General features: G+C 39.0%; 1 protein-coding gene across 2 annotated transcripts; it reads left to right on the forward strand.

Annotated features, from left to right (window-relative positions):
* Positions 1-43168: 43168 nt before the first annotated feature.
* Positions 43169-109259, forward strand: VIPR2 (vasoactive intestinal peptide receptor 2). 2 transcript variants are annotated; one of them, XM_041122605.1, is made up of 13 exons: positions 43169-43234; positions 47068-47170; positions 60581-60688; positions 64390-64487; positions 82211-82308; positions 86736-86877; positions 89814-89964; positions 90894-90954; positions 92299-92368; positions 97663-97754; positions 101006-101135; positions 101222-101263; positions 102954-109259. In XM_041122605.1, the coding sequence occupies exons 1-13, from the start codon at positions 43196-43198 to the stop codon at positions 103125-103127; spliced, it is 1308 nt and encodes a 435-aa protein (XP_040978539.1). In that variant the 5' UTR covers positions 43169-43195; the 3' UTR covers positions 103128-109259. The 2 variants fall into 2 exon arrangements, with proteins under 2 accessions (XP_040978539.1, XP_029864897.1); XM_030009037.2 differs by lacking the exon at positions 43169-43234 and adding an exon at positions 43265-43871.
* Positions 109260-113598: the final 4339 nt, after the last annotated feature.

Raw genomic sequence — 113598 nt, forward strand, 5'->3', positions numbered from 1 at the left:
TTTATCATGCTTCCTTCCTTTTTTTTTCATCAGGAATGGACAGGTCTGAGTCCTGGTTCCACAGTCTTGAAGCAGGAAAATGAAAATGAAACGGTGTCTACACTGCTGAGAGGCCCTAAGCTGGCACTGTGGACTGAAAGTATGTCTGTGCATGGAATGCAGATAAGCCCAGGCCTGGCTCTGGTCAGCAGGGGCCAGCCACGTTAAAGGCCGGCTGGAGTATGCCCTCCTAAAACGATTTCCAGCTTGGAGGAAGCTTAAGTCCAGCCAGGCCGGAGCAGCAATAGAGGAGCTTCAGAAAGTCCCATCCAGCTATACCAGCACGCTGCTGTCTGTACCGCATCTCTGACAGAGCAAAGTAGGTGAGCACAGGCCTGCTTTTAATTACGTTGGATTTAAGTCCAAGGTGGTACCACAGCCTCGTCTGAAGGCACTCAAGCGTTACGGCTGCATAAGCCCTGCGCCTAGAGCTGGGACCGAATCACTTCAGCATGCTGACTAGAAAGCTAGAGATCTTGTTTCCACTTTCTTTGGGGCTTTGTGTCTCTATATGACTGCTGCCAGCCCTAAGTGCATCAGTTCTTGCTTTGCTAATAAAAATAGTTTAGTGTTTCACTTTGTACTGGAAGAGTCTATGGAATATCTATAAATATATATACCCTGCTCCCAGGCTAAGTCCCTTCTGAATGTGATTAACCTTGAAAAATATGGAAATTCCCAGTGCTTTTAGACCATAAATCTGTCAGGATGCATCCTTTTTCTCACTTCGTGCTATATGGCTTGAATATGAAAGGATTATTTTTTCATTCTGCCTTTTTCCAATCTGGAAAGACATGATATTTATTTATTTATTTATTTATTTATTTGAGTGAAAATTCACTTTCCCATTCTTGATATTACTGTTTATTTTATGATTGAGGTTATCATAAAGGGCATCTTTGAAATGTTTTTCTTTCTTTCTGATAGCTTTTTTGATTTTTTTCCCTGTGAAAATATTACTTTTTAGTTGAGTGAATTCTGTTATTTCTATTGTCTTTTCCATTAAGCTTTTTTAAAGTGAAGTGAGGGAGAAGGAATTGGAAGGAAGAAATAGCAGTTCAGCCAGCAAAAAAATTTTCAGAAGCATTGTTGAGCTACCATGACTGTATCTATCATATTTCTATTGTAATCTGTTTATTATTTCCTGGGTCGGGTATGGTCCTTAGAGATAAACAAGTCAATCTTTTTCCATCAGCTGCAACCTGTTCATTATGTTTGTTCATGTATTAATTTAGATATTATCGATTAGAAAAAGGAGAAAAGAGACAGCTCGCTTCAGATAAATTACTTTTAAGGGCAGGTCTAAGTTACAATTCCAGGAAAACACTTTTTTTTAATGTTAGAGTAGGTGTTCTAGATCTGTATCAAGGAATTAAAATAAGAATAAGGCCTTATATTTCTTTTTTTTTTTAAATGAGATTAATCAATAGTAGAGTATCTCATCCAAAACTTTGCTACATGCTCTAAAACTGAAGGTTCACAGATGATCGGAAACAAATTTATGTTTGTGCTGCTTTGCAATATCAAGTCATGTAGCTTTGGGCCATTTCTAATGTACATCATACGGAACTCCCTTTTTTAGCAAAAAATCTGTGAAAGGATTTCGTCATACAAATTAACATCCTAGGCTTTCTGAAAGCAAACACCTTTTTTCTTAAAAAAAATAAAAATAAAAAAACATTTAAATCAAATCCAAACAAAAGAAAGTATGTGTATGTAATAGATTATTTGTACAATATTTTTTTGTATAGACTTCAGTGCATAGGACAAAGGAATCTTGAAGACATTCTGAGCCACTTAGCTCGGGAAATCGGTGAGGTCCCAGTCAACAAAGCAAACCATGCTGGTGGGATCTCATGAGTGGGTATAGGATCTCCTTGTGCAGCTCTCTGAAGGAACTCAACCTTACTAAATATATGATGAAGTTCAGGGTAGTTCTCACATCCAAACAAACAACAAACATTCGGGACAAAAAAAAAGATCAGCGTAACAAGTATCTGCTTCCTAAATTGCTGACTAGATACGCATTAAGCATATTCTCATATCAACCTTATATTTTGGTGGGGAGACCAGCCCATCTCTTGTGTAATATGATTTTGAAAATAATAGATGAGACTAAACAATAACAAAAGAAATGGGGAAGTAAATATTTTCAGATATGCCCACTCTGCAGCCAGCATGGAGCATTTGTCCTAATGAATTTGTTAAATGGACACAAAAAAGCAACTAAACAAGCTAAAGTTAGTAATAGGCAGCTGCAGGCTGAAAGCTTGCCCAGTTTCTGAAGAGTGGAAGGGTGAAAGATAGTAGAAACTTTATTCATGTTCTTTGTGTTTGTGTTTCCCTCAAAGAGGGTTTTGAAGAGTGTTAAGAGGAAGAAATATATTCATACATCCTATATTGTCCACAATTCTGTTGACAGTCTGGCCAGCTGGCAGAAGTCAAGAGCTTTAGGAGTTTTTTCTGTGTGCTGTGTGTCCCAGAACTCTGACTTTCTGCATTTGCATCAATATGGCAAAATCTGTGATCTTCTTATAAGCCTTCTTCAAACAAGATTTTGGTTTTGCATCTCAAAACGTAGAGCCCAAATGATGTTTACCCACTGTAAGTGCAAGAAAACTCTGTACATGTTCTCTTTGGCTTACATCAGGATAATTCAGAGCAAAATTCAGCCAATGTTTTGGGTACTTATTTTACTTATTTTTCCAGCTTTTTGGCAAGGCACATCATAGTCTGTTTAGTTAATGCAGTCTTGGTAACAAGAGATCTTGCTTCATCCATTTGCTGTTGAAGGTTGGTGGTGTTCAGGGATTTGACCATTGCTGGATTTACTACGAAGCATTAATGGATTTGTAAAACAGCAAAATGAGAACTGGCTACCCTGCTTCGCCAGTAATGATTGCCAAGAGTTTTAACAACCTCTTGAAAAGTAATGAAAATCCACTGTAGATGTCTTTCCCTAATAGCAAAGATCCGAGTTATGTCATTGTTTGCCTGGTCAGAGATTTTGTGAGTCCCAGGGCAATACATGGCCCCATATATTGGAAAATACAGCCCAAGGGGAATATAGCAGCACAAGATGTCCACAATCTTCGTGCTTACAAAATAGAGGCAAAAATTTAAATTAAAAAAAAGAAATAAAAAAGAAGTGGTTGAGGTTTTGCTTCAGTGACTGAATTTCCCATGTAATCAGAATGTCCAGAAAAATGCTTCCCAGGAGTATTTGGGCTGCTTCTTCCTTCCTTACACAGGGCATAAGTAGCAGTATAGCTGTGGTTTGGTGCATGGGCAACAGAGTAATTTGTGTTAATGCCATTGTTGTAGATTGTGATTAGAATCCATTTGCTTCTTTGTCTTTTGCAAATAGGAAGTTTGCTCCCCTAAATGCAATAGAATGAGAAAATGAAAACATCCTCTCCTGCAACACAGAGTGATGTCCCAGAATGGCAATGCTGAGGTATGTGTGTAGATAGAGTCCAGTCCTCTTGCCGTTGCAGAACTGCTCAGATTTACATTAGCATTGTCACTGGAGAAGATTTTGGGGTGGTTAGGAAATTTCTTACCTCTTTTTTTAACTAGTTTTGGTCAAATAGAGGGCCAGATATGCTTTACAGAGGATTTTTTTTTTTCATTTTCCATTGTCTGGAATGGAATTCTGCTTCATTTACTTGCATGTCTGCTCCTTGCTGTGTCCCACATTCATGGTAATACTCCTATATAGACAAAAATTCTGTTGTTATCCAAAATACCTTCATTTCTGCATAGGCATTTTCACATTTAAAAATAGAGGAATAGAGCACGCTACTCTGACAGCACTGTGAATGGGAATTGAGTACAAGTAATGCCAGAACCCAAAGCAAGATAACGACTGCATAGACTGTTGGTATTCTTATTATATATTTGTGCAACTAAATTAAAGTCACTGCATGAACCTGTTATGTTCATTAGCTCTGGAAGTGACTGGTTTTTTTTCCTTCTATTAAAATATTTTTGTTACAAAAGTTGAGTTGTCAGATCCAAGATTTTCTGTTAAAAAAAGTAGGTTAAATCTTTGTAATCACAAGATAAATGTGATTATGATATCAGTCAGAATACTACCTAGAATGTTTGAAGTACTTTTGTAAATTAAGTCTAGAATTCATCTCACTTAGTAATCACCACTTAAAAGGTAGGCATGACACCTAAGCACCCTCCACCTCAGCGATGGGACAAAGGCACCTCCGGAAGAGAAACAGACATCCCAGACTGTTGGGATGAATCGCTTCTCCCAAATGCCTGTTTCTATAAATTGCTGGTAGAAGGTGACTGGTAATTTCACTCAAATACTTTCCTCTTAGGTGAAGTGAATCCCATCTAAGATCAATAAATGCAGAGAAATATTGGAGGGGAAAAAAACCCCAAACCAGATGTTCTGCAATGCAGGGCATTTGTGTGCCTTTCTACAAGTAAAATTATGCTTCGGATAATAAATGTGCCTATAAGTATCAGGTAGCTATGGGAATTTTTAAAGATTGTATGTTGCCGGAAGGATAACTAGAGACTGACTGCCAGTGCTAGCAGGATGGTAATCTTTCTCTCAACAAAAAAAAACTTGTAAGTTGCTATTCACAAGTGAAACATTCTATAGGACAACATTTAAGAATCAAATGTAATAAACACTGGATTGAAGTGATATGCTTAACACACTGGGCAGATTTCAGTAGTGGGAAAAAAACTAGAGCCCACAAGACCCTGGGAATTTCTGAATGTTCCGTAATAAAGTTCATTTTCACGACATAGCAAATTATTTTCACCACATAGCAAATTATTAGAACCTTAAAAGGCAATTTAATTTTTACCTCAGTCTCAAATGACCCTTTTCCCCCCAACTAGTTTGTTGGCTAGCCTTATTTTTTCACACCTTTTGGGATAAGTAAATACTCAGAAACTGAAGCTTTAGGGATACATCTAAAGATTTAGGAACTTACTAGTTAGATGCTTTAATGCTAAACCGCTAAAGCCTGGTCCCTGAACAGACACCACCGCACTCATCCTCGTACTGCACCTGTGGATGGATACCCAGCTCTTGTCACACTCACCATACAGACCCCTTGAGCAAACCAGGAGTAAGCTCTGAGGTTACATGTGAAACGTAGCCTGCCTTGCAGTACTTTTTGCAGGACTGTGCAGAGGCACTGCTACGTACTCAAGTTGTACAGTCTGTAACCATTCTTTGAAGAGGTATGTGTAGTTCTCTCTTCCTTTTTTTTTGCCTGAGTAAAACATTTTAACTCTCAAAATATAGGTACATTCCCTACTTATACACCTTTGTACTATAGAGCACACAGTCCTAAGTGAGAGCAGGAAATTCAAGTATGTCTTCAACTTAACAAACAGCCCCGCTCTGCACCAATCTTTTAGGAAAATGCCCTCACCACAAAGCTACGAGCTGCTCAGGAGGAGTGCTGCAAACTGCTCCAGCTGAGTCTGTTCCAATGTGCAGCAAGAGGGCGATTAGGAAATATTATATACTTTTATTTGCTCAAATTATATACCTGGAAAAAAATGAGAAACTCTGGGGCTCAAGATGGTTTCATGAAGGCTACCAAGACAGAAAAAAAAGGGTAATTGTAGTAAGATTAAATTAAGCACACTTATGTTTCACTTGTTTTGATACAGTTTAATCATCTTGGAACATCTTGCCTATTTTGCTCCCCAAACTTGTCTGTTTTCCCACCTATATTAACTTGTCTCATGGAAGACACCTACTTCTGCTTCCAAACCTTGTCTTTGATATCTTCAATACACTCAGGGAAAAAGGAAGGCAAAGTTATTTGAGCTACAAATTGCACAGAAGGAGCTCTGTAACCACAGGCGTGAGGTGTGTGGTCTGGCCCTGCCTGCCAGGAGTGTGTATGTGTTAAAAGATATAGGTTGATAAGTTACAGTTATATAAGATATTTTACATCAAAAGATACAGGTAAAAGATATTTATATCAACACCTAAACTTACATGTTATGTTACTATTCTGGAGGCCTGGTGAACTTTGCATCCCATCAAATCAATCTTTAATCAATACTTTAGTACTAGAAGACTGAGAAAATATCATCAGATGTTAAGGAATTTCCTCAACAATTACTTGTTGATATTGCTATCACTGTCCTAACTTTGTCCAGTGTAACTCAGAAGTCCTCATGCCAAGTGATCTTATCTCTTTCCTTACCAGAAAACATCTATGTTTTTACAGAGGAAAGCAAAGACAAATAGCATTTTCCCTCCCTTTCCTTTGTGAGCATGAAGCTTATTAAGGTATCAGAGGAAATATTAAAAGAAGGCTATTGTCCCACTGTTTGCTGTGTGTTATTGGCAGCTAAATGAGAGGAACAGGAATAACCTATAAACTCAGGAAAACCCCACTGCTTTGACACTCCACTCTCAAGGCATATATTCAAGAGGATTGCTTCTCTCCAAAAAGGATTACAATTTTTCCATTCATATTTCCTGATTCCTAAGAGTTGCTCATGCTAGGGCTATAGTGAGGTATCTTAGCCCCTGAGGGCAAGATCTGTGTTCAGTGAGATGATTTCATTTTCCCTCATGCTGATCTACAACATGAGAGTGCAATACCAAGTATATGGCTCTAAATTTTCAGTTACACAAAATCAATCTGCATACCTGCAGCCAAGAATCATCATATCAACAGCATGAATGCACCAGTGATTTCTGATATCCAATATTTAACAGTTTTGCAGAGTAAGAGTGTAGTCTTCACTGACAGTTTAATAAAAGAAAAAAATATATACCAAATGTAAAACTCAAGTTGTTTTGGACTAAAGTATCATTTTTTTACAGAGTGAACTGCCACATCAGATTCATAAGTAACTTCAAAGTCTACCAAAGGAAATCCTCTTCAGGAATGCTGCTCAGCAGCACCGAAAACTGAAAACCTTCCCCTAAAAAGCCTGGGAAAACAAAAGCCCCTGATGTTACCTTAAATATAATGAATACTATAGGTACCTGCTAAAATAAGCTTCCAATATGATCTTGTCAATCACACCAATGATTTGTGCAAATGGCAAATTGCATTTGATTAATGGACAATTTAAGGTCCATTTTCTTGAGTGAGTCCAGCAGGAGCTGATCCTCAGTTGACATTCAATTGGTTTCTGCCACTCTCTTACTAACACATTATTCCACAGAATCATGAATGTCGGTGTGCTGATGACTATAAAGACTTTAAAGAAGACTAGTAATATTTCTAGATAGTTGCTGTCTACGCTTTGAACAGGTGTTACTAGTGATTTTTTTTTTTAGCTTACAGATTGGGGCTTTGGAGAGGTCTACTTTCAGATGCCTGCACAAATTAATTTGTGTACGAGCATTGGAGTCTGCAACAAACACTGCTAGTTTGTGGATTATGAGATTACGAGATCAGATATATGAATGGAGAAATTTTGTTTCATTCTTGCCCCCTTTAAGTAATTCCTTATCCTAGAAATAAGTCCACTGTTTTCTCCATGGTCTTCTGTGCCAGATTGCTCCTGAGCCTGCCATTCCTGTCTGCAGGAAATCCCCTAACACACAGCTGGGCCCTGTTCATGTAGTGTTGCAAAAAAAGAATATCCATTACATCCAGAAAGGAGTGGGATAAATGCAGCCGAAGATCAAAAGCTAGGGTGTTCTTTTTTTGATCACAAATTATTAAAATGAGCTCTTGTGCACAACAAGTAGGAGGATGTCGGACTTCACCTGTTTTTCAAAATCCTGGAGTTGGTGATGAGTTTCCTTCCCAGCCTTTTGCTAGTTGTACATTCATAGTGACTATAGGTGTGACTACTATCCTGAGCTCTTCAGACTCTGCCTATGTCAGGCTTCCTTGCAGTTTAAGCCAATTTCTAATCAGAGTACAACTGATGTATTTAAATATGAATCACTACATTTGGGCAGAACGAGCATGGAAATCAGTTCATTTACATTTTCCAGGCTACGCAAAAGTCAGTAGACAAGAACACTATTTGTGTAGAGATTCTTGAATTAAATGACTGTGTTAGTCAGCATGTTCCTTAACACGGCATTCAAAAAGTTATTTCTTAGACTGCCTTCCAGCTGTTGTATAATATTCTGATTTCATTTATAATATGTGCAGTCACACAAATTCTGTTGACGTCAGTTGTAGTTCACTCCTTATAATCAGTGCATAATACTCTTCTCGTGTTTAACACAGGGAAGTGGAGGAACTATTAATTTTTCTAAAATAATTAAGTTACCATCAAAATATAATGAAGATAAGAAAATTAAACAAACTCTCTTATGAGTCTGAATGAAATTTAAACTGAAAAAAATACATGACTATTTACATCTGTTTTTTTTCCCCAAAGTAAATAACCTTATTTAAAAAAAAAGAAAGACAGTTCAGCTGGTGCCTTGACAAGTGTGTACATCTGTCACATTAAGAGCAACCCCCAAACACTTAAATAAATGAATAATTAAGGACATCATAAATCTTATGCCACCCACACAATTATGTCTCTTTAGTAATGTATCATTGCATAAAACAATAGACTTGGAACAGATTCCTCTGGTGCAGAAGTAACAGAATGCTGACATCCAGCTTAAAGCTACCTTTGTCCCCCATCAGCCCTTCTCCTGAGCCTAAATCAGTGAAATTCACACTGAAATCAATGGAAATCTCTCACTGATGCTAAAAAGCCTCAAAATAAGCAGATGAATAAATAATAAGCAAAATGAAATAAAATAAGCAAAATGAAGCAGATCTCTTCATAGATGAAAGACAGGATCTAGCCTATTATTCTTATTCATGCCTATCCTAAGCTTTAAGTAGTAATTTTAATGTGTCTATTAAAAACAAAAAAAAATCTAGTGTGATAGATTGCTATTACAGAAAAAAATGAAATTAAGCCTGGAAAAAAGAAGGTATGAAGGTAGTTAATTAATTAACTTTCAAGAAGGGTATCAGAAACAGCACGGTCAATGCAATCCTCATCATGCAAAAGCTTCCATTGGTCATTCATTTAAACCTTTTGCAAAACTGCTTTGATAAGACTGTGCTTTAGGAAGAAATTTCAGTGCTAATGCCAAGATTAAACCACAGACCCTTCTTTTTATTCAAGTTTATTAGAAGATTGAAGAATATCTGTTTTGCAGAAGAGAATCTGAAAAAGTTTTTTTCAAAATATATTTCTTCTTTCTCCAATTTCAAAAAAAGACTACTTTTCATTGTTGGAGAAGACCAAATTTGTATCTTTTGGCATGACCACAGGGATGGTTACATCTTGCAGATAACATCTGTGAGAGCTGCCAAACCTTGTCAGAAGAGAAAATCCAATGACTAGAAGCATTATTTGTTTGACTGACTTTGAAGAACTCAATGATCCATGAGAAGACAGAAACAAAACACTCATTTGCAAGGTACAGCCTTGGGTATGTGGGCTTTTCTGTGCACTTAGTTTCAGGCCCAGTTAGCCCAGCATATACAGCTGAGAAATTGCAGCCTATTTTCCAACTTCTAAATAGGGAAAGACCTGGGACCTGATCCAAATCTCAGTGAAGTCAATGGGCATCTTTCCACAGACTCCAATGGACTTTGAACCAGGCTCTTTGTTCTGAACACTGTTAGTAAGCAAAGCTGTGAGTATGAGTGGTTGCTCTACTAAGCCTCTTTAGGAAATAAACTTGTCTGTGAGATGTGGCTATGCACATGTGAGTGTGTGGGTGTGTATACAAATTACATACAAATTGGAAAAAAACATTTTCATGAGCAAACTGCTTTCCTTACATGACTCCCTCCTGTCCCAGCTATTTTTGACTGAAAGTACTATAAACAGAGCAGGACAGATATTTGTATCATTCAGACAACGATTTCTCCTGGGTCAACATAAGAACAAACAGAATTAAGTCTCCTCTTGAGTGAGGCATGGGATATGACTTGGTCTCCTCATATGCACATGCAACCTAAGCTTTCCTTGACCCCCTTGTTTTTGTTGCCATCTTTTCACAACTAATTGGCATCACCCATACTGGCCTTACATTCTCTCCCCACCTCCAAATGGCCAGTGGCTCCTTGCAATTCCTCTGTTCTCTACAACTGCACCCAAATCCCACCCACCCTTTGGAAACTCCTGCCTGTATCCCTGTGTCCTGAATAAACTGTCTGTTTCTCCAGGGCAATTCTAATGACTCAGAAGGGGGTGGGTAAAGCCAATGGGAATTTGCCATTAATTCTCAATGGATTCCCACTGAATCTGCCCATGTCTCCCTTCCAGGCTCCAACTTACTCTCTTTTAGCTGTATCTGCAATGGAAGATCTTTGCAAATGCAGACTTAACCTTGCCCAGTCTATTTATTCCTTCTTTCACTGCCAGGCTCCCTTGATCATCATAGAGTCTAATTAATTTTTGCTCAACATATTCATACTATGCAAAGGGACAGTTTGAGAACTTTGCATTAACTTAGCTCAGAAAATCATTTTACTATGCCATAAACAAAAAAGAAACATTATCCACACAAGCTGTGTGTGAAGAGAGCAGGTGCCCAAATCTGCTGCTGAAAAAAACAGTGATAACCTCCTGGTGTTTGTCTTGCTGAGCTAGTTGGTAGGTACGGTGTTAGCTGCAAATACGTAAGTTTTGAGTTGTAACCTAAAAGGAGATTTTGTTTCAGCCTGAGTTTTGGCTGTAGGAAATAATGCACTGCACTCCACCAAGTATCTTGTAATTCATCCTGAAATCCCCCAGATTCATCAGTTTTACCGCTGTTTCCCATTCTATCCTTTTGTTATAGAGCTACAGACTGCTCCCATACTGTTAATAGTCCATTCAATTCTTCTTCCTAATCACTTGTAAGAAGCAGGGATCCATCTGGAGACGTGAGCCAAGTAACAACTGGACACCGATACAGTTAAGGTTGTTCTAATCTTTAATTGTACAACACTCAGTTATATATTGTTTCTACTTTTTATCACGCGTAAGCCATTTGTTGATTGGTTAGCATGTGTTGTTCATGCGCCTAAACAATAATCTAATTGGATAAGTTCTTCTGATCACGCGAATGGTCCCACCACTTGCATCTTGGTGCCAGTCAAGTATACTCGACCTTGTTATACTTTTTATGCTTGCTTTGCAGTTTCGTTTCTTCTCCATGTCACATTATCTTGAACAGTTTCGATTCCTCGCCTTGAACAGTTTTGGTGCAGTTTCGTTTCCCCATATTCCTCTCATCACTTAGAGTCTGTTCTCTGTTATCAGCCCTGGATTGTCCAAACCCTGCAGTATTATTCCATGACCGTTTTCTGCAAGAAATTCCTCTACACTTGTAGATATGTGATTGAAGGTGATGGGTATGACTACGATGCAGGCCACTTCTCAATACGATAAATCAGCCTTTGTCAAGGTCTTCCGTAACAGAGTTAATTCAGTCAAAGGTACCACAAGACCATTGAGTAGGCAGCAATGCCCCTGCTCAAAATTTAGGAGAAAAAGCTCATTTTTGTATAGGATTCAGGGATTTGGAGTTGATTGTCTGGTCAGTGGTGGGGTTTGGACTCTCCTTAGAATCATGTTATGCTCCAAATTTCTGTAATATAAGTTTTGTTTGTTCTTTAAAGACACCTCAGGGAAAAAAGTCTTTCTTGACAAAATTATCTGAGAGAAACCTGGATCCAGTTAAAGTCAATGGGAGTTCTGCCACTGAATTTACTGAGACCAATGTTGCACCTCAAGGACTGTAGATATCTTACAACCCTGTTGGATCTGTTCTTGTTACATCTGATCAGAAATTTCTTGTTAGGGAGAGCACAGGAGCTAAAGCACTTATCTGTACTGGATCCTCTCCAGTAGCAATTCCCTTTTAGCTTCCAAGCAAGGCATGAAATATAAAAATGAGCACTCCTCACCTTCTGGACAGCCTCTCAGCCATCTGTCTGAAAAGCCACTATGTAGAGGCTTGAAAACTGCCTTTTTTTTTTTTTTTTTTTCCACAAGTAGCTTTGCTTACGGCCTGAAAAGCAAGTTTCACTTGTTGAGTGGAACCACAAGACAGAGACTTTCCACAGTGACCTCTGTTTTGGGGCAAGACTTTTGTTACATTGAGGCTAAAGGGAATATTCAACACTCTAAACCTTAGGCATGTAGCAGGTGCCTAAATCAGGAGCCCAAGTCCAATGTGTCACCTCTGATGGCTCTAGAAGAGGGTGCAATGTGCATAAGTTAGGCACCTACCTCTCTTCATTGACTGTAAAATTCACTGTATTCAAGAGGAATTCAAGAGGAAGGGTAAAATTTACTTCCATGCAGGCAACCCAACCAAGAAACAAGTCTTGATCTCCTAACAGTGATATTAAATACAGAATGTGGTCAGGAAACCATAAACTGTTGAAAAAGGTCAGGACTGAGAACCACCCAAAAGTCTGAATAGTTCTCAAAACTATTCGAATCCCTTTTATCTGCTAAATTGGGTTGGACAGTCTTGTGAGAACTGTTTTTTTATGAGTTTTTTTAGTTCTTTCTGCTTCTGGATAAGCTGTAAATAGCCTGAGAAAAGGCTGTCTCATAGTATTTCGGCTATTCCCATTCTAGTCCCAAGAGACTTGGGGCAGTGTGAAAACAAACATGGAAAAGAATTTTCGAGATTGCCTAAAAGCTTGAAGTTGAAAGAGAGGTGCATGATAAGAGACTTGAGGAGAGAGGAGTAAGGTAGATGATGAGGCCATTTTTTTTGATCTGAGATGACTCCCCTAATACAAGAAGTTAGGATGACAGTTGATAAGACCATAAAAATGCAAGAACAGCTCTACTCAGACCAAAGATTTGTCTAGCCTGGTATCTGACCAGCAGCAGATGCCAAGTTAAAAGTACAAGAACAGGACAGCACATATTCATACCTCCCTGGGGCTGCTCCCAGTGCCTCGTGTTTGACGCCTTTCTTGAGCCGGTGACAGCATCCCAGTGCCGAGCACTGCTTGTTCAGGAGATGGGCCCCGCAGCCCCTTCCCACGGTGTGCAGGGAGATTGCAGTTCCTGCACATCTTTCTACCGGTGAATTCAATGCCCATCTACCAGCAGCTTTCCTCATAAGCCAGAAACAACCACCGTTGCTCTGAGCTGATCTTTCCCTGTGCAACAGACAGTTCACAGGGTGTGAGCATCTTACCAGCAAAGAATATTGGGAGGAGATTTGTCTTATTTACACCAGCCTAGAAAACAATTCAAAACCACTGTGGGAAATGAGGGAAGGGTAGAAGGAAAGATGGGAGATGCACCTCCCTCCCATTGACTGGTACTGTCAGCAACAGCTAATTTCTCCCTGTACTCAGGTCCTGGCTTGTGCGAACAAAACCGGGAGAGCTCTGTCTCCCAGGAGACAGGCATCAACACAGAGAGAGGAAGCTATGGCAATCAGGAGGCAGAATTACCTGGCAGGAAAGTATGCAGTCAGGCACGTGTGTGCGTGTGTTTCCTGCAAACTTTCCTGACACGCTGGCCCTATAACATCCATCAGCACAGCTCACCCCAGCCCTAGAGCCACCACTCGCTGCTCCCTGGGAGGGGAAGCATAAGCCTGAGGATGGCGGAGCATCCGTGCCTAGGGCTGAGGGCCACATGGAAAGTGGAAAATTGCATGGAGCATTGTGTTAACAGCAAATCCTGATGCCACAATAAGCAATTACAGTCTTTTAAATCAGGATTAAGCTTCATGAGGCAGAGAAGAAGGGAGGAGACTGGCTGATGTTAATCCAAAGTTTTTATTACTCTAACATGTTTATTACTGTATAATATATCTGTGTATTATAACAGATTATATTGCTACTAAAACAGAAATCAAAAAAAGTCCTGTCAGTAAAAAAGGAGGCAATATTTAACTTACTTGTGTTATAAGTGTACTTTCTATCCTGTTATGTCAAGTGGTCCCCTTGTAGAGAATGGGGTGGGAAAGGACTCCCTTAGTTCCTGTAATTGTTAAAGTAGATGAGAGAGCATATGCAGCCATAAGAGGTATGACTTCTATCCTTGCATAGCTGACTCAAGAAGGTAAGGCCAGCAGAATTAAGAAACTGAATAAACCCCATGGCATTTATAAAATCCCACTCAGCAACACAGTGGGGTGCAGGAATATTCTCCTTACAGACAAATTGTCCTTCCTTTAATGGCTACGCAGCTGGCCAGCAGGGATTACTAACCTCATTAATATCTCATGTTTAGTTCTAGCTTATAAATAGAGCCACAATTATGCATGTACATGGTCTATGCAACTAAGTTTTCTTATCACTGTTTCCCTCCTGTCCTCTTCTCCAGTGTCTCCATTTATTTTATTTGTTTATTGTGTCTGAATTTAGACTGTTAGCTTTACAGATCCGAAACATTTGTTTGTACAGTTAGCATGATAAGATGATCTTGTTCTGACGGGAGCTGTTGTAATACCAATATAATACAAATGCTGCTAATTTGTTAATGTTATTAATCTGTTTGACAAAATCCTTTTGGAGTTGTTTTACTAACAAGGGAATAAGCACTACGGTGAGCAGTATCTGGATTAGGGCACTGCAGACTCAGGCCAGAAGCTACAGTATACTCTCACCTTTTCCTCCTACCTTCCTTAGATGATTTATGCTGCAATTTCAGCTGTCCTTGTAACTGTCTCTCAGTTCCTTGTGATCTTGGACTAAAGGCAATTGCTCATTCCTGGAACGACCTCTCTTTATGATCACTTCTCCTGCTCTTGTATGTTGGGGAAGACACCAATGACATAAATGCTTACTGCGAACATAATTCTTTTTTGGTAGATCTGCTAAAATTGAACAATCAGTAGGAAAAAAAGACAAAAAGTGTTGTTTTTTTTTCTTTCTTTAATATGAAAAATTTAAACAAAATGTTTTCATCTGTCCATCAAGAAAGTGTTTCATTTGAAAGTCAGGTATCGCCCTCAACCGTGATGTAATGAAAAGACGAGTGTGACGTTAGCCTCTGTAAAACTGGAGGTAGGTAATCGCACTTGGTTAGACCCCTAAGGTTGACTTCTCTGGGCTTTTTAAAAGGTTCCCATATTCTCCACCATGCTCCTGTCCTGCTCTGTATGAAGTGTAAAATACCAATATTGTCACTGAGACAAAGAGTCACTTTAGAGGATGGCTGTTGCCCCTTCCTGTACGCAACTGTGCTTCAGTGACTTCATTTCTGTGATTAGTATTTTATAGTTAGTGGTAGACTATCAACAGGGGAGTGACATGCTTGGAAAGTAGGAGCAGTAGATGTGGAGCTCTTAAGGAGAAAGGGGAATTTGATGTATGATGTTCTCCATTCCTTGGGTAAAAGCCTAACTGCTGTATCAAAGGGTACAACCTCTTCCAGTACTTTGTGAATCTAACTGATGATTTCTCTATCACTGTTTTGATCAGATTAGCTCTAAAATAAATAGAAAATAAGCCATTAATAACTTTTTGCAGTATGCAATAAGTGTACAATAAGAAATAATTTTCATTAACAACTTTCTCTGAATTCAATCTGCAATTACAAGTGGTTTGGGGTTATTCAAAAGCATAGTTTCTAGTTAATAAATGGCTCACATGGAAAAAATCATCCAATGTTAACATTAGCTACAGATGAACATAATTCTCCCTTAGCTAAGATGTTTTCAGACTGTTGTTGGACTCTTCATGATTTCATGTTACGAATGAAACATGATGATGACTGTGCTGCAGAAAAGTAGTTAAACAAACATCTTGTAGCTGTGAATTTACACAGGACAGTAAAGCTCAGCTGCATCAACTTCTTTTATAGTATCAGAGTGCAACCCTGAGATTTTGCAGAAGTTTCTTGATATATTCCACATTAACATTTATTTCAGAGCATCTGAAAATGTTTTTTACTTTATACAAAATGGTTGTCAAGACATAGTATGCAACTAATGAAACAGCAACAAATAACCTCTAGCAGTCAGCAATCCAGCAAATCAGTTCTTTTTGCTTCTTTTTTTTTTGAGAAAGGATTACTGTAGCCTGAAGTTGTGAAAATGCGTCTTGCAACAAAACCTTCTCATATTACTTCAGGATATCTATTTAATTCCCCCTTTGCCAGCTTGCCTTCTTCCTACACCCCTTCTTTTGATTTCAGACAGGTTGTGTGAGCAAAATTTTAGGACCAGCTAACAGATGTCTTCATATAAACCTTCACTTAGGGAAAAAACCAAAACACGTTGGCTGTGTCTGTACAAATAGCTTGGCCCATTCTGGAACTCCGGAAAGTGCTTTAAAATGATTTGTAGTTTTTCATAATAGTCATCAGTTCACTCAAATCTTGAGTCCACCGCCTGAGCTCTTCTTTTTGGTATTACTGGGCCAATGATGAAGACTGAAGTCTTGGCTTGCCATGTGGACATAAAAAGCAGCCAGGATGCTGGCTTTCATGGGAAGAATCCACTTCTCACTGACACTGTGTACATGTAGTCCTGCTCCTCTGCATCCTCCTCTTCCATCCCTGATTGCACTCTCCTTCCAGGGCTCAGGACTGGGACAGGTAGTGAGAGAAAGTGCTTGATGTCCTGCTGGTTGGCACCTGGAGCTAGAGAAAGTGCTGCTCCATTGTGCTTACAAATACAGCACCATTTCCTATCTATCTGTTGCATCTGCGTTCTGCCACGACACTGCAGACATTTTTTTTTCTTCTCTATATATTTACAAATATTCCATTAGCTTAAAACGAATAATCAAACCCATCCATCAGGCATACATATGTATTCAGGGTTAATGTAGAGGTGGAAAGGGTAAAGGAAATGGATTACTAGAATAACACTGGCCAAACTGACAGTGGTAAGTTAGAAATGTATGACTTCTCCATAAGAATGTGCCTGAAGTCAGCCATTTAAGGTCATGCTTTTGTAGACTTAACTATAGGTTAAAAAACATTTTTACTTCCTCAAAGTAAAATGAACAAGGAATTTTCAGGAATTAGCATACCAACCTTTATGGAAAAGTTCCATGGTATTTAATTACAACTAAAAAAATGGGAGGGGAGATTATGTGAATTAATCAGGTTTATAAAACAAATTTTAAAATATAGAATTTTAAAATAATTAAATAATTATGCATAATTTCAAGCTTTTACAAAATTAATTAGATAATCATATCTCAACAGTACTGTTCTCTGGGAAGTTTCAAATAAATTTAGAAAAGTTATTATTCTCTGTTCATAAAGGATAGAAATATTCAATATGGATTTTTTTACTGACTAAAAATGTGTGCTTGGCAACCTCATTGAGTACACTGGCACTTCACAGATTTGATGACAATGGTTTGAAACCCAGAAATATCAGCTAGAGATCAAACCAGAACAGAGTGAAAACAAAGGAGAGCGGTCTGTGCCATACTCTTGAAACAAGAAGATGCCTGCTTTCTTGAAGGCTTTAGGGATGTTGGTTTTCCAGATTCAATACAAAAAAACTTATTTTGCTCCTATTTAGAGCTGCCATCTAATCTGGGTTCACCACTGCAGTCTTCAAAAGGCACTGAGCATGTTTAATCATTTATAGAATAAATTTATGCATAACTGTAAAGCTCTTAACATCTAGACTGCATTTTTTTTGTTTCATTACATTCTTCCTCTAAAAGGTACTTACTGTTTCCAGTTCTCTGTAACTAACTCACCAATTTCAAATGAAACAAGAGTACATTGAAAGTAGATAAAACTCACTTGATATTGTTTTGTAACACTCTAAGAAACAGTTCCAGCACTTTCTGTGTCATACACGCCCATAATTATTAACTGTTTAATAAAAAGTGCAAATATACTGCAAATGAACTGGTTTGCTTGCTAAAAGCCCATCAATGTCATGATGATAAGACTAAAGCAGCATTACTAAACATTTTTTCTATATAGTTATTCTGGCAGAAATTAATGTAGTTGGAGTTGATTAATGTGGACCAGCATTTCCCATTTAAGACTCTGAGGTTGCCTACAATGTTTAATAGAACAGAACAGAACAGAACAGAACAGAATAGAATAGAATAGAATAGAATAGTTCAGTTGGAAGGGACCTACAATGATGATGTAGTCCAACTGCCTGACCAATTCAGGGCTGACCAAAAGTTAAAGCATGTTATTAAGGGCATTGCCCAAATGCCTCTTAAACACTGACAGGCATGGCGGGATTGGGGGGTGGGAGTGGTGGTGGGGGGTGCATATAAGAATTGCATATTAAAACAATCATTCCACTGAGAAATTAGGGGACCTCTGTGGTTTGGAGGATTGTCCTGGCATCATTCCCAGGTGAATCTTCCAACATCTGGATATGTTGCAAAGTTCTGAAAAATCAGTCAGCAATAGAAACTTGCTAGTATTTCATAGCTAGGTAATTCTCCTGAGATTTTATTTGTACTCAGTATGCTGCAATCCACGCCTGCACAGTTTGAGCTGTTCTTTCCTTGCAATTGCTCTTTTCTCTTGATGGTGCTGAAAACATTAAGAAGATATCACTCTTCTCTCAATATACCTGTTGTATGGAAGGAAAAGTAATGGCATGGGAGAGCAGGGGAGAGAGAGTCTGCATGAAGCACAGAAGACGGAAACAGAAGTAACAGAGAAAAAAATATTCAGGACATAATATAAAAATAATGCATAGTTAGCAAAACCTGGAATCCTGAACACATGCCAGAAGAGCATGCTGAAATTCATGACAAACACTTCAATGATATTAAGAGGATATCTACCTATAGGATATCTACGGATGTTATTTTACCATTTTCACAAATTGAAATGACATCCAGAAATAAGTTATGTAATGGTTGAAAAATTAAGCTTTCAAAAGGTAAGAAATACAACAAGATGTGCATAGGTGTCATGTGCACAGGTGTTATGGTGAGGTCCAGGAGACCTAAATCTCAGTGAAGAGCCTAGTACTGAACTCTGATTATTGCTGGACTAATGAATGGCCCCAACAGAGCTCACGCATCCCACAGAGAATGGCAGCTCATGGCAGGTAAATGTACGCCTGTGCTCCCCCGTGGTTTTCACAAGTCCTTTTTAGCACTAGTGGCAGGGTGCTGAGGCTGGAGCCTCCAAGCAGGTGGAACCCACCCTGTAGTCAAGCACCTCCATGCTCAGGATGCAACTGTGGGATCACCGTGATAGCTATTCCCTCACTGTTTCATTCCTTATACTTAACACATTTCACCCCATTTACTGTTTGCTTGAATTTCCTTCCTCCCTTTCTCCACACCCCCTTCCTCTTCCCTCTCTCCTTTGTCTCCTCCTGTCCTCGCTCCCTGCCTCCCATCTCCTGTTTCCATGAGTGCCTCTACAGGTAACTGTGACATGCTTTACAAGAAAGCAGCAGGAAAAGCTTAATACCAGTGATCTTTGCTTGGATACAAAATACCCACATGCTTCTGTCATTCCTGATCTGTTTTCTTAAGCTCCCATTTTCCAGACTTTACGTTACCAGTATGCAGCAAAGCAGCACAGCAGTGCATGGCCTTCACTGCCCACCCAGAGCCAGCTCCCCCCCATGCTGGTCTGGGAGCACTCGCCCACGTACCAGTGGTGGCTGCAATGCTCTATGGACACAGACAAGAGGGCAAGGATCTCTGCCTTTGCTTTGGGTCCAGTCCCCTACCTTTTTTAACTCTCCACCCATAAACTTGTCTTCCCTTGCTCTTCTTGAGATGGTTATTATCACAGATAGCTCTGTCTTGAGACTTCTCAAGCTTACCGTGCTAGAGAGGGAAAGACCCTCTCTTTATATGAAGTTTATGCTGTTTTCTTCTCCTTTTCACTGCTTACATTCTGCTGAGATGACAAGGTCTACAAATCACTTAGGGACCCTTCGTTATACTGATCACCAGAACATTTTGGCCAAAAGACCTTCCCAGACCTTCCTTATGCCATGTATGAAACCAGAGCCATGCAAGCTGAATGATGAGGACAATCAAGAGTTTGTGTGTTTGCAACCTGGTGGGCAAGAGTGCCAACAGTGAAAAAGCTGCTGCATGCTTGAGGTGTGGGTGTGCTGTAGTTCATTTGGTATTTTCCTATTTGAGAGTGGATTGCCTTGTCTTTTTCTACCCAGTTCAGTTTTATGGGAGGAAACAAGCCATTGTTTTGAGCTGAAGGCTGAACTGCAAGGAAAGGGAGGCTTGAGCTAGGACTTGGTGGTTGTCTGTTTTCTTGCCTTAGGTAACAGAGGAAAGTGGCTTCCTGGTAGCAGGAAAGCAGCTTTCTGGTAGCAGGAAAGCATCAATTAATATTTAAAGATGGTTATGTAGGCTTCTTTTTCTATAGTCACCTGTGACTGAGGAGATCATAGTGTTCAGTCCTGGCTAGTGTAATGCCGGTTTATCTCCCAGATATAGCCCCCCCGTACATAAAAACCCATGGAAGGTTGCCTGACTGCTGTCATCAAGGCACCATGGGAGGTGCTGACGTGTTTTGTTGGCTTTAGCCAGGCATGGAGGCTTCCTGCAGGAGGTGGCATCCAGTCCCTAGAGGATGACGTACATGAGTCATGTTGGTAGGCCTCGCCTGAAAGCCTAGGATGTCAGAGAAGTTCTCCCCATGATATCCTTCAAAAGAGCAGTCTCCCTCATCCTAGTAGTCTGTGGGGACAGAGAGGCCCTTGGCGGTACAGTGGAAATAAATGGCATCACAGATGCTGAAATTCAGTCTGGCTTCCCTCTCTCTCCGCTACAAAAGTCTGGTTGATCATGTCAAAGGCAGGAGGCTGCACCTGCTATGCCAGGCTGCACGGCAGGTCACAGGGTGTGCAACGTGGTCATGAGGGGGTAAGTGCTGGAAAGCCCTCGCAGGATGGTAGAAAGGTAGTGGGATAGATGCCTTTCTGGGAGCATCTGTCTGGCGCTCAATGTTGATTTCATTGAGACTGTCTGAAGCATTCTCACCAAAGTGTCTTAAAATTGCAGTTTATAGGTTGCTAGAAAGTACTGTAGGAAGTCCTAAGCAATTAGGCTCCAGGCGTTTCAGCTTGGAACACAAAATTAGATAGTTAGCTTTTGACCTTCATCTCTAGGTTCCTACAAAGGGCTGATAATAATGTAGCACCTCAGCTGGGTGCTGTGAAAATTAATCCATTACATTTGTGAAGTACCCAAACACTCTGAAACTGAGCACATCAGAACAGGCATTGAGAAAATTGACAAATCTCTGTTCTGAGGACGGTTTGGATAGCATGAATTAAGTAAGATCTCTAAGGTCGCATACTGAATGAAAATAAAAGGAAATATTATATATCCATGCACTGAATGAGGCATAGATACTGGGGGAAAAAATATGATCATGTAATGAAGGTCTGAATTGCAATGCACATGCCAGAAGGCCAACAGAAAGTTACAGACAACCTTAAGTCTTCCATTCTGAAACTTTTGAATGCTTCTCCTCTCCTCTCCTCTCCTCTCCTCTCCTCTCCTCTCATGTCCTTTGTTTCTATTGTGGGTTAATCCTCGCACAGCTCAGCCCCACACAGCCACTCGTTCACTCCCCCACAGTGGGATGGGGGAGAGAATTGGAAGGGTAAAAGTGAGAAAACTCCTGGGTTCAGATACAGACAGTTTACTAGGTAAAGCAAAAGCTGCGCACACAAGCAAAGCAAAACAAGGAATTCATTCACCACTTCCCATGGGCAGGCAGGTGTTCAGCCATCTCCAGGACAGGAGGGCTCCATCACACATTAACAGTTACTTGGGAAGACAAACGCCATCACTCCGAACGTCCCCCCTTCCTTCTTCTTCCCCCAGCTTTATATACTGAGCATGACGCCATATGGTCTGGGGTATCCCTTGGGTCAGTGGGGGTCAGCTGTCCCAGCTGTGTCCCCTCCCAACTCCTTGTGCCCCCCCCCCCAGCCTACTCGCTGGAGAGGCAGCTGTGTAAGCACTGCTCAGCAATAGCTAAAATCTCAATGTGTTATCAACACTGTTTTGGCCAGAAATCGAAAGCACAGCACCATATGAGCTGCTATGAAGAAAATTAACTCTATACCAGCCCAAACAAGTACACTTTCTTTCTTTCTTTCTTTTCCTTTCTTTTTCTTTTTTATTTCCATCCTTCCTTTCTCCCCTCTGTTCTTCCATCTTTCTCTTTCTAGAATAGCATTTTTGAATGTAGTACCTTTTCTGCCACCATGAAAGTGACTTCTACACAGACAACTAAGAACTTTTTAGAACGCAAATACTTCCAAGCATCTCAAATTGACTGGATTTTTCCCAGCTTTTTAGAGCTTGATAAGATAACATCTAGAAAAAATCAGAATACTCAGATGTTTTTGTCTTTACTGTTGTCATGGTTTAACCCCAGCCAGCAACTAGCACCACACAGCCGCTCACTCACTCCTGGTGGGATGGCGAGGAGAATCAAAAACAAGTAAAACTCGTGGGTTGAGAGAAGAACAGTTTAATAATTAAAATATAACAACAACAACAACAACAACAACAACAACAACAACAACAATAATAATAATAATAATGAAGAAAAGGAAGATAACAAAAAGAGAGTGAAATATAACCCAAGACTATATCACACTCCCAAAAACCCAAGACCTTGACAAAGCATACTTTGTGCACAGCCACTTCAGGGACTACTACTTCTTAGCTGCAAAACCACAGCCCCAAGCCCTGTCCAGTATTAACAGATATATGTAGAGAATGTCTACTTGTTGTGTCATCTCGGAGAAGTCACTTCATTTCTTTTTGCCCACAGTTCTTGAAAGTACATGTCTGAACAGTGCCCAACAGCATGGAGCCCCGGGCTAGGGCTATCACGGGAGGTCTCCAGGTGATACTTGCTATTACCTTTAGAGCTCTGCTGAATCTTTCTGCAAATGTTTGGGGCATTTGCAAACCACCAGTAATGCTTCCTAAATATTTAAGGCTTCCATGTCACAGCAAATGAAGCACCTTACACTGAAAGAGCTGGTGAGAGCATGGACTGTTGTTAATATAGATAGTCTGACTTCCTACACAGGTGACTAAAATTGTCTGTGCAATTCCTTCACCAAGTCTCAGTTCACCTAGAGCATGTATTTTTAAAAAAATCTGATCAGATCAACATCTGTTTTTATTTAAAGATATCTATCGCCTTCTTAAATAAATTACTTAGTGGATGGTTACTAGTACTGGTCAGAAAATACTTTTTCCACTGACAAAGCAATTTGAGGGTGGGGGGTAGGACTCCACTTGGAAAAGCCAACACAGAGTTGCTGGGGAAATTGATTTCAAGTACATTTTGCTTTCATTCTTTTCCATAAGCGAGGTTACATGGGTGAATTACAACTTCCAAGATGCACTGTGGTCTTTATTCTTCTCAAAAGAAGCATGGTATATCACTGGAGAAAAAAAAGGAACTACCAGTTGCAGTGGAATTCCAGTTTCTGGGTGGCAATATGATGATTGTACCAAAGCCAAAATATTGTCCATGCAAATATTTATATTCAAAATTATGTGAAAAACAGACATGTGAAAAATATAAAAACTAGAGATAAGAGATTATCTGTTACTAATACTATTTTTCTTAGTTAAAAACCCTAAACATACTCTGTTCAAGGCTACATGTCCTGATTTCAGCTGGGATGGAGTTAATATTCTTTCTAGTAGCTGGTACAGTGTTATGTTTTGGATTTAGTATGAGAAGAACGTTGATAACACACTGATGTTTTCAGTTGTTGCTAAGTAGTGTTTATACTAAGTCAAGGATTTTTCAGCTTCTCATGCCCAGACTGCAAGAAGGCTGGAGGGGCACAAGAATTTGGGAGGAGACACAGCCAGGGCAGCTGACCCAAACTGGCCAACAGGGTATTCTATACCATGTGATGTCATGCCCAGTATATAAACTGGGGGGAGTTGGCCTGGGGGGGGGGAATCGCTGCTCAGGAACTAACTGGGCATCGGTTGGCGAGTGATGAGCAATTGCATTGTGCATCACTTGTTTTGTATATTTCAATTATTTTATTATTATCATTGTCATTTAATTATTGTTATTATTATCCTTGTCATTTTATTATTGTTATTATTACCATTATTTTCTTCCTTTCTGTCCTAATAAACCATCTTTATCTCAACCCACAAGTTCTACTTTTTTTCCCCCGATTTTTCTCCCCCATCCCACTGGGAGGGGCGGGGATTAAGTGAGCAGCTATGTGGTGCTTAGGTGCTGGCTGGGGTTAAACCACGACACCACAGAAGACAGTGCTATGACCAACAGCCAGAAGGTTTCCAGTTCTGCTTGAATATTGGAAAAATGTGTGATGTTCCAGGGAGTTCTGCCTCTGAACAAGATATCAAAAAAAGGAGAAAAGCTTGATGTTGATGCAGAATCTGGGAGACAGATGTTCCATTCCCTCCTTCAGCACAGACTTCCTGCATAACTCTGAACATGTTTGAGTCTCGGTTGCAGGAAAGGCTCTGATAGCCTGATGCAGAGACTTGCAATGCCCAACTCCTAAGTTGCTGGTCTCCAAAGTAGGAGTCAATAACACAAAGATAGGTTCTAGATCTCTCCAATGCACAAAGAAAGCACAAACAGGATCATAACTGGCAAGTTGCATGAAGCAGGGGGCTGCCTGGAATAATCAACAGGCTAGAGTGAGCCTATTTTGAATTCTACCTCATGCTAGGTCCTGGCTCAGGGCTGTAGAGAGGTGCCTCTTAAGACAGAAATAGTCTGGCTAGCTCTGTCACCTGGTGTGCCAAATCTTTTTAAAAATGGTTTGGGCGATACGAATTACTTTTACAGCCATTATCGTGCTCACTGCTTTTGTTACCTCTGAGATCCAGATTTAGTTCCTTCCTCTGCTGTATCTCTCACATCTTTGGAAGTGCCCTAATTAGCAACTATCAGCTATTGTATGACTGGGGAATTCTTTGTCCCCCTAGTGAGGCTCTACTGCTTTGCAGTAGGTTCAGGGGGTAAGAGATAAAGTCCCTAATTTTTGAATCTGGAATGGCATTTGGAACAAACTCTCCACCAAGGTGCTTTACTCTGTTAAGACCTGAGATGCTACGGGACATTTGCAGAAGCAAAACATGGTGCAGCAAGGAAGTTCATAATCAAGAATGCAGAATCTGTGAGGTTTTGACACCTACAACAGGAAGCAATGGCTGAATTGGAGTTTCGGGGATCACAGTTTTGTATTTGCCCTTTATATGCCACGCAATGGCTTTTTTCTTTTATTGTTATTTTAATAGTTTATTCTTTTGTTGTTTAATCTGTTTGAGTCTCAATCTCTCATCTATGAAACCAGGGGGATGGGCCTACCTCAACTATCAGCTGAGCTCTGAAAGAAAAGGCTGTACAGATTTTGAGTCATTCTTGTAATTAGGATCATAAAGCTAAGGTAGATGCTTAAAGTAAAGGTAAAGCTGAAATTGCGCATTCTTAGAGCAGTATAAAACAATTCTCTCACTTAAAAAAGGTGATATCCAGAAAATTTTTTTTTGTTAATTCCATTTTTTCTTTGTTTACAGTGGACTTTTATATGTAGTATAGTATACTGAGGACAGAGGTTTTTTGCATTCAAGTACAAACCCCCAAAGCCATATCAGCTTAGTTACTATGGAAAGATAGATACCAAGTTGCCAGAAAATTTATGAGAATAGCTGAATCAAAAAGGGAAGAATTCTATCAGTCTATCAATCCCCACATAGGAGAAGAATGGAGTAATAGTTCAGGCCTTGCTACAAAGAAAAGAATTCATGGAAGACAGAAATGTTAGAAACATTCTAACCATAGGAAAAATGTTAGTGGGAACTTTACCTTATTAGGCACTGATAAACGCACTCCTCCCTCAAGATTTGTCTTCCGTGCAAGCTCCCTGCACTAATGTTCTCACTTAAAGCTAAACACAAATCCTTAAAAAACCTGTTCTCTTCCACTGGTCCTACAATTACTCTTTTTGTGGTTGATCCTATTTAGATTTTAAAATTCTAGGAGCCTATACTTGTCTGTAGAATAAAAGGTTTATACTTGGGAAAATTTTGTTGTGGGTTTCAGTAGCAAGTTTTTAAGCAATTGATTCAATTACATCAGATGCTTATGGAAAACTCAGCTCTTCTTGTAGGATTTGCTTTGCTAGATAACGCAAGGTAAAACACAATTTCCTCTCTCTATAGTATATGGGGTTTAATGAGGTTGCAACTAAAAAGAAAGCTATACCCCTTTTATTCTAATATGAGCAGACTGTAAAGTTTGTCTAGAAAGAATAGTAGAATAGTGACATATCCTAGATCAGAAGTGACATCTTGAGACCAAAGGCAGTGAAACTAGAGCTATTCAGAATAGAAAGGATTTTCTCTCATGCTAACAAAAATGTTCTGGGTTTTCATGGCTTTTTATCATTCATTACTTAACTTCAGGTACCGAACTAACCCTTTAAAAAAAATATTTGGCTTTCATCACATTTGAAAACAGGTATTAAAATTTTACAACAAACATCTTTATTTTCTCAAAATAATGATTCAACAAAACAAGGTAAGAGTTGATATTTCTGGGTTTTTCTTAAGTTACAGAGAAAAAAAAAAGACAAACAGAACAACCAAAGAATCTTCTACCCAAATCCCCATTTTTTTACAAATGGTATACAGCAGATATTTATCAGCAGTGTGATCACAAAGGGCTCACAGCCTTAAGAAACCCCATATAAACATTTGCAGACTACCTTTAAGACAGGCCTTCAAATTTGCAGCCAAGTATCTCCAATAAACCCCTTCATCTTAAATCTTAGTATGGGAGTCCATGAGAGATGAGACATTTATTTAAAAGGCTGAGATCTCAGTTGACATATGCTTTACAGGCTATAACTGATGTTTCTTTCCATGTTCAGCAAATGAAAAACATTATAAAGAAATGTGTATACAAATATGAGTCTAACATGAAAATTGCAGGGTAGTGCTCTAGAAATTGGAGCTATGAAAACAATTTTTATTACTATTTTGAGGTCAGCTGATGTCAAACAGAAATAACCTTAATCAAAATTATGTTGACACAGTATTTCAACAAGTTTACACCACCTTTTTCATCTAGTTATTTTAATACAGCTTGGTTTCATATCTTTGTGCATTTGGGGGCAGGAAGTGGTGGAAAATACTTCACTAGCTGGGGTGGGAAGTGGAGGGTATCTTACATACCAAGTTCATTCACAGGTGTGCCTATGCATATACAGTGAAGTAAAGAAATAAGAGGCAGTACATGAGAGATATTACAATCTTATTTTAGAAACTGTTAAGAGAAAGTTTATTTTTTGTTTAATTAGCAACTGGCATATACACAAAAGAGAAGAATTGCCTATTTCCTGCCCTACTGGTTTGTTCGAAGATGCAGCAACTGTATTTATTCAGGCTTCCCTCAGTAACTTGAGCAGATGCCACAATGTAATCTCAAGGAAATTTTAAGAAAAGCATCTCTTCATTTTCTGCAGCCTGGGAGACCAAATGCTGCCTTCAGACTCAGGAGAGTGGAATTCAGCCCCTGGCCCACGGGCTGACCTCAGGAAAGCCATGTCATCTCTCCGAGAAACTTCAGCTTTGCTGCTTGTTTGGGCTTGCTGGGGTCTTGCAAATGCCATGCACAGAGGTACAACTTCAACATGAGAAATGACAAGTGCTCCCTCGCAGAACAAAGTTTTTCAGAGAGATGGGCTTAAGCCCCATTAGGTGAAGAAGAACGCTGCTCCCCTGCACAGTGATTGGATACTCTTAATTGCAAGGCTCTGGAGCAAAATGGTAATTTTTCCTCTCAGTGGACTCTACCCAAGGGAGGTCCAAGTGATGAAGTGCCTGCCTGAGACCCTGAGCTCTGGCGCACATGCCGGAGCGACTGAGAAGCTTTAGGTCACCGATCTCTCTTCAGTGTTTTCTAGAGGTTGGTTTCAGCTGTCCCCACTCATACTGTTGGCTGTTGCAGTTCTTCTGGGATGGGACAATTCCCCACATTGACTTCATAGGCACTGGGGAGAGACTGTTATTACTTCATAATACTACCGATTAATGGATAGGGACAGGAAAAAGCGATGCACAAGTGTCTGAGAAACGACCAGAAAGATGTTTGTAACTGCGGACAAAGAGAACTGATGCAGCATGGTTTGACCCAGGATGAGTAGGAACAACTAGAAGGCAGAGCTCTCTAAGTGGTATGAAAGCTTGTATTTAATGTAATAGAAGTTGCATTGGAGGTATTGAGAAATAAGAATGACTTGATCAAAACATTTGGCATGGCAGAAGTCTATGCATAGGTATACAGTCTGGACAGAGGTCAAGAAGAAAACCAAACAGCTAAAGAGGAGGATCAGTGATCAAAATAAAAAATGAATTCTCCCAGGACTGCTATCTTCTACTCTGGCAGGCACTCCCTACAGAGTGCTCAGTGTATTCAGTACCAATTTGGAGGCACTTCTTAAACTTTCTTGTGAGACATACTGCACATAGAAGCACAACGGAGAACGTGAACTCTGTCACTTTATAGTCAGGCTTATTTTTAGACAAACAAAATGTTTTAAAGGGGTGCCTTTTTCAGATGAATTAAATAGTTGAAGCACTATAGAGCAAGTTGCTAAAATAAAAATTGTACAATACTCATTCTGTCATAACTTTGTTTGAAGTAGGTGAGTGCAGATCAGGTAGAAAGGCATGAAAGCCATCCAGTGGCTAATATTTTGTCCCATGATCAAGCACCAGTACCAAAGCCTTCAAACAGAGTATCTGGGCTATTTCACTTCATCTGGAATGAGGAATTGAAAACAAAGACCTGTGCTAGCATTCAGGAATGTATTTAGTTTTCTTTGACCTGATACCCAATTATATGTTTTAAAATCTGAGGGATAAATTCTACATCTTCTGTTTGTGGATGGAACTGGTTTATAGCTGTTTATCTGATTTGTTTATAATTCAGTAGGAAGGATTTGGAAATTAGATTTATCTTTCAGAGAAAGTTATTATAGAGGAATGAAGAAGTTTGGAACAGAAATAATAAACAAGTATATGTATTCATCTTAGCAATACTGACCTTGCAAGAAATTAATTTATATTTCTGTTTCTGGGTAATTCCAGAGAAAACTTTACTAAATAATACACAGCTTGTTACTGAAATACATTTTATAAGTATAAATATTTGGAGTTAACTAAACAGTTTGAGCATTTGTATTGGGACCCAATCCAGCCTTGTGGTGTTAAGGCTGCTTGGTCTTCACCTAGCAGCACGTTTTTAGGATGGGATCCTAAAATCATAGCCAAAGTCTAGAAACACATTGACACATGCTTTTGGAAATCACAGTCTTCCAGGAAAATGAACAGGAGCTGGCAACAATTCTCATCAGGGCAGTCTGCAAGTACCAGGATAGAACCCAGAATTTTCTGAAATACATTTTTCTTTTGTCCGCTAGCAACTGGTGTTGGGGCTTACAGGACTGTTTCCTTTTAAACCTTTCCTTTTAGCCATTCTTTGGCCAATATTTTTTAAACTTAGCCTCTGCCAGATTTTTCTTGATTTAAAAAAAGAAAATTAACTGTGAGAGAGATCCGGATAGTCTTTAGAAATAATACAGTCAAAGCCAGCCATACTGTTGCCATATCCATACATGCCTAATGAGATTCAAGGAAGGAAATAGTCCTTTCTGTATACACAGTTTTTCCCAAGACATCCCGTATCTACTTTGCTGCAGTAGCCATACCAGCTCAAACTTGTGAGCAGTGTTAAAGTCTGTGAAGAAATATCCCATGTTCCCATACTAATATGGAAGCAATTGGTTCTTCCTATCAAGTTACTTACTGATCACTGTAGAAAACTACATGTTCCCAAATAACTAATTGATGTTGCTTAAATTGGTTACTTCCCATTCATTGATAACAGCAACAAGAAGCTTTCCAAAGATGATGTTCACAGCCTATCCCAAATCATTGATGACATTCATATGAGGATGTCCCAACAGTACAGTCCCAACTGTATCTGGAAATATCAGTCCCAACAGTATCTGCAAAAGACATTCCTCCTTTGTGTGCTCTATACTTGACCTGGGAGGAAATCCCTTTCTCCTGAGTGTGTTTTTGCCTGTAGCATTACACCTCAGAGTATCATTCTTTTCTTCCTCATGTCCCTTTGCAAAGCAGTATATTGGTTTTCCTTTAGAGATGTATATTTTCTTTTTTGTTTACATTCTGCCTACTTTTTGTTCAATCACTTTGTAATGTTCAGACTGTTTAAGGGGTTGTGTTAAATGGACATTCCTCGCATTTGTTTGGCTTAGGAGAACATGATACACCACAGGAATATCACATGTATGCTGCCAAGAGCTAATAAAGAGCATCTTGGAAGATCTTTCAGTTCAACCTCTCACACAGGCGAGCCATGCTGCAGACAGTAACTGAGTGCTAATGCAAATTTTGTTTTGGGAGTAGCGAAATACTGTGGGTCATTCCTGATACATTGCAAGTCTTTGGAGCTCCTGTTGTGAATATTATTTTAAACTTCAAGGATGAGGGAACTCCTAGACTGTATGAGTTATGTTGTACCTGATTAATTTATGGAGTAAGTGGTGTAAGAATCAATCTATTTGCCAAATAAAATATCAATCTAAATGGATCTTTCTGTGCTCGCTAGTTTGGGAACACAGTGTACCACTGACTTGGCTAATACATATTGCTAGTTCCTGTTTCTGCCCCTTAATAAAATCTTTTGAGGTTGATATGATTTCAGTTTTCCATTTCCTTACAATTAAGTGGGCACCAAAAAGTGCTTAAGCAAACTTAAAATGGCAAATATATTCTTATAAAAAAATATTAATAATCTTGCCTGTCAACAATAAATGTGCACTTTAAACTAGTAAACAAGGTATTTACTAATGTGTATACATTTACACAAAGTGTATGAAAATCCAAAGAGCAAATTAAAATTTTAATGTGAAAAAAAAAATAACTAAAAGGCAGAGTTTTGATGCTGCTTGCCCTTTTCCTGTTCGTTGTTTCTTTATCTTTCGGTTTCTTCTTGCACATTTTGGGTAGAGCTGCAGAGGAGTAAAATAAACAGGGATTATTTGCCTCATTTGTTCATCTCCCAAGGAATGGCTTCCAATCCCAGATCCTGCACAGCTGCAGGTTACTGAGGATGATTCTAGAGAAGGATTTGCCCTCTTCCTGTTAACTACCTGCAGAAGAACCAGCAGATACATTTGCTTATTGAAACTTCTGGAACATAAAATCTAACACAATCAGGATTCCCATACTAATCCAATACCCCGTCTCTGACAGCAGCAAACAGCAAATATATGGAGAAGAGTGTAAAAACAGGACAGACAGTTGATCTTTAGTAAGTATTCTCCCAGAATCAAGTGATTTGGATTTAAAGTGTTTCCTAAGCCAGCAGTAATATCTTTGTATTTAACCCTCTGTGGGTTTTTCTTCCATTACTTTGTTCAATGTCTAACCTGTATAAACTTTTAGGAACCCCAGCATCCTCTGGAAAGGTCAATGCATTGTCTGTGCATTATGTGAAAAAAGTAGCTTGGTAGTTTAATTTCATGCCCTAACTAGTCTTTGTATTGAGAGAGAGTGCCAGCAACCCTTCATTATTCATCTTCATGACACCCACACATGTCCACTGGAATACCATTTAAAAAATTCTACCATATTAACTCAGTGCCAACCTTCTGCACCAAAGATTTAAGTGAGAAATTGCACACTATTGTTAGCAGCTCAGTTCTTCCACTTGAGAATTCCTTTAGGATCCTTTGGGAATATTGTCAGACCTGGCAGTTACCGTTTTTGTCTTTTTGTTCCATAACTTCTACCAAAATCTTGACTAGAGGTATTTCCCCGAAACATCGCTTATAAGCAAGGCTCTGCCCAGGTGGGCTCTCTCGACTCCTTCACTGGGATCACAGGTGCAAAGAATCCATTTAATTTTCCTTCTATGGCCTACCTTTTTTAAAATGTTGATGTACCTTGATCCTCTATTGGCTGTACTGACACTCCAGCAGACTCACTGCTGCTGATGTGTTTGAGCAAGATTTTACTATTAGTACTGATACCATTTGGAAGCTCATCTCCTGTTCTATTCTGCTTTGTCACGTGTAATATGTGGAGTTTTATGATTTTATGGTTTTCCTCATTTAGGCACATTTTCAGCTTTTGAAAGGTTCTTTCTTTCTTCTGATAACATCCTCTACCCGTCTGTTCAGGCATGCTGGTTTTCCTTTTGTCTTTCTAAAATGGGATGCACCTGCCCTGAATTCCTGTATGGTATCTTCGAATAGTCTCTTTGCTGCTTGCCAGAGCTTTACCCTTTGACTATCCCTTTCACTGAACTTCCTCTGTATGCAATTCTTCTTTCTGAAAATAAGAGGAGTGGCATTCCTGTTTACGTATCTCCTACCACAATTGAAAATGACACCAATATCTAGGCCTTACCCAGAGACATCACTTATCCTTTAACCCAAGAGGCTCAGGGGCATCGTACTCCATAGAAAGTGACAGACTGTTGAGTATCATCCTATAGACATTTCCATACTTTATCATTCCATGAACATTTATGGTATTCCATCATTTCATGAGCAACCACCTATTTCTGCAACTTTGTCCTACCTCCTTGAATTTGGTTCTTCCCTTACGCATCCTTTCTGCAGCATCATGTCTGCATCTTTCTTCCCATCAGCATTAACATAATCAATGCACTCAGCCCTTGGCAGAATGGCAAGCCCTTCATATTTCAGAGTAGCTACAAGAAAATGGAAACACATACCATTCATTTTCAGTAACACATAATTCCTTTCAGAAATAACAGAAAGGCTCTTAGTTTCAAATTCAGTTAGGCAAGTGACCTCTATGAGCAATATATTCAAAATGAAGTAGTAATGAAGTTGCTGTGGCTACTGCAGTCAAAATCATAGCCACTGGGTATTTTGAAATCCAGATATTGACCAAACATTGCACTCCCCAGGTAAGCTTGACAAGTAGAGTTGGTAAATGACCTTAAGAAGCTGTTGAGGAAAAAAAGAGTGAAATTACTACCATATGCTATCTAATGTACAGCCAGTACAAGGTGGATAGACAGCAGCGCAGAAAGGCCAGATGACAAAACAATAAACAGTGAGAACGCGAGTAGATGACACTTCAAATCTGAGCCCTGTAATTCATCACCATACTACAACCAAAACACAAACTAGCAGCATAGGATGATGCCCCATCCCTGGAAGCGTTCAAGACCAGGCTGGATGGGGCTTTGAGCAACCTGGTCTAGTGGAAGGTGTCCCTGCCGATGGCAGGGGGGTTGGAACTAGGTGATCTTTAACGTCCCTTCCTAGCCCAAACCGTTCCATGAGTCTATGATTCCATGACTCACAGTTAAGGTACAGAACTGCAGCAAAGACTTAAGAGGATGTGTGAGTTGGGGGCTGTTTCAGTAATAGAGAAGAAGTAAATGAGTAACATCAACATGTAAGTTTAGTATTGCATGAAAGCTGGTGTTAGCATTTGATCTTACAATCTTTCACGTCTTCCTGTGCCACTATGGACTGAGATACTTCTAGTGAGTAGATGCAGTTAGTTCAAGCATAATGTAATTTGGAGCTCATTTACTTTAGAGCAGTCCATGCAATCAAAGCTCTGTGATGAAAGCTGTTTCTCAAATAAAAACCAGCAACATTAAAGGTTTGTTACCAATTGGCATATGCAAATGCATTAAGAAAAAGGGGGAAAAAGTGGAATGACTAGGAAGGCAAAGCATGCACTGTGTGTGCTATTGCTATGCTCTATTTGGACAGACCATTAGCATTTCAATCCAGCCTAAAAAAAAAAAAAAAAGTAAACCTTAAAATCTCTGCAGACAATTGCTCATAATCATCTTCTAGGACATTCTGAGCTTGTTCATTTGCTTTGGGTTCCTGTCTTGTTTTAACTGCTTTGTGCCCTGTGTCATCACTAACAACTGTGGAAGGAATATGTAAAATACCATCAAATTTGGAAAAATAGGACATTACATCCACTCCAGTCATTTTGCTCCAGTGTAAATCACTACATAAGGTGCAAAGCAATAAAGACTGAAGACCATTTTATTTCCATAGCCTGACCTTAATATAAAATCCTATGACTGGTGAGTCAGTTTCTGTCTGGTATTTTGACATTTGCCTCTCACTAATCATTCTGCACAATTCCATTAAAAACAGTATATATTAAAGCAGGGAAATTACATCTCTTAGGATTAATTTCTAAGTTTCCAACCCAAAATAGCACTGTGACTGGGGAAAAGGTGAACTGGCATTTCAGTTCTGGAGACTTGGTTAGCTAATTGCTGGCATATTTAGTTAGTGCATATCATTCCTCAATATATGGGGTGCCCCACACTATAGCTGCTATAAGATACTTAAAAAAGGAGGAGGTGGTGCCATGATTTCTCTGATGATCATAAGCCAAGCCAGCTATGTGCTCACCTCAAAAAGAGGAGTGTGATTTATAGAAATTTTAGGTTTGAGCAGTATTTACATGGTTTCACAGCCAAGTGCTTGATTGTGTTCCAAGCTGAAGCCAATAGGACTACTGTCATTGATCTCAAGATGAACAGGGTTGGGTGACAAATGCAGGATTAAGGCTGACAAGGCAATACTCAGTTTCTCTTGAGGGTTCAATGATTCCAGTCTGAGCTTCCTCAATATCCACTGCAGCTACACTACACTCAACACCTCTCTAGAATCAGAGCAAGAGATTTCAGAGTTAGATTCTCAGGGCTTAGTTAGCACTCGTTAAAGAATGATTCAGGAAATATGGGGCAAGATCTGGCCCACAGACACACATTTTTCCAGCAAAATGTAAGCATCTAGGGCCTACGAGCACTTTGTTACAACTATTCAAAGCCATAGTTGTTAATATTCATCTTTTGTGTAATACCACAGCAATAAACGCACTTGCCCAGGAAGTGGGAAATGTGGGTTTCCAAGGCCACGTAAGCCTGAAAGAGTTTGAACATACAACTCCTAGCTGTCCAATCCACCAGGCTCTCTGCTCGAAGACATCCTCAGTATGTCCTCTTGAAGCTGGGCCATTATGAAGCCACGAATCTGGCTGTCATTTCCTATCCATCTATTTCTAAAACTTTCAAACCAGGTAGCTCATCTCGACCAAAGAGAAAGTACCAAAGATGTAATCTCTAGAGAAGGACAGAGCATACATCTGCTCCTGATATTTCATTTTGCAGACAGATGCCTGCTCACCTGAATGCCCGTCTTTCTTCACACACTAACACTGGCAGCCTGTGTCACAACTGCCATGCTTTTTCCTGCTTTTCAGATGCCTTCTGTTTAACTTCAGCACCTGAAGTGGGTGGTATTGATTTTGTCTATGGAACATTCCTGTGAATTACAGTGGCTTGTTTCGTCAACATGTATTTCTTTTACCCTCCTGTTATGTGGAAAAATTCTTCATACAAACTTCAGTAATCCATTCCTGATTAGAGTGTCACTCAGATCATGTTACACTGGACAAAGGCTTCATTTACTACCTTATGCTGTTGAATTTTTCTCTTACTGGCAACAACAATTTTAGAGTGTTTAAAAGTTTGATTACACTAAAGACAAAGTTTCTGCTTTCATATCTCCTGGGTAGACTTGGGGTAAGCAATACAAATCAAACCCCATATTAATAAGTACACTGAAATCTCATTTCTCTTCTTTCCAAAATTCTTGCTTTATTTACATCCCATTAGGCTGATGGTTGTTCGAAGTTTTTGACAGAATGATATTCTGAATTTCTAAAGTATGCCAAGCTTCAGCCTTCTTCCTGAAGTGTTGAACCCCTCCCCCCCCGCCATGGTGTAAACAATATTCTATCCTAAAGTTACAAAAACTTAACAATCAAAACAACCTCAGGCTGTAACTTACTCTGACTAAAAATTCACTGTATATTTACTTGGCTCTATTCAAAGATTTAAAATCATGCAAAATTAGCACTCAATCTTTTGACTATATTAATGCAATTTCTCCCCCTCTCCCTTTACTGAGATTAGGGATGGCCTGGATTTTTCATCTCTTTTTTAATCATCCTTTAGTACAAGTCTTAATGTTTCATTTTTCCCTTGTTTCTGGAGAAGAGCCCAGTACAGGGTTCCTGATACAAATACTCCCAGATTACCAAAAAATGAAGATCCAGATCAAGCTTTTGTAAATTGGCCTAGAATCTGCTTTGTACCAAGAAAAGGTTCCACTGAACAAAAAATCTTCAGAAAGTAGAGCCCGGTAGAAACTTTTTTTTCCCCTCTAGCAAAATTTATGGTTGTTTTGGAAAGCCACAAATGGAAAAATCTATCCAAAAGCTAAATATTTGTATTTCTGACAAAAATAGTCATATTTTTGATGGAAAATAAAATTTTCCACAAAGGTGTGCACTTTGTATAGAAAACTATTTTTTTCTGTGTAAAAAGACAAAAAAATCCAGCAACCAATTTTCTGTAGAACAGTGATTCTGATGGAGAAGTTTGGAGAGGGACTATTTACCACAAAGTAGGATAGGGGCTTGGAAAAGACCTCTAGAAAAGCCTGTTCTACTGTGTGTACACAGAGCCACAGTCCAAAATCCTTTTCACTGGCTGATCAAGATCTATCTTGAAAAGCAATTTCCTTCTTTGCCCTCACTGTTAAAATATTTGTCTAGAAGAGCTACCCGGATATCAATCTATGCATTTACCCTCACCTAGGTTAATCGACCTGTTCTTCTGCCAAATTTGCTTTACTCTACATAGTTCCTTTCCTGGTGACATATTTCATCTCAGTTTCTATTTCAGCAGGCTATTGAACCAAGTGTTCTCTAAAATCCTTAGGTCTTCATTTATTTGCTCTGCACCTGCTGAATCCATCTTTCTTGACTGCGGATTGCTAAATTTATATGCAACACTCCAGATAAGATCTGACCAGTCCTTTGCGTGTTAGCTAGCCTCATTACTTTTCTAACTCTACAGCAAGTGTCTCTCCCATATGTCCTAAGATCACATTTATTTTTCACAGCCATGTCACAATTAATACTCATATTTGCCACACACTGACTTGTACACACAGGACTTCCTGTTATTGCCCTTTAGCTGATGGCGGAAACACTTGTTCATTGTTCTTTAGCACATGAACTTCCATTTTGCTTTATTAAATTTCCAACTTTTTTCTAGTACTTCATTTTCAGTTGATCCAGTTTTGTAGGATATCCAGATACTGCTTACTATTAACACTTGAATCATTAGCAAATTTTGTTTTGTCAAAAATGAAAATAATTATTAAAAATAATAAAATAGGACCCCAGCCTGATGTCTGAGGAACTTCACCGCTATTTCCTTTTATCCTCCTATTTACACATCAGCATTACGTGTCAGGTTCATTTAACCCCATTTTGGCCAAACAGAATTTTTATTAAGTTCCATCATTTCAATTTTAACTAGCAATTTCTATGGCACTGTACCAAAGGCTTTACTGACAGCTATCTAGAATAAATCTAATGTCTTCTTTGTGTAGAAATACATTTTCTTACTTTTTCTTAGTAAAGTATTGTATTAAGCGGGTACTGACTCCTCTTGATAAATATTACTTGTATTTTATTCTATTTTTCATTTGTCTTCCCTTCTGCACTTACTCTTCTCTAGTTTTCTAAAGCCTTGCCTGCCACTCTATCAGTTCATTTTTTCTGCAGTTTCTGAGTCCTGCCTCTAGGGTTTTGTGGCAAAGTCTATCCTTTACTTTAAACTGTACAAAAAAAATTATCATCATAATAACTAACCATTACAAAAACCCTAAAACTAATGGGGACAATTTTCCTCTCATTGTATCAGAAAAAAAAATACTGCAAATTTTCAGAACAAAAAGATTCGATTTCTTCATGTCCAGTAAAAGACTCAAAAATCAGTGATCAAACCTGGAGCTTTGTAGCAAATCACAGCTGAAATTACATTAGCCAAGTATTTTCCATTATGCCAGATACCCAAATTATTTAATTTATATTTAATTTATAAATTTAAAAGATCAAGTTCTATTTCACCTATACATATGAATGTAACAGGATACCTATTAATTTAATGTGTTCAATAAGTATTAATGCCTATAACGGAAATAGGAAAAATAGAATACCCTGGCCAAAAAGTTGTAAAGGTTCATTATACTGAAGGGACTTCTCTCACTCTTTTGAAACTGTAAAAGACCTGGGAGTCTTACAAATTTGAGGCATACTTTACACTAAGTATTATAGACTACACTCTGTGTCTTTGCTGAACAATGTCCCTGTGCTATATCCTGACTGAAGACTTCACAGTTACAGACATCTTAAACAAGCCATTTAAAAGTCCTGAGCTTAACATACCAAAAAGAAAAGTCTCTTTGTTTTCATAGAATTTCTTTGTATTTCTAATCTGCAGAAACATATTTTTGAGTAGCCAAGCTACTTGCACACCACTCTGAAGAGTTCTTCATATCACTATGTTGTTGGTTAGGAATATGTGTTGTCTGGATGCATTTGGTATGCTGATGTTGGTAAACTGCCATTTCACAGGCCACTCCAGAAAAGCAGTTTGTGGAGCAGTTTGAGCATCATCACTAGAAGACATCCTCTCAGCTACAGCATGAAGCTACTTGTCATGCCTAGAGACAGCAGGACACTGGTGGGGATGCTGAAATGGAAGAGAATGAAAAAGCTGAGGTGACACTTAAGGACAGCCTTTCCTTAGGAAACCCTCCCTCAGCATAGTATTGCTTCTTTGTCTAAGAAACAAGCATAGGGTTCAAGAGATTATGTAGACATAAGACAATCAGTAATGACAGCAAAAGTTTGAAATAACCAGAAGCACTTTTTGAACAACCTGCTGGCGCTGCAGATAAAATACATTGATTAATTTCTTTTGCTTATTCAGAGAATCTGCATTTCACCTTCTCTTACTGAAGCGACCACAACATTTGGTGCAGGAGGGTCAAGTGTTGGACAGTAGCAACACTGTGCTGCTTCTCAAAGGATGGTATTGTAGCCATATGTCCCCTGGAGCCTGTCCAAGGTCTGAATTCCCATTGGCATGAGCAGGGGACATTCTGTTTGCTTCACTCAGGCACCTTCTTTGTTGTCCTTCCATCTGATCATTGAAAGAGGCTCAGTAAGATCATCTATGTTAATAGTTACCAATGCTAAAATTTTGGGGAACTTTAATCTTCTCCAATATAAAAGGTCCAAACAGCACATACATTAAAGTCACAATTCCTTTTTTTGTGGAAACCCTCTCTAATGTCTATTTCCATGGCTGATGAAATCTCCCCTTAAGTATTTGGACTGCGGAAGAAAGAAAAGCCTAACAAAATGCAGGATGACAGTAGAGAGTGCCTTTGGGAGATTTAGGAATATCTGATGAAGACATAGTGTATTCGCTAAGTGTGAAGACTTAGGAAGAGCATCCCTTTTGCAATGAGACTTAGAACAGCGTTCCACATAAGTGAAAAATCTCTGTGGTCTCAAAAGCAGGACTCAAAACGTGATATAGCTTGAGCAGCTCAAGAGACAGCCACCCTTGAAAGGGGCACGTTGTCCAAGATGGCCTGTACACATGCTTTGAGGGAAATCCTTCTAAGTTTTTCATGCGGTTCAGGTATTTCTGGCAACTGTATGTTATGCATTGTGTAAACAATAATTTTTAGGTGATTGAACAAAATAAAATCTCCTTTTAAACAATAAAAGTAATTTTTTTTTAGTCTTTATACATGACATGAACATTATTTGTGGGTAGAATACTGTATTGGGTTTGTGTGGCAAGGTTTTGGTAGCAGGGGGGTTTATAGGGGTGGCTTCTGTAAGAAGCTGCTGGAAGCTTCCCCTGTGTCTTACAGAGCCAATGCCAGCCGGCTCTAAGATGGACCCGCCGCTGGCCAAGGCCGAGCCCATCAGCGATAGTGGTAGCGCCTCTGTGATAATATATTTAAGAAGTAAAAAAACCTTGCGGGGCACACAGAAGCTGCAGCTGGAAAGAGGAGTGAGAACATGTAAGAGAACCAACGCTGCAGACCCCCAGGTCAGTGCAGAAGGAGGGGGAGGAGGTGCTCCAGGCACCGGAGCAGAGATTCCCCTGCAGCCCGTGGGGAAGACCATGGTGAGGCAGGCTGTCCCCCTGCAGCCCAGGGAGGTCCACAGTGGAGCAGATATCCACCTGCAGCCCATGGAAGACCCGACGCCAGAGCAGGCTGATGCCCGAAGGAGGCTGTGACCCCGTGGGAAGCCCGCGGTGGAGCAGGCTCCTGGCAGGACCTGCGGATCTGTGGAGAGAGGAGCCCATGGAGCAGGTTTTCTGGCAGGACTTGTGAAAGTATGGGGGACCCACGCTGGAGCAGTGTGCTCCTGAAGGACTGCACGCCACGGAAGGGACCCACGTTGGAGCAGTTCATGAAGAACTGCAGCCCGTGGGAAGGACCCATGTTGGAGAAGTTCGTGGAGGACTGTCTCCTGTGGGGGGGACCCCACGCTGGAGCAGGGGAAGAGTGTGATGAGTCCTGCCCCTGAAGAGGATGAAGCAGCAGAGACAAGGTGTGATGAACTGACCATAAACCCCATTCCCTGTCCCCCTGCACCGCTGGGGGGATAGGTAGAGAATCCAGGAGTGAAGTTGTGCCCAGGAAGAAGGGAGGGGTGGAGGGAAGGTGTTCTGAGATTTGGGTTTGTTTCTCATTACCCTACTCTGGTTGATTGGTAATAAATTGAGTTAATTTTCCCCAAGCTGAGTCTGTTTTGCCCATGACGGTAACTGGTGAATGATCTCTCCTGTCCTTATCTCGACCCACGAGCCCTTTGTTATATTTTCTCTCCCCTGTCCAGCTGAGGAGGGGGGAGTGGTGATAGAACAGCTTTGGTGGGCACCTGGCGTCCAGCCAGGGTCAACCCACCACAAATACAAATTGTCAGAACATCTTGAACTCCACAAACAATTTAAACAGGGATTCAGCTCAAAGGGGATTGATGTCATTGCTTCAGTATGGAAAGCTGTTAGCTGCTTCTGCATGGGCCTGACCAAAATCACATTAGCTACTTATTGCTAGTATTTGGACTCCATCCTTTTCCTCCATGTCTGTGCAGTCCTTCTGTGCCTCACGGATACCTCCACAAAATCTTTGTTCTTTCCTTTGAATTTGACAGGCCATTCCTGTAAATGGCATCAAATCTACACTGACTGTCTAAATTTATATGACTCCTTGGTTCCTTCATAACCTTATCTGTTCTTTGCTGCATAAGAGTATCAATCTCATTTGTATATATGTCTATATATCAACAGTTGGTTTAGTTCCTTTCTTGTTCTTTTTCCCCCCTCTACATCTGCTGTAACAGGGCACTGAACTGTGCTATGTTTAAGTGAAAAGAACTTGAACCATGTTTTCTGGGCTTCGTCCATCAATAAATTGTATTCTTTCCAGGCAAAAAAAGCACACTTAGCTGTACCTAAACAAAAATATTAGTACTTGATGCATCTCTTTCATCTGGTATCTTTTTCACGTCAAAGAGTCACTGGGAATAGCAACAGAACAAATCGTTGAGAATTAACTGATGATTTTTCTTTTTGCCTGAAAATGCTGATTCATTGAAATCAAAACATCACAAAAATCTAACTCTGGACAATCTTCTGACAGAACAGATGCAAGTTTCAAAACTTCTTTGCCAGTTCTGGGATATGTGGACTGCCTACTACCCGAGATACATTTCTGCCATTCCACAGAAGGAATAATGATGACAGTTCCCAAGACTGTTTCTACACAGAACATTAACACTAATTTGTTAATTGGTTTCCCAGGCTACTCAGCTTCAACAGCCTAATGAATCATTTGCTTGAAGAATCAAACACTGGGTTTTGATGTCTGGCAGCTCCTGTGCCCTCAGTTGCTGGGGCAGTCCAGCTGGTGGACAGTTTGCCTGACAGCTCCACTACGCAGGGACTGCTGTTGGGTTTACTGCTGAAGTACCTGAAGAGCCTTGACATGTATAAGTTTCACTCATGAGAACGACTGCTTTCTTAGCAGGATGCCAGTCATCACAAAGTGCAAGAAATAACTTCTGAAGAGAGAGAAGACAGAAAGGATTTTCCAAAGCCTTGCAATAATGATAAGACATCAGATTCTTGTGAAAGATAAGATTAGAGAAATGGGTTTGAGATTGTTATTTTGGAAAGACCCGTAGCTGTTAAGAAATTGCAAGGAGCACCCCCAGACTGCATGTGTCAATAACCAGGAGCCCAAAGAGGAAACTTGGACACTGGTTTCAGGAATCAAGGGGGTTGCACTGTGCAGTTCTCCATTTCCAAGAGGTTTGACCTGAGAGTCTGCCCGGGAATCTCAGAGCTAGTGGCATAACCAGGTTCTCCTCCAACCCGGCTGTTTCAGGAGTAGGTGCAATTTGGCATTTCAGTCCACCTGTCGCATACAGATCAAAGTCAGTCTAAAGGGGTACTGTTTTCTGTTACAATGAAGATATTTTCATTACTTGATCATATGCCACCATATGAGAAGTTTTTCTTTCTACATTAATGTTTCCCTCTGCTCTCAGCATGCAGGTTATAACACTGCCCATTATGGTTTGTAGTATTTGTTTTTAATGATATCACATAGGTTATAATCAGGTCTTTCTTCTCAATATATGAAAAAAATTTTTGCAAATGCATTAAAAAATATGCAAGCTTTTTCCTAGAAGTGTCCTTGTTTTGCTTATAGCTGGTTATTTCAGGTGGCATAAGGCTGTAGAGTCTTACGTTGCCCACTCAGTCCCTTTTAATACATAGTACTTACATTACAGCACATATAAGGCAGTGGAAAGACAACTCTAATTTATTCTCATTCTCAGCTATAAAGCAGCATATAAACTATGTCTTTTCTACAAAAAAAAAAAAAAAGCATGGGCTAACATGAATGTCACTTAATTATGCATTTTACATCCTTTTGAGGCAAAACCAAGATCCATGCCTGGTGTAAACTGCCAGGCAATAATACGAAGTTGCCTGAAACTGTTGGTCCTCTATCGAGACCTCGAAAAAAACCAGCCGGGGGGGGGGGGGGGGGGGGGGGGGGGGGAGGACGATTTTGTAATATAGTTGCTGATCTGCCCAGTGATAAGACTAACCCTGCCAGGGATAACTTCACTTACCCCACATCTGTGCGTGTGGGTTTTCGTGTCTGTCTGGCTTAGGGGCACCGCGCTCGATTATCTTAATGGTTTCACGGGCAAAAGGCACCCCAGCGCTGGCTCCGGTACGCTCCCGGGACGGGCACCGAGGCTCTGGATGTGTAATGAAGAGGGGGCTTCCCCGGCACCTCGAGGCACGCAGAGCGGGGCAAATGGCGCCCAGAAGCCGGCAGGGGCCCGGGCTGGCGGGGCAGCACCTGCGGGGCGCCGGGATGGGCGGGGGGGGCGCTGAGGGGAACGACTCGCACCTCTCACGGGGGGAGCAGCCGCGGCGGGGAGAGGGAGGAGGAGAAAAGGAAGCCGAGCAGAGGGGCTGAGGAGAAGCGGGAGGGAAGGGAGCCGGGGTCTAGAGGAGGAGCTGAGCGCAGAGAGGCGGCGGCGGGCAGGGGCTCAGTCGGGCCACGAGCTGACGGCCGCCGGAGCGGCGGGCGGGAGGCGGCGGGGGGCAGGTGCGGGAGCCGCCTACGGCCGCAGGGCGGCGGCCGCCCGCGGGGCGCGGGGGGGGTGTCGGCTCGGCGCCCCGGCAGCGCGGCGGCGGCCCCCGGGCCCTATGGTGCCGAGGCGGGACCCGGCTCCGGCTCGCCGCCTTCGAACGGGGCCCGCGGAGCGGCGCGGGGCGGCGGAGCCCGCCGGCGCCGGCACTTGGCCGGCATGAGGAACCTGCCGATCCTCCTCCTCTCGCTCTGCTGGAGCCTGGGGCCGGTAAGTCACCCCGCGCTCACCCCCGGCCCCGGCCCCGGCCGCGCCGCCGGGAAAAGGGTAAAACTCGCCCGTCCGGACCGCGGAGGGGGCGACCCCTACGGCTCTGCCCGCCGCCCCCGTCCCTGAGGTGCCTGTGCGGACCCCCCCGGGCTGGCGGTTCCCTCACAGCTTTCCCCCGTTCTCGGGAGCGGGGGGCGCCCAGCCGCGGCTGCAGCAGGTACGGAGACTTCGGCGCCGCCGCGCTCACTTCGGGAGACGAGTGACTGCCGCCGCCCGCGCTCACCGCCCGTCCCCGGGCGGGGATCGCGCAGGCGAGAGGGCGCCTCAGCCCCCGCCGGGACCCCCGGCCCAGCTCCCCTCCGCCGCTCCCTGGCCGCACGGGCAGCGGCGGGCCGGGCTGGAGGCGCAGGCGGCGGGGGTCGCCGCCGCCCCGCACCCCCGGGCGCTCCTGAGGGGCCGGGACGGCTCCGCCCCGGCGGGGCAGCGCGGGCCGGGCCCCGGCCCCATCCCCATCCCCGGCGGCGCGGCGCTGCGCTGCGGCGGCCGGCGCCGGGCCGTTCCTCGCCCAGTGCCTTGTTCCCCGCTATTTTCCCCGGCAGCCAGCACTAGTTTGCGAAGAGTTTTCACGGAGCACTGCCCTGGTACGGTCTAGAGGGTCGCTGGCAATCGTAATATGGGGGAAAAAAACCGGGCGGCATTAATTTCTCTTTAATACATGCATCCGGATAACAACGTACAAAGCGTTCAGAATATTAAAGTCATCACATTTGGGGCGTCTGCTTTTAACATCTTTATATTTTCTAAGCGTTTCTTCAGTTGTTTGTAAAAGTCTGTAACGTTCCTGGAAACATGATTTACGAAGAATAAAAAGGTCTGCCCTCTAAATCTTTCTGGGTTTTGTTAGTGTGAATTTAAAATAACGGATGATTTCCACCAAAAGTCGGGAAACCATCCTAAAGGTGAATGTAAGCTGCTTGTCACAAGAAATGTTTTTCCAGTCAAACTGCCTTAAAAATTGTTAAGTCACTAAAATGCAGAGAGACGACTCAGCTGGATTCCAGCTAACTGTGTACCCTGACAATGCACAACACAGTGCACGCGGTTCTGTTTTCAGTGGTTACAAACGATAACCTCCCCTTGGTAAAGCAGAGGGAAAGATGGATGAGCACCAGCCCTGAAAGGTGGTGAGCGCCCTCAAAATCCATTTTGGGGGATCTTGATGTGTTTCTGGATGTGGTCAGACCCACACAGCCTTGAACCCTGAATCTCTTTAGCTTGTTGAAGTACATCTGAATGAAACAGGTGTATGTGTTAGAACAAAGCACATTACACTTTGGCATGCGTCCCAGGTTTGAAAACTAATGTTGTGTCACCTTTGGGTACTAACAAATTTATGTTTTCAAAGTAAGCTTTGCTATTAGATCACTGATACTGGGAAACCTGGAGTTCTTTTGGAAGTATGAGAGAGAGAAGTCACTCATTTGGCAGGTTTCTTAATTGCTGTAGCTTCTTTGATTTATCCCTCATTTAGTTAACATTTCTATTTACTGGAACCTACCTTTCCAAGGCCCGGTAATTATAACACTTTTTGATGAGCAGGAGATCTACTCTCAGGTACTGAATGTTTGCAGTTGGAAAAAAAATAACATTCAAAATCTGTTATGTGAAAGGAAGATGCAATTAAAAACATTATGTATACATGGGACTTTATTTTACATGGGAGCTATCTGGAAAGTAGATAATACATAACAAAAGACAGATATTTTCAGTATAACACTGAACTTTCTGTTATAACTGCTAGAAATCCTAATTTATGTTAAGGATCTGTACAATTCACTTTAAAAACGAAACCTGCCCTGAAACATATAATTTCAATAGTCAGTATAGAGAAAAGATGGGGAAAGGGAAGTAAGGTTCTGATGTTGTAGATGGTGAAATAAGACATTTGGAGAAGAGACAGATTTTCGTGAGTTTTCGTAACAGCTCCTGCTGTTACACTTATGGTTATTACACTGTATTTTTAAAAGCTGCGCAAGTGGCTTGCCCACAAGGAGACTGCACAATAACCAGGTTCTCAGTCCTAACTATGGGTCCTACGTTCTGGGTCCATGATCACAGCTTAATTAAGTAAGTATTGCCATTTAAAAAAAAATATTGTCACATTAATCAGAGATTAGTACCAGATTCTGTTATTAAATGTCTCCTAAAAAAAGTGAGAGAGAGAAAAGAGGGAGAAGCTTTGAGAGACACCACCCTTTTCTTGGTAACTACAAGTGTAAGGATGACTGAAGTAGTGTATATTCACTTTTTACTTCATCATGATGTTATTTCATTTGAGCTAATCTCAGTGTCCCTTCAGCTCCAGTGACGTTTCCTACTTTCCCATTCGTGACCTACTACTGTCATTTCTCCCATGCAGTCTCTTATGGACTCCGCATGTTTCTCTGTTAGCCTCTGTCTGCCTCTCTGAATCCAACTGACTTCAGTACAACTTTGTGGTGTCCTGTTTCTCTCCCCAATACTGCTACATCCGTGTCTCTTCTTGTGGACATAAATAATCCTTTCTGAAAACCAAGGAACTGGGGGCAGTGCTGGAAATGAGTGAAGGCAATAGTGCTTTCATTTTTAAAGGAGTGGGGTTTTCTTCCTGTGTAGCTCTTGCTTGAATCAAATAATCATGCTCTGGGGCCTTCAGGAGATAAAATATACATGGTGGAAAAGGGAAGAAAAGCAAAATTCACCATGTCAAAGAGAATGCAGTTTGATCAGTTTTCATGTTCTGGGATTCGTATTAAACTTTCAGCTTCCTAACTTACTACAAAAGCAAAAAAAGCAAATGTGTTTACTTTCCTGCTTCAGTTTAACTCATAGTTTTTCTGGAGGAAAAAGTCACATGAAACAATATTGGTAAATGCACTAGAAAGTGAAATATTTTCTTGTAAATGACAATTGGCCTTGAAATGCTACAGGAAGGAGCTAGCGAATGCTCTGGTAGATTATTTTAACATTTTGTTTTGAAAAGCCAATGTGTGAGAAGCTAAAATGGGCAGTGACTGTCTCTGTAAAATGCCTAGCACATACTTGGACAAAACCAGTGCCAGTTAAAGTTGTGGCTTTCATTATTGGTAGCTGCATCCTTCATAAAGCATTTTAATTCCTCTTTCAAGACCCAGGCCTGTTTGTTAATTTGACACAGGTGAATGGTGTTCATCCAGAATGCAGATTTCAGCTGGAGATTCACAAGGAGGAAACAAGGTGCATGGAACTTCTAAAGAATGCAAAGCCAGTGGACTACAAAGGTAAGAAAAGATAAGCTGTAAGGTAGAGGCAGCTGGAGTATTCAAGATTTTCTCCCTTTACCTTCTTTGCTGTTGCGGTTGCAGTTGCCCTGTGCTTATAATTTTATGTATTTTAGAATTCGTGCAGATTTTGCATTAAAGGTACAGCTGCAGCAAGCATGTTGTGAGAGGTGTGCCAGATGCTAGGCACACACTGGGTGGGACACTAGATGGGAGCAAATGCATTCTCATGTTTTAAGCTGTTGCTGCTAGTGTTTTCTGACCGGCAGAGAAGCTGCAGGCTGGTGATGGCAGGACCAGCAGAAAGAACAAGTCTGACGAAAAGTCGAAAGCCTTGGATCCAAGCATCTCTCTCTAGCTATGGTTGAAAGTAAAGTACTAGTGGCGGGAATGATCTCTGGGTTTCCCAGGCAGAAGATGTTTCAGATAGAAGATCAGATTCACACCCAGAGTACCACAGAGTCATGCAAAGGAAAAACTGTACAGTGTTACATTCAAAAACCAAATTCTCTCTGTTACTTTATTTTCTTTCTACATAGGAAGAGAAATATATAGATACTGATATGGCCAATTGTAATTTAATAGACGAAAGAAGAAGGAGATGTAGTTTATTATTTTTTTAATTTTAGATTTTACTAGATTTCCTTGCTATATTTTCATGTGAGTAGAACGTAAGATTATAAAAAATTACATTTTCTTGTAAGTTGGAGCTGCTGATAAAGCCATTTGTTCAGCAAGAAAAATACAAAGGCGACAGATAAATCCAGACAGCCAAGTAAAAAGCAAATCTGTAACATTAAAGTAGCTAGGGCAGAACTTGGTTAAAAGTTTTTGGCTTTTTAGGAAAGTTGGAAGTGTGTATTTATTAATTTATATATTTTTTAATGAGAAAGGTATTAATGTTTTATGATTAGTTACCTTTTCTAAACCGTGTGCCAGAACTTGTGAGCAGAAAGCAGTCTCTACACACATGCTGGTGAAAAGGTAAAAGTGCTTCTTGGAGTGCTTCATTTGCATACGTTTCCTGCCCAGCACTCCTCTGGTAACATGTAAAGTACTGAAAGGAAGGACGGGCTTTCAGTGCGACTTAGATAAAGGGGAAATAAATTTTAGATACAAAGGTAACCGGACATTTTTCTGTTCAAAATACAATTTTGATTTTTACAAAGTAATGCTACATCTAAAACTAATCGTTAAATTTCTGTTGTTAAATGATCTTTAAATGGCTGGAAGTATTTAATTTCAAATTAGTTCTACAAAGCCCTAAGCCTCATCGGTGTCCTGCCTTTTGATGTGGTAGTCCAGGTATGTATCATCTCAGAATAACTGGGCTCCTTGCAATGCTACAGCTCTTGCAGTGCAGTTGTTTTCCTTTGGCTGAACTAGGTGATACATAGTGTATTTGGTTTTTCATATTCTGTCTGTTTTGAATGCACTCTGAAGATGATTATGGTACCTCAGGGACCTGCCATCTGCAGTGCCCTTTGAGCATAAACATGAGTCCCAACTCATGACGCTGTCTCCATCTCTCTTCGTGATTTAAATGTGTAACTCCCTCAGTGCATACTCTTAATATCAATTTGTATACAATAATATAATTAAAAGGATCATCAGCAGTTTGTATTTTACTGTAATTTCTCCTTTTCATTATTCCAGATCAGTAATTAGAAAAATTACAATGACAGTGAGTAATTTACATGGATATCTCTCCAAGCAAAATCTTACTGGAATAATTCATCTACATTTAGATTTTTTTATTTATATGAGTGGTGAAGAGAGGTGGCTGTTACATAAATAATACTGGTGTGAAGCCAGATGGAGAAATAATTGCTAGCTCAGCTTAATGAATTAAATCTTGAATTAATAAATTCGCTATTAGCTATTATATGCCTTTGAAAGTCAAGCTTTCTTCAAGATCCACTTCTGTGATCCAGATGCTGGGCTGCTCCAAGGGTATCCTTGTGATGCACACCAGTTTTATTTTGGGTTCCCTAGGGGAAGAACGAAGTTTTCTGTCAATATTTTCTTCACAGCCTCTTTTCACTGGAAGAGGGGTGCCTCCTGAAGGCAAATTGCTGTGCAAGAACTTCATGTCTTCGAAGGAGACAGTATGTCTGATGGTGTTGATTCAGCCCTGCATGTAGTGATAAAACAGCAGTGGAAGGATTTATACATTTAATTGAATGCCTGGCTGAAACTAAGGGAATATCCATTTTGTAGGAGACTGGAATAAAGCCCCTGTGCTAATGAACTCTTACAAACTGTATGCTTAATGTTATAGGAAAATTTATCCTATGCTTAATGTTATAGGTATGTTTACCAAGAACCTGTTCAGAAGAGCCTATGTTAAATACACACATTTGCATTTCCAAAAATACCCATTCTTTATGTGTCCTTATTTTCCTAATAAACTCTCTGTATTCATACAAAGATGGAAGTAGTGTTTTGAGTGGAGACTTGCAGATTGTCACAGTGATACTCTGACTGCTGATAAAGAAGAATTACTAATGAAAATTGGCAAGCTGGAACTAGTCCAAGGCCTAACTCCACACCTAAAATTTGTAGTACATTTGAAACATAATTCATTACAATAAATTCACAAATCCTATTTTACTTTTTCCAGAATGGGAAAGATGGTTATACAGCTCTTGTCGTGCTTTTCTAACTTTAGTATGTGCTACCTGCCTAACAAAAGCTGTAATGAAATCTAGTGAAGGTCCTCTCTCGAATTTGGAAATAAAGTTTCACTGAGATTTTCCACTGGAGGCTTGGGCCTCCATTATCAAAATCAGTGGGAATTTTTTCATTAACTTCTTGGGCACCTGAGAAACCTTCACACCTCTATGTAACATGCTGCAGAATTTGGCTGGCATGCACAGCTACTGAATTTTCAAGGATCCAATTTTTATGGGACAGACAGTTTCTCCTTTGACCTAGATGGCAATTATGTATTGATTACCTTAGCTAATACTTCTCAGCTCCCAGTTAGGGAGACATAAAGGAAAGATTTAAAGATTATTGTGGTATTTATTTTTTTTTTTTACATAATAAAATGATCTTATAGTCATCTTACCTAAGCTGCCTCATAACATGGGCTGAAGAATTTCACCGAGTAGTTTTTGTAGTGCACCTAAAATCACTGACCATGAAGTCTACGAAGGACTTGCTTACTTCATGGCTTAATAAAGCAATGGTGTGTTTTGCAAGGAAGCACTGTATAAATACAGTGTAAATATCCTTTGAACAATGCTAAGGATATATTAAAACCACAGGACCCAGTTTGTCTAAATTCTGCTTATTTGCCAATATCAAACTGTTTGACATCCGGACCTCCTGCTTTGCACCCTTTGGGGATTTTCAGGCATTAGCACATACTCATCCATTAGTGGAGAGCATTATACTCCATTTAGGGAAGAAAGTCACTCTCCAAAGATCTGTGGCAGTGCCTTCCTCACTATAGTGCTCTCTAGCAAATCTAGTTGTTTATTTTATGAAGACTGCATTAGATTCTGTCTGCATTTGTTTTCTTCTTTCTTCCTATAATTTGACACCTGAGGTATGGATGCACCTTAGCTGGAAGCCTAAGAGAGGATTTTTTGGGGGTACTTGTTGTTGGAGGGCAGATAAATTGCACTCTAAATAGCTCATAATAGCTACAGATTTTGAGGTCCATATGGAAAACGACTAATTTATTTTTTATTTACTACCCATGGCTTGTCTTACAAAAAGTAGAAAGCTCCCAATAAAAGTGAAAATACATAAAAATTGGCTCACTGCAAATTTCTGTCTTTGTTCAGTATTTAGAATTTTTCCTTATAAACAAATTGACACATTTCTGTTCACCTTTAAATGAAAAGTGAAATAAAAAATGTTAAAACTCAGTCAGTAGACTTTATAACAGGGTTCTACAACAAAAAGTTCTAAAAAGATTTCATAATGAAAAAGTGAAGTCTAGGGGCTAGTCTTTTTTATTCATTTTGGACTGAGTGGCTGCACAGTTAAATGAGTCTTTTCAGCTCTTGCTTTCCAAAATGTGTTTTTGTGAGACCCATATGCCAGACAACATTTTTAATTTTAGATACAACATCTTAACTTTGAGGAAGGGATGTAGACGGAAAGAGAAATGGCTTTGGAAAGAATTTCATAAACCTCTCAGAGAGGCTTTATAATGCAGCTAGTAATGGGAAATTAAAACAGACAGGACTACCAAAATGATACTCTTACTTATTCATAAATTTAAAGCAAGGTTAAGGTTAAGCTTTTAAGGTTATTTCTCCAGTAAGAAAGGTGCCTATTTTGCATTCCAAACCCACACATAGACAGACACACACATCTCTGTATCGCGCAAAAGGCCTGACTGTGAGTATAACTAAGCCAACCTGACGATCACTCTCTCCTCCCCATCAGTAAACAGGACACTTACACAAAGCCAGATGAGGCCTTTCTTTTGTTATGTGAAAAGGAATCTGCTTAAGGTTCCCCCTTTCTTAATCCTCCCAATCTTACCAAGGTCTTCCATCAGGTTTTTTTTGGGGGGGGGGGGGGGGGGTGCAGCTATTTTGTCTGTAAAATGAGTCAGTAGTTCAGACTGCTGTGTTGCTTAGAGTTATCTGAGGTAGCATTAAAAGTAGAATTAAATGAGATGGTTGGATTATGGAACTTCATTTCATGCAGCACCAGTAGCTCTTGAGAGGACAACTTTAGCTTTCTTGAACCCCTGTGCTGCTGCTTTTCTAGCTGTAGTACAGGCATATTGCTACTTTCTGGTTCACACATTTTCTTATGAGGGGAGCTGAAGGGGCTGCTTTGAATGTTTGTTTTGGCTGCCATTAATTGAAGTGTCATCATTAATGACACCACATAAAACTGATCATCCTTATGGAGTTGACTGTCTGGGCTTTGTGGAAGCTATACTTAATTATTTGAGGCCAGAAGAGAGGCAGAGCTGGCTCATCTTTTGAGGAGGCTGAGCGATAGGTGAGAAAGAACCTTGGATGAAAGGAGTTGCCTACTGAAAAATAACCAACAGGAAATAAATGGTGAAGACCAAGAAAATGTCCTGGTCAGCCTTATTCAAAAATCTCACATAATAAAGGTTGCTAAGAGTGACAATAACGAACTTTTTTGGAAAGAAGAGAGGCAACATGTGGCCACAGATACATTCTACAATTTTGAAGGTCTGAAATTTCCACCCCCCCAAAACATAAATAGAAATTCAGCAGTAGACATTAATAAATGGCATTTGGAGCCCTGAAAAAGGAAAGTGGACAGCCATAAGTGAATTTATTGTGTTTTTCAGAAGATTCTGAAAGAAATACTGCCCTGCATAGTTTTGCACTTGAGTCCTGATAAAGACAGCTGTGGCCATGGCAGTCTGCTCTCCATGACATCCAAAGTTCAAATACCACGAGAAAGCAATCTTGAATACCAAAACACTAAAAAAGCTCCAGCTAATACAACAAATAGCACATGGGTTAGACATAATCCAAACTAACAGAAGTATATGGTCCCAATACTTTACCGAGACTTTTAATATTTTGTGGTGCGGTTTATATGGAGGTGGGGAGATTGGTATTTATTGGTATTTTTTGAAGAATGTACAGCGTGTCTACATTGGGGCAACACAGAGATGAAGGTACCTCTTACAGCTTTGACCATACATCCATGAATATCTTTGCAGTGTAATAGAAAATGGTGTTCTTACGGTAAGATTAGAGTGCTGTCCAGTCATACAAAACCAAATGCTCTTGTGTCCAAAGAACATTTGGAGTAATTGGGAAGCAGGATTTACGTCATGGAAAATTTGGATGGCAATGTATTCACCCTTCTTTTTCAGAGGGCTTTCTTCCAAGGTTTTAGCTGGCAACTTCATATTTCCTTACAGAACCCTAAAAATACGTAAATTACATTAAAATATAAAATTGGCCTATAGATTTTTGATTATCTGATGGGAAACTATTCTTCAGAAGGGAAATAAGGGATTTCTTCTGAAATGTTTCATTTAGTGAAAAGCCAGTAATCCCCTAGAAATCTCAGTATTTTTGCCATTCCTGGTAATAGGACTGGCTTTTGAAAACCTATGAACTGCAAACATTTTAGGTGAATATGAGGTAAACTCTATTGGTTTCGTCATTCTGTTTAGCTAGTTAAATCTGATGTGTACTGTAGATTTCCAAAATTCTACTTGCTGTGTAGTTTTTGTTGTGCGGGTAATTAAAAAAGTTTACATTCGCATTTCCTCAGTATTTCTGAATAATCAGGGCTTGCATACACTGCACGGTTTCACATCAGTGCTTTGGTTCAACATGGGCGTATTGGAGCCGCTTCGTGGCCATTTTGCAGCCGGTGTTTGCATTTTCACATGATGGCAGACTGTCAGCTCCTGGGGGAGAGGGTTTGGGGGCCCCTGGGCAGGCAGGGCCTGGCAGGCAGATCCCGTCCCACCCCCAGCCAAGGCAGCCGGAGGGCAGCCATGGGCAGCATCGGGAACCTCCCTGGGGTAGGGACAGCTGGGGGCATTAGCCTGCAGGTGTGGGGCCAGGATCTGGCCTGGTGCAGGGAACCGGGGTCGGACACAGCCCCGGGATGGCCGGGCAGGGCCATAGTGGTGGGTCGGGGCCCGGGCGGAGGCGGGCACGGGCACTGCTGTGACGAAGCTGAAGTCAGGTGCGCCCACAGCATCGCTAAAGGCCCAGACCTGAGCTTAGATGGGACCCTGGGCAGGGCCGTGAGGCTCGTCAGGGCCGTTGAGGCCTCTTAGTGCACTCAGGGCCCTGACAAACGTAGACGGCAAATAACTTCAGCAAAGTATCTTGAAGTAACAGCATTTTTGCTACTGTCTTACTCCTGTTACCGCTTGAAGCAGTTCTGCTGTGTGTCTGCTTTGCTTCCCATTTGCTAGCTTGCTATTTCCCTAGCCCCTCCTTTTCCTTTCTTTCTTATTACTTGTGTGAAAATACAGAAAGAATTTCAGTCCGTATATGTTCATAAATGCTCCTGCAGCCTAAATTACATGATGTGGCGTTCAGACCTACGGTCTAGAAAACATTGCCCATAAGAGGTGAGATTGCTTCAGCTTTGTCAAGTTAAGTACAAAAATCAAAATGTTTCCCTGTTCGAAATATAAACCCCAGACTAGCTGACAACTTTCTGGCTGATTTTCAAGGCACTCTCTCTTTGTTTCATGTATCATGCACGCCTAGACAGTTTAAAAAATGCTAAACCTCTCTTTGAATTGGGAATTTTTAAAATCCAAATGCAAAGTGCCACCTAGTGGTTAATATGTGGATAAAATGTGTATATAAACAAAACTGCAGTACAAACCCAGCGTGTTACACATTTTTATAGATGAAGAAGCACATGTAGGTAAGCAAACTTGTTGCTCAAAGACTGGATCTCAGCAATGTGATGAATGTGGTGGCAATACTTAGGTAAGCTGAAAAAAATGAGAGACAAAATGTAGTTTATAGTTTGTTATGTTTCCTTTCATTATGAAGTATCTGCAAATGCATCATAAGCATTAAAGACCAAACATTCTCATAAAGTGATCTCATTGAAACTAGCTAAGAATAGCATCTGCAATATCACCTGGAGGAACAGGAGGGAAGAGCAGTAAAGGAGTGACACACTTTTGAGCAAGTCATTGAGCAAAGGTTTTCTGGCAAGATTGATTGTTTCCTTGCATATGCTGCAAATGACACACCAGAGAAATAAGTGATGCAAATTAAGAGGTTGAAAACAGATTGTTATATGTAGGGTGCAGGAGCGTTCTTCTAGACACCATAGAAATAGGGATGAAGAACCTTTTTTTTTTTTTTTCTTTTTTTGCCTTTGCTAGCTTTATTAATAGGTAAAGAAGAATGTAAAGAGTATAGTAGCAGAGATGCACAGAAAAAGTTGAGGCGTTAGACAGATCAAGAGCTGGACTGGTTTTACATGTGTACATATCAGCATGAAAGGACAAAGACATTCCAGGCTTGAGAATTTATTGAAGCAGGATGCAAACATAGAGACTAAATCCATTAATGAACATAAAAGGATAAAAATGTACATTAGAATACTTTTGAGTACTCAGAGTATTTTTTAAAGTATGATAAATAAAGAATATTGCAGACATGAAGTAAACATTGGAGCTATTTAAATTTTATTTGTGAGATATTTTCTATAGAATTATTGGTAAAATTGTTACTAGAACTAAAACTTAAAACCTTATTTAAAGCTAAAAATAAAAATGTTTTTTGTTTTACTTGATTAATATCCTTTGGAGACAGTAGGAAACAGGCTTATATATGTGGGAAATGGGTAAAACCTCCAGAGAATAAGAGCGTACATAATGATGTTATGAAATGCAGCAGTGATGGATGACAGTCCAGAAATCCTGACACTGAATGAATTAATGGCTGGGCAAAGGGTAGTAGGGAGTAGGTGAGTAGAGAGGAGAATATCAAGCTTGATCAAGTTAGATATTCTATGTGCAGAAAGAGACACATTTAACAGCATTTATTGCACCTTCATTTTCCAACAGTGTATTTATAGCACTGTAGGCTTCTCTGTAGTCACTGGGGAGAAATAGGCAATTGTTGGGAGCAATTAATTAGGCCTATTTTCATGTGGTTTAGGATGAAGTGAATCATTCTCTGTCACCCTCTGACAATATTGCGTATGTCGTTGTTGTAAAAGGATACTATGGTGGGTAAAGAGCAATATCTACTTGAAGACCTGTGAGACTCACCAAGGTCTCCAGCTGTGCCACATCTTGAATTTCCAAGATCAGTGGGAAATTAATTGCTAGTTTCAATTGTGCACAATTAAGCTTGTGCTGTACAATAGAGAAAAGTTGTTGGGATGGAAGAGACAAATTGATGTAAGTGTAGGAAGAATGGACTTGTTAATTGTGTCCCACCTCTGCACAAGGGTATGTTTTGCTAAGAGAAGAAGAAGATATATGACTGCAATATTGTCAAAAATCTGTAGTAATAAGTGGAGGAGGAAATGAGGAAGGGTGTGATTTGAAAGCCCGGAAAAGTGTGTATTGTTTAACAGTTGTAGCAGCCTCTAGCAGTGCACTAGTAACACCATCATTTCAGCATTCGGGCCTAGACCAATTTTCAGAAGCACACTGTAGTCATTCAGTGACTATAAAAGCCTCCAGGACATTTCAGCAGTTTTCTCAGATTTCCTGTACCATAATAAATAAGCCTGTAAATAAACATAAATTGAGGTTTAATGTTCTTGGAATTCTGATGACAGCCGCTCAAGTTTCACTTTCATGATTGTTGATGCATTTGAATGCAGTCTAGATGTAGAAAATACATCTTTTGTGTTACTCCATCTATTTGATTTAAGGAGTCTGGAAAAGTATCATTCTTTTTGTGCTGTAGATGCCTGTAAAGTCCTAAAATAGTGAGGAAAAATGGAGGTAAGAAATGCATTCCCCAGCAAACATTAGTGACTTGTAACGTTTCGAATGTCAAAAACTTGTATACTGATTTCCTTCCTGCAAGCTAGCTTCAAGATCTGACACAAATTGTGTTGAATAATTTTAGTGGGAATAGGACTTGGACCTCAGTTCTTCTGTCTAATATTTCACGTAATTGAAGCTCGAATAAGAGTTTTGTGGGTTTTTGTGGAAAACTTACTAATGGAGCTCTGACAGCTGCCTTTTTAGCAAAACCTTAGCCCAGTCCATGTAACAGTGTAGCAATTATAAAGGCCTCTGAACTGTTTGCGGATTACTGTAGCAAATCCACCATCTTACAGAGAGTATATTGAACAAAAGGGAAAATTTGTGAAAGTCATCAGTTTTTATGAGCGTGCATGAACACTTTAATGACTCATCTCAGCTGTCATTTGTTAGTGGAAATGGGGATGAACTAAAAAGGTCTGAAGTCACACAAGATGCTGATTATTCTTGTGTACTCCAGGGCTTGTTTATGCTGGCTCAGGCAGTACATCCATCAAAGCCAAAAGAGTTTCATTTTGTCACTATAGTTCTGAGTGCTGGCAGATGAAGAAAATAGTTTCTTTGTCTTTCTGATTACTTGTATGTCACATTGTTGATGTTTGTTCTGGCTTAAAATCAATTGGGAAGGAAGCATGACCTGAACTGACTGAGGTAAACATTCTTTTACTTTTCATAAGCCCTGGTGTTACATCATAGAGAGTTGGACTTGATTTGGATCCAGTACTGCAACTCAGGAAGCACCTAGGCATGTTTAAGTTCCATTGACTTCAAAGGCTATGAAGATGACTTGCTCAGATGTAGACCTCTTAAATTATATACAGATGACCAAGTCAACATCATCTCAGAGATATCGTTACTAATGCTGAAAGAAAAGCCACAAGTGCTAGAAGGCAGTACAAGGTAGACAGGTAAAATGGAGCATAGAGAAAACTCATTAATTAATTCATAAAGAAATGTATGAACCAGATGTAGGGGCAGATACACTAGAAAGGACAAACTCTGCATGATCATCGGGGAAAACAGGAGTGTTTATGGAGTTCAGAGACTATTACTGACTCTGAGTCAGTTGCTAAAAACACTCATTGAAGAGGTAAGGACCAGAAACCTGAAAAGACTGAATTATCAATGGGAACAATAACTTCTCAGCCAACTGTGGAATACAGCTAAAAAGAATGTCACTCTCACAGTTCCTAGTCCTAAGTACGTCTCCCTTACTCTAAGGTAAAGCTAAAAGAAGGAGTCAGATATATTGGCTAGGAGTCAGAGTTACTAAAGGAACCAGAACAATTAGTCTTCTTCAGGTAACTGGAGAACTTGACAAACTGAGGTTAGTCACATAGTATTAAGCAAATAAGGATGGGATTGATTGCAGTAAATACAGATACCTAGAGTCTAGATTCTGCAACTTGATTAACAGCTTCAGGCTCTCTTGGGAAGAAATAAGCATTTTATAGGATGAAATTCTTCTGACCCATTTTAGGAGTTTGCTTTAGAAAGATATTAATTTAAACATGAGTCAACAGTGCACCCTTACGGAGGTGAGGTTTAACCCTATACTGTGTTACATTAGCAAACTGGTAGATCAAGAGAAGCAATTGTCTGTCTCTATTTGGCACTTGTAAGACTGCATCTCAGCAGAGTACTGTGTCCAGTTTTGGGCTCCTGAGTACAGGAAGGCCATTAATTGGCTCAGCAGAGGGCATGGAGATGGCACTGGAATATGCAGCATATAATGACTAACTGAAAGCTGGGTTTGTTCAGCTTGGAGAAGAGTGATCTGATTGCTGTCTTCATCTACCTAATGGGCTTACAGAGAAGATGAAGCCAGACTTCTCAGATGTGAACAGAAAAAAACCCCCAAGAAACATAACAAGAAGCAATCAAAGCAACCTGCAGCAAGGGAGATCCTAATTAGATGCATAGAAAAATTCTTCATGGAGGAAGTTGTGTGTGTGCAGGTTGCCCAGAGAGATTGTGATATCTCCATCTTCGGAGGTTTTTGATGCTTGACTGGAAAAGGCATTGAACTGTGTATGGGGGCGGGAAGGGTGAGAGGTAATGAACATTTAATACATTTTTTGCATACCTCTTTGGAGATTGATACAACATACAAGGCAGTGGAGGATAAGGCATTACATGTCATGTACCCACACAGATAAACTTTGTGAAGTGTTCCCATTACTAATCCCGTATTTTTGGCATCATCTTTCTGAATATAGAACAGATGCTGCATTTAGAGCTGTATAATCCTAAGAGGAGTGAAGAAAGACCCAGTCCCCATGAACAAGTGACGACTCTGGAGAATAGCATTTCCTTGTGAAACTGTGTAAAGAGGACTCTACGGAATTGGTGACCAAATGCAGAATTTACCCCATAATCCTCCTCTCATCTTTTTTCATCTCCAAACCCTATTCTTAGTACAGCACAGAGGCTCCCTCCCAACTATCACACTTAGATGTCTTCCAAAGGAAAGCAAGACCCATGGGAATGCTATGCCACTGGCTCTGCTTCATGCTGCAGCTAGAACATACCCCCAGGGGCAATCCAACTGCCGGTCCTGTAACACATTCTTGGGTTCCCTAGTTTACATGTACTTTGAAAGAAACTTAAACTTTGAAAGTAGGATGCTAGACACTAAGTTAACCCAAGCTGTCCAAGTTTAATTGCACTAAGATGGTTTAATACAAATATAGAACTTATAAATACTCCTTTTGCAGCTTCCTTTAACTCAGGTGGCTTGATTTTGGGTATGACCTCACTAACATGGAGTAAATGAATAGTGAATTGCTAATACTATAAATATTCTGAAGAATAGTATTATACATGGATGTGAGCAGTTCCTAGTCCAAATTTCATGTTCTCTACTGAAAGGAATAAACTGTCCCTTATACTTTCTAATAATCTTATGGAGATAATACTGGTAGGATAAAAGTTTTGTTTCTCTCTAGCATTAATGACAAATTTAAATTGTCAAGTGTGAATTGCCTTATTTGAAGACATAAATGCCCAGAATTTTGCATGATTTTTTTTTTTAAATAACTTGGACTGAGTAATATGAGTAACATTTCCTTACTTCTTTGTCCTCTTAATTCTTCATAAGGTTTATATTCAGAAACCTTCAGAACTCTTCACTTAGCTTAGAAGGCATGCATCATAAGTAGACACCTTGAAACAAATAGAGCATGGTTGATCCAAGTGGCTGTAGCAGGCTATAGGAAGATATATGCGCATTCACAAGATACTGCTTTTGAGCCACGTTTATATAGACATCAGCATGGGCAAAGCTGTAACAAGTAGTTACTATCTACTAGTAACAAGTTGTTACTAGTACTACCATAAAACATGCCTATAAAATTTTATGACCCCCCCCCCCTTCCTGAAATCAATATACATTGAAGCATTCTTTGTTCAAATCTCTGTTATTTAATTTAGGAGAGATGATTTTGTAAGTCCATGCCCTTTGTTCCAAAAATTCTCCAGTCATTATGTGCTCCCATTGTATTTGTGATGCCAAGTCCAATGAACTAGTTAAATATTTCTTTGTGATGTTTAATCTGCCTATTACTGCAGATAAAAAAGTTCATTTTGACTGTGATTAAGAGATTCTCAAAATTTTGGAATTGTTAATAATCCATATTAATACTCAGAAGTTATTTCTTAGCATTTCTTATTTTTCTTAGCATGATCCCATCAAAATGATATAGTTTTAATGAGACATTTGCAAACAATGTTTTAACTGACCTAAAAATAAGCTGGTTAATCAGCAGACTCTTGTGATTCCCTTAACATTTTCATAGGAAATACCATCTTTGCAACTTTCTTGAAAGAGTCTAGTCTTTCTTGAACTACTTATCCAAAGCTTCCAGGAAGTCTCTATGAGGTAAATACAGTAGGATGATTTGGACCAGACTGAGCTTTCAAGTCTGTTACTGCTGGTTTTGTTTCAGGATGTGTTGGAGTTTGGGATAACATCACCTGTTGGCGTCCTGCAAAGATTGGAGAGACTGTCACTGTCCCTTGTCCAAAAGTATTTAGCCTTTTTTCTGGCAAACCAGGTATTTCATTTTAAGGTGTATTTTTGCTGTCTTCTCTTTGGTATTTTATAACATAACGTGCTAAAAATATTTTATTTGCATTTTAAGGTTTTTATTTTCTTTTTAAAGAGTTAAAATAATAGATTCTTAACAGAGTTGTTCATGGTACCTCATGAAAAGACCAAATAATTGTCTTTGTGATCCATATAGTGTTCTTTGAGTCAGATGCTAAAGATATATTCTGATATAGTGTCACTCGTCAAGGCTGAAGACATTGCTTGCTCTTTTTGACCTATTTGTGTTAATTATTAAGGCAGCTGAGCCTGACTGACATCTTTAACAGTTGTCAGCAGGTCACATGCAGATTGTTCCTTCTGTGCTTAGGAGGGGAGCTCTGCCTTGCCTTCATGAGAATAATGAGCCAACATTAACACTTAATACCTAAAAATTATCACTATTGCAATTTAAGGTAGTTATTATGAAACCTTTTATTCTGCTTTTTAATGGAACTTGAAAAGAGCTCATCAGTGTCTCAGACTGCCTAAACATTTAACTGTTTTAAGTCTACTGTCTTCTGCACCATCTTGTCAATACATCATACTGTGGTTTAATTTTGCACTTTGGGTTCTTACTGAGGGTTTTAAAAATAGATGATGCACACATAGCATTTCACATACGTATCTCAAAATGCAGCAGGAAAAATCTTATCCCCATTGCTCATGTGAGAAATGTTTGTCATGAAGAGCTGGTGGAAGATGCAAAACACAGTAATGTAATTATGCTTTTGAGTTCTCTGTGGAGAGCTTTTTAACAGTATCACTTTTAACATAGAGGCTAACTTGGGGTATCACTAAAATACCTTTATTATCAAAACTGTTGATTCAGTAGTTGTTCCAGTAAAACAATCTACAGATGAGCAAAGGTTTTCATTCCTGGAGCTGGTGAATCTTGATTAGTTTATCATGGATAGTCTAAACAGTTTATAAAGGGGAAGGTATGTGTAATGTTCACTAAATCTTGTGAAATCTATAAAAGTATTCAAATGACTCAAACAAAAATATTAAGGTGTTGTCATGAGACAAGGCAAACTAATAAGTATCAAAAATTCAAAATCTGAATTAAATCACACTGCTTCTATTTACCAAAAGCTAGAGCATGCACGCTCTCTGTGGAGTTTGGGTGCTTGATATTTAACAACTGTCAGTGTCTTATATTACAATAACATTTTAATTTTCCTATAAACCAACTGCAATAAATATATAAGTCTGAAACCTTCATAATGCATTACAAGTCTATCTCACTTGGGCATGGCGTCATCAAGACTGAAAGATCAATTCCTTTTTATAGTTTGCTATATTTTTCACGTATACAGCTTTTTTCATAGCTACCCATTTACCTCTTGCTTGTGGAACTATCAAGGTGGTTGTTTAGAGGTACCTGTTTAATTAAGAGGATTTTTAAAATCTTGTCTTTCTATAATTTGCAGACAACTTGCATGGTTGATTCAATTAAGATCTAACTATCTCAGCACCTTTATAATGTGATTATGCTCAGCAATATATAGTTTATTTAATTCATACACAGCACATTTCAAATTTACTTGATTCTTATGGCAGGAAATTATAAAAATGTCTTTAAACAAGAAATCTAACTCTTTTTATTTAACCAGGTTTGAGAGATGTATGTTTTAGTTTTGTCAGGGTTTAAGATGAATTAAAATTCTACTACAAGATGATCTGGACTACCTTATTTTTCATGGAAGTATTCCAAGTCACAAGTACACTTTTAAATACCATTAATTCTTTAAAGGATTTCTTAATTTAATTTGTGAATTTTAAAAAGTACTCTTCTCATCTTTACAACTTTTGGAGGACTGGCTCCTAATTTCTTCTGTGATGGTCAAGGTTATAGTTTAAGCATACCACATAATTAATTCTCTGTTGAATGTTAGTAACTTTATATTAAGTGACTTTTTACTGTAAAAGCAATCATATTATCCTATAATTTTTTTTCTGTATTGTACATGATGATGTAAGTATATGAGTATCAGAAAGTTACTCTGTTAATTTTTTATTCAAATGTATGTGTCAAGTTACAGGTTTTAAATGAGGTTGCCATCTGAAATATTTAATTGCATGGAACGACAGTGTAGAAATAAAAAATGTCTGCCATAGAAAATTGCCTAACTGTCTTTAAGTTAGAAGGCCTTACAGTATTTATAGTAGAAAATACTTCAGCATCCTGAGTACATGGAGTCTTTTTATTGCAAAATTGGCTTTGACGTAATTTGTGGTTCTGTTAATACATTCCTCTGCTCTGCCTAGTCAGAGAATCTTGATGTACTTTTAAAGTGAAGACTCTTCAGAGTGTATAAATAGGTTACGTTTTCTTTAAAATATGCCATGTCTATGCCAAATGGCAGAAGTGGTCCTGTTGTTTGAGGAGACACTGTGGTTTGAGGTCAAGGCCTTGTTATAAGCTAGAAAGATTTGGTTGTTGGTTGGTCAACCATTTGTAGGATATTTACAACTTTCCTCTGAAGACTTTATACAAAGAAGAAATTCTAGTAACCAATGAGCAAGATAAAAATCACAAAAGCTTTAGTTTGGAGTGTATGTAAACATGTTTGGTTATTCTTGGCCAAAGTTGATCTGTGACACATAAATTTGTTCTTCTGTGGTGAAAAACAGGCATCTTTAAGTCAGTTAAAGAGTACTACAAAGCAAAGCAGTATGCTATTAGAGATTTCAAGTATCGTGGATATAAAAATTGCTGTAAGAAGGGTGAGAGGAAGTTGCTTATGATTTAACATTGTAAGAGTAAGTTATAATAATTTTAATGACTATTCCTTATTCTGACATCAGACTCTTCAGTTTTCTCCTATTGAAGGTGTTCCATACTGTATGAACATTAGTTCATATTAATTAGATTAAGGAGTAGAATCATGAGTTGCCTGCATCTCATCTGCGTGGCTTCATCTGGGAAAAGAGTCAACAACTACTCTCAGTTCCAACGAAAAAATCCTTTCTGAAATTAATAGATGTTCAAAATTCCTTTCCAACCGTACTTGCACATCTCCTGCACATTCCTTGGACTACATTTTTTCAGTGATTGATTCAAAGAGTGAGATTCAGCATGCATATTTATTTCCTTGTTCTTCAAACTATCACATAATTTGGCCTTTCAAGTGCATTACCAACTCTACCAACATTTGCTGTAGCAGTAATTCATCACCATAATATCAAAGAGCTTTTATAACTCTTCAGTAGATCATTTGGTATTGCCTTCTCAGAAAAGCTTAAATAGGAGGTTAGAACAACTCTCACTTAAGTTACTTTTCTACCAAATTACTTTACCTACAAATTATCCCCTTTCTAGAGGGAGCTGAAAGAGTGCCCCCAAACTACTTTGGATAAAAGAGCAAAATATTTCAGGCTTTTGCAGATGTAACAGAAATAGCTGTTATACCAAAGCAGAAGCCTGCCATCACCGCTTGGAATTACTTTTGTTTTTCTCTAGTGCAAAGGCAACTCAGAGCAAGAGTAAAAGCCCAAGTAATATGATTGAAGAGCACATGAAAGAAAATGGCTGGGTTGCTTTAACAAGACTGCTAGGAAATATAGGATATTAACAGAGAATGACGAAGTTAGGTTGTCTAAAGATTCATTGATGAGGAGACTTTTGAATCTTTCTAATTTAAACTCTCAAATTTTGCTTTACAGGAAATATTAGCAAAAATTGTACAAGTAATGGATGGTCAGATATTTTTCCTGACATCTTAAGTACTTGTGGATATAATGACTATGAAGATGATTATAAGGTAGGAAAAATACTTTTTCTGAATAGAAATAATACTGCATAGAAAATACTTTTTCGATGCTGGTGTTCAATACAGTCATCAGACATATTCTGCCTCTAATAGTTCCCATTTTACTCTATCATAATTAATGAAAATCTGTAGTAATTTTTGGTAGCATTGATTGCCATATGCTTGGATTGCAAATGTCATATAAGATAAAATCATAAATGTTTGAAACTCAAGGCTATAAACAGTTGGCAATTGCAGTAATGCATCTGTATTTCTAATATTGCAGCGTTACTTGGCTTGTGCACAGTATGTTTTACACTGTATTATTTCTAGAAGTTTCTGTTATAACAAATCGTAATACTGTAATAATCTGTTAATAATACATGCACCACTTGATTGCTGGTATGTGTTTAAGTAAATTAGAATGAATTTAGGTCATTGGAATTATTGCAGATTTATATTGGACTTTAAATTGCGTTAGCAATTAGAAGTGGTTTGGAAAGCTATCAAGATATCTTAAATACACTATAAATGGAAAAATAAATTTGTTCACTTTGCAGATACTCTTTCTTGTTCTTTTTGTTGAGAGAAGTACTTCTTCTATCACGTTTTACCTATTCTCTGTCTGTTTTCCTGCTGAGGCTAACAGAGCAAGATTTTGTTAACAAGCATGAGCTCATAGTGTCAGTAAAACTCTTGTTATCATGAACAGATGAAGTCCTCTCATGAATAAAGATACTTGGCTGGTTGTTTTTTTCTGGATTTTAGTATGTGTGGAATAGCTCTAGCAGACCTGTTCTGTCTGGTTTGCAGAGATGTGCTGGCATTCTAGCTAAGACATGCAGTTCTTGCTATCTCTTTCTGTATTTAAAAGCCCAGCCATTACTGTAGTTGAAAATAGATAATAAAGAAAATGGATAGAATATGTTGTTTTCCCAACTTTTCTGAAGACACGTTCTAAAACATCGGTATCATCTGACAGCTTGGGAATGCACACACATTACTGCTGCAACAGCCATTTTAAGACACTGTCATTCAACCCAGATATTGTCATGTGGAGTGAAAATGGGTCAAGACTTAAAAATTCAAATTAACAAAAGATAACATTTCAAGTCGTGAGAAATACTTAATTAGCAGATGAACTAATATAATAGAAAAACAGTTCTTATTTGACATACTTATTAGTAATTTGAAGGAGGAGAATGAATTGCAAGTTGATTGTACTTGCAGGAATGAACAAAGAGAAACTGGAAATAGGAAGTAGTAGCAACATTTACGAAAGCCTGGAAAAGAAAAATAATAAACCAGTGAGGATAAAAATCAGAATAGAGCTGTGGAAAGCACATACTGAAAAAAATATTAACAAAAGTACAATAGGTAGAATATCGTAGATATCTAACATAGTATATGGCATAAATGCATAGCATGTTGCAGGGAGGGAAAGAGGAAATTCAAGAATTGATTGCATTTCAAGCAGCATGGCCTGAGGGCCCTGTCCTTTTTTCTTAAGTACCAGTGTCATTGCTCAGAGAATATTCTTTGCCTGAAGATCATAAACTGATTATTTCAATGGGACAAGACAGTAATTCTTTTCTAACCTTAAAGTTGGCAAGTCAAAAAATGGATACAATAGTGTTGGCTTGTCAGAAGATAAGCTGTTCCTATGCAAATATTAAATTTTTTGTAGTTAAAGAAAGGACAAAAATTATCAGAATAAAATCTGAAAAGGGAAACAGGAAAGCATATGTTTAAATCCATCTCTTCATGGGAGACAGTATAAAAAATGTAATTATCATGCAGTTGTGAGATTTCAGGAGGCATTTGAGGTTCTGCATCAGCCAAGTGTTACACAGAAGATGTTTTTTTGAATTTGGATCTTAGTGCTCAATGATAGCACCTCAAAACGAAAAATCTTAACATAAATCAGTATAGTTCATTTTTATTTGACCTAGAATTTCAACAAAAAGAGCTAAAAATGAAATCCTAAGTAATTGGATACAAAATATTTTGAACACAAAAATGTCATGCAACAATATGCTTTGTGGATGATGTATTGCCCTCAAAGTTACAGAAACTAAGGAGATCATACTTTTGGAAAGGTGGCAAAATACTTTTCTTACAGTACGTCTTAAGTTTTCATCTGTATGCTTTCTCTGAAGACAATGTTAAAGGATTAGGTAGAAACTGTCTTTGGTGTCGGTTTGGTGCCTGCATCTTCACTGCTGAATGAGTTTCCATTATAGATCCAGTTAAGTATTTATTCCTGTTTTTTTGCTGTCTTTTAGGATAAGAACTTGTATCTTTACTTTAAAGGGGACTTATTTCTATACACATTTTATATTTATTTAGAGAGATAAATATGCATACACACAGACATACATATCTCTCCAGCTATGCATCTCTTTGGGGCAGTTTTGAACATTCTAGAGAAGGTTTAAATGATAGAGATTGGTGAGCAAATACTGAACAGGCACTTTATTAGTAGGTACGAAATTTTTATGCTAAAAATGCACTGAAATGAGAAAACTTATTTAAAAATACCACAAGCATGTCATCTATTATTTCTCTGCTGAAAGAACTTGTCTGTTTCTACAGTTTTCATTGATTTTACTCAGAGTTAAAATGTTCAATTTTTATTCCATGTCAAATGGTATATTAGCAGGTTCTATAAAAAGAAATTATTTGCTTAACATTTTGAAATTAACTGTAAGTTCCTGATACAGCACCCTCAAATTGAATGTTTTATTTCACTTAGATCTTCTGTTAGTATTCTTTAGTGCTTCTGCCTGTATTTATAGGGGACCAATTTGACAAGTATGACAGTCTCTGAACAGACTTATCTGTATGTTGTTATCACATCAAATTGTAGATCTAAACCTTTATTATATAATTCCAGTCTCTTTCCTATAAGTAAACTAGTTACTGCTAACCTTAAAGATCAAGGTTTAGGTTCATCTCAGTCATTCATGTAAGCGTCTCTTTTTTTTTTTTTCCTTTTATATTTCTGTTGAGCTCATGGCAGCACAATGGCAAAATGAATAGCTTGATTTGACCATGCTAGAAACACACATCAAGGTGTGTTAACCCAAACCAAGCCTCACTGCAACCTTTCCTTGACATATTTTGACATCTTCTATCTAGGCTGAACAAACGAGAGACATGTCCTACCTGTCTTCAGAGGGTATTAAACTCTCTGTCATCATTATTAATATACGGCAAGATGTCTGGTGAATGTAAAGGAATGAAATGTGTCCACTTTATTTAAAATAATAACTGGGTCAGTTAATACAGCTTTGTCTAATCTTAGTGTGAATTGGCCTGAGATTTATTAGATCACACAAAACCCCCAATATATACAAGTTACAGGCTATGTGATTTGAATGCATAGGGTCATACAAAGATGAATTAATTGAGAGGAAGATCCTCAGGGCTATTAAATGTGGTGATACTGTTGCAGCTTGTGCATATGTAGAAGCATCACCTATGGAAGAAGTATTCCCCTATTTGGCCAGTTTCCTGAAGCATTCACGCTTAGGCTGCTGTCAGAGATAACATACTGGGTGTGCTCCTGTCGTGGTTTAACCCCAGCCAGCAACTAAGCACCACGCAGCCGCTCACTCACTCCCCCCCCACCCAGTGGGATGGGGGAGAAAATCGGGAAAAAGAAGCAAAACCGACGGGTTGAGATAAGAACAGTTTAATAGAACAGAAAAGAAGAAATGAATAATGATAATGATAACACTAATAAAATGACAACAGCAATAATGAAAGGATTGGAATGTACAAATGATGCGCAGTGCAATTGCTCACCACCCACCGACAGGCACCCAGCTAGTCCCCGAGTGCCGATTCCCGGCCCCCACTTCCCAGTTCCTATACTAGACGTGACGTCCCATGGTATGGAATACCCCGTTGGCCAGTTTGGGTCAGCTGCCCTGGCTGTGTCCTGTGCCAACTTCTTGTGCCCCTCCAGCTTTCTCGCTGGCTGGGCATGAGAAGCTGAAAAATCCTTGACATTAGTCTAAACACTACTAGCAGCAACTGAAAACATCGGTGTTATCAACATTCTTCTCATACTGAACCCAAAACATAGCACTGTACCAGCTACTAGGAAGACAGTTAACTCTATCCCAGCTGAAACTAGGACAGCTCCCCACTACACAATACAGATACACTACCCAAGACAAGTGACGTCAAGGCAGCGGGGCCAGGACTGACACAAACACTGCCTTGAATGTCTGTAGCTACCTTTAGAAAACAGATGCATTACTGCTGTCTGTGAAGTGGATCATTGCACTGGACTAATGGATTGTTTGTATTGAGTCTAAATTGAATCCTTCCCTCTCAACAAAATGTGATGCAGGGCAGCCATGTACCAATGCTTTTTCTGTGTGCCTGTAAGTCATGCTATATTTATTTACATTACATTCTGCATTTTTCATTACTCTTTTCATGAGATGTGATTAAGAGACCAGTATTCCTTAAAATAAATACAAAATCTTCTTCCATTGACTTCAAGTGAGAAGGACTAGGCCTGAATATAAGCCTATATTGTCTCTCGCAGAGCACAGTGGGAATTTAATTTATTAATTGCAGACTGTCCAAAGGCACTGCAGAACATCAGTACGCAGTGAGAATGTTCACATTCATGGATACACATAGGCTGGTACACGTTTACACAGGAAAATATGGAGGTTTGTGCATTTATAAAGTTGTCATCTCTCCCAGTATGGTTAGGGAACTTTCACTAAGAAGGTACTCTTACTGACAAAATTAATGATGCTACTATTATTAAGGATACTTAAGGCAATGCTGGTCTCATCTTTTTTGGGTGATGTTTAGATTTATGGTGAATTGAAGGAGAAACATGTCAGAAAAGGGATACCATTAATTACTTGTATAAAGATTATTAAGTACCGTGAGGAATTCCAATATTTTTAGTAAATTCTGTTTTTCTCTGCACCATTTAAAAATGTGTAGGAGTGACTGATAACAAAAAAAGTAAATTGTCCACAACATGTAATCCATCTCTTTATCTCAGTTTATATTTATTCTCTTCTGAGTAAGTACTACAAGATTTTAGAAATGGCTACTGTGTTGTTTAAGTTAACTTCACAAAAGGAAAGAACTAGGGTTCTTTATTCCACTTTTATTTGCATTTGCTTGTTTCAGTGTTTCTAAAGCACTGAACTTACTTGCTAGGCCCAGTTCTGATTTTATGTTTTTTGTACAGTTTAAGGTTTTCTGATATGTTCTTCTAGTATGCATATTTGGATATTATGTAATGTACTCTGACCCCTGTATCATGAAAATGTAAAACCACAAATTTTAATATAGTTGTAAGTAATCATATCTGTGAATACTAGACTCTTCTTACATACAGTATTACAGGAATATACTAGCCCACATAATAAACAAAATGAAGAGTCACTTGAGATGATAATGATCGTAAATACTTTAGTAAGGGTTAAATGAATAAACAGGTGTGGGTTTTTCTTTTTTGTTAAGGGTGACTTCTGGTCAATAGCAAAACTACTTCGGACAAAGAATCAAGCCCTAAAATTTCTTCAGAGCATTTTGTCCTTCAGCACTGAATTACCCTCTAACCCCTAGAGGTCCTTCCAAACCAAGGCTGAGGTTGCAGGATCCACTGGGTAACTGTCAACTTTGCCTAGGAAGCTTCTGTGCTGTCTATTCTGTAGATAAATAGAAGACTTCTGTCTCCTGAACTTAGTAAAAATAACATGAAACTAACTTTAACGGAAGCATTAGCAGAAAAAGGTGTCTGTTCTAAGAAAACAAAACACAAGTGTGCATAAGAATAGATTTTATAAAAAAGTATATTGAAAATAACACTGATTACCCAAACTTGTACTAATCCAATTTATTTTTATATGTGTGGTTTTTCATACCCTTTTAAAACCTGTTAAGATTAGGTAGCCACAAAAAAAGAGGAAACACCTTAGGATTAGATCTTTATAGTCTGGAAAGCAGTTACAGATTCTGTAAATGTTTCCATAAAACTGTTCTGAAAATCATAAGCCACTGATTTTTGCTGTGCCTGACCACCTATTGAGTTTAGTTTAGTGGTTGTAATTTGAATATTTTCCTAAAACTTTAAGAGTAAATTGTTGGATTTCAGTTTTGGAATCAGTATAGCTCAGATAATTGCTCAGAATATTTTGCAGAGGCCAGCTGCTGTTACTACTGTTGCAAAAGTACAATTTTTGTTAGACTTGCAAAAAATCTCATGTCATTTCCATTTCATAATGGCATTTCAATTTCATATGCATGACTCAAATCAGTTTATGCTTTGAATACAAAAACTAAAGGGGTTTTGATATTCATTGTGTGTTAAAATCTTTTAAAAATATAAGTATAATTTAGGTTTAAATTCTGTTTTGGTCAATCCATACCTTCTTTGCACTCATTTTACTCCTGCCAATCTTGCAAATTTTTTATTAAGTTCAGAGGTTAAAGCTGAAGTTTAATCGAGACCTGGCTAATTATGGTTCAAACAGAATAGTAAATAAGAAATAAGATATGTCCATCATATATAAAAGACATTGACTTTTATGTGCTATCAGATTTGGTATTGCTTTGCCTGTTTCTTTTGCAGCAATACAATATAAAGAGTTTGTTTCTAAATGGTACTATGTAAAATATAGAGTAGTGACAAATATTTAATAGCTATAACTGAGTTAATATTAATCTAAAGTAATTTCCTGGTTTTCAACTACCACAACACGATGCAGAATTTAATTCTTTGTCTTTATGGGGGTCGTGTATATTTAATAAACATATAATTTCAGAACACCATTTGAAAATTTTTTTGTTGAGTCACTAGGCGTTATAGAGGTCTTACAGGCAAATTAAGACACTTCTATTTACGCTTATACAGGAAATTTAAGTGGCAGTATGATTGCATCCTCTTTGATGCTGAGTCTGATAAAGTGCTTCATGCTAATCATCTAAAATTTTTGCTTGTTTTTGAAAATCATAACACCTGATTTTAAATAACTATAATTGTTGATGTATCGGATTCAAAATGTAGTAGTGTTTACTTAATTTTGCAATAGTTTGAGCAGCAGGGTTAATTTTTGATTAGTAGAAAATTTTAAAACATTTCAGATTGCTGACCATTATAATACTAGACCAGTAAAATGGTCTGGAAGAATGAAATATGTTCATTAGCCACAATTTCAAGTGTAGAATAGAGAATAATTAAAAATCTTTGTCGTATGATAAAATAATTTCAATTGTGTATTTGCTTGTACTAAGTTTGAGCCAAATGACCATGGTCAGTATAAGGTAATGTCAAAGTACTCTTGGCTGCTTAGCTTCAGTGCTGACTTAGACCTCCATGTAGCTATTTTATGTTCGTCCATTTGGCAAAAGAATGGCCAGCAGATAGATGCAGTCCTGCTGACACAGCTATTGTGCTGGACTAAAAGTACACAGGATTCTTGTTTTGATTTTAGTCAGACTGTTTGTTGTAGGGGTCACGCGTGTGTACAGAATGCCAGACACATTATTTTAAATAATGTGTTTTTTCTGGAGGAAGACAACCTCTTCTATTCTCCCTAGTGGGTAGAAGTGACAGGAGTCATTTTACATGCAGCCTGCCTGACAATTACTGTCAAGCACAGAGTACATAGCTAGAGGCTAAATTAAAGGCACAGTTACATCACTGTGGCATTGTTAGAAAGTTTATGTAGGGTTCCACCTTCTTTTCCTTCATTTAAGAATTCTGAAATCAGATACAAGTAAGACAGGTCCAATTTCAAAAGATTCAGTCAGTGGAGTTTTTCTGAAATCAAATCTAGACAGATTTTTCAAGATGGTACGGAATGATAAAAAAATGAAACAAGTCCAATTTTTTGTTGGGCGTGTTTCAGCCAACCCAATGCTGTTTGAACCACAACTACTTCCTTTATGCCAAAGTACAAAACACTCTCTTATTATGTAGTCTAATGGCTGAAAAATATTTAAAGTAGTATTTTCAATTCTGTAATATCAACACCTGCCATGCAAGTTTTGTTTATAGATGGCATCAATTTCAGTATGTTTATGCTGTTTAATCCAATTTATGCATCTACGTACACAGCTGGAGTTATTGGACAACACTCCAGCTCCCAACTTGAATAATGGGGTTTTATGATGCCTTCAAAAATTGACAAGGTGAAGGACCTTTCAACTTTCAATGCTACGAACATAGTGAATATAGCTGGTGTAGTTCCATTTGCTTCAAGAGGTGACACATGGCTTTATAGACAGAGGGCATGACTCTTGGGAAAATGTAAATATAATGGCTCCTGTATTTCTTGCCAGTGCTATAGAATTGGCCATTAGATGCTTTCTAAGGACTGAGGTCATCTCAGTTGCAAGTTGATAATATCTGAAGCATGAGAGAACTGGAGTAAAGGATGTCTCTAGTGGGAATCCTTTATTGCCTTCAGGGGATTTCTGGACCATTCACCATTCCCTTTAGCAGATGCTTTTACTACTGACTTTGGAAATTCACTTCTTAGACATAAAAATAATCTCAGAAATGCTGTTAGATAAATTTGTGTTGAATTCTGAGACTGCCTTCAAATCCATTTAAGCTGCTGTCCTTCTCTTTGAATGTTTATGAACAATTTTTTAAAAGAACATCCTTCTTTTTTTTTTTTTCATATGGTATTCCTTTTGTCTGTTTATTTGATGCCTGTGCAAATTGACAGGTCAGATCATAAGCTAACCAGGCCAGTCAAGAGCAGACCCAAAAGGAACAATTTGTCCACTTAACCATGAGCACCAAGGGGTTATGAAATAGATATAAACTCTCTAGGACACTGTGGAGGCATTATTACAGACAGATCAGTCAAGAACTTTGTGCAGTATACTTTATTGGTAAAAACAGCAGGTAGTATTTTATTCATAGGGAAGGAGGCTGTTAGTCAAAAAATAACTTTCAATGATATGGTTCTTTTTCCCTCTACCTATTTGAGTTTAGATTCATGTCTCAGGAAGTAGAGGGCACAAGTCAAAAAAAGGCAGGTTATATGGTGAGGTATTAAGAGGAGACATAGCTCTAAGACATTGATTGTAACATAAGAAATGTATTAGAGAAGGGCTTTTAACTCTCAATGTTTTATCGAAACTTTTCCTCAAACAAATGCAAGGTAGGGGTGCTATTAAGAAACAACAAATTTGAAATGGACACCTTGGTTTTCTTTAACATACTATAAAATCATTCTGCAGTCTTGTCTTCTGCAAGATATCCTTTAAGAGAAATGCACAGGATATTTTGAACAAAAATAACATCTGCAGTTTACTGCAGCTAGAATTGGAGCTGTGCTCATGATGTGCTCTGTGCTCATTTTAGATCCAGTGAGAATGACAGCTCCTTTTAACTGGTGTTTTGCTTTGTACAATTGTAAATTACAACAGAAGAAATGAATTAAAAAGACTAAGTCTCAAACTCTGGCCACCCAAAAACTTTAATCAGTTTAACTATGTGGTTTCGAAGTAAGCTGAATTAATGAACATTGTATTTCATTTTATTTAAATTAGGTTTACTTGAATTACCTTAATTTCTGAGTTATAAAGTACACATCATCTGCGTGCATACATAGCTGTACATATATATTAAAGCCCCTGTCTATTGTGAGAATGGTGCAACACAACATGAAAATCCAGAATTTTTATATATTTCTGTGGGAAAACAGATTTAAAGCATAGCTTAATCAGTAGCTTCTGACACCTGACCTTTCAGTAAATTTCCCTTCAGAAATGCCTCCTCCCTCACTTCACTGTAATTTCTCTGTACCAAACACTACTGGGTTCTTTTTCATTAGTCTTTAGTAACTTTGAGGTACATGCTTTTTATGTTACACACTGGTATCACTAGGACCGTGTACAGTTACCACTAATAATATGACGGCTGCTAATGTACAGACACATCACAAAACTGAGATTTTTGAACAGTAAGCAGAAAAAATGTACTTTGTGTGACTAGAATTACAACTCAAATGAATTTCATCTGACTAGATTGCATGATGTGCTCATCTGCATTTAATCCAGCCAGCCTATACCTTCTCTACAGTCAAAGGAGATGAGGTCTTTGAAGCCTGGATGGAAATCATACCATCCTAATTTCTTTGAATTGCTACAAGTGCAGTGAAGCACATGAATCATAGTGTAGAAGGGTCTGTTCTCTTCCATTGACTCTCCCTCTCTCAGGGGACAATGATCTGTTGAGTTGCCTACCTTTTAGAAAGATGATATCACACTGTTAACATGTATTAAGCTAAATGAGTCTTACCTTATTCATTTCACCTAGTCACCAGTAGTTATTTGAAAGGTTTTGAAAGAATATACTACATTTTTTCTTCATTATATTATTACTGAGAAAACAGGCTTGCATCAGAAATTCCATGAGAGTTGGACCTCAGCTGGAAAAATTACAAATAAAAGCAAAAACAAATACTGGACTTCATATGTTGGCCTTCAAAACAAGACGGAAAAAAAGAATAAAGGAAAAAATCTTAATGGACATAAACCCCAAAGTTTTTTAATGCTTTTACTGCCTGATGGAAAGCTGACCAAATCAGTGGAGAAACTCCTGTGACAGTCGTGTTGTCTAACTTTAGACATCTGTCATCTGCATCTGCACTAGTGTCTCTAGGTTCTGTTTGTATTTAATGAAGAAAAAGTAGGTGTTTTTACTTCACTATCCTTCTAAATTATTTTAGATGCCTGTCTTAGGATGACATGAATAGTATTCTGCTACTTCTATTCATTGGTTATAAACAGAATCTTGATACCTAGCTCAGATGGACTCATCCTTGCAAAATTCAGTGGCTATTAGTGAGTCTGTTTCTTTACTGTACTGTGCTGCACTTTATTCTAACTTGTTTTGAGGAAGTAAACAGGAACTCTGCACTCCTGGGCCTGGAAGGCATTTACAGGAAGGCAAAATTGCTTATCCTAAAATCAACTTTGTAGAGATCTCCAAAAAAATTATCCCACAAAAAAAGGAAAAAATACTCATTTGAATTACATAAATCAGATAAATTTCAGTGTTGTTAATCAGTGTAATGGATTCCAAGAAAAGGGGAAGTAAAAGATATATTGAGCTCAAATTGTTCTTGACATGAAGCAATGCAGAACGTATAAGCAGAATCAAGGCTTTCCCATGGGAACATTGGTCTGACTGCAATTTCCCAGTAATGACTTCTGGTCCAGAATTGTTCCTATAAACATCTTAGTGCATGCCATCTAAAGACTATAGTGACCATGGATTGTTAGAATCTGTAAATTGGTTGATTCTGTGTTCTTAATTTATAAAAGTATAATAGGTGCTCTGCCTAGGACAGGAATGAGGGGAGGAAAAGAAAGGAGGAGTGCAATTCATTCTGAAATGAAGATGGGCAAAAATACGGAAAAAGTGAGCAAAGGCAATGCAGACTAAACATAAACAGATATAAATTTGATATATTTGGCACCAAACAATTTACGTATTTCCTAAACAAAACTTCCAAGGCAAGACAAAAATTAAGGAGAATTTATAATCTCTCTTTAGATCTGGTATGCTTGGGCCCTTTAAAGGATTATTAACATCATAAAAATACAATACATAGGTGAAAGAATTACAACACAAGTGGTGACTGTTTTATAAGCAGCAAACTTGTTGAATTGCAAATAATTGCATCAGAAGACAAGGGATTTGTTCTTACCCATTCAGAGTAGAAGCCAAATGTGAAACCTTTCACCTTATCCTTCAGGTTTTCTTATCTGGTGGGCACTGACTTGGCTGTGTTCAGAACATCAGAGCAGGTGCTGGAAGAGATTTATAGGGTCTCTCGGTCATGTCTGTGCCAACAGTCAACCACACCAAATTCTTCCGAGTTGTTTACATTCACATACTTACCACATATTTAAAACCCGGAAGGCTGAAATTCAACTTGCAAGTCAAAATTCCTAAAGTTAGATATTTACTTGAGATGTAAGTGTCTAATCACCAGTGTGTGGAAACAGGGCTTCATGTGATTGCGTAAACATAGGTATCTAGTGCCATTTGACTTGCCACTGCCATTCTAGCAAAGAGGTCCTTTGTCACATCTGCCATGCAGATGTCTTAGATACCCCAGGGTATCTCAAGTAGCACTATATGACTACATTTAGGCAAGTAGGTACAGTTTGTGCATTATTGCAGTGGAACTTATGTTAACCAAAAGGTGATGTCTGATTCTCTATTTGGTTTTCCTTTATGTATTTGAAAGGAGGCAATGAGTATCAATGAGTTGAGGTATTCTATACTGACGAGCAGAATGCAGACTGTTGACTGACTGTGATTTAAGACATTTAAGACATTAAATGCAAAGGTGCTGATACAGCTTAACTGAATCATTATATATGATAGTAAGACATGTAGTATGTTTACATTTATGTATGTTGTACAGCTTGGATTAGTCACTCAGAACAATAAGGACATATACCCATAGTACAGTCTTTGAAATCCCCTCCCTGCAGTAGATACAAAAAACCTTTGGGTGAATTAATAGTAAAGGATGTTATGACTCATTTTTGAGAATCATAGAATCATAGAATCGTTTAGGTTGGATAAGACCTTTAAGATCGTCGAGTCCAACCGTCAACCATGCCCAATAAACCACGTCCTGAAGTGCCTTGTCTACGCATTTTTTAAACACCTCCAGGGATGGTGACACCACCACTTCCCTGGGCAGCCTGTTTCAATGCCTGACAACCCTTTCAGTAAAGAAATTATTCCTAATATCCAATCTAAAACTAATGTTATCTTTAGTGTCACGTAGAAGCCAAGGACTCGAGTGATGAGTTCTCAAAAATGTCAAACATGTTCAAGAATACCTACTTTCTATTGTTGCAAGGAAACGTGCAATTTGCAATTGCTTCTTGTAGTTGCCGGACTCTTTGCTCTCTCATGTAAATACGGGATAAGTAGTCACTAGCAACAGAATTGTATAATCAAAATTGTTAATATCTTTATTGTAAGCTAAATGTATTTTATTAATTCAAATATTTTTAAGGATCCCTGCATCAAAATAACAATGTTTCTAGTACTGTCAGCTTCCTTGTAATTCCTGTGTGTCCTGTGTGTGCAGAGTTCTTTAAAAGATCTGCCAGAAAAGGGTTCAAGGCTGTTGTGGGTTAACCCTGACAGGCAGCTCAGCCCCACACAGATGCTTGCTCACTCCCCCACAGTGGGATGGGGAAGGGAATCGGAAGGGTAAAAGTGAGAAAACTCCTGGATTCAGATAAAGACAGTTTACTAGGTAAAGCAAAAGCTGCGCACACAAGCAAAGCAAAACAAGGAATTCATTCACCACTTCCCATGGGTAGGCAGGTGTTCAGCCATCTCCAGGAAAGCAGGGCTCCATCACACCTAACGGTGACTTGGGAAGACAAGCGCCATCACTGCGAATGTCCCTCCTTCCTTCTTCTTCCCCCAGCTTTATGTGCTGAGCATGATGTTATATGGTCTGGGGTATCCCTTGGGTCAGTGGGGGTCAGCTGTCCCAGCTGTGTCCCCTCCCAACTCCTTGTGCCCCCCCCCAGCCTCCTCGCTGGTGGGGTGGGGTGAGAAGCAGAAAAGGCCTTGGCTCTGGGTAAGCGCTGCTCAGCAATAGCTAAAACATCAGTGTGTTATCATCAACACTGTTTTGGTCACAAATCCAAACCAGCATCCTACGAGCTGCTGGGAATAAAAGCAACTCTATCCCAGCCAAAACCAGGACAAAGGCCTAGCCCAAATGTCAGCAGTGAGAGAGTCAGCACAAGAGAGTTTTTGAATGAAGCAAGGAGGTAATGGGAAGAAGTTTAATATCCAGCCAGAGGGAACTAATCTTAAGTCTGGAGTATAAAGACCATGTGTCCTGGTTTCAGCTGGGATAGAGTTAATTTTCTTTCTAGCAGCTCGTATAGTGTTATGTTTTGGATTTAGTATGAGAATAATCTTGATAACACACTGATGTTTTCAGTTGTTGCTAAGCAGTGTTTATAGTAAGTCAGGATTTTTCAGCTTCTCATGCCCAGCCAGCAAGAAGGCTGGAGGGGCACAAGAAGTTGGGAGGGGACACAGCCAGGACAGCTGACCCAAACTGGCCAAAGGGGTATTCCATAACATGTGACGTCATGCCCAGTGTATAAACTGGGGGAGAGTTGGCTGGGGACAGCAGATTGCTGGTGGGGAACTAACTGGGCAGTGGTCGGCAAGTGGTGAGCAATTGCATTGTGCATCACTTGTTTTGTATATTCCAATCCTTTTATTATTTTTATTGTCATTTTATTATTGTTGTTATTACCATTATTAGTTTCTTCCTTCTGTTCTACTAAACCGTTCTTACCTCAACCCACAGGTTTTACTTTTTTCCCATGATTCCCCCCCCCCCATCCCAGTGGGATGGGGGGGGAGTGAGTGAGCGGCTGCGTGGTGCTTAGTTGCTGGCTGGGGTTAAACCACAACACCATGTTACTTACAGTAAAGTATACAGTTGGGTCAGTTTAGTCATCTGTTTAACAGCAAATGCATGAGTTGGCATGTGTCACTCTCGCACACTGCTTGTCTCAGAGTTATTTCTGCTCCTTAGGCAAACCTGTCTTTGGAGCAGATCTCATAGCACACTTTGGCTGCTCAGCAGCCGAAACGGACCTTACAGCTCCATTAAGATTTTCTAGCACAATGAAAAACCTGAATAGGAGGGAAGAAGTCATTTCTACTGGGCACTGTGAAGGGCCAGGACACAGTTTACATCAGAAGTCCTGGTTTAAGTACTTTCTTTTTCAAGGCTATTAATAAATACAAATTACAGGAGGCCATTGGTTACTTTAGAACATCAGGATTTGTTAAGCTACTTGTTAGTTCCCACGATAAGAAGATGACAGTGGTGTAAAGTTGTCCCTGTGTCCACTCTTACCAGGTGTTGTGTGCATGGCTTTAGGATACCTGGAGAGACCCCTGCCTCTGCTCTGCAGTAATGTGATGTTGAACATCACTATTACTATGAAAAGGGTATCTCTGCCAATCAATTTCTTCTGTGAAAGTGAACAAGAAATCTTTTACTGAGTGTTTAAACAGCACAGATTTATTGCCATTGCAACTTCTTTTGCAAATGACATTTATCTCCTGCAAATTTGCAATATTTACATGGTGGATGTTAAGAATTTTTGATTTAGAGACCATTCAGGCTTCTATTTGTACACTCGGTAGAAATGTACTCGATAGAAATGGGGTCTGCAAATGCCAACAAGATGATAACGAATAGAACATATTGTGGAACTGCTGTGCATCATTTCTAAGCTTTACACTATATTTGCAGCTCCTGATGTGCACAAGCTCAGGAAATAAAATTCCTTTTCTTCCAGAGTACTGTTGATGGGGACATAAGGCCGCCAAATTGTTAAGTCATTTATTGGAGCATCCTTTTTCCTTAATTTTGCAGAGCAGGTCAGGTTGAATGAATGAAAGAGGGTCCCCAAAGTACTTGCAGTGTTTTTGGTGCCATGGGCTGTTGTAATTGCTGCTGAGAAACTGTTTATCACTCTATTCCCAGAAAATTGCCTGGAGACTGGCTGATGTTCCTTTTGCTATGACAGAAGCCAAATTAAAGAAGCGTAGGAGTAGTCTGCAGTGCTTGTCTGTAGGCATAGTTTTTAGAGCGGTCCAAAAATGAGCCAAACTGGAGAGTATAATTCTGCCATTCTAGCAGGGAATTGAAGGGCAGTTCTTCAGAACTGATTTCATGTGAAATTATGTTAATTTTGAAAAAATATTTTTAGAATTGTATTTGAAAACAATTGTAGAAACATTGTTCAAGAAACACTGGACTACTTAGAGTCCTATTTAGCAAACACTGGATTCGTGTGGAAAACCAGGATCTTTTGGGGGCATCCCAAGGGCAAGCATTTGTACACTCTGGGTAGCTACACTTGAATTAGTCACTGTGGGGCCTCTTCATTGTCTGTAGAAATATATTCAGTGAAGTCCATGTTGACTGCTTACATAGATACAAGAAGTGCTCCCTAGAAGGCGCTATGAAGAGACCCTACATTGCCTTAGATGTTTACATTTGCAGTGTAGTCACCTAACACTAGGTGAACTAGAGCCTATGATTTATGCCCACAGAGAGTCCCTAGGAATGCATTGGGGCTCTGCAAATATAGAGCAGACTCCTCATAGAAAGCAATAAAGTAATACTTTAGGTTTTACCATTTTAACCAGCCAGGGACACCAATTTAAAAAAAAAAAAAAAAAGCGCCCAATATTTATTCAGGATTTTAACTGAGGAACTTTCTTATGGTCATTCTAATGGCACTGGAAACTTCATTAAGTCCATATTTTTCTTCTTTCTCTCTGCAGTAAATCAATATTATGTAAAGCAAACAAAACATTAAAATGTTAGGACTGTTGTTAAAAAGGCCGTCACAGCTTACTTTTCTAATTAAAAAAAGAGATTTCTGTTTCCTGTGACACCTCGTATACCACTTTTAGCTCCTAAAAAGCATGACAGTTGCTATGAATACACAAGATCTATAGCAGTTATGTTTCCCTTATTTTTCCCCTTTAACCATATCTATGATGGTACAGTTGCAAGATTCTTCATTTCATTTCACATTTCATTTAGTCTTTTCCATATCTGTATAATACATGTTAAGTCAATGTCCAGCTAATGTAATCATGAATCAGGATTGCTAAAGTTACTTCTATGCTTGGCCTTCTAAATGCTATAAAAATAAATATATTAAGTGATTTGCTTTTCCTTTTGCTATCTTAGTTTATTTAAAAGTATTGCTTCCTTGCTACTTTTTACAAACATCATTTGAGAAGGTGAGTGATATAATCATGTGCACTAAATATTGAAATTCTATGTTACACATAGCACATTCTACAGTGCTATTAAAAACTAATTTCATAACATAGTAAAAAACTTTTTTAATATTTTATCTAGCTTGAGTGGAAAATGATGTCAGTCTAATGACTTTGTTGTAGGCATAAATGAAGCAGCAGCTTAATTTGAGAATATTTAGCATTATTTTTCTTGATGTTGTCATTCAGAATAGGATTTAATGTAATATGTAGCTGGTAAATTTACAGATAACTGCAGTCAATCAGTGGACTGTGCACTCCAGTCTGCTTTTCCTCTGTTGAAAAATTTCCTTTCCAAGTTTTAGCAAATAACTTTACTAAAGAAAGAAAGGGTTGTTTGGGTCACAATTTAATAAGGTATTTGAACATGTACATTAGGAAATTAATGAGAGTTAAACATGTCTTTAAAATTAAACTCATATATAAATGCATTACAAAGTACACTAGAGCAGAAGGACTGAGAGAGATTCTATCTTTCAGAGATAAACCATTCTTTCAAACTGTGGCCCATTCTTCACGGTTTGATTGTGTTTATGGAAGTTGATGAATCTGATACTTTGTTTGACCTCATTGACATGGGATAATCAGCTGAAATTGTACCAGCTTGTGTGTTTAAGTTTTGAGTTCCTGAGGCTGAATTTTCTACTGAGGTCAATTGGCTTGACATGTTGCATTGCAAAAATATGTTGTAATAAAGATACAACATTCTTATCACATACTGTAGAGTAAAGAGTGAAAATAATGCTATTTATTTAGCCTTCAGAGCTATTTAATGGAAAAATTTATCATTTCGTAGTCAATTTTACATATCAGTAAGTGGTTTCTGCATGTATATTGTTCTGTGCAGGTCAACTTCTATGTAAGGGTGAAGGCAATTTATACCCTTGGACACAGCGTATCTCTCATTGCTCTTACTACAGGAAGTATAATTCTTTGCCTTTTCAGGTATGTATTTTTCATAAGTAAATATAAGTAATGATAAGATGGTTTTAACTGTTGTCTGATTGCTCAGATACTTAGAAAATGCATTGGTTTTACACTTTTCTCAATTAAACAGCTGATAATAATGTAATGCTAACTTCATTTTTGGTAGCACCAGTCATATTAAAAAATTTCAAAGCACTTTATGAATTTACAGACATTACAGCCCATGTAAGAAAGAATAGTCATTTAGGAATGGATTATATAAAGCATTTTCTATTTGATTGTTAAAATCACCTTGAATTGCTCTTGAAAATTAGTAGGATGCTGGTCTCAACACTGGACAAGTGGGCAGCCATATTTTGCAGAAGCTTCTGAATGGTCTCCAGGGGTACTATAATTGAAGGTAATCATTAATTTCTCCAAGTGGGGTTGTAAAGGTATGGATAATTGTGCTGAAGGGTAGTGCTGAGTGTGCAATGTTTTTGTTAGGCAGTGTTAGGAAAGGCAGTACAGTCTGTTGTTTTTGCCTAATTTCTGGGAGTTATCTGAGACTGAAAGCAATCTCCAACTGATAAAAGAAATTGCAAAAAGGTATTGTCAGTATCATAGCTTTTCTCAGTCTCTCCACCTTCATGCCTTTATATTTCACTTCTTCCTGTCTAATAGAATAGCCTTTATATTCTCCATCATAAACTTCACACAACTTTTCTGTTCGACTCTGCACCAAGAAAAACAAGAAAATGCATCTCTCGGATTTGGTAGAAAAGAAGTACACATAATTTGTAGAGGACAGCATGTTGTTTGTCAGAGCCTCATTCCTCTGATGAACTATTCCTATGGCAAGTTCTTAAGCCTTTTAGTCTGCCATCAAATTTTCTCAATATTTAAATATTCAGAGACTATTCAGAGCAGATACATATACCATAATTATATTTTGGAATATCTTTGAAAAAAATGAATGAAGTCACTCATGGTTATCTTCTTTCTACCAGCAAATGCTACAGGCAGATCGTGCATTTTCCAAACTGCTAAAACCTAATAACACATTTAAGACAGTGTGTTATAGACATCTGAATGTTGTCCATCACCAGAAGTCAGTTACAACACACAGATAAAGAATTTCAGAGATGTACTCAAAACCTTCCACTTCAGTTTAAATATCCAAGTTGAGAATTCCCCAGTCTTTCTGTTGAGTCAGTGGGAAGACCCAGGCTCTTTTTCAGGGGGAACATAAAGTCTTCTAAGTCTCCCCCCAAAGAAGCCTGTTTCTCTATTATCTACAGGGACCGTAGGGGTCTCCTAACCTAGTGAGTTGAATTAGGAACCCAAATAAGTTGTAAAAATACCCTGTTCAATATATAGTTTCCCTAACACATAGCAAGCAGCCAGTTACTACAGAAGACTGCAGTTGAAGCAATTGTAAATTACCAATAATAGAAGTGAATGCAAATTCACTGTGTGTATGTCTGTTCAACTCTCAGACATGTTGTAGGGCATCCCATCCATTATGGTCATTTTTAAGGACAGCGTTTGGAAAATAAGAATGTTTCTGTAAGTTTTAACTTTTCGCTACTCAGCTGGTAACACCTTCTGTCGAAGAAACATAGTTTGCCCTGAAAGGTCCCAGGGTTCTTTATAGAGAACGTCAGTATACTGTTTAGAAAGATCAGTCACTCACCCCTGAAACACATTCACCTTTGAATGTAACCAGCAAACATTCACCTTGCTGTGTTTAAAAAGGAGAGCAAAGAACAGCTCTTCTAAGTGAAACTAAAGGAGATTTAGTAGTTAAGTAGTGAGTTAAAAATCAGAAGTTATTAACGCAGTAGGGTTGTGAAAAACCTGACTTCATCCAGCAGGATTAGGAATTGAACTCTGGATACTAGTAACATGAGAGATTATTAAAATTGTGCATTGCTGGATTTGTATCTGTACGCTTCAAATTATACTGCATTTAATCCTGAATATGTGCAGTACTTTTAATGAAAGAAAGCATGGAATAACGTGGAGTTTAATTTAATTGTAGGTAATGTGTTCATGACAAGGAAATGGAAATTGTTTTTTAAGTATTATGACTTGACTTCTGCAGTCCATTATATATTGTTATGTACTGTCTGGCAGAACAGATACAGCCTCAGGGCTTTGCAGTTGTTCACAATATCAGCTATAAGCACATGAAAGGCAGAACTGTTGGGTGGGGAAAGGAGAGTTGTGTCTGAAAGTTTCCATGCAGCTGCAATATTCTGTTTTGCATTTCTTCCAAAGAACTGGACTTGATTTTAATCTTTACAGAAACATTATATGGGTTCCCATTATTAATATCTGTAAAGGACACATTTAGAAGCATTGTAAAAGGAAAGGATTTTATATTTGGCTAATCTTTTAATCTCAAAACAAAGACATAAAACATGAATATCTGTAAATACCTTGTCAGACTAAGCTGACAGCATTTTTCAAGTTACTATGGTGCCACTCCCCACATAATACACTGTGTACTTACTATAATTAAAGCTAATTGGTAACTTTCGGGCACAGTATTTTCCTGTTGGAGGGTGCCAGTTTGTCAGGCACATTCTTGCTTCTGCAAACTTAATTTATAAACAGCAAAGCTAATAATTTTGATTTAGTCAAAAGACGTTGCTTTACCCTTCTTAGAATGCAAGTTTCTATTTCTTAATTTTGAATGTCTAAGTTTTAATAAATCATAAAGTTTTGGAAAAGTAGAAATCAAAATGATTAAAAATAAAAAATATTTTTCAGATATTTTAAAAAATGTTGGTTTGCTCCAACTCAGAGTGAAAATAAATTGTAGAACATATTTCTACGTAACACTTGATATTCTAGATCTTACTATAGATCTTAACTATACTTCCTTTGGGGTTACTCCTGTATAACAAAACCTTCCAAAAAAAGTCTGTTTCTCTGACATGTGTTTCTTACAAAGGAGAAAAATGTGAATCTCCATCATTTCTCTAAGGTGTGCTCTCATGTGCATCAACTGTCTGTAAATGTTCCTCATATGGTATTTTTGTATCATGAGTCATATCAAAGGAATAAGCATGATAGCTTTTGTTTCATCGTTAAAGAACAGCATTTCTTTGTTATTCTGAACCATCACACATATCTCAAATAAAAATACTTTCTTGCCCACTACCTCCAGAATGTTGGTTTGACAGCCTTGTATATATCCAACATTTATTATTTCAGCTACTAAATGGGATGAAGAACTAATCATCTAAATTAGTTACTCAAGAAAAATATTTTCCTCCCATTTGCAGCTTGCATGTATCTCTGAATTCCATAGGAATATGCGATGCAGTCCAACGTAAGAGTGGTATTTCAGTTTTTCTCAGAACCTGTTTCAGCAAAGGACATTCATAGCCACAGAAATCACTGCATTTTTGACAACTGCTTTAAATTCAGCCTGTTACTACATCCTTTGCCAAACTGGGGGCTAGCAAGGTGGATCTGTTATTTATTTCCCTACGCTCACTGTAACTATCCTTGCTTTAATAGTTTCAGAATGGATTATTTAGTGTTTGGTAAAAATCAAAATGTGAAGACTACTTGGAAGCTGCCACTGCACACTACCGTAACATCCTAATGCATCTTCATTCTTTCATTGCTTGTATTTGCTAAAATGCCCTGGCTTCTGGCTTATTTCCAGGTGCAGTTCAAGGTGCTGGTTTTGACCAAAAAAACCTTTTAGCAGTTGGTTTCTGGGGATTTGTGATAAAAACTTTCTGTTAAATGGGAAGATCTTGAAGGGAATGTCTATTAAGTGAAAAACCCTCAACTCATAACTTGCTTCCCGTGAGCGCTCATTCACTTACTTGGAATATTCAATTTGTCATTTGTTTGTCAGGCTTTCACATGGCTGCTGGACTAAAGAAGAGAAGTTTTGCGTCTCACTGGATAGAAAGAATAGGCGATCTAATGTTTTGAATGCATTTTTTAATGGTTCCTGCATACACTCACATAGGATGAAAAGCCACTACATAGCAAAATGCAGGAGTTAAATAAAAAATTAAAGCAGAAAATAATAGGTGTGACCATGTCTGACATATATCCAGGATAATCAAAGTTTTATTTGCAAGAAAAACACTGGGATGAGTGCACACACAGAAGGATGTAATAATCTATGTTTATTGTCAGCTTATGTTAAAGTTGGGATAAATATCACTGGGATCTTTTGGTCTGTGATACTGAAAAGGAGTAAGGGATACTTTATTTGTATATTTTGGACAGCATATGATGATGATGATGATGAGTATGATGATGATGATAAATGAAAAGAGCAAGGCAGCACTGACAATATGACAGAGGAGGAAAGGGTAGGCTCTTACTCAAGGTTCATATTACTAAGAAATGCCCAGAGAGTAATAGAAGTCTTTTCAAGAGCTTTCTGTCTCAAAATCTAAAATGCCTGTTTTTAAATCTCTTCTTAGAAAACTTCATTGTACGCGGAACTACATCCATCTGAACCTGTTCCTCTCTTTCATTCTAAGAGCAATCTCTGTTTTAGTCAAGGATGATATTCTCTATTCCAGCTCCAACACAGCTCACTGTCCGGAGGATCAAACCTCATGGGTAATAAACCTCATTTGCTAGCTGATATAATACTATTGTGTCACTGAATATTCCTCCCTCATCCTTTTAAATATTTAGGAATACCAAACTGTCAGTGTAGACAGGTAGAGAATATCATGACTAGCAAAATGTCTATTAGAAGTAGCCAGAGAAAGAAGGTTGCAGCACGAATAAGAGAAGTTAATGTTGTTTTATATGTCCATGAAGGCACAACATGTCATCTGCCAAAACAAATCATGACCAGCTATAGCTGAGAATAAATATGGCCACAGCATTAATCAGCTGGGAGAGTTTAAGACAAACAGGAGTGCGATCAGGTGGGAACGATTAAAGGCAGATCATCTGGAAATGTTCCAGCAGCTTTATCAGGGGTCCAGGAATTGGACAGGTATCAATGGAGGGAGAGAAATGAGGCAGGGAATTAAATATTTGCAGGAGTTGTCTTTATTAACTCCTCTGTACTTTCTGGCTATGACAGAAGTGTCATCTGCATTCTTGGCAAGCTGATATGTTTCCTGAATTTTCATGCACAGGAGTTAAAAAAAATCTCAAGTCTTGCTGTTAAAAGACTGACCATTGTATGGTATTCCCCATTCTCTGCTTCCATTGTTTCAGTCAGAAGTGCTGCAGAAGAACCCTACAGATATTGCTGAATACCTTCTGAATTTAATTTACTACAGTTTAAGCTTGTAAGAAAAAAAATGGAAGGAAGATATTTTTATATTAATGAAGCACTGTCGTCCCAAAGCATAAAGTTCTTAGCAGTGACTACCAAGCTGTATGTATGAATTTGTAATCTGAGATATTTCTAATGAAGATAAATAGGCTCTGAGTTAGTAGACCCAAAGTAGGCAAAGTAGTTAGTAGGCAGACTGCCAGGGGTAATCAAAAGTTCTTAAGTCCTTGAAAGATTAGTCAATGGACTCTCAAAATACTGCTTGATTTCTGCGATTTCTTTTATTCTGCAGTTCTTAGCTGCAAAGCCTCATACTTTCCTATTTGAATATGTCCGGTTTTGTGGACTGTTGAGTTATTTCTGTTGCATTATATGTGGGATGATCTGACACCAGCATGGCAAGGCTGTTTTGTCTTGCATTGGCTGGATGCTACCTTTCTTATGTAACAGCATGTGGGGTTTACCCCTTTTGTCACACGTGTGTGATGTTCCACAGTTCTGCTGCACACACAGAAGTCTAAAAGCACACAACTCGAAATGCAATGTAAGTAGGTCCTGGATCTGAATGACACACAGCCATAATTTTGGCTAACCCTTTACTGACAGATACCTTTGCTCTTCAGCATCTGGAAATACACCTGATACAGGATTAGCTGCAGGAGAAAGGGCAAATATTTTGATGCGAGGTTTTGATACATAAATCAAGAATATAATGCAGAAGAGTATTGGAATTTAAAAGAGATTACAAAATTTGTAGACTTTGACTGCTAATCTGGTTGTAATTAGTCATAAGCATAAAAGCAAATTTCAGCTTGCATTTTGAAATGTTTAATTTTCTTCATGTTAAATTTTCTGGCCCATTACTGGTCTGCAATGGATATTTCTTCAGTGGATACAAAGTCCAGAGGTAAAATTAGTCTTACCAAATGAGATGACTGAATTAAGCTGTTTCTCTGGGCTTCTGTCTTTCTCACTGGACAATTTATCTCATCTGCTTTAAGACTTTCTCTGGACATGCCTGCCTCTCTTCATGAGCTGTATAAGGAGCTAGTTGGCTAGTAGGTGGCTAGCTTTAACCAGAAACCTTGCTTATAGGCAGCTAAAATTAGTTGAAATGAATTCAAGCCTTTGGGCTCTTACTGAGTTGTCTATATAGGCATGTACACAGGCATAAATATAGGCGTGTATGTTACTTGGGATGAGCTGAGATATCTGAGACACCACAAGGGACTGATGGATACAAAGAAGTATCTCTCGGAGGTCTATGCCCTTCTGGCTTAGCAGCTGGTGACTGGGGTCCCTGAGGGCATCTCACTTCATCATAGACAGCTATGTTTAGACAGAGGAACCAGTCTATAAATAAGTTACCTACTTAGGTATGTGGTGTACTTGGAAATTTAACAGAAACAGTGGAGGTGTGAAAGGTATTTAAAATGGGCAATGGAGTAAAGCAGGCCATATTTAGTCCATTTTGTTTAGTCTGTTACTTTCACCATATCATCACATTTCTCAGCTCAGTCTCAGCAGAAACATTTTTATGTTCAATTCTCACATCCCAGATTCCTGCTGGGAAGTACCAAAGTAGCAGCAGCCAGCACTGTGAAACATCAGCAGCACAGACATCTGAAAATTAATTCTGAAGAGCAGCACACAGACTATAAGTATATTGGGACTTCATTTTATGACACATGCTTATGTATTTTGTTAATTAAGAAACACTAAAGCGTTTTCTAAAGGGAAAAAATAATTTTTAAAAGTCCAGTCAACTTTTTCTTCTAAGTCTGCTTAGAGTATTCATCATGTAAAGTTTTATTTTTCACTCCTGTTTAGCCTTGAAAAATTCATAAAGCAGTTTCTTTGTTAATTTTTACTATGTTAGGAAGCCAGCTGGGATTTTAGTATATTTATTAGCCACCTAGTAGATGGTCATTTAATCTAGTAGCCATTCATTAACTAACTATTGCAAATGTGTGCATTTATTGATAACCACCACCTTTTACAATATTTATGCTATGAAGTTTTCAAAATTTCTGAGTGAATTTGCTATGAGAGCCATCTAAATAATTATTTATAATTAATTTTCTTTTTATATATACAGTAACATTTACAATGTCTCAATTTGCTTGACTGAAAAAAAAAAATTCTACTGGACCTGGGTTACTAGTATTCCATGCAGAGTTAAGACATATAGGATATATCAATAACAGAATAATACAGCATTTTTCCTGCAACAACTTTGATCCCTGTTATTATATTTCAGGTGGGCTGCAAGGCTATTTTGGTGTTTTTTCAATATGGTGTTATGGCAAACTTTTACTGGCTCTTAGTTGAAGGACTTTACCTCCACATCCTCCTTGTGCTAATATTCTCCCCCAACAGACACTTCACAATCTACCTGCTGATTGGATGGGGTAAGAACTTCAACATCTTCCAATAATATTCTTTTTTCTGTATGTATGTATTAGTCAGGTTCAATATTTCATACCAAGGTAGTCACACCGTTTCTGTTGGATGACTCCTCAGACTCACTAGTTCCTCAATTCAGCTCCAGCATAGGTTAGAGCCGCTGTACCACGGGAGAGAGCAGGCACAAAACTGCTAAAGTATAACTGCTAGCTTGCTCCTTGGCATGGCTCTGACCTGTGCCAATCTGCACAACGCCCAGGGGTTGTTCAGGATATAGGATGGTGCAAGGACTGCCACCGCAAAACATATGATTCAGGCTGTCCTAATTTGAGAGGAAGAAGAAAGTTTAGCTGCACAGCCACAGGCTATGCTATGCTATTTGCCTTTTTGAAAAACCCAATAATATTGTCTATCTGGTTTTAAATACATGAATTCCTTTCATTTCCAGAAAGTACAATGATATTTACATGGAGCACTTTAAAGCTTCCAATAATAGGTGGTCATAAAACATTTAGATATTGCTGGGAAATGGGAACAAACCAGTGTGTGGGAATGGTTCCTTATGAAATGATTTACACTTTGGTTTTATATTGTAGTCCTTGGAAGTGCATTGGGAATGCATTACCTGTATCTGTCTCCCTCCCTGTAGGTCACTCTGACAGCTTGAAAAAAAAACTAATAAAGGCATGTTCTTTGTGTTAGTTATTATGACTGCATTTTTATAAGAAATAAACCCACTTCCCTGCGGTCCTTACATTGCTTACATCACATAGCTCATCAGATGGGCCTCTCCCTCCATTCACTAAACTGTTTGTTTACTATATGCTGTATATTTGGGGAATAATTGGTAACTAGCAGGCTGAACAACTTTTTTTGTGTGTGTGTGGACTTATATTTTTGTGATCATCCTCTAAACCTCTTTGGGATTTTTCAGGAATTCCTACCATATTCATTATTATGTGGACAGTGACACGGATAATCTTAGAGGACACTGGGTAAGTGTGTCGGTGAGAGAAAGCCTAAAGCCTCCAACTGTGCCAATACAATCCTTGCCTTGGATATGGTGGTGTTCACACAAAGGCAGTTTGCTGTTCTGAAGGGGATGAGCACAGAACTGAAATTTCAGATATGGCAATAAAGGGACAGGTGTTTAGGAGCTCTTCATCATGCTGTTTATGCTTGCTGTTTATTTGAAAAACTCTAAGGGCAGGAGAGGGCAGGAAATAGGTTATGACTAACATTACCCCTTGAGACCCACATTTAGCACTACCTGCTTTGGAAGTCAAAATAACGCTTAAAATGGCAGTGAGGGGTCCTTGGGTTCAGTGCTGCAATACAGTGCAGTAAGATGCTGGGCATTCTAATTTGCTAACTAGCAACTCAAAAGATTGAAATCTAGATAACTTTGGGTATATCTAAATTGATGTAAACATATGTAAGATGCATGTAGTCAGGTAAAACTATTACTAACTAGAGCTATGCCTGGCTCCTGGCATGGAAGGGGGAACTGGGATAAGAATTTTGTAGGAAGATCAGACTTGCTGCTCCTGCTGGCCCCAGGGAGTGGTAGAGCATTCCTAGCTAGTGGGACAAACAGTTTTCCAAATCTTTTTTTTCAACCTGACTAATATTTTTCAATCAATTCTGTAATTAAACTGAAAAATCATGTCCTACATAATTTCTAAGTTTTCTTTGCAAGACCACTAACGTGTAAACCGAAGGCTAACTACTTTTTCCTTTGTCATTATGATCACAGTTAGAGGAACTCTGAAGGGTATTGCCATTGCTTAAGATTAATCTTTCAGAGCACTTATTCTCAGAGTATTTAGACCAACAGTGCTGAGCCCACAGTAAAACCAAATTTCCAGTTTTTCAGACAAAGTTTCAGGTTCAGTTTCCCATTTTCCTAAACCAGCTCTAGCCCATGTGTAACCTAAATATCCCACAAGGAATTATGTCATTTCAATCGTATCTGTCAGTTGCTTTAGATCTTCCTGCTACCCAGAGGCTGGTGCTCATTGGAAAAGCTAAGCGCTTATTGGAAAAGTGTCCTTACACAAAGTGAAACTAAGCTTGTTTTCCCTAAAGGCCAATGTCCTCCATGATGTCTAATGGTACAGTCTAGTGTGCCTGATGTTTTAGCTGATTTGAATATGCATATTAGAACTAGGGAAGTAAAATTAAAAGCAGAAAAAGATTGAATGCCAAATTCGAGGCTAGAATTTGAGGTATTATTTTAGTGTGCTTTGACTTGTATATAAGAAATACTTCTCCTCATAGGTCTTGCTTGCCAGATGATATTAATGTCAACATCATTTTCCCTCTTTTTTTTTTTATAGTTGCTGGGATACAAATGAGCATGGTGGTCCCTGGTGGGTTATACGAATACCAATTTTAATTTCTATTATAGTAAGTAAACTTTGAAGCATGAATTATAGATCAGTTCAGCATTGTGCAGTGCACATAGCCATTATTCTTTACTGCTAGTTACAGATAGGCAAGAATTCTGTTTTAATGAAAAGAAATTGTGCTGTAGGAGAAATGTTAAAGAGATGCCAAGGCCATTAAAATTTGTTGCCTTCAAAATTTATCTGCCTCCTATTAAATGAGCAGTTGCTTTTGTTTGTATGTTGTTCTTTCTTTCTTTAACATCTTTCCTGTTTATGAGCCTGGGGGAAGCAAAAATCTAATTACACTTTTCAATGAATTGCAGATTTGATTTTGCGTGTAAATAGATAGCCCTGCAATTGAGACTCTGATATTATTGCAGCTATAAAAATCTATGGCTGTGTATATCTTTCTTTAATTGGTAGCCTACTGAAATATATATTGAACATGAATTATTTGCAAAAGAATACCATTTGAGAATGTTTTATGGGGCTTTTCCTGTGAGGAACTCATTAGAATTACTGAAGTAGCATAATAAAATTCCGGTTCACTGTGATGATTGTGTAATTAACTTTGGGCATGATATACTATGGTTATGTGTCCATTTCTGAAAACAGTCACAATGCAAATTAATACATTTCAGATACACTTGCTTTATTTTTAACATTTTAGTCAGAAAAATTAGGGCATTAATAGATTACACAAGATTTCAAGAGTCCACATGACGCTTGGGCTTGCCTTTCAATCTGTGCCTGCTGAAAATCATTCTGAGAGAACTTCTTATCATCTTCATCAGAGTGAATTATACATCGTTTAAATAGAAAGCAGAGTGTGAAATGACATAAGGTAAGGACTCACAGAAAAAATGTTTTATGATATGAAGAAGTGGACATGCAACAGAACTACAACATGAAGAGAATATGTGTACCTCAAAGGAGCTGGAGAATGGGGGATGGTCCAGAGTGAAAAAATATGCTGAAAGATAAAAGCAAAACAAACCACCTGGTGTTTACAGAAAGATGAAAGTCTGTTGTCTGGATGTTCAGTTTAAACAGCTACCTTGTAGACAGCTGAGACTTCATGTGCCAGAAAGCAGAGCTTCTCCAAAGAAGTCCTAGACCTGGAAATGGAAGTTATCCAAGTGCTTATTGGCAGACTTTGATTGCACCTGGATCTTAGCAAAGACTGGGAAATGGTTGTGAGTTAAGAAAATGGAGTACTGGTCAGTCAGCAAGTATATCATAAAACATGGAATCACTGTTTGAAGCAAAGGAACAGTCATTCTCCTTTGTTTTTTTTAATGGTTCTGTTACTGATTTGATACAAAGCGATTGTAAGACATAGGGAACCATTTTGCAAATGACCTTTGTTGGCTTGCTGGGTGCATATGTTTAGGATCTGCTGTCTCCTTCCAGATATGTTTCTTCTCTTAAACAACACATTTTAGGAATGTAAGCAACTAAAGATGGCCAAGTGATTCTGCAATATGTACTGTGTGAAGCCACTTACTTCTCCAATTAGATGATTCTTCAGCTGTTGGATCAACTACATTTTGCATTTGGGAAGTTAAGCTGTGAAAGGGAGTTATAAAAGCGGTGATACTCACCCTCTCCTGCTGGATAAGTAACGTATCTTGTTGGAGCATCGAACTACAACCAGCACATTCATTGTGGCAGCTACGATGCTATGCAAACTTACTACTGTGCAAAGTAGAGTGTGCATACACAGAGCAAGAGGAGCTAATGAAATGTCATGTAAAATTGGTCATTGATGAGTGAAAACCACTACATCCATGAGAACATAATTTTCAATGTACATACACCATGATAAGCCTCAACATTTCCTGTTAACTTCTAGAAAAAAATAGAAGTTGAAGATTCAAATCTTTGAATAATGAGGTCAGTGCTGCCTGCTATTCAACAATGAAAATAGAGCATTGCAAGTTCTTTGGATAGGTCTTGTGAAAGTGTCATGATATTTCTCAATAAAAGTATGGTGTACTTACATCATACTCACACAGTGCCTTCAGTCTGCTTGAGAATGTAGGAAGACTGGAAGACTCACAGAGATTGGTGACAAGGATGACCAGCAATAACAAATGGCTTCAGTAGTAGGAAGGACATCTGTGCAAGTAGCGAATGAAGTGAACACAGGAAAACTCTGAAAGAAGCTGAATTTCAGGAAAATAAAGGAGAGCAGAACACATAAGCTGAGTACTCTCACTGACTGTCTTATGTAGTAGCCAGAGTATGGCTGATATTGAAAATCTTTAAGAGGAGGAAGAAGTGTGAAGAAAAGTAGAATAGAGTCTGATTGTGAGAATGATGCCATGAATATGCTTTTGAAAGACAGAGGAAATCAAGCAAAGGTTTTGAGGAGCACTAGTTTAACTGCATTAGATTTAGCAGGAAGTCTGCTCAGTCTTCATGCCGTGTTCACTCTCTTCCATTGAGTTCTGTGTTAACTCCAAACCTTTTCACTGCTTATAAGATTATACTTTCTATAAGGTTATTATCCAACAGTAAACAGTATTGTGAGAGTAGGTTCTGAAGTCACTTCTCAAAGTGGGAATGGCTGCAGTTAATTCAGTGTGTCAGAAACATTCCCTGGCATCTCCTTCTGACAATTTTGGCTTGAGAAAAGTTATTTGGCAGGCTTCCACGCTTCATGCTGTACAAATTTCAGAGTTATTTAATTGGGGGTGACTATTCCAAACAGTTAATGTGGTGTTACCCATATTCCCTATTTAGCAGATGCCTCCACAGCTGCCTTCTCCATACTTCCACTTGCATAAACTGCTCTCATTTGGGAAGGAGTGGTGTTCAGGTGGAGACAGTACTTCTGTCACATCAAAGTAACAGAAATGTTCATCTTGTTATCTCACATTGCAGGTAGTGTAAGGGACTACACAGCAAGAAAGAAACAACATGAAGACAGTTTAAATGATACATGCTCAGGCCACATGTTTAGACTCAAAAACTTATTGTCAGAAGAATTCAACCAGTAGAAATGAGTACCAGCAACATCTTGCTGTTAGTCCACTAAAGAGGCATCATTTCTCATCACTTTCCTGCAGTTTCTCTGCATTCACGTTAGTTTCTCCTGTTCCTGTTCTTGGATGTTCATTGAACAGTATACATACTCTGGTTTATTTAAAGAGATTATGCTCAAACGATTTTATGAGACTGAAAAGCTACAATACTAAAAGTAAAATTCCAGGGCAGTACTTGTTTCATATTTTATTGAAACATGCTATTCTAAATCAGGTATATACTTTAAAGGATTTTAACAAATGGTCAATTCAATAATAATCTTAGAGAAATTCATTTGCTCCACTGTAGTAAGTCAGTGGCAGTTGCCACCTTTAGATCTTAATACCCAGTTTCAGCTGGCTGGATTTACAAGTTCAGTAGTGCCAAGGAGTGTTACAAACTCCAGACAAGAATGTATGGTTTTCATTAACCCAAGATTGTGCTTAAAGATAGAAGGGTGTGTGTTTGAAAACAGACGTAAAAGTAATACATGAATGTCAGTCACAAATGTCAGTTACCTGAGTGTAGTTTTGCAGGTGGTTTGATGCTTCAGAAACCAAATGGATGACAGTTTATTCTGTTACAGTAGAAACTAGGGGTGGCTGTGAAGAACAAGAAATTATTCTGCCAATCCCTTTGCAAATACAAACTAAAGATTTTTTCTTCTCCTATTTTGTGGCTAACAAATACACAATGAAATGGAAGCTGTCTCCTTGTTCACTAATACTGGCTTCAGTGCCTATGGCAAACTAAATGTATATCCCTTGGTTTGTACACTCTGCTGTGGTAAGTCTGTAGTTACATCAGTAATAACAGGCTTCTGCCTGTTACTTTTATAGGAGACTTGCATGAAGAAAAACTTCTAAGTCATCATCTGCCTGAAAAATGTATGTTAAATTCAATAAAGGCCTATATTTTCTTAACATTTCTTTTTTATTCTTCTTTTTTCAAAAATAATAGATATCATTTTCCTAATTTTTTACTTAATCCCTGACAGTTTCTGTCACTTCCCTTCACCTGTCATTTCAAACAAAATATTAAATACAGAGAGGCATGTAGTTGCTATGATCATGGTTTATTTATTAACATCACAAATTGTACTGGCTATGTCAGAGAAGACAAAGAAATTCATTGAACTTGAAAAGCGTACAGCCAAATTGTTAAGAATGGAAAAAGAAGAGTTACAGCAACACACCAAGGCAGAGACTGAAGGTTTATAGCAGTGAGGAAGGCACTCTCTGGTTGCGTACCCGACCTCCTGATTTTGGCCTTTGGGATGACATTAGTTAAAAACAATAAAATGCTCATTTTCACAGTGATAGAAATTTTTCTCTGGGTTGATTTCATCTAAAATGTGTGCATTTCATGCAGCTGTTTATGTAGCTGTAGCTGTAGATTTTAGCTCACATTGTTGCCGTGAAGGTGTGGATTCCAAGTGTTCCCTCACTTTAGTACGGGCATGCTATATTTAGTGTGCAGTTTTCTAGACCGCGCCAAACAGTCTCACGCCAGAAGGGCTGATGAACACAAGATGTCAAAAACCAAGGATGAAGAAATAATGGGAGAGAGACTTAGGATCTATTGAGTTTTATACTTCAATTGCTAGGTTGATTGGGGACTGATCATAACTTTTTTTAGGCAAGTGCCTTTATATGAGATAATACTACTGTTCTATCTCAGAGGGCTGTCACGAGAATTAAACTGCAAGGATTCAGTTCCTTCAGTGATAATGGCTGTATCAATACCCAAGACAGATACTTGTGAGAGGCCCTTTCTATGCTTGATTGGAGTGGACAGATCACCTGTGCAAAAATCTTCTCTTCCCCTAATTCAGACAGAAAATATTAAAAGTCAAGGCAAGAGGCAAGAGAGGGTCAAAACTGTGTATGGGACTCACATTTTCCTTTGGGCTTCCAGTCATGAATCCACATGACGATTTAGGACAATGCTTGATTAAACCAAATCACATCCAATGTCCTATCCTGCTAGGAAGCCTGTCTTCAGCTGAGATTTTAGAAGGAGGGCATTTCTGACAACTGGCAGCTTCAAAGACTTTTGCCAGCCAGACTAGAACTGGTGGCCATGCAGAGGTGCGCTGGACGTAACAAACCTAGTGAGGTAGAAAACAGACAATAGGTTTGACAGTGTAGGGCTGGATGTGTTCTGGCAGGAGGTACACAGCACCCACTGCTGAGTTGATTTGTCTGACTTGATAAGCATTTCTTTGTGCTGTGTAATGAGTGGAGAAGTCAGAAATCACCATTATATTTGTTTTCTTTGCAGGTGAATTTTATACTTTTCATTAGTATTATAAGAATTTTACTGCAGAAGTTAAGATCTCCAGATGTTGGAGGAAATGACCAGTCACAGTACAAGTGAGTCATATATTTAGATATTATATACAGAACCAAAATAATGTCTGTAAGATTTCCTCTGCTGAAACCTGCTACCAACAATTGCTGTGATACCATAATTACATTTAATTCAGAAGTACTTTTAGATATGGTTTAACAAAGATCTTATCACTATGCTGAAATAGAGGTGAACATGATTTTTTTTGTCAGACACGAAACTCAATAAAAAATAATGCAGTTTCATAAAGAACAACAAGCTATTCTTGAATTTGAGTTTAATCCGTGAATGAATATGCTGATACAAAAAATACGGGGAGTAATGTCTTTCTTTTAATGTATAAATATTTCATTTCAGCGTAACAAAGGTTTCAAGATCAAAACACTTTGCGTCAACCTCCTTAAAAACATTTTCTTTTAATTTTTCATTTCTAAAATACTTTTTGTTGTAATATTTACATATATTTTAAGAACTGGAAAGAAGTTATGTTGTTCCCAAAAAGTAAAAAATGAAATATGAAGTTTTATGTTGATTTAAAATAACATCTTTATTTTTCTAGAGGAAAACAAGTGTTTCTGATTTAGACAAATTTCATTTCTGTTTAGGCTTTCTTCTTTTGAGTTTTGGTTTGAACATCGAATCCTAACATCCATTGTTTCCACAGTTTTAGAATCAAGGAATGTTGGGGGCAACTTAAATACATTGCTAAAATTGGATTTTTTCTTTATTATATTGCCATATCAGTTATTGTTGTTTATTGTAATAGCTGCTGAATACTGTAATCCAGAATCAAGGGTCTGTTGTAGTAGGTCTTATTTTAAAGCCCAGATATAGACACTGAGTTTGACACTTCAGGATGTTAATATGATATTTCAGTGACAAAAACTAACGTGAACACTGAAAATTCAAAACCATGCAAGTGGTCTTTGAAAATGTGCTCCTGGATAACTCCTTTTGTTCATTTAAAAATTACTGAATTCCTGTCCTAAAAGCAGATAATACATGGTGTGCTAAAGTAAAGCATATCTTTAAAGCCAAGAGAACTAGGACCTTCTGTGTTTTGTAAACAATGTGACACATTTGATGCAAAAAGTGAAGAATTCTGATGTGCCACGGAAAAGGCGACACAACTAGATTGACATAAGGCTTTGCTTCATAGAGCTGCAAGGGTCTTTTTTTTGTGTTTGCTGCTTGAATTAACTAAACATGTAGGAGAACCAAACCAACCTGGATGAAATTATGCAGTTGCCACATTATTATTTAGCACAATGACTGGCCTATGGGCAGGAAGACCCCTCAAGTTTACTTCTTGTGACAGGAACTTTTCTTAGTTTCCATGTGGTATTTTATGTATTTTTTGAGAATGAGGCATTCCCTTCCTATCAATCCCATCATTTTTCACAGTTTACTGTAGCGCTTCATAGTATAAAATGTTCATTAATAGCAACCTTTTCCTTCATTATTCAGCCCTGTGAATTCTTTGCTTTTAGCATTTGATTACCTGATTAAGTTTGGACTGGATGGTCTTTAGCTGATACCCATGGGAACAGTAGATTAACCTCCTCGAGAAATACCACATCTACAGAGCAAATTAAAGGTCTGGAAGGCTTGTTTTTCAAAATGCAAATGTATTTTCTAAAATACAGAGAAGAATAAAGCTATTTTGTCTGTCCTTTTCCTTCACTAAAATGTAAGTGCAGTATAGAGAAAGTAACATCTGCTAGACAAAAATTATTAAAACAAGAATGGAGTGAAAGTGAAATAGGAGTCTAAAATGAATACTACTCATGCAAGTCACCATTTTTCTTCCCTTCCTCTGTCCCACTTGCTTGTACCTGGTTCCATCCTTTTTGTTGCTGATTTTACTTTGGCAGTGGGTAAGGTTAAATTCAAATAAAATCAGTTTTCCGTTTCACTTGGGAAACCAGGAAATTTGCTGCCATCATCATCTCTTGCAGTTGTAAATGAATTTCTTCTGCTAAGGAAATACTGTTTGTCCGGTTTACTGGTATCACCTTTAGATATGAGTGGTTTACTATTCTTGAGAGACTTTGCTGTCAGAACTGATTATTTCCACATAAACAGATGCAGCCTCTGGGACATTATGAACAAAGGAAGGCCATGAAGACTGACACAGAAAAAATAAAACTGCTTGAAATACCTTGACTTTTCTGTTAAAATAGGTGAATTCACAACAGCATCCTTTCATTGTTGAATCAAGTTACATTCATCAAGACAGTGATGAATTATGGGACTCAACATTATAACTTCTTGAATTTTATCTGATACCAGACATCCATAATCATGCATGACTGGCCCTGTATAATATATAAAACTGATGTTATTAGAGTGAAATAAGTGACAGATAAGGGATAATTAGCAATTCATCATTTCAGTGGTTTCACAGACAGTTTGTCAGAGCTGCTCTTGCTTAATAATTAAAATTTCTCCTTCCTTAACTTCAGTAGTGTCTTGTGCTAAAATGTAATTGACAACATTAAAAATTAGTTAATGGTATATGCTTAATACCGTCAGTATAGTTATGAGATTTTAGTATTTGAGGGAAATCTGAAATTGCTCATGAAAATCTCGCAGTTGAAATTATGCTGGATTACATTTCCTAGGTACTGTTTGCATACTATGCATGTGCAATGTACAGGGTAACCATACAGTTGCACATTTAAAGGAAATTAACATCAATTCATTTCAAAAGAGGGATTTTACCTTCCATACAAGAGGATCTGTCAGTATGACTTTTCAGGAAGGCATTATTCCTTTCCACTCGGAACCCTTTATGCCAGGGAAAAAATACCTTGAGAGATCTGATGGCAGCTCATGACACTTTGTCGAATGGGTAACATGAGTAAAACCCCACCCTCAAACTGTGCCATGAAACCAGGATGGGAACTGGATGTGTGTCAAAGGGACACAGCAGTGGGCAGGTCCTACACCCTGCTGCTGTCCAGAGGGCAACTGGGAAAGGGTCTTTTGGTTTAGAGAGGCCATGCATCCTTTTACCAGCTTTTGGAAGAATGCAACATCAGCAAGATCAAGTATTACATGGAATTGCACACCTTAATTTATGAGGTCACTATGTGCCTAATATCATAGCAAGACTGAAAGGAAAACAATTTGCAATAAATGTCTCTTGGTAAGACTGTTTATAAATCTGAAGTCATATGAGGTTTATGTAAATGACATTGCATCAGGTTATTATCTTAGTAAAACAAGAGCTTATCGTTAAACTCCAGCTTTTTCTCTTTTATTTACCCAGGAGACTTGCAAAATCCACATTGTTGCTTATTCCGCTATTTGGAGTTCACTACACAGTGTTTGCTCTCTTTCCTGACCGCAGTTCCAATTATTATAAAATAATCTTTGAGTTGTGTTTGGGATCTTTTCAGGTAAATTTTAAAGTTTTTATTCAAAAGAAGTTTTATTGGCCTAGGTTGGTGCTGCCTACTAACTAAGGAATATTGTCTCTTTCCAGGGGTTGATTGTTGCAGTCCTGTATTGTTTTTTGAACAGTGAAGTAAGTCTCACCTTTCCAACTGAGGATGTTAAATATTGTTTTCAGCAAATGTATAAGTGCCCTTATAATTCCACTCTGAAACATGAAGCTATTTTAGAAGATGTTTGCATTCCTATTTTTAAAATATATATGTGGCAGTTTCTATGCAACAGGAGAAATTAGTGTATTTGGGTGAAGAGTTAAGACCTGTTTGAAATCTAATTCCTTGCAAACCAAGATGTTAGTAAGTGTCTTCTGTTATTTAATGTGATCTAATTCTAGCTCTGTTAGAAGCAATGTGGATTGTGCAAGTGAGGTGCAACAGGTCTAGAAATGTATCCAAAACTTGAAACACCATTTAGTAAGTATTTAGGGGTAATCTTCTGACAGAATCTAACCCCCAGAACAGCAGCAGATTTTCAGGAATGCTCAGCATGTAGCAGCTTTCCTAATCTCAACTGAAGAAGATGCAAGGAATTCCTTTTGATGTCAGCCATTTTTTCAAGGTAGAATATACATTAAACAGCATGCAGAGTCTGACAGGAGGAATCTGTCTGGAGAAGACACCTGCTTGCGCAGGGAACTGACATTCAGGTCTCCTGAGTGCTATTCTGGTCTTTGATATTCATGAGATGCCTGATTTTGGGCTATGATTTGATTCTATGCTTTAAGTACGTGTGATTAATAGCTAGATACCAAAAGTTAATGTTGCAGCACAAGTGATACAAAACCGATTTTGAAAGAGGCCTTGGGGCATCTCCTCACAGACAGTGCAGACCCAGTCTTTGCCTCAGTTTTGTAATCTTTCTAAAAACTGATCTGATAGTCTAGAGGGGAGGGATGCCATCCGGAGGGACCTTGACAGGCTTTGAGGAGTGGGCCCATGCGAACCTCATGAAGTTCAACAAGGCCAAGTGCAAGGTCCTGCACGTGGGTCGGGGCAATCCCCAATATCAATACAGACTGGGGGTGAAGGGATTGAGAGCAGCCCTGCAGAGAAGGACTTGGGGATACTAGGGGATGAAAAATTGGACATGTGCCGGCAACGTGTGCTTGCAGCTGAGAAAGCCAATTGTATCCTGCATCAAAAGATGCATGGCCACTAGGTCGAGAGAGGTGATTCTCCACAGTACAAGAGTGACATGGACCTGTTAGAGTGAGTCCAGAGGAGGGCCACAAAAATTATCAGAGGGCTGGAACACCTCTCTTATGAAGACAGGCTGAGAGAGTTGGGATTGTTCAGCCTGGAGAAGAGAAGGCTCCAGGGAGACCTTATAGCAGCCTTCCCGTACCTAAAGGGGGCCTACAAGAAAGCCGGAGAGGGACTCTTTACAAGGGCATGTAGTGATGGGACAAGGGGAAATGGCTTTAAACTGAAAGAGGGTAGATTTAGATTAGATGTAAGGAAGAAATTTTTTCTGTGAAGGTGGTGAGGCACTGAAAGAGGTTGCCCAGAGAGGTTGCGCTGCCCCATCCCTGGAAGCGTTCAAGGCCAGGTTGGATGGGGCTTTGAGCAACCTGGTCTAGTGGAAGGTGTCCCTGTCCATGGCAGGGGGGTTGGAACTAGATGGTCTCTAAAAGTCCCTACCAACCCAAACCATTCTATGACTCTGTTCCTAGAGGACCCCATCTGACAGCAAATAAATGCAGAAAAGTTCCTCACATAAAAGAACATTTTCAGCTCATCGTCTGCATTTTGTTTTTAACACAGGTGCAAGGGGAGCTGAAAAGAAAATGGCGGAGTTTGTGCTGGAAGCAGACAGCAGGCAGAGATTACAGACTCCACAGCTCTTCAATTTCTCGAAATGGATCAGAAAGCATTTCTCAGCTCCACCGGAATTCAAGGGCTCAGTCATTTATGCAGACAGAGACCACCATGATATAAATCAGCTAGGTCCCCCAAAACATGAAAAACTGTGGGATATATCATTCATTATGCAGCTTGATGTGATATTTTCTAAAATGTACAGTTTAGTGCTTTGCTTTTCTACATGTTGGTATTTGGGAAATTGGTTTGTGCAGCCAACCAGTTAGTAACAGAAACACCTGCCCCGTGGATGCTTTCTGTTTTTTTTTAATGGTATTCATATTAATTCTGATGGTCTCTTGCTGTTTACTAGCCATAACTATTCAAAAACTCATTTACTGTAATGGTCCCTTTACCCTCCAACATGTCTACAAGATGGATGTATGGTATCCTGTTCAATGCAGACTGCTTTGGTACATATTGAAAAGGTTAAGATGGGAAGCAAGAAAATTTCTCACAATTTATTTATACTTAAGGAAACATTTCTTTCCTTAAGGATTAGGAAATTCTTTCCTAATTATGGAAAATAAAATAAAAATAAAGAATTGTAAGACTATAATTAACCGCACTGGGAGTTTAGTGTGCTAATCCACGAAATCAACATTATTTATACAGAGGGAAAAAAGGTAGTACTTCTCAGCTAATTGTATAAATTTCAAAGATTACTTTCTACACAGTTTGATCTCAATCCTGTTCTTCGTTTCGGAAGTGCCAGGTTTTATGTTTACGTGCAGAAAGTAGGGCTACCTTTGCAGTCCATACAGAAAAGGCTACTGTAATAGTTTTGATTAAAACAGCATTTTCCAGTAGTGCTATTGTAATCACCAGTTATTCTCTTCTGTTTAAAATTAGAGATTTGTGTTGATCTTTTATTAAACAATTTTCTGAAGAGGTGCTTTTTTGCTAGAGCAGTCTGGCATAGGATAAACAGCCTTGGATAGCATATTACCCATAGAAAATATCATTTTTATATAATATTTTCATCGAAATATGTCTCTAGAACTACATAGTTGGCAGCTAAAACAAGGAATATTGCAATAAAGTTACAACTACCATTTAAGGAATAATGTAAATTCTTTTAGCTTAATTCTCTTCTGTAGCTATCATCTGAGCTGATTTAAAATTTACTCCTGACCATGACTCCAGCAAAAATAATTAGAATCCCTAAAAATTACCATAAAAGGCATAAATAGAAGAAATTCTCAACAGCGCCAAGCCTCTTATGTAGACACTTTGTAAAAAAAAAAATTACATAGAACTGACAGATTCTTATAAATACACACAGAACATTTGCACTCTTTAAAAGAAATAAACCCAATGATGTTTACTTCCCATGTCATGTTTAATCATGTCCACTCTAAATAGCAAGTGGGAATAATATATATTTGCATGAGTACCTCTGATCCATAAAAGCAATTGCCCTGATATTTCAGATAACAGATTGTATGGAGCTAGCAGAACCTAAGGTCCATAACATTGCCAGGGAAAGGGAAGAACAGCAGCAAGGGCATGTCTTGGCAGGCATACATGTACATTCTTGAAAATATTACCAGTACTGGGAATGTTGTTGACAGCCATCAAAGTGTCCATACACCTCTTGGTTTGATTTAATTTAGCTATTTATCAGTCAAACACAATTTATTTTAATGGGATTACCCTGGAGTGATGCAAAGTTATGTCAAACCAAAGACAGAAAAGGCCCTGTGGTTTACATAAGTACTGCAGAACCGGTACCTGTGAGTGTTACATGACACCAACCTTTACAGAGTAGGAATCATTTGAGTTAAACAATAATCACTTGATGACTTTTTACTTTGCCAAAGTTTACTTTAAAAAAGCTATTGATCACCTTCAGTCATTCAGGGTGTTTTCTGCTCTCACTTGGTGAAGTAATTATGAGATTCTGGAGTGAAGTAGGCTACCCAATGACAGCCCCATAGGGTCAAAAGATACACCCCTACACATGTATTTAAACCAAATATATTCCCAAAGGCTTTAGACTCAGAAACCACTGCTAAACTTTATTATTATTCCTGGGTCTCTGAACAACCTTATCAACAAACTCAACTGCAAATATGTGAAGACACACTGGAGCTTTGGGGGCTGCTCCTATACCTAAATAAATTTAGGCTTCTTTGTCTGAAGTGGCATTGGGACTGCTCAGCTCCCTGAGATGTGACTTTCAGGATGTACTTTTTTCCCAAAATTTCTAGGGTAGAACAAACATTCAGGCATACTCATCTTTGTGTTCAAAGGAGGTTCTTTGAGTGAGTTGGCACACAGACAGAATGATGGTATAGAAATAGAGATGTCAAGCAGTCAGTTCCATCAGTCTGTTCTGCATGATGCATCACCAGTTATACATGTTTATAATTCATTGTATCCTAGAGAAAACTATCTTTGTTCTAATTAGGTGAGCATGGAGAAAATTTGCATTTTAATGATTTCTGAATTATAAAACAGAAAAGCTTAAATAAGAAAATACATTTTAAGTTGCAATGAAACAGCATAGTTTCCTTTAACAGGGCGCAGATGCATTTGGACTTGATTCTACTTTTCATGTAGGGAGTAATGCCATGTGAGACAATGAAGTTGCACCAGTGGGAGAACATAGATGGTATCACTAGGTTTGTAAAGGACTATGTGGGCATGCAAAGAATGGCATACAAGGGAGGGAGGTGCTGCATATATTTTTCTTTCAAACCAGTGAAAAATGCAGTACTTTGTAGAACCTTATCCCTATATTAAAAATCATAGAATCTAAATACAGAAAATACGTTTTCTGTGAGACGGTTTAACATCCTAATGCCTTGTGCAAGCACTTCATGTCAGTAAAGGCCCAGAGGGCACTGTGCTCACTTGTTTACACTCCCAGAAAATTATGATTTCTAAATAATTTTATGGAAAGTTATAGCATCAACCCCATCATCACCTGTTTGACTTTCAGCTGCCTTTTCACGAAACCGATAGACATCATATTAAAATGTATATAAATGCTGCAGAACAGTTTGACAAATCTAGTGCTTGATCAATGTTTTGCATCTTTACAACACCCAGAAACAAGGTAGTTTCTCATGGCTTTGTCTTTCATTGCATTTTGCACAGGGGGGTGGAGTTAAATGCTCCTGCTCTGTGCTGTGGTGACTCTGAGTCAAAAGAACAATGCAAGAAAACATCATTTGGCCACCTGTCATCCCTAAACCTAGTTCTCACTCAGTCCTAGCAGCATCAGGGGAGGAGGCAGAGGCAGCAAGAGAAGCATATGCTTTCCCAGCACGGCCTTGTCACATAGTGCTCCTCCCTTTCTTTATTCCTTTACGGCCTTTCTCCCTTTGGTTGCATCAGGGTCCAAACTGAGTTGTAAAGTCTTCAGAGCAGGAAACTGTCTTTTTGTCCCCACTGAAAAGCCAGTAGCGCATCATGTAAAGCTACTGAACAAGAACGGTAATACAATTCACTCTCATATTGTGGTTACTTGTTGTACTTTACTTTCCTTGGAGCTGCCAGGGCAGAACCATTCATTCTGAGTGATTTTTATCAGCGTTGCCTTCTGCCGATGCCTGAGGGACACAGTGGCAGATTACTCCCCAGTTACTAACCATGATCAAAATTTAAATATATAGCAAGTGTTGACTTAAATTTTCCTCTGCAGAGTGGATTTCAGCTAGGTGCTCAATAAACTCAGGTGAAATTCATCTGCCCTAGTTTCAGTATCTAAAAGCTGGATGTCTGTGTCTAAGCTAAAGACTCTTTTTAAGTGCCTTCCATAGTCATCATAGAGAAATAGGCACTAGTTGAAGATGATTCATCCCATGTTCAGCTGGGCACCCAAAGTAGGTAAGCTGAATCACCTTCTTCTCTATACTTACTATACAATGAGTCCAGGGTAGCTGGCTAGTACTTAGATTTCTCACTCTACATCTAAAATTAGGTAAAATTAATCTCTCCAGAAGAGGCCATTCAGTTATCTGGCTAATATTACCCAGTTACTCCTTTGTAAGCCAAGTAACTTGGGCTGGCCAAAGTTACCCTGCAAGAAATGTGCAGGGTGATTCAAAAGTTCAGGCAATGGAGGATCCCTCAGTTCATTTGGTAGAGTGTCTCTGTGGCTGACTGCCTTCCGTGATAAAGCCAATAGCCATATGTCCTGTTTTGATTTGCCTGGCTTCAGCTTTCAACAGTTGTTTCTTGTTTTGGGTTAGGTGTTTGGCTTTTTGTCTTTTGTAGAGGGGTCATATGCTAAAACAAAGTGCTTTAGACTACCAGAAATTTTCTTTATGACATGAAGTCTCTTCAAAATCACTCCTTAAACCATGTCTTGATTTCCTTTCTGAGAAACTAAACATCAAATATTTCAAATTCTGACAGCGAGGCATTTTTTTCAAATACTCTTCCTGATTCTGTTCTGTGCCCCATTCCATTAATAATAGCTTCGGCCAAGAGAAGCAAAGAAAATATTGCAGTATCTCCTCCTCCAGGAGTGCACACACCATTGACCATATTTCTCACTCCCACTTGCAGCTCACCTGGTCATACCTTTGAAATCTTTGACTTTACATAGTCAATTTAACTGACCAGGAACTGGCTAGTGACATGCAATGAGATTATTGCTGGCATGTTTTTTGCCATGTAAATTAGTACCTTTTTAAAATATGTTGGCCTTGGTGTCTGGGTCAAGTGCATTAATGTGCTTTTCAAAATAACCTTAGATGTATAGAGAGCACCCTTTTAGCCACTGAAAGCAGTGCTGGCTTTCATGAAATTTTAAGAATTTGACATGTATTTAAGTAGTCCATGCACTGCATGCTGGAGTGCATGAGAGCCCAACAGATTGCACCTGAATGGCGTGGTGATGGGTGTTGCAGGGAGCCAGCTGAGGAATTACCCAGTTTAGGCATACGTTGGAATTGTACTGTAGCAGCAATACCTAATTGGTGGCAAAAAGCACTACAAAAAGCCTTCTCAGTCAAGTTGGAGGCAGCCTGCCCCACTCTGTAGCATCTACTTCATGGCCTGATGCACCGAAGACAGGCTTCCCTCTGCCTTTAACATGATGAAGGGGAAAGCAACACATATAGACCCTTAGAAAACCAGTGAATCTGTCTGGGATGGCTTTATGAAATAAGGCATTGCCAAGTGCAAGTCTCACACTCCATGCAGAAGGACTAAGATGAGTCATTTGCATTATTTGTCTCCTATTTTTGTGAGTTCTAAAAAACATCTTCTGTTGACTGTGAATTTGTCCATTTCAGCAAAGCGATTGTGAATAAAGTCCAAATTCACTTTATACGGGATTTTTTCAGACATCTCTAATGAAAAATCAAGCATTAAATGCATCTGATAAAAATGAAGAACCGGCAAGTAACCTGTAGAGAAATCTGCTATGTATATAAGGGTTATTGTCCAAGCAATTACTGTCTCTGCATAGTGATACAGGAAATACTTTTACTAACAAAAGTACCTTCATGTTACCATGAGTGCCTATGTAAGCTGTGGGCTGTCGGTACTACCCTGACATAACCAAATAGCAGAGGTTAGTATGCAGTGCTATTCTGTTGATGAATAAATAAATAAATAATGTGTTCTAACATGTATGTTATGACAGTACATCAGGATAACGTTTAAAAGGAGCATTCTGTGATATGGTTTAACCACACTGTGGTGAACCTGGTTCTGCCCAATGATAAGAGTATGTAGTTAAATCTAAGTAAGTCAGTAACATTTCCATTGTCAGCTAAACCAGTGACTGAAATGTCCCAACCCCCTTTATTCCCCAAAGCACTCTAATAAGTTTATGATAACCTGCAGCTGTTATTTCCTGGCACATTAGTATGATTATTGCTTTGAAATTCTCTTTTGTCATCTTTCTCAGTAACTTTTTATCTGTCAAGTACAGTAAAATTTAAAGATGATGTAAATGAATGTGATTATTTTTTACAAAATGTACAGACTATGATGTTGTATAGATAATGGGTGTAAATAGATCTCCTTTTCATACTGTAATTCACTATACTTCTGGTTTTGCTCTTCCGTTCTTTTCTGTTTTCAGTTTTTAATGTCACATACCTAACGCCTTCTCTGAGATATGTTATGTATAAAGCTGTGAACAAATAAGCGTTTACATCTTTATGCTATTAGAGATAATAGTAGTTAATAACACCATAATGGACTGAAAAGGAATCAGAGAATAAAAATTTTAGAAGTTTTGCAGAGAAATTCTGTTATTTATGTTTCCAAAAAAATGTGTAAAATGATGCAGTTTTTCTTACTGATTCAGTGGGTCAGGGCTATACTGTAGGATGTGGCTAAGTTAGTATTTCATTTTTTAATTCAACAGCTGTAAGACACACATGTCAAAGAAAACCAGCCCCTACATGCAATAATCCACTGAGGAATATGTAGCTTATGCAACCTAGATGTGCTTACAGGGGTGTGAGAATGGCACACACATAGAGCAGACCCAGGTGTATGTCAACACCTCCATGGCCAGCAGCTATTTTTGACTTACTATGTTTTGCTTAAATTCATTTTCCAGGGATCTGTTGGAAGTACAGTGTAATGGAGCCAGAACAAAGGAAAGCTATGAAATCTTTTCTGTAGAGGGAACACCATATATCATGTATTTCTTCCCTAAAAGATCTGCATCTATTCATATATCTGTAATGTATATTTTTTAGAAAATCTGATGCACTCATAAACCAGATTTTCAAAACTGAAAATGGTCCTCCTGCTTTGGCAGCTCAGGGCTCCTCAACAATGTATTTAAAACTGAATTGTATTGCACAGGAAGCAAAAGTTCAAGGCTGCTCCTGCCATGAGAATGGGCCCAGGGAAGAGACACACTGGGGCGAGACTGGCAGTGGTGTGTTGCTGGTGGGGCCAGCGAGGGAAGCGAGCACACATGGAGGAGAGGTGGCACCTCATGGGGCAGCGTACCTCCCCTGGCAGCAACACGGAGCAGGGACAAAGGGTGGAGTGCTGCTTTGCTGTCTCTCATGGACCAGAGAAGCTGTCCCCTGCTGTGTGTATCTATATGTATCACAGAAGCTACATCACCAAGAGGTGTCTTCTGACCCTTTGAGAGACCTGAGCTCATCCTCTCCCACCTTATGTGTATGCCTGTATGAGCTGCGTATCAGTCTAAACCCTTTTCCAATCAATTACGTGACTGCAAAGCACTTCAACGTCCTTGCCCACATGCATGCCCTCTCTCCTCCATTGCTAATTGGGTGGCCCCACAACCAGATCACCTTGACATCTGCAGGTGAGCTGCTTTAGGGCTGATGAGCCTGAACGTGGAGGAGAGCCAGGCTGCGGGTGAGCAGGGGCACTGGCAACTGGACCAATTCCCATCAGTGTTGGCAACGGTGCTGGCAGGTTTCCATGGCAAGTCTGAGTCCTGTCAAATGCAAAAAATGGATCCCTTACAAAAATTCTGGATAATTTTAACACTACAAAGCTGACAGACTCCTGTAGCTAGAGAAATGTCTGTCCCTAGAATAAAAGCAAAAGTCAGTGTATCGGGGAGGGGAGAGAGTAGGGGAGCCTGCACTCAGGAAGCAGCTTAGAGAAGCAAACGCTTCTGTTATAACTTCTGCATGGTTATGCTAGGCAGTATTGGCTCCAGGAGTCTCTTAGCTCGTAACCACTGGCCCGCAGGCGGGCTTGAATACAGCACAAAGCTCCCAGTCTTCTCTGATTGTACCAAGGAGCTTCTAACTGGGACATTTGAAAAGGTAAAGGAGATTAGTGCCTGGGATGGTGAAAGAGTCAGAAAGACTGGCTGCCTTCCCCTCCTCTTTGAAAGAGAGCTGAACCAAAGAACTATAGCAGACAGCAAAAGAAAAGGTATGTGTGTGTCTGTGTTTATGTATGTGAGTGTGTAAATTTGGGTGTGGACTGTAGAATGAGGTTGCTTTTATAGGACATGTTGTTTCCCCTTGGCAGTGCATAAACAATCTAGCTCCCAGTTCCAGTTCCATTTGCTTGTACCCCGACAGAGGTCGGCCCTTAGCTGGCAGAGTGACAGTCTAAAAGGGGATTTACACAGACCACGAGGAGGAACCGGGTGCTGGAGGAACCGAGAGCCTGTGTTCAGGAAAAGCAGCAATCTACATTGCAAGCTGCAGTCTGCTGTAGAAAGGCAGTGCCTGTGTGTAGCCTCCCTGCAACACTGCATTGTCAGTGGAGTTTGGGGGGTGACTTACTGCAGTGACTCCGTAGTGGGCTAGAGGTCCTTCTAGTTTGCAAAGGGAATTCCTTGGACTGCACGATGCTATTAAGTTAACACAAAGTTCCAAATAATCAGACCCTATGTATCCAACTGAATAAACTAAAATGCTTTCTATTAAGTTCTACTATTTGTAATTGACTGTATTTTAATCATAGAATCATAGAATCATTTAGGTTGGAAAAGACCTTCAAGATCATCGAGTCCAATGATCATCCATGCCCACTAAACCATGTTCTGGAGTACCTTGTCTATGTGCTTTTTTAATACCTCCAGGGATGGTGACTCAACCACTTCCCTGGGCAGCCTGTTCCAATGTCTGACAACCCTTTCAGTAAAGAAATTTTTCCTAATATCCAATCTAAACCTTCCCTGGTGCAACTTGAGGACATTTTCTCTCGTCCCATCTCCAGCCACCTGACAGAAGAGACCAGCACCCACCTCACTACAACCCCCTTTCAGGTAGTTGTAGAGAGCGATGAGGTCTCCTCTCAGCCTCCTTTTCTCCAGACTAAACAGCCCCAGTTCCCTCAGCTGCTCCTCATAAGACTTGTGCTCTAGACCCTTCACCAGCTTCATTGCCCTTCTCTGGACATGCTCCAGCACCTCAACATCTTTCTTGTGGTGAGGGGCCCAAAACTGAACACAGTACTCGAGGTGCGGCCTCACCAGTGCCCAGTACAGGGGAACAATCACCTCCCTGCTCCTGCTGGCCACACTGTTTCTGACACAGGCCAGGATGCCGTTGGCCTTCTTGGCCACCTGGGCACACTGCGGGCTCATATCCAGCCGGCTGTCAACCAGCACCCCCAGGTCTTTCTCTGCCGGGCAGCTTTCCAGCCACTCTTCCCCAAGCCTGGAGTGTTGTGTGGGGTTGTTGTGACCCAAGTGCAGGACCCGGCACTTGGCCTTGTTGAACCTCATACAATTGGCCTCAGCCCATCGATCCAGCCTGTCCAGATCCCTCTGTAGAGCCTCCCTACCCTCGAGCAGATCAACCCTGCCTCCCAACTTGGTGTCATCTGCAAACTTGCTGAGGGTGCATTTGATTCCCTCGTCCAGATCATTGATAAAGATATTAAACAGAACAGGGCCCAACACCGAGCCCTGGGGAACACCGCTTGTGACCCACTGCCAACTGGATTTCACCCCATTCACCACAACCCTCTGGGCTCCTCCATCCAGCCAGTTTTTTACCCAGCAAAGAGTACACTTGTCTAAGCCATGAGACGCCAGTTTCTCAAGGAGTATGCCATGAGAGACCATGTCAAAGGCCTTGCTGAAGTCCAGGTAGACAACATCCACAGCCTTTCCCTCATCCACTAGGCGGGTCACCTGGTCATAGAAGGGGATCAGGTTAGTCAAGCAGGGCCCATGCTGACTGGGCCTGCTCCCCTGCTTGTCCTCGACTTGCCATGTGAGTGCTCTCAAGACAAACTGTTCCATAATCTTCCCCAGTACTGAGGTCAGGCTGACAGGCTTGTAGTTCCCCAGATCCGCCCTCCGACCCTTCTTGTAAATGGGCGTCACACTGGCAAGCCTCCAGTCCTCTGGGACCTCCCCTGTTGACCAGGATCACTGATAGATGATGGAGAGTGGCTTGGCAAGCACCTCCACCAGTTCCCTCAGTACTCTTGGATGGATCCCATCTGGTCCCATAGATTTGTGAGTGTCCAGATGGCATAGTAGGTCACTAACTATTTCCTCCTGGATTAAGGGGGATATATTCTGCTCTTCATCCTCACCTTCCAGCTCAGGGGGCAGCGTACCCTGAGGATAACTGGTCTCCCTATTAAAGACTGAGGGAAAGAAGACATTAAGTACCTCAGCCTTTTCCTCATCTCTGGTGGCAACATTCCCTTCTGTATCCATTAAAGGATAGATATTCTCCTTGGGATTCTTTTTACTGTTAACATATTTGTAAAAACATTTTTTGTTGTCCCTTACAAGAGTGGCCATATTTAGTTCTAGCTGAGCTTTTGCCTTTCTAATTTCCTCTCTGTATGACCTAACAAGATCCCTGTACTCCTCCCAAGTTGCCTGCCCTTTCTTCCAGAGATGATAAACTCTCCTTTTTTTCTTGACTCCTAGCAAAAGCTCCCCGTTCAGCCAGGCCAGTCGTTTTTCTCGGCGGTTCGACTTGCGGCACATGGGAATAGCCTGGTCCTAAGCCATTAAGATTTCCTTCTTAAAGAATGACCATCCCTCCTGGACCCCTTTGCCCTTCAGGACCGTCTCCCAAGGGACTCTCTCAACCAGTGCCTCGAAGAGGCCAAAGTTTGCCCTCCAGAATTCCATAGTAGTGGTTTTGCTAACCCC

The sequence above is a fragment of the Aquila chrysaetos genome, chromosome 3 (assembly GCF_900496995.4).
Source record: "Aquila chrysaetos chrysaetos chromosome 3, bAquChr1.4, whole genome shotgun sequence".
In the NCBI taxonomy this organism is placed as follows: domain Eukaryota; kingdom Metazoa; phylum Chordata; class Aves; order Accipitriformes; family Accipitridae; genus Aquila; species Aquila chrysaetos.

Bases quoted from the DNA above. Each gene is read 5' to 3' on its own strand.
- VIPR2 (XM_030009037.2), top strand. From the start codon at position 43,821: ATGAGGAACCTGCCGATCCTCCTCCTCTCGCTCTGCTGGAGCCTGGGG. The intron at 47,171-60,580 runs GTAAGAAAAGAT...GTTTTGTTTCAG, and splicing joins AAAGCCAGTGGACTACAAAG to GATGTGTTGGAGTTTGGGAT. The intron at 101,264-102,953 runs GTAAGTCTCACC...TTTTTAACACAG, and splicing joins ATTGTTTTTTGAACAGTGAA to GTGCAAGGGGAGCTGAAAAG.